The 121,896-nt window shown below is 26.9% G+C and overlaps 15 protein-coding genes and 1 long non-coding RNA gene across 25 annotated transcripts; 8 read left to right on the top strand and 8 right to left on the bottom strand.

Moving 5' to 3' along the window:
* The first annotated feature begins 1,638 nt into the window (after positions 1-1,638).
* On the top strand, positions 1,639-3,698 carry LOC118070788 (rRNA N6-adenosine-methyltransferase METTL5-like). Of its 2 annotated transcripts, XM_035089602.1 has the most exons (5): positions 1,639-1,797; positions 1,912-2,027; positions 2,130-2,277; positions 2,443-2,793; positions 3,355-3,698. In XM_035089602.1, exons 1-5 carry the CDS (start codon positions 1,761-1,763, stop codon positions 3,648-3,650), a joined length of 948 nt encoding a protein of 315 aa, XP_034945493.1. In that variant the 5' UTR covers positions 1,639-1,760; the 3' UTR covers positions 3,651-3,698. The 2 variants fall into 2 exon arrangements, with proteins under 2 accessions (XP_034945493.1, XP_034945492.1); XM_035089601.1 differs by lacking the exons at positions 1,639-1,797; positions 1,912-2,027 and having other exon boundaries at positions 2,191-2,334; positions 2,449-2,793.
* Positions 3,456-5,915, bottom strand: Aldh7A1 (aldehyde dehydrogenase 7 family member A1). The gene is made up of 6 exons (XM_035089598.1): positions 5,636-5,915; positions 5,074-5,478; positions 4,684-4,999; positions 4,359-4,597; positions 4,022-4,282; positions 3,456-3,926 (listed from the first exon to the last, which is right to left on the bottom strand). Exons 1-6 carry the CDS (start codon positions 5,753-5,755, stop codon positions 3,714-3,716), a joined length of 1,554 nt encoding a protein of 517 aa, XP_034945489.1. The 5' UTR covers positions 5,756-5,915; the 3' UTR covers positions 3,456-3,713.
* Positions 5,916-6,284: 369 nt separating this feature from the next.
* Positions 6,285-10,847, bottom strand: ebo (ellipsoid body open). 2 transcript variants are annotated; one of them, XM_035089597.1, is made up of 11 exons: positions 10,551-10,847; positions 10,130-10,333; positions 9,845-10,036; positions 9,610-9,769; positions 9,407-9,445; positions 9,192-9,343; positions 8,904-9,067; positions 7,234-8,820; positions 6,713-6,991; positions 6,460-6,625; positions 6,285-6,374 (listed from the first exon to the last, which is right to left on the bottom strand). In XM_035089597.1, exons 1-11 carry the CDS (start codon positions 10,569-10,571, stop codon positions 6,297-6,299), a joined length of 3,042 nt encoding a protein of 1,013 aa, XP_034945488.1. In that variant the 5' UTR covers positions 10,572-10,847; the 3' UTR covers positions 6,285-6,296. The 2 variants fall into 2 exon arrangements, with proteins under 2 accessions (XP_034945488.1, XP_034945487.1); XM_035089596.1 differs by having other exon boundaries at positions 9,192-9,445; positions 10,551-10,846.
* Positions 10,848-10,922: 75 nt separating this feature from the next.
* On the top strand, positions 10,923-12,303 carry Prosbeta7 (proteasome subunit beta type-4). The gene is made up of 5 exons (XM_035089600.1): positions 10,923-11,109; positions 11,306-11,512; positions 11,597-11,743; positions 11,827-12,025; positions 12,096-12,303. The coding sequence occupies exons 1-5, from the start codon at positions 10,985-10,987 to the stop codon at positions 12,204-12,206; spliced, it is 789 nt and encodes a 262-aa protein (XP_034945491.1). The 5' UTR covers positions 10,923-10,984; the 3' UTR covers positions 12,207-12,303.
* A 7-nt stretch (positions 12,304-12,310) lies between these two features.
* On the bottom strand, positions 12,311-13,979 carry LOC118070786 (methionine aminopeptidase 1D, mitochondrial). The gene is made up of 6 exons (XM_035089599.1): positions 13,726-13,979; positions 13,314-13,529; positions 13,026-13,217; positions 12,780-12,930; positions 12,609-12,719; positions 12,311-12,540 (listed from the first exon to the last, which is right to left on the bottom strand). The coding sequence occupies exons 1-6, from the start codon at positions 13,816-13,818 to the stop codon at positions 12,347-12,349; spliced, it is 957 nt and encodes a 318-aa protein (XP_034945490.1). The 5' UTR covers positions 13,819-13,979; the 3' UTR covers positions 12,311-12,346.
* A 3,847-nt stretch (positions 13,980-17,826) lies between these two features.
* LOC118070748 (uncharacterized) lies at positions 17,827-18,444 on the top strand. The gene is made up of 3 exons (XM_035089533.1): positions 17,827-17,911; positions 17,989-18,060; positions 18,136-18,444. Exons 1-3 carry the CDS (start codon positions 17,903-17,905, stop codon positions 18,442-18,444), a joined length of 390 nt encoding a protein of 129 aa, XP_034945424.1. The 5' UTR covers positions 17,827-17,902.
* A 4,355-nt stretch (positions 18,445-22,799) lies between these two features.
* On the bottom strand, positions 22,800-26,757 carry LOC118070709 (uncharacterized). 3 transcript variants are annotated; one of them, XM_035089483.1, is made up of 4 exons: positions 26,571-26,757; positions 26,276-26,463; positions 26,070-26,197; positions 22,800-25,874 (listed from the first exon to the last, which is right to left on the bottom strand). In XM_035089483.1, exons 2-4 carry the CDS (start codon positions 26,280-26,282, stop codon positions 23,277-23,279), a joined length of 2,733 nt encoding a protein of 910 aa, XP_034945374.1. In that variant the 5' UTR covers positions 26,283-26,463; positions 26,571-26,757; the 3' UTR covers positions 22,800-23,276. The 3 variants fall into 3 exon arrangements, with proteins under 3 accessions (XP_034945374.1, XP_034945373.1, XP_034945375.1); XM_035089482.1 differs by having other exon boundaries at positions 26,276-26,757; XM_035089484.1 differs by having other exon boundaries at positions 26,070-26,181; positions 26,276-26,756.
* Positions 26,573-29,611, top strand: LOC118070711 (RNA polymerase II subunit 5-mediating protein homolog). Of its 2 annotated transcripts, none has more exons than XM_035089487.1 (5): positions 26,573-26,975; positions 27,115-27,296; positions 27,386-27,880; positions 27,953-28,171; positions 28,266-29,611. In XM_035089487.1, the coding sequence occupies exons 1-5, from the start codon at positions 26,822-26,824 to the stop codon at positions 28,467-28,469; spliced, it is 1,254 nt and encodes a 417-aa protein (XP_034945378.1). In that variant the 5' UTR covers positions 26,573-26,821; the 3' UTR covers positions 28,470-29,611. The 2 variants fall into 2 exon arrangements, with proteins under 2 accessions (XP_034945378.1, XP_034945379.1); XM_035089488.1 differs by having other exon boundaries at positions 26,574-26,975; positions 27,953-28,181; positions 28,266-29,609.
* Positions 29,612-38,106: 8,495 nt separating this feature from the next.
* On the bottom strand, positions 38,107-40,888 carry fwe (Calcium channel fwe). Of its 2 annotated transcripts, XM_035089489.1 has the most exons (6): positions 40,628-40,888; positions 40,397-40,517; positions 40,077-40,284; positions 39,867-39,974; positions 39,316-39,475; positions 38,573-38,705 (listed from the first exon to the last, which is right to left on the bottom strand). In XM_035089489.1, exons 1-5 carry the CDS (start codon positions 40,628-40,630, stop codon positions 39,349-39,351), a joined length of 567 nt encoding a protein of 188 aa, XP_034945380.1. In that variant the 5' UTR covers positions 40,631-40,888; the 3' UTR covers positions 38,573-38,705; positions 39,316-39,348. The 2 variants fall into 2 exon arrangements, with proteins under 2 accessions (XP_034945381.1, XP_034945380.1); XM_035089490.1 differs by lacking the exon at positions 39,316-39,475 and having other exon boundaries at positions 38,107-38,705.
* Positions 40,889-41,482: 594 nt separating this feature from the next.
* On the top strand, positions 41,483-44,695 carry Stam (signal transducing adaptor molecule). Its single transcript, XM_035089485.1, has 10 exons — positions 41,483-41,661; positions 41,735-41,895; positions 42,066-42,308; positions 42,375-42,435; positions 42,514-42,720; positions 42,795-42,914; positions 42,981-43,169; positions 43,278-43,492; positions 43,570-43,982; positions 44,089-44,695. Exons 1-10 carry the CDS (start codon positions 41,619-41,621, stop codon positions 44,213-44,215), a joined length of 1,779 nt encoding a protein of 592 aa, XP_034945376.1. The 5' UTR covers positions 41,483-41,618; the 3' UTR covers positions 44,216-44,695.
* Positions 44,696-49,196: 4,501 nt separating this feature from the next.
* Positions 49,197-57,816, top strand: LOC118070726 (uncharacterized). Its single transcript, XM_035089507.1, has 8 exons — positions 49,197-49,500; positions 53,889-55,441; positions 55,665-56,206; positions 56,297-56,412; positions 56,498-56,635; positions 56,738-56,939; positions 57,288-57,512; positions 57,628-57,816. Exons 1-8 carry the CDS (start codon positions 49,375-49,377, stop codon positions 57,714-57,716), a joined length of 2,991 nt encoding a protein of 996 aa, XP_034945398.1. The 5' UTR covers positions 49,197-49,374; the 3' UTR covers positions 57,717-57,816.
* Positions 57,355-58,799, bottom strand: LOC118070727 (uncharacterized). The gene is made up of 3 exons (XR_004690801.1): positions 58,707-58,799; positions 57,599-57,717; positions 57,355-57,490 (listed from the first exon to the last, which is right to left on the bottom strand). It is a non-coding gene; the product is annotated as an uncharacterized lncRNA (long non-coding RNA).
* A 180-nt stretch (positions 58,800-58,979) lies between these two features.
* LOC118070714 (synaptic vesicle membrane protein VAT-1 homolog-like) lies at positions 58,980-64,677 on the top strand. The gene is made up of 7 exons (XM_035089492.1): positions 58,980-59,835; positions 61,119-61,248; positions 61,316-61,531; positions 62,565-62,713; positions 62,933-63,092; positions 63,226-63,655; positions 64,158-64,677. Exons 1-7 carry the CDS (start codon positions 59,528-59,530, stop codon positions 64,181-64,183), a joined length of 1,419 nt encoding a protein of 472 aa, XP_034945383.1. The 5' UTR covers positions 58,980-59,527; the 3' UTR covers positions 64,184-64,677.
* A 2,570-nt stretch (positions 64,678-67,247) lies between these two features.
* puml (pummelig) lies at positions 67,248-71,768 on the bottom strand. 3 transcript variants are annotated; one of them, XM_035089495.1, is made up of 7 exons: positions 71,371-71,768; positions 70,466-70,542; positions 69,573-69,779; positions 69,104-69,433; positions 68,920-69,037; positions 67,824-68,010; positions 67,248-67,745 (listed from the first exon to the last, which is right to left on the bottom strand). In XM_035089495.1, the coding sequence occupies exons 2-7, from the start codon at positions 70,497-70,499 to the stop codon at positions 67,476-67,478; spliced, it is 1,146 nt and encodes a 381-aa protein (XP_034945386.1). In that variant the 5' UTR covers positions 70,500-70,542; positions 71,371-71,768; the 3' UTR covers positions 67,248-67,475. The 3 variants fall into 3 exon arrangements, with proteins under 3 accessions (XP_034945386.1, XP_034945384.1, XP_034945385.1); XM_035089493.1 differs by lacking the exon at positions 71,371-71,768 and adding an exon at positions 71,053-71,350; XM_035089494.1 differs by lacking the exon at positions 71,371-71,768 and adding an exon at positions 71,173-71,350.
* Positions 71,769-72,893: 1,125 nt separating this feature from the next.
* On the top strand, positions 72,894-74,348 carry Cbp20 (cap binding protein 20). The gene is made up of 3 exons (XM_035089506.1): positions 72,894-73,161; positions 73,648-73,968; positions 74,065-74,348. The coding sequence occupies exons 1-3, from the start codon at positions 73,096-73,098 to the stop codon at positions 74,164-74,166; spliced, it is 489 nt and encodes a 162-aa protein (XP_034945397.1). The 5' UTR covers positions 72,894-73,095; the 3' UTR covers positions 74,167-74,348.
* Positions 74,349-77,661: 3,313 nt separating this feature from the next.
* On the bottom strand, positions 77,662-91,020 carry LOC118070728 (zinc finger protein 13-like). 2 transcript variants are annotated; one of them, XR_004690802.1, is made up of 7 exons: positions 90,791-91,020; positions 87,467-87,778; positions 86,869-87,090; positions 85,532-85,770; positions 81,415-81,565; positions 80,187-80,336; positions 78,460-78,591 (listed from the first exon to the last, which is right to left on the bottom strand). XR_004690802.1 is itself a non-coding variant. In XM_035089508.1 (6 exons), exons 1-6 carry the CDS (start codon positions 90,795-90,797, stop codon positions 78,299-78,301), a joined length of 1,224 nt encoding a protein of 407 aa, XP_034945399.1. In that variant the 5' UTR covers positions 90,798-91,020; the 3' UTR covers positions 77,662-78,298. The 2 variants fall into 2 exon arrangements, 1 of the variants encoding a protein (XP_034945399.1); XM_035089508.1 differs by lacking the exon at positions 80,187-80,336 and having other exon boundaries at positions 77,662-78,591.
* Between the last annotated feature and the right edge of the window lie 30,876 nt (positions 91,021-121,896).

The following is a 121,896-nucleotide window of genomic DNA, read 5'->3' as shown; positions in this document are numbered from 1 at the left end:
AAATCGGGCTGATCGGTGCATTTGAACCAAAATGGGAATGATTTAAATAATTCATTGTTTATAAAAATAATGAAAAAATTAATAAAAAAAAAAAATTTTTCTCTAAAAATGAAATTTAATATCTCATTTTTCGAAATAAATCGCCAAAAAGTAATATTTCTAACATTAAGTATTTTTTATTAATTCTCTTAGACGCGACTGAAGCTTTTGTCAATAGTGAAGCTTCAGTCGCGAATAACTTTTTATCTATCATAGATATGAAAAAAAGTGTTCAGTACTTTTTTTATTAAAATTAAATTCTGAACAACTTTTATTCAAAACATTTTTTCATATCTATCATAGAAATCGAGAAATTCGCGAGGGGGGGCGGTTTTTCGCGATTTACTCCTATGCGTGCCAAACAATTTTAACCTACACCATTGTGTTTCTCGCGAAATTTCCGATCCAGTCATCTATAAATCATTAATTTGGCCGCAGCAAACCAAAATTATCCCATTTCCCTCATTTGACTGGACTACAAGCTTTAGTTGGCATTAGGTTTTTGCTATAGTATGGTCGACACTGTGTTGCACTGTGTCGACTTTTTTTTCTAAATGGAAAACACTCACAGTTTTTCACTTCTACATATAGTCGAACTGGACAAAGAGGTATGTACTATGGAACTCAGACGTAACCCTGACTGCCCCACCACTAGCGCATGCGCATAAGCACTCAATGTATTACTACGCGCGCGGTAACATTTAATTTAATTGATAAAAAATTGTATGCTTCAGTTTATAACGAGAATGCCGAGTGTGAGAGCATTTATTAATCAACAAATAACGTAAAATTACTTATCAAAACGTTAATAAGAGTACTGCTACCTCAGCAATAATTTATTATTGCATTATTATTACTGATGTTTATAAAGAAATTAATATAAGTCAATTTATTGAATATTTTTATGAAATAATTTTAAAATATAAATAAAGATTGTTGAATGTGTTTCTCCAGCAGGTCTTGGAATTTAAAAAACTAAAAATAAATCGGAATAATTTTTTACTATTTCACTACATAAAATGAAGATGTTCATGCTTTATACTGTTTTATTTCAACAACAAAGTTACTGCATAATTACGAATTTTTGGTTGATGAAACATTGATAAATTCCATGATGATGTAAATATAAGTGATTTTGTAGCATAGATGTAGAGATAAATGTTAATTGCTCTTTTGAGTAATATAACTTATTATCGAATATTTAGTTATCACTGTTATTAATTTTATTTTGATTTATTAGTGCAATAAAATTTATTTATATATTGTAAATAAGTTAATATTATATTTATAGATTATTCAACTTTTATTTTGGATAACAATCAGTGGTGTGTAGTGATAATAATTTATTTAAAACCTATTTTACCTCATACGTAAACTAAATTAATATCAAAGTATTGAAAATAATTAATTTATGATAAAATGAGATAATTTAATTAAATTATAAATAACAATAGTAAATAATCAATGATACTTACATGTTTTTAAAAATATTCCAATAATAAACACAAAATAAAGCACTATTTTCTTGACAGTGTAGTTTGACTGCCGGCAACATGCGATGCGACCAATACATACAAACTGCGCATGTGCGTGGAGAAGCATAGTGGGGGCACTCGCGGTTACGTCTGAGTTCCATAGTACTTCTTTGTCCAGTTCGACTATAGACATATTTTCACTATTGAAAACCGTTGTGGCACTCTCATAATTTTGACTGTACGTATATGTATTTAATGGCTTTTTCCCAATCAAATTTAAGAGGTAATTTAATTTAATAAAATTTGTACAATAAAAAATCATTACACTTATATATAAATTATAAAACTACTGATACAAATATCAGAATGACAAGTATTTAAAGTGTTTTTTTTATAGAACTTCAAAACAGAAAAATACTGGAAGAGTTACAGCTAAAAAAGCAGATGCTTTTAAAACAAGGTGTTTCTCCAACCCTTGGAACGACGTTAAGTAATTCTTCAACCTCTAATTTGGTAAGCAATCATTTTAAAGTATGTTGAATTGTTACTTTGTTTTCAAATAGAGCATTTATCTAATTTTTCTTTAAATACGTATATATTTATGTATGTTTTTAGTCACCCACATTAACAAGTGATGGTATGGCAATGAATGCATCTCAAAGAGCAGCACTTCATAATGCACATGCTGCTTCATTTGGTTATTTTGTGACACAAGACTCTTCTTTTGGAAATTTAATTCTTCCTGTTTTACCTAGGTTTGAAAATAAATAAACATTAAATTAATAAAATAAGTTTGAATTGCTTCTTCAAGATAATTAAGGTAGGTTATGAAGACTGATTGGTATATTTTCGGAAATTTTTTCTTTTTCAAATATCAGATATGTAAAAATAGATTAATTTCAATTTCATTCATTTTCATTTTATTTATTTGTAGAAATAATGGCTGGAATAAGGATGAAAAAATTAGAATATGTATTACAACAATTAGACACATTTCAAAAACCTAAAATATTATTGGAACAATATTCAACAAGTGCTCATATTGGTGCACATATTCTTTATACTGCCCAGACACAATTTAATGATATAACAAATAGAACTGTCGCTGATTTGGGTGCAGGATGTGGTGTTTTATCACTAGGTGCGGCAATGATGAATGCTGATTACGTTGTTGGATTTGAAATTGATCCGGATGCTCTAAATATACTATCTGCGAATTGTCATAATATTGGATTATCAGTAGAAGCTATTTTATGTGATGTTTCTCAATATTTACCAGGTTAGATGAACTAATTTATATTCTTTTTAATATTAAAAAATCATAAAATTACTGTCAATATTAATTGACGACATGAAAACTAAAAATTAATGACGGTGAATTTTTATTATTATTTAAATCATTTTAAAAAGCATGTTTTACAAAATTTCCTATTAAAAATAAACTATAAATAAAAGTAACTCTACCACTCAATAAAAAACAATAAAATATTTTGTGATTTTATTATATTAACTATTTTTAGAATAATTTCATTTATAAAGAAAAATTTCATGAATAAAAACATAATTTAAATAATGCGGAATTCATATAAAGTTGATTTACACTTGATCTGTGAATGAAATCACTGTTGATATTTGCAAATATTCAAATACAATAATAAAACATTTATCAAATAAATTTAAATATTTCAATGATCAATTTAGAATCATATTTTTCAAACTTTTCAGTTTTTATATTAATTTTGATTTAATTTCAATTTTTACTAACAATATTTGTATATAGTTTACTCATGGAGAATACATAATATTGCTAATATTTTTAATAATAAATACCAAATTTTAGGAAAATTCATAAAAGCCTTTGATACTGTAATTATGAATCCTCCGTTTGGTACAAAACACAACGCTGGAATCGATATGAAATTTCTTGAAATTGCAACAAAGTTAGCCAATCGAGCTGTTTATTCGTTACATAAAACTTCTACAAGAGAGCATGTTATAAAAAAAGGATATCAACTCAAAACAGAACCAACAGTCATTGCTGAGTTGAAGTATGATATTCCACGAGCGTATAAATTTCATAAAAAAAATTCAATTGATGTTGAAGTCGACTTTATAAGGTTCTCAATAAATTTATGAGAAAATTATAAAAATAATTTTTATATTAAACTGTTTTACTCAAAAAAATATATATTCATAAATTCATTGAAATTTGATTCCTTGTGACAGAGGAAGTTCTTTACCGTAGTTGATTGTGATAGTAGAACGACGCATATATGATTTCCATGCATCACTTCCACTTTCACGGCCACCTCCTGTTGCCTTTTCACCTCCAAATGCTCCTCCAATTTCTGCTCCACTTGTTCCAATGTTAACATTAACTATTCCACAATCAGAACCATGGGGGCCAATCCACTAGAAAAATAATTACATTTAGCAAAATGGAAATTTAATTGTAATGTACGTGTTAGAACCTCGCAGCAATACTTTCAACTTAAATTAAAATTTACCTGGAATATATCAAATAGATTATTTGTAAATAATGAACTGCTCAAACCATATTTAACATTGTTATTCAATAAAATAGCATGTTTAATCGAATCTGTTTCCAAAATATATACAATCGGAGCAAAAGTTTCCATTTGTACAACTTCAGCATCTATAGATAATCCAGAGATAATTGTCGGTTCAACATAAAATCCCGGGCGTTCAATTTTTTTTCCGCCAAATTCAATTACTCCACCACTTGCCACAGCATTTTTTATAGTTTTCTAAATTAGAAAGGAAATATTTTAATATTTTTTTTTAGCATCTAAAATTAAAAATTATTTATTATTTTTAATTTACTTCATAATTATCAACTGCTTGTTGATTGTGTAGAGGTCCGTATAATGTATTTTCATCCAATGGATCTCCGATTCTTTCTAAAATATTTTTAAATGCTGTTTTAAGTTTATTTAAAAATTCATTTTTTATTTTCGAATATAATATTAATCTCCTTGTAGAAGTACATCTTTGCCCTGCTGTTCCTATACATGAAAAAACAGCTGCTCTAATAGCCATATCTAAATCAGCATCATTTGTAACTGAGAAAAATTAAAAAATTATTTAATAAATTGCAATAATATCAATATTATGTTTCTGAACAAATTTTTAATTATTCTAAACTAACCAATCAGAGCATTATTACCACCAAGTTCTAATATACATTTTCCAAAACGTTCTTGAACTTTTATAGCTATCTCTTTACCAACTTTTGTACTTCCCGTAAAAGATATTAATGGTAAACGTTTATCTGTCACTAAAGCATCTCCAATGTCACTTCCACCAGTTACCAAACTCGCAATTGCTCCAGGAATTTCATGACGTCGTAAAACATTAGCTATAATCTTAGTTGTAGCAATAGACACTAATGGCGTGGTAGGTGAACCTTTCCATACCATAGCATCCCCACATATCATTGCAATTGCACTGTTCCATCCAAAAACCTATTTAAATTGTTTTAAAAAAAATAAACATTCTTAATGTATAAATATATAAAATTATATTAATTGATGCTTACAGCTAAAGGAAAATTAAATGCTGATATTATTCCAATAACACCAATAGGATTCCATTTTTCAAGAAGAGTATGGTCTTTTCTTTCAGATGGAAAAATACTTCCGGGTAGTGTTCTTGATAACCCAACTGCATAATCACAAATGTCAATATACTCTTGGACTTCGCCAATACCCTCAGCTAATATTTTTCCTGTTTCTAAAGATACTAATTGTCCTAAAGCTTTTCGATTTAGTCTTAGTTCATTGCCTATTTGACGAACTATTTCACCTCTTGCAGGTATAGGCATTGATGCCCAATCCGGCCATGCTTTATATGCTTCAGTAATTGTATTACAAGTTTGTTCAAGTGTTGTTTCATATACTTTTGCAATTAGATTCCCATTTGCTGGAGAAACAGACTCTATTATCTGTGCAACATTCATATTAATGATAATAATAAATAGCACTAAATTTTATATATAATGCTTTGTCATTTTTTACTTTTTAAATGAATTATATCAATTCTTTATTAAGGCAGATTTTATAATTGAAAAATAATATACTGTTTTATTAGTTTTTCTTTACCTTTCCTGAACTGCTCCATTTGCCATCGAATCCACCATCATTCTCAGCTGTAAGGCCTAGTTGCTTGAGAAAACTATATTTTGTATCACTCACAAGCATTCGCGTTATTAATCTAGACATTTCGATTTTATAATAAAAATTAAACAACTGTAGAAATATATTACTTTAAAGTCTATATGAACAACACACTGAGTTATTTGTATGAAAATTTGCTTGATTTACACATTATCAAGTTATCAGAGAAACGATTATCTTCAACTCAGTAATGGGGTTGAGCTAATCAAACGTCTCATAAATAATTTGTACTTAATGTTATCAATTTTTAGTGATATCTTATATGCATAACACACGACAAAAATAAGATATTAAATTTTTTCAATAAAATTACAATCATCAAAATGTAATTAATACAATTAAAAATTTCAATATTATACAAAATACAATTAGGTTTTATATTTTTCAATTAATATTAAATTTCATCGATAGTCTCAGTATTTGTGTTGTTATTTTTTTAAAAAAGCAATATTGAAAAAATATCTGGCAGTATTGTTGTACGTTTTGATTCAAGTACAAATTAACAATTTGTTTGTTTTAAATTAGAAAAATAATTTAAAAAATGATGAAATTTACTTTTTTTGGCTAGTTTTTATCTTTTCTATAGTTACAATAGACGACACATTTCATAACAACGTAGATCAGATACAAATCGAAGTACAGATTGTGTTAAAGTAGGTTGATCCTGAAAAATAAATTTTTATTAATTTTAGTACTTTAAAATCATAAAAAAATATTATATAAATTAACAGTTAAAAATAAATATTTACGATTGATTTGTCGAAATTAGCAAGTAATGTTGCTCGTTGTGTATCATCTAAGCCATCACAACTTACTAAAAATGTCATGAGAAAGCTACTGAAAAACCACGAAATATTTACAGATGCAAGACTGTGAATTGCAATAGCGATTTCGTCGGCCAACAAATTGTGCGATCTAAGAAAAAATATTAATACTTATTGAAATAATAATAAAATATTCGAGTTCAAATTGTAAATAACGAAATAAAAATATCAAATTTACCTTCGAATTAATACAGAAAAAAGAGCCATTAAAAATCTTTCCAATAAATGATCTTTGAAAATTTGTTTTTGATACAATCTCCAGCGCGAATTTAATTGTTCTAAACTCTGAAGACTTTGTCGGAAAATATTGACATCTGGTTGCAAAAGTGCTTCACCAAAAATTTCTAAAATAGCAATTAGTTCTTCTTTGTGCTCAACTGGTTCATCATTTTCTGGGTTTACAAATGTTCTAATTACTGATGCATTATAAAAGTATTGCCATCGATGTAATAAAATACTATAAAATGAAAAAATAAATTATTAATATTATTGATATTTATTAATTGATTAGTAAACATATGATATATAAAATGGATCTTGATTTTATTATTGTTATGGTGATTTTTAAAAAAAAATATTAACAGAAAATTTTTATATTAATCATAAAATAGTATGTTAATGATTATTAAATTGTATAACAAGTATCAAACAACATTAGATAAATTAAAAAATAAATTTGTCATTTACATGTATACATACCTATGAAATAATCGAAGAAAAACCAGAGTTGTATCAGGTTGAGAGTTAAGATCATTACACAAAATTGGCCAAACTTGATGTAAACATAAATTTGTAATAGAAGGTACGAATACCTTAAAGGCATTGCTAGGTGCAGAGATAATGAGGATTAATATCTCCAATAGTTGATCTAAAGCGGATCCTATTGTAATATTTTCAGTTGTATAAATATGTAACATTGCTTGAACCGTAATTTGTGTGAACTCTGGGCCTAATTGATGTTGAAGAACCAAGAACAATGCATGTAGAAAACTCATAATATGTTCGGCAGTATGTTGTGAATGAATTAATTGAGGAAGTAATTCGAGAATTTGATGAATTGTAGGTTCCAAACATTGATGAAGTAATTTTTTAATAGTTGTCGAAGATGAACAACAATCTTCTAGTAATTGTTTCAAAGATGAAATGGCAGTTGTAACATTTGTTCCTATTGGGATAGATTGGTCAGGCTGTTTGAGTGGCTCTGAAAGTGTTGAAATAAACGTCATCATAAGTCGTTGTCGGACATCAATGTCACCCATGGGAAAAATAATTCCATTTGTGCATGCTCTTCGTAATACTTTGATCGTATCTACTTTCAAATTCGGACAATAGCTCATAGAAAGTAAATTATTGAATATCTCATGATTCCATAAATTTGGTTTTAAGATGGCAGTAACACTTTGAAATAAATGTGCTGCTGAATGAAGTAAATTAGAAGGTGGAAAATAACATGTTTGAAAATTAAATGCCCATAAACATGTTTTTATACATTTTTGACACAAGTTTTCTTTTTTTTTATCAGGCTTTTTTACAATCCAGTGGCACCAAGCTTGAAGAGAGGCTAAAAACTGCGAATGGACTTCAGTTAAATCAATCAAAATAATATCTGGTTGAAGTGCTGCTTGATATAATCGATTTTCTTGAGAAAAAATACATGCATCTAATGTTTGAATCACCAACTCTTCTGCTAAGTTATCATTAATATCTTCTTTATCATTGAGAAATAGTGAGCAAAGCCGTGCTATTGCCTGTGTTATTGATGCAAGGTCTCGTAAATGGAAATGTATATTTGTAGTTTCATGTTCATTTAATATAATTACTTTTCCACTCGTTAATGCTGTTCCTAATTCACCGTAAATTGCTAAACTTTCACACCAAGATTGATATAAAAGCGTAAGAATAGGTATAGGTATAATATCAGATATTTTTGCTAAACATTCAATGTTACATCGCAAAAAATGTTGCCATTCTGTTTCTTCATTGTCGTCAATTATTTTTGTGTCTAAATCTTTCAAGATTCGTGAATTTGATTTAAAACTTATTTTTTGTAAAATTCTTTCGGCTAAAGCTAAAGCTACTGTTGAATATTTTGATTGAGTACTTTCAAATAAAGTATTCCATATTTCTAGACAACGCAAATAACCATTGATTCCAGAGCTTCGATGAAACGTATGATGATATAAAATTTCTAAAAAATTGTTTACAGAAAATTTCGAACATGATTCAATGCGTTTCAAATGATTTGTTACTAAAAGTTGTAAAAATTCTGTTGTTTTTTCAATGTAACTGTAAATTATACAAAATTTATTCATGATAAAGATGAGTGATAATAATGAAAAATTAATAATAATATTTAATTATCTATTTACCTTTCATTAATTGTTTCCAAACGATCAATAACTTGAAAAAGGCCCATAGCGTTATTGAATATTTGTAAAAGCAATGCATCTGTTACATTCAAAGAACATGGTCTATATAACAATTCATTAATTGTAGTCATAGCTTGTACAACTATTTCAACTTGTTTATTATTCTGTGAAAGAAAAAAATTATCAATAGTCCTCATGCCTCAAACACTGTTATTGAAATTATAATTTCAAATTGGAAAATTTTGAAACACATATTTATTAATTTAGTAAATACATAAAAATACTTACTATTGATTCATGATATTTAGCACAAGAGAATATGGCATTGAGAAGATTAGCAGAGATATAATCAGTAGAAACAATCCAACTAAATAAATGTGCTAAAACTTCTAACGTTACTATACATACTTCATGACTTCCGATGTCTAAACCTTCTACATCTAAAATTGCACGAATAGGTAAATTTTGTTCACTAGTAGGTGAGGGTGGTGGTGTGATTGTACCTGACCGATTTTGAACTTTTATTGCTTCGCAAAGGAGTACTATAAAAAACAAATTTTGAGAATTTATTAATACAATTTTCAAATTATAAATAAAATGTGCTTTTATATATCAAAAAAATGTATTATTCAAATAAATTATATATATATATATATATATATATATATATACTTGAAATAAAAAATAATACAATAAAAAGAATCACCTGTCAACGTTTCAAGAGTTATAGACATCTGAGAATTCAATAGTCTTAATAATTCAGTTTTCCTTTGAATAGATAAATCTTCCCGAGGAGTTGCAAGCTCTTCCGATGCTGTTCTTAAATAAACCAAACCTAAAAGTCGTGATTGTTTGTGTCCTAATAACTAAATCATTTTATTGTAATTAATATAATTATATTTCTTCAGCATAATATTAACGGTTATTATTTAAATTCAAACCTGTAAGATATTTGAAAAAAAATCTGGATAAAAATGAGGCCAGTCGTGTTTTGCTATATCAACTACTAATTTAACAACTTTATTTCTAACAAAAGGTGCTACACCATGCTCCATAGAAAGAGTATATAAAGTAGATCTAATTAATGCTCTGTCCTCCCATGGTAAAATTGCCCATCTTTTTTTAATTGTTGTCTATAATAATATAATAAAAATGAATAATAAGTGTTAATTAATTGAAATTATTCGTAATATTTAAGGTAAGATACAAATTAGAACTCAAATTACCTCAAGAGTAGAAAGAGCAAACATACTGACATAGTAATTATTGGTCGAAGAGAGAAAATGTAAACAGGGTCTCCAAGCATTTATTTGTGCTGAAAATTCGTGTAAACTTTGTTCGATTATTCGAATTCGTTCATTTGTTGCTCCTGGGGAAAAAAACTCCGTCATTAAATGTTCCAATCTTTGTAAAGCAGCCACATCATCATCCTAAAAGTTAATTGACCATAAATTACTTTTTGTGATAAATAGAATGAAATATTTTACATATTAAAAATACAATGTATAATTTAACTCAAAGTATATACAATTTATTATAAAAAATAATATTAAAAAAAATTTACATAGTTTAAATATTAAAGTAAATAATTATGTATAATGATAAAAATTATTTTTTAGAGCAAAAAAAACATGGAAAATACTTTACCATTTTTGTTAGTGATAACATGTAATGAAATAATAAGATATTAAAAATCACATAAGTAAATGCAACAAATTAAAATACTGTTTAGTCGTACTGAGAAAATAGTGCTTTAAAAATTTTCATCATATACATATTCGGAACTTTTTACTACACATAGAGTCCCTTAAGATAGAGTATGGCAAGATAGAGTCCGGCAAGACTAAAGTCCCTTAAGTTCTTATGGGACTTTAGGCAAGGCTCAAGCATATGGCGTCATCTTGCCAGATTCTATCTTAAGGGACTCCGGTAATTCCCTATAATATATAGTTAGATTAGTTTTTGATTTTATAACAGAGGTCACTAGAATAAACAGTTTTAACAAAACATACTATTGAGCGTATTATTTGGAACTTTTCCTATATGTATATATGAACTCAAATCTTTGAAAGATTAATAACATGGCGGTATCTTGGACTACATCTAATTTTTCACCTCAACCTTTTTGGCAAAATGGTCCAGCTCCAGGATTATTACAAGATTTTTCTAGCAAATTTCTCAATTTTGATACAATTACTCGATCACAGTACGTATAGTTTTATTATCCAATAAAACATAGAATATTTGCATTAGTGCATGTCATCATTCAAGTAGTATTATTATTTTTGCTTAGAAATTTTTAATTAATTTTATATAGTTTTATTTATTCACAATATTATTAAATTCTAGTATTTTAATAAGTATTTGTAATTCTTCAAAAATGAAATATCATTCTTTGACAGGTCTCCAGTAACAACAGGAACATCAGTTGTTGGAGTACAGTTTAAGGATGGTGTAATGGTTGCTGCGGATGTTTTAGCATCTTATGGTTCTCTTGCTCGATACCGAAATGTCGAACGTGTTATAAAAGTTAATGATAACATCGTCTTAGGATCTGGTGGTGATTATGCGGATTATCAATACATTCGCATGATTATTGAACACAAAATGTAAATACTTTTTGCACCTTTCTCTAAATTCTGTAATATTATCCTGTCTTCATCAATACACTAATAATGATTTTTTAAAATTAGTCTTGAAGAACATTGTTTAGATGATGATTTTACTCTCAAACCAAAATCTCTTCACTGCTGGTTAACTCGTGTTTTATATAATCAGAGGTCGAAATTTGATCCTTTGTGGAATAATTTTCTTATTGCTGGATTAGAAGATGGAAAGCCGTAAATAATTTTTTTCAATTTTATATTAATATTATTATCGATATTGTAAAAATTAAATTACTTATTTACTTTTCGTAAATTAGATTTTTAGGAACTGTTGACAAACTTGGTACAGCATATGTTGATCCAGTGATTGCAACTGGATATGGTGCTTATATGGCAACACCTTTACTTCGAAAAGCCTGGGAAAATAATAAAGAAATGACAGAAGAACAAGCGGCCGAATTAATTCATAAATGTATGGAAGTTCTCTTTATGAGAGATGCTCGTTCTTTTCCAAGGGTAAATTTAAATTTTTTTGTCATATTTTCACTAATTATATCAACATGTTACATCAAACAATTTATTCCAGTATCAATTGGGAGTAATTACTAAGGAAAAAGGTGTAGAAATACGTGGACCATTTGACAATAAAGGTCACTGGGAAGTTGCTAAATTGGAGAAAGCAGTGGAGTATCTATAAATAAAAATATACTCAATATGTAATTTCATCTATTCAAATAATTACTCTACTTACATAACCATCAGTGTAATAAATATTGCTATTCTTTAATAAAGAATGCGTTTGTTCTTATAAATATGTAAAAAAAAAGAAAAAAACATTTATGATACTGTAAGTACTTCACAACCGTGATTTGTTATAAGAATAGTATGTTCCATTTGTACAGTTCTTGAATTATCAAATGTAACAACGGTCCAACCGTCATTAAGAAGAACAACTTGAGTATCGCCTTCACTTAAAGCGGGCTCTATTGTAAATGTCATTCCAGGCTGCATTTCTCCAGAGTAGTCATTTGCTAGATAATTGAATATATTACAATTTTTCTAAAATTAAATTATAATTGAATTGCATTTTTTTTAATACCAAAATGTAAAATATCCGGAGGACCATGGAAATAAGATCCAATTCCATGACCTGCAAGTACAGGAATTACTGAAAATTGATCTTGATAGGAAGTTTCTTCGATAATATTCCCTACAACAGAAGGATTATTTGTAATGAAAACTCTAAAATAAGTAAATATAAATTAATTACCAATACTACTGAATTTTTCATTTGGCTTGCAAATTTTTATGGCAGCATTGAGACACTTTTCTACAGTCTTTATAAGTTTATTAGCATTTTCATCAGTTTCTACTACTACAAACATTTCAGAACAATCACCATGATATCCATCAAGATATACCTATTAAAAAAAGTATTTGTAAAATATAAAATTATAATTCAAAAGAAAAATTGAAAACTTTCAACAATTAACTAAATTTTAGATAAATTTTTTACTGTAACATCAACATTGAGAATATCTCCTTTTTTGAGGGGACGATTATCAGGAATACCGTGACAAGCGACATTATTTATGCTTGTACAAATTGATTTGGGAAATCCTTTATAATTAAAAGGACTTGGATATGCTCCATTATTTATAATCATATTATGAACTTGTTCATCTATTTGATCTGTTGTAATTCCAGGCTATCAAGTTTAAATTTACAATAAAAATATAAAATAGAAAATTTCTTCCACTTTATAAATTGATTATTCAATTACTCAAAATTATTTTGATATTACCTTAATTAATAATTTAACTTGATTTAAAACATGTTTAGCTAGTTTACAACTTTTTTTCATTTTTTCAATCTGATGATCATTTTTAATTTCTATTTTTTCAATTATTTCTAGAGGTATAGATGTCTTATAGTACGATGGTTTTGGAATATAATCAGGAACTTGTCTCATTTTTGATACTTGCCATGGTTTAATAATTTCGTATCCCAACGATGATGACTGATAATAAAAATAAAATGGCATTATTTAAAATAAACATTCACTGTCAAATACAGTACCAGACGTAAATGCTGTGTGATTTTCTATAAGAGGGTATAGAGAAATGTTATGAATATAACCTTCAAAAAATTAAAAAAGCATTTATGTCCGGTACTGTACACATTGTTTAATTAAAAAAATCGATTATTTTTATTACTGAATCATGTCGTTTTATTTCTTTATAAAGAAAGTTGAAAATAAATATTTGTTGTTTTTTCAATTGTTTTAATACATGTTGAACAACAAGCATATTCACTAAAAAAATAAACAAATGGTTTTTCTGCTATTGGCACACTCGCGAAAATTTGCTATACGTAATTTTAAATATTTTAATTATTAAATTAAAAACAGATTACTGTGGTTTATCATCAGTATTCTTCATAGCTATGTACAAAAAATATCTATTCTTACAAATAAAAAAAAAGTCTGAATGTCATTACGATTAATATTTATCGACGTATGGTATAACAAAAGCAAATAATTTTAAAGGTAAGGTATTGTGTATGATATCCAAAATTAAGTTTACCAAAATTGATTAAATTATTAATGAAAATCGTGTAAAAAAATTAAAATATTGTAAAATAAGACCAAATAACAACTTCGGAAAATTAATAAATAAAGAAAAATGTTAATTAAAGATTGACAGCAATTAATTAGAAAGGAAGAATCCGTGCGGTCAACTCAAGTCTCAGTCAAAAACTGGAGATAAACAAACTCTCCCCTCGTAGCTATAAACAATCTCATCGTCAAGCAATCGTCAACAACTTATAAAACTATCGTTAGTCTAATAGTCATTAGATGGCGACATACAAATATTGTACAATATGTTAATTGTCGAAAGCATGAAGAATATAATATTATATTCTCCATGTACACTGACAGAAATTTTTTCCGGTGGCGAATTATAGAATTTACTTGTCCCCAGTATAAAAGTGATAGGTAAAAAAGTTTCGGAAGGCAGGTAAAGAAAGTACCTGGAATCAGTAAAACTTCGTTTTAAAATGAATAAAAAAAATACTGAGTCTAAATACAGAATATACCACTCCTGAGTAGACTACAAGCGGTTGAAGAAGTAATAAGTATACAAGTTTTATGAAAATAAAGTACTTGTATTTAAGTAGTCTTTCTACTTGGAATCAGTATAATGTGAGCCAATGTATTTTGTTTATCTCAAGTAGGTAGATAATAAAAGAAGATTACAAAGTTTACTTCAGTTGATAATATAGTTTTCTTACACTGAGGATCTTCCTTACTTACCACAAGTGTATTTTATACGGAGATCCCGTATAAAGCGTACTTATGCTAAGTATAATACTGTTTTACACTTCAAAAACCATGTTCTCACATTATGAATCCTTTTTTATTAATAAGAAAATACTTGTTACTTGATTCAAGTATATCAATTCTTCACTGCAAGTATATTATATACTTAAATTAAGTATACGAAGTACTCATGCTAAAATTTTTTTCTTATTAAATTTAAAAATTTCAAAATATAAATAATAGAAAATATAAATAATAGAAAATTATAAATATAAATAATAGAAATTATTTATAAAAATATAAATATAAATAATAGAAAATTATAATTACCTCTATGAATTTTTTATTGTTCAATTAATAATTTATCTATCATCATCAAAGATATGATATTAGATAGTTTATAGCTAAGGGCTAAGTTAGACAATGAATTTTTTACAGGCAAAAGTCTAACTGCAGCAACTCATTGTCCTAAAATGTACAACAACAATTGTACTAATTATCGTAGGATAACGATTCTTTTTGTGGATTTATTACTAGACTTTTAATAAATAAATTATTATTATTAAAGATAATAGACCGAATAATCTATTGCTGAGTGTTGAGTTAGAAAATAAACTCCTTACAGTAAAAGAGTCTAACTGCAGCAGCTCGAGATATTGAAATATGCAACAATATTTGTTGCACTTATGAAAAAATTATGATTATCTCTATGAATTAATGATTATACAATCAATCATTTATTTATCATCATCAAAGGTATTATATCGAATAATTTATTTCTGAGCGCTAAGTTGGAAAATAAACACTCTACAGGCATAGTCTAACTGGAGCAACTTGGAGTTTTTAAAAGCACAACACCAATTTGTTGTTATTATCATTCAATTATGATTCTTTCTCTAAATTAATCAATGAACATTAAATAATTTTATTATGATTATTAAAGATTTAACATTAAGCCATTTATAGCTGAACGCTGGATTGAAAGATAAACTCCTAAAGCTCCTAACAAGTCTTACTGCAGCAGCTTGAGGTATTGAAATGTACCACAATAATCGTTCCAATCATTGTAAAATTTCGATTCATTTTTAGAATTAATTAATAGACATGCAATTAATTATTAATTATTATTAAAGATTCTATAATCAATAATTTATCTCTGAGCGCTATATTACGAGTTAGACTTTTAACAGGCCCAGTGTAAGTGTAGCAGCTCCACGTATTTAAAAGTACAACAGTAATTGTTGTAATTATTATAAGATTACTTTTCATCTATTTATTAATTACTGAATATTTAATCATTAAATTACTTCATCAGTAATGGTCACTAATTAAAATTGACCAATACCAATGGGTATAACAGTAACTTTTTTATTATTAATATGATTATTTATATTTTGAAATTTTTAAATTTAATAAGAAAAAAATTTTAGCATGAGTACTTCGTATACTTAATTTAAGTATATAATATACTTGCAGTAAAGAATTGATATACTTGATTCAAGTAACAAGTATTTTCTTATTAATAAAAAAGAATTCATAATATGAGAAAATGGTTTCTGAAGTGTAAAACAGCATTATACTCAGCATAAGTACACTTTATACGGGATCTCCGTATAAAATACACTTGTGGAAAGTAAGGAAGATCCTCAGTGTAAGAAAACTATATTATCAACTGAAGTAAACTTTGTAATCTTCTTTTATTATCTACCTACTTGAGATAAACAAAATATTTACAAAAATGCAGTAATCGCTATTTTTGGTATAAATTAATATTATATTAGGATTGAGTGATGGAAAATTTGAAATCAAGTTAATGTTATTATGATTGTGCAGTACACTTTAAACTTCATTTTGATATAAAATGTACTTGCATCAAAAAATAATTATACTCAAATTGAGTATATTTTGTGTTTGCCGCTAGTATACTTTCTAGCTATCACATTTTTTCTGTCAGTGTAATCAAAGAATACAGACCCATAGAAGCCCAGGGCAATAGGATTTAATGTCGCAGTAGAACGCTCAGTACTAACTGCGACCACAGATGTCGCAGCAGTCCAAATGAGTAGGCTGGAGATGGAGTGGCCAGCAGTCGTTGACCAAACGTCAATCGAACCAGTATTGAGTCAGTATGTAGATGAATGTTTGAATTTTTAGGTGATTTAGATAGCAGTAAACAATGATAACATGGATGAAAAAATTCATTAAAGAAACAACTAGGTAAACCAATAATCAGAGCCAGGTTATATTTCCGAAATTCTCGACTATTTCCAATTAGGATATCGCATTTTAAATAATGCAAATTTCGAATAAATGACAATGGAACATGATTTTTTCATCTTTTATAAATGAGAATTTTTTTAATTATCAACATTGAAGAATAAAAAATGGCAAAATTATGAATATCAGTCTGATGTAGAATTCTGTATAATTAAAATATCGAAAAGTCGGAAATCAAGCTCGCAGGCAATTATGAGAGCGTCCATTTTAGGGGAAAAAGTGCTTAAAACATAACTTTTCCATCTTTCAAAATTAATTACTTTGTCAATTATTAAGATTAAGGAATCAAAATTAGCAGAATTATACAAAATAGTCTAATGTATAATTCTGTATAATTAAAATAATGAAAAGCCGCGAATCAAGCTCGCGGCATTAATTATAATCGCAGCATAAAGGACATAAAAAACAATATTTTTTGCAAGAGGACAATAAATTTTAGTGATCTCCAGGTAATAATGTTATATATTCATAATCGGTAATAAAACATCTAAGAGTAGTGCCATAACATAAATTTCACACTATTCGATATACCACCTAACCTTACTTACTAGATTGTATACATTTTTCTTGTAGACGAAGTCTAATTAACAAAATATTATCAACTCCTGGTAGAGTTTTAAGAGTGAGACTTTTTTCTAAATTCTTATAATTTTTTATGAATAAGCGGGGAGCCTATTCTTTTTATTATCCATCTCAAAAAGTTGAGAAGTCACGAGTACAGTGGTCTATCTTGTGGTAGAGACTATACTACAGGTAGTTTAGTAACTTTAGGTTAATCGGTCATTTCAATAAAAATGGAACCTGTAAGCAGAACATTCACTATTTATCGTTGAAACAAACTAAAAATAAGATTTATTAATTTTGAAATTTTCTTTTCAAGATGGAAATTGAATACTACCGTTTTGAATGGAAGGTCGGTACAGCACCTATGGATAATGAGGAGAACGTGATGGTAACTTTTTTTTCGAATATTTTTTTAATAAAAATTTTTAGGACAATATTAATATCACTAATTTATTCATGTTAGATCGATGATGCTTATAATATCCACTGCATAAAGAAGCATCCATTTTACGTCACAATTGAATTGCCCCGTACACTTATAGGACCTCGACTTATAATCTTCAGTTTGATCAATTCTTTATTACATAGTCAACTCATTGAACGCTGTGAAAAGCATACTAAATCTGATCGATTAACAAAATTATGTCATAAAGCACTCCCATTAGTCATACATGAAGATCTTTCTTCGGATTACCCTTATAGGTATGCCGAGAATGGGAGTGTTGCAATCATACTGCCACCGCAACAGCAAGTACATGGAATTCCTCTCTAATTCCGTTTTAACGGAAATTAGAGCTCAAATAGCTAGAATATTAAGTGAACGACGAGAAATGGCGAATTTCCCGCGATTACAGTCTATTCAAATTGATTTTAGAGATGGCGTACTGGCTGAAAAAATAGTAAAAAACATCTTAAAGGATTTACAAGAATCGGTTGACACCAGAAATGTAGGAACTATGTCAGCTATCAATCAATTCCGTCCGATTTTCGTAAACGTGCATCGGCAGAATTTTTATTGGAACGTCTAATTCTTCATTTAATACGCATACCATGAGACTAAATGGTTTTCGAGTACATTTTGATTAACACTTGATGGCAACAGGAATTCCATGTACTTGCTGTTGCGGTGGCAGTATGATTGCAACACTCCCATTCTCGGCATACCTATAAGGGTAATCCGAAGAAAGATCTTCATGTATGACTAATGGGAGTGCTTTATGACATAATTTTGTTAATCGATCAGATTTAGTATGCTTTTCACAGCGTTCAATGAGTTGACTATGTAATAAGGAATTGATCAAACTGATGATTATAAGTCGAGGTCCTATAAGTGTACGGGGCAATTCAATTGTGACGTAAAATGGATGCTTCTTTATGCAGTGGATATTATAAGCATCATCGATCTAACATGAATAAATTAGTGATATTAATATTGTCCTAAAATTTTTTATTAAAAAAATATTCGAAAAAAAAGTTACCATCACGTTCTCCTCATTATCCATAGGTGCTGTACCGACCTTCCATTCAAAACGGTAGTATTCAATTTCCATCTTGAGAAGAAAATTTCAAAATTAATAAATCTTATTTTTAGTTTGTTTCAACGATAAATAGTGAATGTTCTGCTTACAGGTTCCATTTTTATTGAAATGACCGATTAACCTAAAGTTACTAAACTACCTGTAGTATAGTCTCTACCACAAGATAGACCACTGTACTCGTGACTTCTCAACTTTTTGAGATGGATAATAAAAAGAATAGGCTCCCCGCTTATTCATAAAAAATTATAAGAATTTAGAAAAAAGTCTCACTCTTAAAACTCTACCAGGAGTTGATAATATTTTGTTAATTAGACTTCGTCTACAAGAAAAATGTATACAATCTAGTAAGTAAGGTTAGGTGGTATATCGAATAGTGTGAAATTTATGTTATGGCACTACTCTTAGATGTTTTATTACCGATTATGAATATATAACATTATTACCTGGAGATCACTAAAATTTATTGTCCTCTTGCAAAAAATATTGTTTTTTATGTCCTTTATGCTGCGATTATAATTAATGCCGCGAGCTTGATTCGCGGCTTTTCATTATTTTAATTATACAGAATTATACATTAGACTATTTTGTATAATTCTGCTAATTTTGATTCCTTAATCTTAATAATTGACAAAGTAATTAATTTTGAAAGATGGAAAAGTTATGTTTTAAGCACTTTTTCCCCTAAAATGGACGCTCTCATAATTGCCTGCGAGCTTGATTTCCGACTTTTCGATATTTTAATTATACAGAATTCTACATCAGACTGATATTCATAATTTTGCCATTTTTTATTCTTCAATGTTGATAATTAAAAAAATTCTCATTTATAAAAGATGAAAAAATCATGTTCCATTGTCATTTATTCGAAATTTGCATTATTTAAAATGCGATATCCTAATTGGAAATAGTCGAGAATTTCGGAAATATAACCTGGCTCTGATTATTGGTTTACCTAGTTGTTTCTTTAATGAATTTTTTCATCCATGTTATCATTGTTTACTGCTATCTAAATCACCTAAAAATTCAAACATTCATCTACATACTGACTCAATACTGGTTCGATTGACGTTTGGTCAACGACTGCTGGCCACTCCATCTCCAGCCTACTCATTTGGACTGCTGCGACATCTGTGGTCGCAGTTAGTACTGAGCGTTCTACTGCGACATTAAATCCTATTGCCCTGGGCTTCTATGGGTCTGTATTCTTTGGTGTAATGGTCGAAAGTAAAACTTTTGTATGATGCTGAAGGATATCCTACATTTGCCGTGTAATTGGCATGAATTTATTGAAAGCATCAACATCTTATGAGTATATAATTATTGATTTTTATTTAATTAGTAAATAATTATTTATAATGATAATAAATATTCCAAATTTGCTTATTTTTCTCATAACATAAATAAACAATACCGGACATAGATGCTATTTAATTTTTTAACGGTTATACAGGCGATTTCCCTATACCGTCCTATAGAAAATCATACAGAATTTATGTCCGGTACTGTATGTACAAAGAATACTGTCTTACCTAGAAGCCCAGAAGTTGCTTTTTCGTGCCGCCAGAAATTTTTAGTTGGTACACTGACTACAAGATGTCTGTAGTGTACAATTAGTTACTTTGTTACATTTTGACAATTAAATTTGTACATCTTCGTTCCAAAGAAAACTAGTTTTGTCTACTTTGGAATAACTTTACGTGATTTTGAAAATTTTCAAAAGATTCTCCCATTTCAATCCTCATTTAAAAGAATTCAGGTACATTATTACCCTAAATTTCGGCCTTTATTTTATCTTAGATTTCATTGCACTCTTCAAGGTTGGCAAGGCAATTATAATTGTCAAAGGCTAAGGTTTGACCACCGAGGCTGAAAAATATAATAAAGATAAAGTTAGTCATTTCCAGAAAAGTGCTTGGTTACTCTAAACCGTTGATTTCAAATATTATATCTAAAATTCGAAAAATCGGAAATTTAATCTAAGTTGAAAATAATTATTATTATTATTATGAAAAATTTTTTTTTTTAAATGATCACACATTGGTGCGTTGGTAATGTTTAACATACGCACTTTTCTACTCATGCTAAAAAATAGAAACATAAAAAAATCTAATTTTTATCTCCGTCGTTTGGCTGGTGGAGGCAAGCAATCCTCCCAATTCTCGTTGAATTTACGTTTACTTAAGTAATTAAACATAAATTCAGATGTTACTGGCGCGTTAATGCTATTAAAAATACATTGAGCAGTCTCAAACGAATTTGGCAAATCTTTATCCGTTCTTTCGCGCATAAATACCTAACGACCGTTCTTAAAACTACATTCAATTATTTTATTATTGAGCTTCTCTATTTCGTTAGTAACCGGAATGAAACCATATGGTTTGCTCAAACCCCCAACATATAAATGACCAATTTTTCTAGATAAAATACCCATACCTGATTCGACGACTATTTTCAACTTAAAATCCACTGAATTCAACGATAGCGGCTTCCACTTCAAGACGGTTCATGCTGGTCCAGGGATGTAAGGCTCTTTCGAAGGCCGGAAGATCAGGTCGTCTGGTTCATGAACCAATTGTTTCATTAATTTTTCACTTAACAAACTGTTCACTTGTGTAATATCCCAAAATTGCTTCTGACGAATAGAAAAGGGTTCTCGATCTCGTCGTATTCGGCCTTCCTTTAATGCTCTAATTCGGCCTCCCATCACTTTTTTTTTGGTTATAGCATATCGCTCAACAAAAAATGAGTCTGTCGATACATCTTTACTATCACACATGATAATGTCAAAAACTAAGTACCTAGGATATTTAGTACCGTGTACTTCATCAATAACCATTTCTCCATCTAATAAAGCATCTTTCAGAGTTCTTGAAATATCTTCACAGCGTGGAAAAGCCAATCCGGATACCTCAAATATACTGTTATTTCTATTAATAGAAAATACTTCATTGTTTGTTTGAATAAACATCATATATCTAGTACCATCAGCTTTCCATGATACTTTGTATGGTCTGATTTTAAATTGAAATATCAGTGCTCTGCAGTGGTCTGGGTGCGACCCAAAAGGTCCACACGACCAACATCCCAGTGGAAAAAATAAAAAAACAATTTGAATAGAACCCGTTTCCATTTTTTATAACAAATGGAATTGTTATAAACGAAATAAGTCTGTTTTTATTCATTTGATATGGTTAGTTACTTTATTTCAGTAAAAGAAAAAATTGTGCGTTAGAAGAATTCGAATGTACCTCATAGATCCTTTTTTTCATTATTTACAACGAATTTCATTGTTATACACGAAAAAAGTATGTTTTCATTTATGTCATACGGTTGGTAACATTTCTTTAGTAAACGAAAAAATTATGCGTTAAAAGTACTCTTATATATCGAAAGGGTCCCTATTTTTATTGTTTATAACAATTTAAAACTTATTATTTAAATATTACTATGATCAATAATCACTTGTTAGTAATAATGTTCAATTGTTTGAACACAATTCCATATTATTGACAATTATTATGAACTATTATAGCGTCTTTAATGCTGTTTTCTCAATCCTGACACGAGTTTAAAATTCTTTCATCCCGGGAAAAACTATCAGATCTGCTTAGATCTAATTTGATCAAATCAGATCTACTTATATCTTGACAAATCTGTTATTTTAAGTGTATTGACATGATTATGCATGATGGGGAACAATCATATTTTATCAGACCCGGTCTTGTTATGTGGTTCAATGCAATTTGATCTGATCGAATTGGGGCAGAACCTGCCAGATCTGACGACATTGTCTTGACCGCAATTTCATGTCTATTAAGATATAACCAGATCTAATAGAACATGCTATCAAATTTATTTAGACCTGACTTTTATCAATTTGACATAATTTCAGCTGGTCAGATCTTACTATTCATGAAATTCATTTTAATCAGACCTGGTTCATGTAAATTTACTACAGTCTGATATGGTCAGATCTAGCCACATCTGACCAGATCTGCTTAGATGTGTGTTCGAATTTGAAAAACAGGAACTTTAATCACTTTAAACATGTTACATACATATATTTTTACGTTACTTTATTCAATACATGAGGACATTTACAAATAAAATTATCCACTTGGATCATGTGACTTATATTAATAATATTTCTTACATTTATTAATTTATAATCATCAGTCTCTACAATAGGGAGTATGAAATGTAATTTTGTCATAGATTCTTGATGAATTAATAGCCGGTGTTGTTGAATAGAAAACTTTTTAAAAATGAAGTACAATTCATTATCAATTTCTAAAAAGTATCTAATTACACCATACATTTCTTCGTATTCATATGTACTCAACTTAATTGTGTAACTATTTGTTTTAATTTGTTTGTAAATTTCTGTTGTATAAATGTGTCTATCAATTTCCATCCGGGAGTATATATTTATATTTATTAAATTTAGATGATTTAAATTCAAAATTTGTAGCTCAAGATCATTCATTCGAATATTACATGTCTTTATCTTATTCATAAGTCTATACTTGTTTTTTTTATGTATATTTCCAGCTGATACGTTCAGATCATTATGTATTTTATTTTTTAGAGCATGTATACCTTGAGCTAATTTCAAATTTTTCATCAGCTCTTCACCAAGATGTTTCGAACCGTGGAGACTTTTCGCGATGATTCCATTATAATTTTCAAACGGAAATGCAGATGATGACCATAATGGTCCCCAACGTCGAACACATAATACAAGGTGTGTTAATTGATGAAGATTATATGAATATTCATGATTACCATACAACTCACCAACATCTCTGACAAATAATCGTAAAAGAATCTCAGTACTATTTAAGTCATTCATGTGTATGGGTTTCTGAAGTAAATTATATATAGACACGATTAAAAGAAACCAATGTTGTAGATACTTGTTAGGTAAGAAACCAAGAAGTGCTGGAGCTGAATAGTATAGGAGCCAATTGAAAAATTCCGATGCTTTAAAACATTTAAAATCTGACAATTTTCGAGGCATCCTATTGAAGAAGTATGGTGGATGAATATTCAAAATAAATGAGTCTATATTATCGAGATGTTTTTTAATATTCCAATCACCTGTTTTATTTATCCAAATGTTAATAAATTGCTTCACAACACCCAAAAGCACTGAGTGCATGAATTCTGGGATCACACAGGTTCCCAAATCAATAAATGGTAAATTAGAAATGACAGTTGATCCTTTTACACCCTTAATATGTATTTTTCCTTCAGTAAAAGCTTTATTACCTTGCTCAATCATTCGTTCAGATGTTCTTAAACAACTTGTTTTCTCTTTAAATAAAAAAACTCTTCTTTTTTTTTTATCCTTGGGACCTTTACATTGTTGAGTCTTAATTTGGCAAATGTTGCAGCCAAATTTTCCATTGAAATAAGAAATATTCTGAATTGCTGCTCGAGCTGGAGCATCAGCTATGAACAATGGTGCTACAATCATTGAAGTAAAGGTCTCATTTGTTGTTTTATCAGTCCATTGAATACCCTTCTCGAAACTCTTAATAATTTTATCACAAACGGGCTTTAAGAAAGTATTCATTAATGGTTTTCTTTGAGTATCATACCACAAACCGACTATAATTATAAATGACTCTCTAAGATATTCAGGTAATTCCGCTATGGTGAACATAAGAGGCCAACAGTGAGTTGTAGCACTTTTCACTAAAGATAAGCCATCTGTATTGAGAATCAACGTCAAATCATATTGGTTACGATCTTTCCTAGAATTAACTCTGATGTATTCGGAACCATCAGTAATATCTGAGATTAATTCACTATGATGAGGTAAAACTTGCAATTTACTGGCCAAGTTTCTATGTTCAAACAGAAATTTTATCTGGTCGATAATATCCAGTTCGTAAAAATATGATGTGCCCTCTGTGCTTTTGCATGACGTACATATTCTCAAAACACTATTTTCTTCAGTATAAAACGCACATTTTTTACAATACAAATGTTTGATAATTTTAACAGGTGGAGATATTTTACGAACATAATCGAATAATGTAAATATAGTTTTTGGCATTTTGTTAGGCTTAGGAAGCACTTTTTGAAGTATATTCAAATTTTCTTGTAAAGCAATTTTAGTTAATTTTCGATTTAAATATGACTTTAGAACTATATGAACACTTTCCATCACTGTTACCTCTGCATTTAAGTATAATTTGGTAGCATCGTTATTTTTTGTGTGATTATCAGCAATGTTATTGTTATCATTAACATTGCTATCATCATGTCTATTATGATTATTACTATTGTTGCCACTAAAAGTATCATTGCTATTGGTATTAATATTTTCATCATTATCTTCGATGATGTCTTCCCAATCATTCTCATCATTATCTTCAATGATCTCTTCACAATCATTCTCACTACTATCATCGATGATCTCTCCACAATCTTTTACACCCCTAAATTCTCTTATTTTTTTTCTGTTTTCTTCATAAATAGGTTTATATTCATCAGACGAAGACAATCTTGAAGTAAGGTTTTCATCATTGGGACTATAATTGTTATCTAAACTTTTGTCATCATGTTGTCGATTTATATTAAACTCAATATCGGTATGATTACTCCTAATCTTTACTCGTTTCTTTGCCCAACGTTGTAATGTTTTCAAAGGAACCTACAAAAAGTTACATGACGTGAATGTATTTGATAGTGAGAGTCATAGATATTAATGGAAAAAATTATTGATGCAAGGCGAAAAATTTTTTTTAATACTTTTAAATATTTTTGACACTTCAGAACTAACAGTAAGTCATGAGAAATGAAATAAAGTGTACGATTGAATTAAAAAAATGACAGTCAACTTATTTACCAGTATGCTTGAATTTTCTTTCCAAAGTTTATATTTTTTCTTTTCTGGAGATTCTGTTGATTCATCGAAATCAGGATTATTCCTTTTATCGAACGACATATTTCTTTGTGGACTGTAAAAAATAAATTCTAAAAATAAATTCATTCATTTGATGATTAATTTGTTAAAATTTGAATAATTTAAAAGTTTGAGATAAATTTACTTACCTATCATGAAATATTGAATATAATATATTTTTTATTTAAACGATTAGTGTTGTTGAGATGTAATATATTTTTATAATACTGGCTTACGATAGGAGCACGTGATTATCGACATTTGGCGTCATGGCCGTTACATAAAAGCAGAACATTCAAAAACGGAACAGGCACAATCGTTGAAACAAGTGGAATAACTGGAACAAGCGGAACGAAATAAAATGGAATTGGAAACTCAATGCGAAATTCAATGATAATAATGCTGCTGTAAATTCATATTGATTGATTTTAATTAATAATTTACATAATTCAATCGTTCATCTCGTGTTGAATTCTAAATTACATTTCATTTTATTTCGCTTGTTCCGGTTATTCTACTCGTTTCAACTATTCCGCCTATTCCTACTGTTCCGCATTTATGTAACGGCCATGATATCACTTGTTGATTATCACGTACTCTCGTCGGAAGCCGGCAATTTTTGTGACGCATTTTTATGAGTTTATTAGAATAATATATTATTGCATTGTTTATTATTTAAAAAAATAAAGAACAAAATGTATCTTGTGCAATTTGATAAGAAAAATTTATATCATATTTGTGATGACAATTCTATTATTAAAACAGAAGAAGCTTATTTAGAAGAAGGTGACAAAGTTCAATTTATTTTTAAAAATAAAGTGCATAATGGAATTATATTGAAAAAATCAGGTAATTAAATTACGTATGATAATTATTTATTGTCAGTCATAATGTAATATTCAATATTTTTAATATTTCGATAGATAAAGTAAAAATTGCATGTCCATGAGAATTTTTACGATTTTATTCATTTTTTCATCTTTCGTAGATGACAGAAATTCTCTGATATCTGAGAAGAAAAAGTTAGAACAAGCCTCTTCGAAGAAAACAAATATTGATTTGAATAAATCTAGTTCTTTAGGTAAACGAAAACGTATAGCAGCAAAAAAATGGTCTCCTAGAATAACCCCAAAAAAAGAAAAAACAACAAAAAATGATGTTCAGAAAAAAGTAAGTGATCTAATATTGTATAAAAATCGAATATGATACAATTGATGTCTTCTAATTCGTACTATATAAATTGATTGATTTTATTACAGCAGAAGAAAATTTTAAAAACAAAAGAAAACATTTCGTCCTCAGAAAGTAGTGAACCGAATGAACCATGTACATCGAAAGTACAAGATATTTCAAAATTGAAGAAAAGAAATGTACCAAAAATGAATATCGGAGAAGCTAGGGATGATTATTCTATTGATACAGCAAAAAATGTGGAGCAAAATCGAAATAAATTAGCACCTGGAGATGAACAACATTTTGATGACATGCAGGATAATTCGCGGTATTGTATACAGGATGATGGTGAAGATGGTATACAAGAAAATTATCAAGATGTGATTGAGGAAAATAATCAAGATGCTATACAAAATAATGGTAATGATAACGACCAGGAAGAAGAGGTACATATAAATCAAGAAAATATTATGCGTAATGCCAATATTAATAGAGAAGAAAGAGAGCTAGATGATGATGACAATATCGATTATTCAGTACCAGGTAGTCAGTTAATCGGTAGAGTTCATCGTAATGAGCAGGTATGTGGGATTTCTATTATTAACAAATAAATTATCATACAATTGTTTGAATATAAATACAAATATTTGCAGATGATTGAATTACGAGAAAACATATATTGTCGAAAAATAATACTGGACAGTGCTATAGGAGGGTCACGAAAAGCATCTCACATTGCAAGACGCTTGATTGAAGGTGTATTCAAGCCACATGCTTTGTCCAAGTGCACTTTTACTGGCCAATCAGTTCGCTCACAAGGCCGAGAACGTTTACAACAAACCACATATTGTCTCGATGGAACAGCTAAAAAGGTTATCATTGGTAATGAATACGTCAATTGCATTTTCTATGACTTATAATCTTACATTTCCAGTATTATATAATATATTTTTGACTATTTTTCAGAATATTCAAAAGAAAAAGCGACTGAGCTGGGGCTTGAAGTTCAAAGTGATAATTACATCGGAAAAGCAATGTCACAACGATTGGGAGAGATTAAGAGGGAATACCAATGTGCAAGAAGTACATTCCATAACAACTAATACTCACAGAAAACGTGATTTTGGAAAAATTATTTCAATTTTTTATTCATTTGCATGCTTTAAATGATTTTCATTATCAAAGTTTAGTTTTTTAGAGCTCGATGCTCATTGATATTTTTATGTCATGATTTAATTTAGAAATATTTTGGTAACTTGTCTACTTCTATGGATATAGACTGATTATTTGTGTAGTTACATTATTATTCCGGTATTGTTAATTTGTAATACGTCCAATAAGAAGTCATAATTTAAATGATTTTCATTATCAAAGTTTAGTTTTTTAGAGCTCGATGCTCATTGATATTTTTATGTCATGATTTAATTTAGAAATATTTTGGTAACTTGTCTACTTCTATGGATATAGACTGATTATTTGTGTAGTTACATTATTATTCCGGTATTGTTAATTTGTAATACGTCCAATAAGAAGTCATAATTTAAATGATTTTCATTATCAAAGTTTAGTTTTTTAGAGTTCGATGCTCATTGATATTTTTATGTCATGATTTAATTTAGAAATATTTTGGTAACTTGTCTACTTCTATGGATATAGACTGATTATTTGTGTAGTTACATTATTATTCCAGTATTGTTAATTTGTAATACGTCCAATAAGAAGTCATAATTTAAATGATTTTCATTATCAAAGTTTAGTTTTTTAGAGTTCGATGCTCATTGATATTTTTATGTCATGATTTAATTTAGAAATATTTTGGTAACTTGTCTACTTCTATGGATATAGACTGATTATTTGTGTCGTTACATTATTATTCCGGTATTGTTAATTTGTAATACGTCCAATAAGAAGTCATAATTTAAATGATTTTCATTATCAAAGTTTAGTTTTTTAGAGTTCGATGCTCATTGATATTTTTATGTCATGATTTAATTTAGAAATATTTTGGTAACTTGTCTACTTCTATGGATATAGACTGATTATTTGTGTAGTTACATTATTATTCCAGTATTGTTAATTTGTAATACGTCCAATAAGAAGTCATAATTTAAATGATTTTCATTATCAAAGTTTAGTTTTTTAGAGTTCGATGCTCATTGATATTTTTATGTCATGATTTAATTTAGAAATATTTTGGTAACTTGTCTACTTCTATGGATATAGACTGATTATTTGTGTCGTTACATTATTATTCCGGTATTGTTAATTTGTAATACGTCCAATAAGAAGTCATAATTTAAATGATTTTCATTATCAAAGTTTAGTTTTTTAGAGTTCGATGCTCATTGATATTTTATGTCATGATTTAATTTAGAAATATTTTGGTAACTTGTCTACTTCTATGGATATAGACTGATTATTTGTGTAGTTACATTATTATTCCAGTATTGTTAATTTGTAATACGTCAAATAAGACGTCATAATTATTAGAATAGTACAAATGATAGTCAAAGTTTAATGTATTCATAGATATTTAAAAAGAGGATATTTATAACCTTATAATCGAAATATATATTTATCTTCAATAAAGTTGTAATAAAGATTGATGGTTCATGTGAATAAAAGGAGTTTCACCTCAATATGTATATATATGTATCCCTATATTTTTCCTTCTCACCATGTATTTCCATGTTGACTTATATACAAACACGTATTATTGTGTCAAATCAGATCAAATATTATTGAATATGTTCATATATAGAAAGATCTGGTTATAGCTACTAGCGTTTGTATCTGCATAGGTAATATTATGTGTGGTTATATATAGACAGATCGGATGAATAATATAACATTAGGACTTATCTGGCCATATCTTATTAAATCTCGTCAGATATAGACAAAATCGAGATCTGGCTAGATCTGATCAGAGCTAAAAAAAATAAGTGAATTATGTCTGACCAGATCTTTTCAGATCTGAATGTTTTTCCCGGGATTGCTGATATTGTTTTTTAAATTTTTTTTTTTCGATGAAATATTGTCATCATATATCCATACAAGTATTCCAATCATTTAATATTCATATTTCTGCAATGATCTTGAAATTTTGTCTAAAAAATGGTATAATTTATAAATTGCAAAATTCAGGTAATTTCCTTTTTTTCCAGTTTTTTGATTCTGCCAAAAAAATGGCTCTACCGATTTTCCTGAAAACTTTTTCAGTTCTAAGTTACGTAATTACGCGTCGAATGCAAGTGGTCCCACATCGATATCATTTTTTGTTCTCGAGATAATCGAGGCGAAAAATAATTCCGAACGTACGTACGCACATACGTACATACACACACAGACGTCCACTGGAAAACGGTCGTATTGGATTCGCGGGACCTTAAAACGTGGAGATATGTCAAAATTAGCGATTCGCAAAATCGGACCCATTACTATAACTTCCCACTGGGAAGTTAATAATGTTATTGAGGCCCATATCCTGCTTAAAGAATCCTATTGGGAGAAAAGAGTTCAATAGGAAAATTGCATCGGAAGTTTCCTATTGAATCCTATTGAACGTTTTTGTTTTTCCTATAGAAATCGCTTGAATCCTATTGAGTTGTCCTATTGAAATACGCTGAATCCTATTCAGATGTTCCATTGCGGTACGGTGAATCCTGGGAATATTGTTGTCTCAGAATTTCCTATAAAATTAAGGGGAAACCTATTCGACGTTTCAATAGGATCTTATTACCACAAAAAAAATTCTTTTAAACTAAAGGAAATTTTAATTCGTACTAGAGGTTCTTTTATTTACACGAATTTGTTGTTTAAATATACACTTGAAATGAAATTTATTAGAAACTTTGTCCGAAAAAATCCTGTTAAACATGAATTAAGTTCGCTTCCTTGCAAGTATTTCTAAGCAGAAATAAAATAATTGTCATTTGTAAAGATATAACATTTAAAATGCAACTTAGAAATTATATTTTTATCCCAATGTCATAAGATAGGATTTTATTTTATTTAAAAGAAAAACATTAGATAAATTCCTGTAAGAAATCAATGAATTCTTATCGGTAAACAATTTCTTCAGCATATCAACTATTTTTATAAGAAACAATCAAACCGTTTGTCACAAGATTATATGAGAATTTATCAGTTAATGACGCCGTTTGATTCTCCATCTGATTCTATACGATTGTATTAGAATAAATGTAATCAGATGGAATAAGAACTTATTAGTAAATAATTTTTATTAACATGTCAACTTTTTTTATAAAAAACTATAGGACCATTACTTACAAGGTCCTGCTTCAACCAGTGAAATCACGAACCTACAAAATTTAAAATTTTCCTATTGACACAACTGAATAGGATTATAATGATTCAAAAAAAAAGTTAGCGATTTTATAGAAAATAAAGAGTTTCTACAAGAAATGAAAGTAGAGATTTGAATAAGAAATTGATCGATTCAATAAGATAATCTGACTTAAAACATTCATCTTTATTTCTAAACGCCGCAAAAGAATTTAGCATTATTTAATAGGTTGAACTCTTCCAACAACCAATAGTAAATACCTACTGAAAATCAAAATCCTAATAGAGAATATCGTGATGAGAAAATATTTTCTAAGTCACATTTTTATGCTTGATGAATTCATAAACGTTCTTATGAGAAACGGTTCTATAGTTTTTTATCAAAAAGTTGATATGTTAATTAAAATTATTCATCAATAAGTTCTCATTCCACATTCAAATATCCTAATAGCAGAATCCAAGCTCCTTCTCATCAGGGACAGAGCGAGGTTTCTTTGTGAAACTTCACTGGCTAAAATACTCTCCAACAATTCTCTCCTTATTCATAAATCTGTTGTCAATCATTTCAACTTCAACAACAAAAGAAAAAATCGTTCCTTGAAAAACAGAAGACTTATCAATCATAGCATCTCTGACGTTATGAAAGTATATAAAAAAATAGATTTTCGCGACAATTTTGTTCCTTTTATGTTTGGCTACGATGCTACAGTCACTACGATCCCAGCTAATATCTTTTGAGGCAAAATACTGCTCAATTCTTCTGACTCCAACTCGAAGTTTGATTCAACTATGTCTAAGTATGACGCCTCTTTCATATTTGCCGATGGCAGTAAGAGTACCCACTCCCCCACGACCGGCTTTGCATGCTTGTGTCCAAAACTCAATATCTCTCTTTCCTCTTACCTGGACCACATCGCCTCTATATTCACTGCTGAATGTGCCGCTCTCAATGAAGCCTTTAATATTGTCTTGGACTACCCCCTCTCTAATTTCCTTGTTTTCACTGACTCTCTCAGTGTCCTCCAATCATTAAATTCTCCTTCACTAAATTCTAAGTGTAATCATTATATTCTTGAAATTAAAAATAAATATCACAACATTTCTACCAGAGGTTCCAACTCGGTGCAGTTCTTCTGGATCCCATCTCATGTGGGTATCCGGGGGTAACGAGGAGGTGGATGCCCTGGCCAAACTTGCTTCCAATAACAATTCCCCTTCCCACAAACTCATCCCGTTCTCTGATTTTTCCCAAACATTCATGAGGGAGTCTATTGTTCATACCAACAACTCAATTATCCAAGTTGGCCTCAACAAAGGTACTTACTAGTTCCAATATTACTACAGTGAACTACGCAAACCCTGGTTCACAAACAAAACCCTAAAACAACCTCTTATTGTCACTATGAATCGTAGTAGAGCTAATCACTACCACCTTCGTGAATCTCTGGCTCTAGTTGGGTTCACTAGCCTCCCCTCCTGTAAATGTGGCGAGGAGAGAGAATCATTGAATCACGTGCTCTGGCAGTGTGGGCTCTATGATACCCACAGAATTGCTCTAACACGTTCACTCTCGAAGGTCAAGATCTTCCCTCCCTATTCGGTTGAATCTTTAATATCTGAGCCCAACATCAGAGCTTGTCACTTGATGTTTCTCTTCCTTCAGGCATGTAATATTTCAATATAAGTTCGACTCTTGTTATAATCTATTCTTTTTTATTTATAAATCTAAACATCGAACAGTTTCATCATCTAATAAATTTTTATAAAATTTTGTGAGTAATGGTCCCATAGTTTCTTATAGAAATAGTTGGTATATTGACAAAATTATTTATCAATAAGTCCTTATTCAATCTGATAACATCTTTTCTTCTGTAATCGTATACAATCGGACGGAGAATCAAACGGCGTCACTTATTCATCAATTCTCATAGGATCTTATTTAAAATGGTCCAATAGTTTCTTATAAATTAATTCAAAAAATTAAAAATATCATTTACTCATTGCTTTTCATAAAGTCTAATAGTATTCGTTCTTGCAAAATTCTATTGCACTGGATAGAAGGAAAAGTTATCACTTTTACAAATTGATGCGTATTGCATCTTGTAATATCTATCTGATACATTCTTATGAAACTTATTCAGAAATAAACAAATATTATTTACCGATAATTTCTTATCAATTCACTCTTATCAATTCTGATCAATTCTTATCAAATAGTTATAAGTTATAAGACCATTTTTTGTCTTCCAATAGACCCGAAACAATCTTATTCACTCTTATAAATTGTTTGTGTATTAGAATTTGTCGGAAATTTTGTCAGTTTGTTTTACAAAGGTAGTAACCCACACATTGATCCCCCAGTTAATTCTCATAAGATTCGAAAATGGAATTAAAGATTACATTATCCCATGTATTCTTATAAAAACTTGTACACCGCTTCCTCTTCATTCTGGTAAAACTAAATCGTAAAATTGGAATATATCATTTTCCTATTTGTTCTTATAGTGTCTCATACAATGCTTCTTAATGATTCTCATTGAAATGGACGATAAATTAATAGTATACTGTGTAACTAGGGCGGTAACTAGCCGATTGCCCATGATGGCAGGGTTTGACGTTAACTGTCATCATGGGCAATCAGCTAGTTACCGTCCTAGTGACACATTCTACTTTTCATTACGAGTGCGGCAGGGGGTTCGTTTGGGGGGTTTTAAAGAAGTAGTCGGGGGGAAGAAAACGGGGGGTTTGGGGGACAGAGCCTCCCGCAAAGAAAAAAAAAATCATTCAAATCTTTTTATTTTTACTTTTCAATTTATTCACTCATTCTTCGTGAATTAATGTTTATAATAAAGTTGGTACACTTTGGAAGAAGTGAATGTATAATTTGACCATCATCTAATTTAATCTTAACTCCACTCGACTAAATTCTTCAACGATTCTCAGAAAAATGATATTTAAGGGCAAATGGTTTGTTAGAAAATTTAATAACGCGCGCTCCAAGATCAGTGGTAAGGGAAAATGTTTATAATCGTCTATGAACAATATGGACGAAAGAAAATCATTTAAATAATCTTAAAGTATCGTAACGATTGTTTGGCTCTTTATTTATACGCATCTAGCTTAGAAAATATTCTTGCTTACTTGAAAACTACTAGACAGATGTTGAATACGTGACATATCATAAAAAAAAAATAGAAGGATTGATTTAGACAAAATAATCCTTAAAGTTTACTTTTATTTTAAGTATTCGTGCGTTATTCTTAAGTCTTCGTGCGGTTATTTCCTAAAATCCGGGGTTTTATTGCTCCCAGGCCTACAATGGACAATCGGAGAGTTGGCGCCCGGAGATGCGTGCGGTATAGTAGTAGTTATCCTGCATGAGTGATGAAAAAAATATTATTTTCCTATTCGTTCTCATTAGGACATATAGAATTCAAATAGTTTCAAATTTTTGTACCTTCTGTAAGTTCTGGTTCGTTCTTATGATCTCATCAAAAACAGCCCCCTCCTTCTGGGCTGTACAAAAATGTGCGCCAAACATAAATAACGACAATGATGAAATTACAAAAAGTCCTAAAATCATTAAACGCCAATTATTTAAATCTACAAATCAACAATATTTAAAATGAATTATTTTCTTCGGTTTTTTTTTTTTTTTGAAAAAAAATTTAGTACGTTTAATGGCACAATAAGCATAACAACCAAAAACTTGGCGTGACTGTTATTTATTAATTGGCTTAAATATTTTCAATATTTTCACAATTTCATGCTTTTATAAAATCTTAACAGTCACGCCAAGTCACTTATACAGGGTATTTGGCGACGCTAGCGTTGTTTAAGAATTATAATTGTAACTCTTTCTGCTAAACTCTGGCTCGTACCCATATGATAAATAGTCTTAAGTTATCTCATCATAATTCTGTAATTATATTACTATTAGAGTCTAAAACTATCTTAACTGGTAGGGAATAATCCCCTTTTGCTTTAACAGAGTAGAGAGGAGAAATAAAGACAAGGTTATTGTAATTGTGGACACAATTATTCCGCGTTTTACCACCCTTTAGGTCAGTAAGGTTTGCATGCATTACAAGATCTTAAGAGAGTATCGAGAGACTATCATTCGGAAGCTGAGTGGAATATCTCTAATAAAGGATCCAAAACATCATCCTCACGTCGTTGACGGGTCCAACTATATTTGGACATTTGTTTGATAAATTCGATATACCTTCAAATTGCATTCCATTGCTTATTCTGCGTCGTATTTCAAATATAATCAACGTCTCCTTTAAGCAACCTCGAAAGGTAAATGAAGACGAGCATACGCATACATAGTTCAGCACTAACAAGCAACTGGGTAACAAATAGTTTTACCGGGAAAGAATAATTTGACATTCCGAGTACCCTGTAAAAATTTATTCGACATCTTAGAAAAGAGTAATTGGACATTCAAGGTCAAAACAACCCAAAAATTTATTATTTTATCTCTTATTCTGGCGCAGTCCTCGACAGATTTCGCCAGAATATCTCAATGTATCGATTAACGATTCATTCTAAAAAACTACTCATTATACATAATTAAAATTAAGTTTATTTATGTAATTATGTATAGAATAATATGATGTATCAATCAAAATTGTTTAAAGTAATTCCGAAAATTTTATTGTTTATAATTCTAAAATTCATTACAAATATGTATATAGTGAATACATATACATATATTTGTATTTTATAATATAACATTTATTGACATTTTTAATCTACAATATTTATTGCATATAATGATCATTTTTTTATTATAAATCTATTTATGGATAGTTTCCAATGAAAATTTAACGTTCATAAAATGTTCTCTTTAAATACATTTTTTTTTCAAAGACAAGAAAACCAAATATTAATTAACATGCTACTCACATTCTGAACATACACACGATCAATGAATAAAAGTAAGTATGTCGCGTGCTACTCAAATTATATTTGTACATATCAATTATTTTTTTCAACTACCATGAAATCAAAGGTATACGTTAAATTAACATTATTTTCTTAAGATATATATTTATTTAGGTATAATTTTTTTCAATATATTTTTGTAATTTCACGTAAACAATACATAGCTAGAAGAAATTAGAAGAACATAAATGTTGATTTGAAGTAAAGAAATTTTTGTTACGATGGTGTAAAAAGGAACTAATATAACAATGATAAAATAAAATTTGTATACAAACAAAATAATTCACTAAAAAATTCTCATGATAAATTTAGTAAACATTCGTTTAAGGAATATTTAATTATATTTACAATTTAAAAAATTCTAAATATTTGCATAAGGCATATTTTTTTCGTAAAGAAATATCCAAGAATAATTTCTCTTTATATAATCAACAATTAAATAATAATGAAAATGAGGCCTTCATATAATTATTCAAATTTCTATTAGCATAGTTGACAAGTGTTCAGATTTGTAAATTTTCGTATATGTAAACGCAACTTGATGATTTTATAATAAATTTACTATATTCTTCAATATATCATTCGATATGTTCATTAGTTAATCGTTTCAACATTACAGATAAGTTTTCATTTATTTCGTACTAAATTTTTTTTTCTATTCTAATTCAACATTAAGTTGTCTTTTATAAGTAATCATCATATATTATACTATGTTCTTTAAATTATATCAAAAATTATGAAATAAATACGTCATAAATATTGAGCTCAGTTAAATAAAAATTACAAAGTAAACCGAGAACAAAACAGATTCTGTTTAATTGAATTTTTCAAACTAACTTAATATAAACACGTATTCTGAAAGATAATAATACAGGAGTTGATAAAAGAAGTCATTTCTTCACTGTTATTATCTGCTTTCGATTTTATTTCTTAACAATAAAGAATATTTGAAATAAATTTTTAATCAATTAAGATAAATTCGTTATAAAATATGTGATTTCTGAAATGTAAAGAGTATGAACCTCAGTTTGAAATACGTCATAAGTAAAAGAAAGATAGCTGAGCTCCATTCAGTATTGAATTAGAGAAAAACAATCGTTAAATAGTATTTCCATCAGTATGGAAGATATAATAATTAACAATAGTAAAACAATTACAAATTTAAAAACTATTATACAATAAGTATGATTTCTCAGAATAATCTAAAATTAATATTTGTAAAAAGATAAAATTTTTCAAAATTTTTCAATGTTGGCATAAATTTTACCGGAAGATTTTACTAACGTAATTGGAATTTCAATTGATTACTTTTATTTTAAAAAGTATTTTGAATGTAAAAAATATTTACGAGTGAATAAACGTAAAGAAGATTTATGTTGTTAAATAAATATTAAGGTTAAAAATCTCTTATTCTTTAATAAATGCAAATAAATTATTGTTTTTTTTTTTTTTTTTGGATAAATATTGTAAATAAAAATTTAATTAATTTCCGCTCACTGTAAATATTTTGAATATTCGTATATGTAACTAACTAACTTGCATTAACAACAAATTGCTTAAAATTTTTTTATATGTGAAATTACAGACCAATCATTCATTTAATTCATATAAATTAGGACCAAATTTTTAAGCAGTAACTTATAACAATTATCAAAAATTTAAATTTTTCTAGTTTTAATGGAATACTTGGGAGGCAGTTTTTTGCTTTTAAAAAAAATTTTGTTGTATCTACGACTAATTGAAAGTATTCAATGTATAGATAAATTCAACAAATCTTCTTAATACTAATATTATTTAAAATCTAATACGAAATGTCAGCTTAATCTTCCTTTTTACATAATATTTTCATTAATTTTATTATATTGATTGAATACGAGTTAAATAGTATACGACTAGAGAAATAACGTAAATTTTCATTATAATAATTCTTTGCTGACATTCAAATTATCAAAGTTTTTTTCATTATAAAATAAAAATAAAAATTGAATTAAATTAATTAATGTTATTTGAAATAATCTAAAGCGTCAAACATTACTATCTGGTTTTGAAGAAAATCCTATAGGCTGAACATTTTCAACTAAACTTGCTTTCATATTAGATGGAGGGTTTTGAGAACTCGATGCTGCCGATCTCATTTCTTCCAACGGAGCCCTAAAATGTTAACGTAACAATTTAAAAATATATTTATCTTTATAAACAGGGAATTTGTAATAGATATTTGAGTATATAAAGGAAATGTATATCTAAGAAACCGTACAAAGGATAAGTATTTATTGTTTATTAAAAAATATCTTTCAATTAAGGCCAAGTGTGTTTGTTAAGCTAAAAATTTTTCTCAAATATTTTGATATTTAATCAGCTAAATAAAAGTTTTTCAATAAAAATAAATGGTACATATTTATCCTTTTTTATAAAGATCGAATTTAGAAAAAGATTAAATCTCAGAAGTTAAGCTACTAAGAAGTAAGAAGTTATAAAAATCAATATCATAAGATAAAATAAAATAGAGTGAATATAATATACAACAAAAAAGTTCAAGATGAATTGGAAATGATTAGTTTTAAAATTAAATTAGTAAAATTGTAATTGAAAATTATAAAAAGAAATTGGTTCATAATCAACTGTTATAATTATCAAGCTATATTATTTTAATAAGAGAAAACACCAATTTAATAAATAAAAATAAAACAAGAGAAAGCAAAGCAAATATTATAACGTGCATAAATTAATTTTCTAACGGTATTAATAGGTTTATGATTGCCTTTGTAATAAAATGACAGTTTTTAACAGTAGTTTATGTTGGTCGCCACACATCTGGATCTTCCATTAAAGTAGTATGATGATCTGTTGGTGGTGCGGTTGCTTGAGGAGAAGTCATACCATTTGGTGAAGCCAGTCCTGTAGGGTCTGGTCTTGACCCTCTATCATTTTTGTTAGTTATTAATTATTTATTTATTAATATACTACATAAATCATTAATTTTAAAATAGACATTTAGAAATTGAAAACTATATGCATTTTTGAATATAATTGTCTCCAAGTCATTAATAACGTATTAATGAACGTATATAATAATTTTTTTCTTATCATATGATCACAACATAAATCACTTAAATCCGTTTTTTAAATGTAGTCTAATGTAAGCCAAGATTTCATTGGTTAAATTTTGTAAAAGAGTTTAAATAATTTAACATACATTAAAAAAATCTCGCATACACATATTTATTAGTAGGAAGCATATTTCAATATAAATATATATTAATCATGAAAACAAGATGGCAATTTAATTAAAAATTATTTTTTTGTACTTACTTTCTTCCAACGGACATTAATCCATAAATTATTCCTGTTGCAAATATTAATCCACTTCCAAGTATACTACTTAATGATGGACAAAAAAATACCGGCGGCAAAGCAATTCTGTAGAAAAATAATTTTTTTTTTTACATTTATTATTGATTATTTTATTTAAGACTTATTTTTACTTTCTGATAAATGTTTGTGAAAAAATATATTACTTACAGACAATATCCAGCAGCACGATTCCAATGAGGTCTTCGTTCAACCCAATCACTTAGATTTTGTACAAAATCAATAAACATACAGCAACACGGTGCTTCAACGGTCACAACTAAAAATCCTGCGACCATTTGCCACATTCCACTAATAAAACACATAACTGAGCCTACAATTACACCAACACACATCCATGCTCCTAAAAATATTGCAACTGAAAACAAAGGAGAAACGTTATTAGAAATCACAAGTTATTTAAGATATCATATTATGCGTTTAATAAAATTTCTTTTTAACAATTTAAAGTTAACTTCTATCAAACTTACTGAGACTCCCAATTGTGCCTAAGCCCCGACCTGCATATTTCATCCACCAAGGAACGTCATCCTTGGACACGGGATCTTGTCCAGGTCTCTCCATAATCGAAGCTATTTTTTCACCAAAAGACTAAAAAACGATAAATCGATATCTTTAATTTTCATCTAAAATTATGAATATGTCAGTAATTGATTGAAACAATTGAATATAATGTACCAATATTTTATTACAAAACTTACCATTTTTGAGATCTATAGGGATGTAAAAACTCTTTTTTAGAGTAGATTGTGGAACACGTTTGAAGTTTGTTTTTATTTAATACTTACTGGTTTTATAGTAATAATTTATAATTAAAGATGAAATTTTATTAAATAAGGCATGTAAAACTAAAGCGTCACTCCCCGTTATTCTATAAGATACAAGAAAATTGATACAAAATCAAAAATAAAGATATGACATGTCAAAACGCATGCGTGATAGACTGTAGTAGACATATTGGGGTTGTGTTCACTCGTCAAGTTACACACATATGCGCACAATCATGTCAATGCAAACAGTCGTGTGATATGCGCTATATGATGGCGCACATTAGAGTCCCTTAATATAGAGTCTGGCAAGATAAAGTCCGGCAGGACTAAAGTCCCTCAAGTTCTTAGGGGTATTTAGGCAGGACTTGAGCAATATGGCGTCGTCTTGCCAGACTCTTTCTCAAGGGACTCTAGTGTACATTTTTGTTTTTATATTGAATATGATTTTGTCTCCTCAACCATTTTGAAAAAAAGAGTAATAAACACAGCCTAAAGCTCTTTCGTAATTTTAAAATGTAAAATATTAAAATTTTGAAATGTACAAACTTTTATGAGGTTTCAAAAATTTTTATAATATATAAATTTGTTTCAAATATGTTTTCTCAATTAAAATTAATTAACATAAATTTAATGAACTGATAAACAAATTTTTTAAAAATTTAATTTATTTATGATTGAAATTATGTGTACATATTTTTTGTTCCAAGTTGTCATTAAAAAAAATTAATTTCAAATTTCGACACCAAAATTAGTTATATAACTAATCTCTAGATGTCACTTTTTCAGCTCTCTTTGTAAACGAAAGTTAAAAATGGAGGACTATTAGTTGATTAGAATGCTATTTGTCATTCTATTTACGTGTTCTTTGATATATGTCAGATGAATTTGTTAATATAATTTCAGTTTCGATAAATTTAACAAAATGGGATTATTTTCAATGTCGTCTCCTTTTGACACTGACGTTGGTAAGTATTCTTAAACTATAACAACTTTTATCATTTTCATTAAATAAATATTTTTTTACTTGGTAATTAATAGAGAAAGCTACAAGTGAAAAAAATACTTCCGAAGATTGGGCTTTAATATTGGAAATTTGTGATGCTGTTGGAAATTCTCCGCAAAAAGCTAAAGAATGCTTAAAGGCAATAGTAAAAAGATTAAACGCCCAAGATCCTCACATTGTAATACAAGCAATAACAGTAAGTAACTCATGAATCATCATGAAATATTGACCCATGGTTAATTATTAATGATGAAATCAATTAATTAATTTCATGTAAAATCGTTTTTCCATTTCTTATCGTTAGTTTGTATATTTTATAAATGTTTGATAGTAGAATTTTTAATTTTGAAACCATTTTTATTTTAGCTTTTAGATGCATGTTCGAGTAACTGTGGTAAAAATTTCCATTTGGAAATTGCATCAAGAGAATTTGAAGGCGAATTAAAAAAACTGCTGACTCGTAATCAACAGAAAATTGTTGATAAAACGAAAAGTTTATTGAAAAAATGGGCTGAAGAGGATTTTAAAAATGATCCGCAATTACATCTTATTCCAAGTTTATATAATAAATTAAAAAGTGAAGGTTATGACTTTTCACATCTTTCTGAGGTAATTAAATGAAAATTATTTTCCATTAAGTTGAATGAGAAATTTTTCTACTATGTTCCTTTGTAGCCTAAACATTCTTGTGGAACATCTTTATCCACTTCCAAGGAAGAACAAGATCTTGCTAAAGGTAATTAAATTTAAATCATAAGTATAAGTATGTTAATAATCAGTACAATAATAAAAAATTTTTTATAATTTTCTATAGCAATTGAATTGTCATTGAAAGAAAATAAACAACACTCGTCTAGTTCTACTCATGGCTCTCCAGCTTCTGTAAAAATGACGAGTTTATATCCTAATATGAGCACCTCGTTATCAAACTCAAGTACTTCTGAACGTCGGAAAGTTCGTGCTTTGTATGACTTTGAAGCAGCAGAGGATAATGAATTAAGCTTTACTGCAGGAGATATTAGTAAGTGAATCAGATAATTTTATATTACAATCAAAACTCATTATTCAAGCTATTAGTAAAAAATATTATTTCAGTTCGTATTTTGGATGACTCTGATGCTAATTGGTGGAAAGGTGCAAAAGGTAAAATAGAAGGACTCTTTCCAGCTAATTTTGTTACAGCAGATTTATCGGCAGAACCTGATCATATAACCAGTAAGTTCATATATTTTTAGTTTGTCAATTTTATTTTTATTTCATTAATATATAAACTTTATTTAGAATTAGAACAAGGTACAAAAAAAGCTGTGCAATTTGCAGAAGAGGTAGACGTAAAGATGTTGAAAAAAGAGCCTGAAGTTATTGAGGTTGAAATTGAAGAATCTAAAATCGATAGGCTCTTACATCTTCTTCATGAAGCAGACCCTCAAAGTGAAATAAATGATTCACCAGAGATGCTTGATCTAGAAGGTAGAATGTTTCTTAAAGATAGTTCAATAAAAAAAAGAATGAAGCGTGTTTTTTTTTTTTTATAATTATAAATATTTATTACAGTTTGTATTTTTGTTTTGTTTTTAGAACAAGTGACAGCTATGGGCCCACTTATTGATACAGCTCTAGAAAAAGTTGACCGACGTCATGCACAACTGACTCAGTTAAGCTCTGATTTAGTAGATGCACTTAATCTTTACCATACATTAATGCGTGAACCAGTTACAACCACGTATAACTCATTACCAAAAATGCAATCGAATATGAATATGTATCCACCATATGTTAATCATGTGCCTCACGTAAGAGAACAGTAAAAAAATTTTTTTTTTTTTCTACTTTTTTTAAGCAATAATATAATTTTATGGATCTTTTTTAGATGTTCAACGGAATGGTAACTCACCCAAATTATAATCAAGTAACTGGTCCACCACCGGGAGCCTTTCAATCAACGGTAACAGGATTGCCAACTAATGAATATATAAATGCTCATAACATCTCAGGAATGGCAATATCACAGCAATATCACATGCCATCTGGTTCTCATCAACCACCACCTGGAACTCAACCTATAGGACAACCTACAGGTCCAAATTCTGTTATTCATTCTCAAGTTCCTCCTCTGCATATGGGAGTTTCAAGATCCTTGCAATCACAGGGATCAACATTACCTCATCATCAAACATTACCAACTTCTCAAACAACTTCTGGCCATCAAGGGCAACCACATACTGCTGGTGCTACTCAAGTGCAGGCTGTAGAACAACCAGTTTTACCTTATCATACTCAGGGGTAAAGAGATTATATTTTTACATTAATTACGTAAACAGATAAAATTTAACAATAGTTTTGACTTTTATCTTATTAATTTACTATTCAATTTTTTTCTCTTATTTAGATTTTCATCACAAGGGATGCAAATACCACCCCAATATGTAACACCTACTATTCAAGGATCTGTAGGACCAATTCCTGTGACTCAGCCTACTCAATATACTCCACTGAGTGGTCAACGTATGATGTGAAATGAATATCAAATAAGATTATTTAATCTGAACTTGAATAATTTGAGTCAAATATTCATGAAGAAGATATTAATAAAATATAATGATAAAAAAATTCTTCTGAGAACCAATAAGTGGTAAAGAATAGAATTTGAGATCGGTGAAATTATAATTTCACTAAAGACCTATGGGAATACTGAAAAATATTTGAAAATTGAACTTGATTGGAATAGAAATTCACTGTTGAGAAGTGTATATGTTGGTGAAAAATAAAATCGAAAAATTTAACGTTAGGAATGAAAAAGCTAAAAATGGAAGGTTTAATTTTAGATTGTTCAAGACAACACTCTCTTCAGATAAATTAATTATCTTCATTATTTAATTTTATTATAATAAAGTACTTTATTATATCAGATTCGATATTTTATTTTTCTCAATATGTATCGTTATTTATATCATTAAAATTGTAATTTATAGCAAAAAATATTTTAAATTAGATGAGTTTTTCGAAACTGACTTATCAAGTGAAATAATATTTTTCCTTATATTCCTAATCGATAAGTTAAAAATTATAAATTGTAACTAATTTATGTAATTACATAAATTTTTATGAGATTATCTTAAAAGATTGATTAATTATTTAAATTAGATTATTGTTTTTATTCATTAAGATGATTAATAAAATATACTTTAATTTACTTGTATCTAAACATGAAAATGTTTATCAAAACTTTTTTGATTTAAAATATAGTTCAAAAAAACATAATCACAATTTAACAAAAAATTTTCGATTTACAGATACTTACTATTAACTTTATTTATTAATGTTTGTCCCATTCATTTATATTATTACTTAATTGAGTTTACTAATCTTAATTATCTTTACAATTAGATGATATTAGAAAATAAGCTGGAAGTAAAGATCATCTTTTATACTTTCATATTTGAGATAAAGATGGAAATAGGATATAGAAGACTTGTAATACAACTTGAGTCTTTGAAATTTAACTGTTTATTAACCGCAAATCATAATATCCTATACGAGTTGGTGACTAGTAAAGATATGTAGGTATTTATTTTATTATCAACTATGTGAAGGAAAGTAGCCATGGAAAGGCCAATTTTTGAGAGAGCCATTTCAATATTTTAAAATATACATAATTTGATAAATATATACTTTCAAATATATAACTAATAGTTATTTTGAATTAATGGACTATCTACAATTACAAATCTTCATGTCATCTATTCAAGAATTTGATAGAAATTAGAGACTTTAAGAATTTAATTCTCACGTGAACACTTTCTTTTACTTGTTTCATCAGATGTAGTGGAGCATCCAGAAATAAATCTAATGACTATTCTTGAATAAAAAATAACTTTAGTCTTCAAATCTTTCAGTTTAATTAATTAACTTAAATGTTAAATATATCTTTTAATTTATTTTCAAAGTGAAAGTGATAAAAATATAATAATAATAATAATAATAATAATAATAATAATAATAATAATAATAATTTTAGTGTACTTTACTAAAAAATTATTATTTTATATTATATTAATAATTTACAAATGATGAATTTTTAATAATTGTTTTCGTTTTTATTATTTCTCGGGTTATTTTGTAATTTGAAAGTGTACTGTTTAAACTCAGTGGTTGGTTAATATATTTGCAAAGCTTCTACGATGTTGTCACTATATTCGTTTATTGTCATCCGTATTCACATATAATAGACATAAACGTTTCTCTGATTGCTTTGCAACATTCATATAATGCTTACCCGCAAATTACACTTAAAATTATGCCTTGCTACATTTAATTTTTTACAGACAAATAAAAGAGAAAGAAAAGAAAAGTAGTGGTAATAATAATAGATCTCATGACATCAGTATCAATGGTATCAAAAATTATACATATTTTATCATTTGTTTCTTTTTAAATAAAAAATAACTGGTATAGGGAGAAAAGTAGCCCATTTTTACTTTGAAATTTATAATTCAGATAAGAATTTACTGTAAAAAATCATAGTCATTTGAAAGAGATATTTTACCGACTAGAAGTTTTTAGGTCTAATGAATTCTCTGCAAGTAGGTAGGTTTCAACATCTTTTTTCTCACACTAACTTTGAAATTTTCATTTCAGTGTTGTATCTAGTTTTTATTGAATATCATACATTCAAATACTTGAATGTTAACTTGAATTCTTTATTGATTACACTGATTAACTTTTATTATTCAGACTTATTTAAATGAAATAAAACCATTAAGAATATTGAAATTATATATTTAAGAAATGTCATAAATTTCTTAAAGCAAAATAATTAAGTTGATATGTAAAGCACAGGATAAATTTTTGGGATTTTCACAAGTTTAAAAAGTTGGAAATTTTAAAAAAAAATAAAATTATTACAAGTATTATGACATAATTCAATTATTTTATTCTAATATACATATATTGAATTTTTTTATTTTTTTTTTATAAAAAATAAAAATTAATTGTTTAAATGATAATAAAGTTTTTTTTTTTTTTAATGACTCAGTTATTTTTAAATATACTTTAAATTACTTCGTGTGAATGTTATAATAGAATGGATCTCCTATTTGCACTTTATTATAATACATACCCGTTCTCTTTAATTTTTTCACATGATCTGTCAACTGCTACGAAGTGAATTGTTTCAGTTCACTTTTTATATTTATCAATTAGATTTACATTGGCGATAAAAATGTTTTGTTTTTCTTTCAAATAAATATTCGAATATCAATGTTTTTTTTAATTAAATTTTATTCTATGAGATCGTAAATGGAAGAATGGAAGAATCATGACGGAACAGAAAAAAAAATTTTACCATCTTATAAGGTAATTTACAAATTTATGCCTATCAATGCAATTTTACTATTCACTTTGGTGATTTAAAAAAATATCAATATACTTTTTACCAATGTAGTTTTCCAACTAAATACAAGTAAATGTCTTCTTTCATTTATAAGCGGTTCTTAAGGTGAAGAGAAATTAAAGAAATTAATTATTCAAATTCCATATTACCTTACAACACATATAATTGTGTTGATGCAATATTGCATTAAAATGTACTCCAATATTTTCACATCAAAAAAATTAATTTTACGATTATTTTTATATTTTTCAGTGCACAGTTCATATTTATTAACAATTTATTCCTTCATTAATTAACATTGTCTTATATAATCTTTAAATAATAAGTCTTTCTTTAAAAGTGTTTTACATATTGTTTTATCTATGCCTTAGCAAGTAATACGTTAAGGCACTGTTATTAAAATACTTTGCACGCAATACGCATTCATTCATTCATTCATTCATTCATTCATTCATTTGAAAAAGATGAAAAAAATTTTAAATGCAAAAAACGTATATTCAGAATTGAATAAAATTTACATGAAACTTAAAAAAGTATCATTTGTCATGAAGCTTCATTTATTTGTAAGTGTTTCAATGTTTTAACTGTGGTGAGAAAAAAAATCATCTTTCAAATTATAAAAGATAGTACAAGATTATTGAAAATTAATGATTAACTAAAATTTTATTCAAATAAATAAAAAGTTTTTACGATACATAATCGAAAGTATTTGATTATATTGGATTCTTTCATGAGGAAGAACGATTCATCCACGATCGGAGATTTTACGATCAGAAGAAAGGTGAAAGGATGTCCGGCTGCATTCCTTCCTAGGATGTTTCATTTGAAATACGTGAAAAAGAAAGTTTTTCATGTATATACATATATATATAGGTCGTTTTCTTACGAGATTAATCGAAAGGAGGTCATTAAACAATGTAAAAGGTCACAGTACATCTAAAAAATTCATTGATGAGCAGTTGGTTAATTATACCCCAAATTTCTATTTATATTAAAAATGTTCTAAATAAAAAATTGATGATGAGTCACTATAAAACTTCAAATCTTTCATTTGAATTTTTATTTATTTTTAAAAATGTCTTTAAGTACAAGCAATAAAAAATACTCTAAAGAGATCAGAATACGAAAATGCAGTCATTTAAAAAGATTTAATTAATACTAAATTTCTTTCTTATGGGTTTTAAACTTGATTGTAACACATATTATAAATATAAATTGGTATTAATTTGTTTTTCTTTTCCTCTGTCATATTTGCATATTTTTTTTCTACGAAAAATTAATATTATTCTCATACATATCAATTATATTCATATTTTATAGTCTTAATTATATTTTTAAGAAATAATCAATTTTTAGTAAAAGAATCATCATAGCGTTATAATTTAAAATATAAGAATATATGATAAGAGTGTAAAAAGAATTATGAGTTTGCTCCAATACAATAACTGATGTAATTTTAAAATAGATAGTTTTATCAATAAAATGAAAAGCTTATGGTACAAGTTAAAATTGATCAGTGAGTATTAAATTTTAAATTATGATTGAAGAATACTTTTTAATTTTTCAACTCAATTATTATATATTCCTTTTTAATGATAGTTGCCAATTATTAACAATACTTTAATTAATTAAGATAAATGTACGTATATGATAACTCGTAAAAGCAATATCTATTGAAAAAAGAATGGTATAACGACTGATTAAATCTTTACATTTACGTAAAAAATAGAAGCAACAATAACAACAATAACAACAATACCAAATTTAGAGTAATTACCTTATTTGAATTTTTTCCACAATTCAATCAATTATGTTGGTGTATTAATTGTGGATAAACATTACATGAGTTATATACCATAAAAGTGTCTTCAGACGAAAAGATGTGTAATTGATACTTTTAAAAAAGTTCCTCCTGATTATATAAAAATGTAATGGAAAAAAGTGATGAGAATAAGTAAGAGTTCACTATACATTCACCAATCTCCCACCTATGACTACATTCATTTACTTCTCTTCTCCTGTAATATCTTGGTGGTGTAAAACTCAGTTAAACTCTCGTGTCTTCTCCAATCTCTTGCAGTAAGAACCTTGCGTTTGAACTTACGTGTTTTTCACTTGTGAAAAGGATAATATATTTTCACTTGTACTGCAATTTTGTGATTAAATCATTCTCTTTGTTTGACATTAAAAAGTGAAAAATTTTATTATCTCATTATTTATAATTTTAAATATCTTTATGTATTATATCTTTTACTTGAAGTATTTTAAAATATAATCAAAATAATGAATATCAAATTAAAGTGTTTTCTGTGGAATATTTTTATTTTTACTCTTTCTTATCATTTTATTGGAACTGATGCTGTTCCTGCTAATCTGCCAACTAGAGAACAACAAACGGCTTCACAACCGGTAAATAATAATTTCCATTTCTAAGCTTTCTATAAGTCAAATTAAAGTGTTTTTCACGTTAAAAAATTCGAGTTACTTAATAAATGATTTTGAAACATTATACTCTGCAGTTTTTCAATAATTTTTTCAAAAAAATATTATTAGATAATGAAGTAAAGAATAAAACAAAATTATTTTACTGTTCAGAGCTAATTTGGAAAATTTTTCAATATTAACCTTGTTAAGTCGTAAGAAAAAATTCACGTAAAAAAAGTATCTTTCATTGTCAAATGCATAAAATGAAAAAAATTATCTGACTGCGGAGAACTTTTTATTCAGAACATGATTGATTGAAAAAAAATTTTGAAAAATATATATTTTTTTCATGTTATTGATTTGGTAAATTCATACTATCGCGGTCCCCTCGTTTTTTGGCTCTAGAAAATCGAAAAATCAACATTTGGTTTTAAGATTATTTTTATTATTTCTAAATTTAATTAGGTTTTGATATATTATTCTTAGAGGTGCCTACTCTTTTATCTTTTTGAGTTAAGTTGTCACTATTATAAGTTTGAATGCAAAAAATGATTTATCGTCCAAATGGGTTTTTTTACTAATTGATGTCTTTTGTATCATATCACATAAAACGAATATCTCTTTAGATGCATGCACTGCGGTAAGAGTAATTATGAAGATATTAAATTATTTTTCACTTTCATACACAACCGTTTCATTATTATGTGAGAAAAGACTGCTAATCATTGACGATTGATACTACTCATTTCTATCCCGTTAATTCCCATTCTTATTCTAACACTCGTGCACGTAGCTAAAAAGAACTATAGGAAAAGCGTGGGACAACTTTTATTCTTATTTAGATATTATTACTTGCTGGGAATTTTTAATTACTTTTCCTGTTTCATATTTACTTCCTGTTTAAGTTTGTTTGCAAATTAAACTTTAATCATTTTTTTGACTTATACATATAATAATGTAATTTGAGTGATAAGCATATTTTCATATCAACCTTAACTTTTGTATCAACAGCATCAGAAGATCCGTTTTGCCTCACTAAGTTACCAAAAATTGAAAAAGCAGTCTTGCCCTGTATTCCTCTATAAATTATTTATTTAACAAAATTTTTAGATAGTAAAATTAGTTTATTTTAAAAAATATTAAAAAAATGAGGGGAAAGAAAATAGAATGAATTATAAAAATATTAAGTATGATTGTAAGTGTAGTACAATGCATACGATTCAAATTAGGATTGCATAGCATCAACAATGCAACTGTGCTCTTGATACTTTCATTTGGCTACCTAGGGAAAAAACAATCAGCCCTATATACGTTTTGAGATGTTTTTCAATTTACTTAGAATATTAATGCATATTTACTCACCAGCAGCATACTTTTTAAATTAATTCCATTCATTAGAACAGAATATGATTGATAAAGTAAATTAAATAACTATGATTTACAAATAAGATCAATACTAAGTATATTACATTTCTAATAGCAATTTAAATTTAATTTTTTATAAAAAATATGTATAGTTGTATGAAATTTATTTCACTACAGTTTAAGAATATTAATATTTCTCATATCAACAGATTTCAGAAATATCTAAAACAAGAATAAATTTAAAAGGAAAATATTTGAAAACTTTGATTTTCAAAAAAATTGTCAATACTTTGTATAATTAGAAAATATATGAATTATATTAAGAAATATAGTCGCGCGAAAATTTTTTTTTGTATTCTCCTTTTCAATCTCATTGTTTTCTTCAGAAACTTGGAGATATAATACTTATTGAAAACCATCAAATCCATTTTAGAATTACCGCCACTCGAAAACATTTTATACGTTGTATTTCTCTTTTTAATAGTAATATTTCCTATACAAAAAGTTAAAAGCAATCTTACCTGCTTAATAGTTCTAAATTTTGATTCAAATAGATCCTTTTCCATTAGACTTTTTTTGACAGTCAAAGTTCCTATTGAAATGTTTTAGTTTCCCATTGAAATTCCGAAAAGCTTTATAAGAATTAACTTTTTTTAAGAGTAATGTTTGAGGCAAGTGATCAAAGCCTTCAATTTTCAGATTGAACATAATTCATCAAATGAGTTATAAAACAATAAATATTCAACAAAAATTCTAAAAAAAAGCCTGAAAAAATACTTTTTTCAATCGATATACCCTACAAGTAAAAAATATACATTCTAGATGAACTGAAATAAATCGGGAGAATCAGTCTATATAAGATCATGTGGTATACATATGGTCATCCCTTTCACTTACAAAAAGTAAAAAAGACTAGTATAGCAAGATTTTCAAGAAAAGTGATTTACTTCCAGATTTACATCTTATATTGCAATATCATTTATCAACATCGATTTAAACATCAATATTTATTCAGACCTTTAATTACAGACTTATGAAATGTTTTTTTTATATTTCTAAGCAAAAGCATACCTCATACACACTTTTTTGAATATTATATTCATCTTATTTCAATTATTTATAGTAAAAACTCATAAATAATTATAATATTTTACAAATTGTAAATAATCTCTCACGTAATTGATAAATTATTATATAAGATTAGGAAGCGCAAATATTCAATTTTATTTATTTGAAATTAGTTCAACTTATAGGTCAGTGAATGGTCGAGTCAAGTTATGTGTATGTATTTCTACCGAAGCTTCTTTAGTGAATTTCAACGCAAGAAAATATGATTTGATTACATATAAAAGTGTACTTTATTTATTTCATTTTAAAAGTAGATTATTTAATTGAGCAACGTTTATTAAATATTCTAATTGATAGACAAGAGTAATAAACTAATATGTTACAACTATTTATTGCTCTAATGACTTTATTATTCTAATTATTTTTTCATCATCATTTTTCTCTGTTAAAAATGAATAGATAGGTAATAAAAACAACATTGCGTTTTATCAAAGTTATTATTTTTTATTATATTCATGACAGATAAAAAGACAAAAAACGCAGATCATTTTGATGCTCGTGTGAATCCATGAACTCTCAGTATTGTTTTTTATACACTAGCAGAAGACACTCGAGAAACGCGTTTCACTGAGTGTTTATGATGGTAGCTAAAGAAACTTTCTAAACAACTTATTTCTTGTTGATAGAATTTTTACAATGCAAATAATCTGACTTGTATATTTATCTAGTTTGTTCAACGAGTATTCATCGATAATCGTTAGCAAAACGTCTTAAATAAAAATTTTGACTATTTCAAGATTTCTAATATGTTTTACTAATTATTTTGAATTATCATTATTATAGTAGTATACATTTTATTAAAAAATTTAAAACCTTTTTATTGCAAATAATAAATATTATTTCAATAATATAAGCATTAAAAGGTGTTACTGTTCATTTATAGGAATATTTGTCACAATTTATGGTATTGTTAATAATTTTTATGAAATCTTTGAAAAAAATTTGTTGAATAAAGTAATTGAAGTTTAGTACTAACTTATCATATATGTCTCGTGTGAGAAAATTGTTCATTAAAGATACATTATATGATTAATTTAAAATAATTGAATTATTAACGTGGATATTTTTTCATTAATTCAAGTAATTGATTGATTTTATCACATCTTATTTATCATAAGATAATTTAAATTGATACAATTTTTTTCAGATTTGATTATTTAAATCCATAAATTTGATATTAGTACTTTCAAAAGAGCTTCACTTTATAAAGTTTTATAATTTTCACAAAATTACAAGTAAAACATTATATGTAATCAATCAATGACATGAATCAAGTATATTATCAATAAGAACATTAATATTACATAATAAAACTTGATTAAAAATTTTCAACAGTTATTGAAACAATCCATGATACGGAATGAATTTTTAAAACATATAAATTGCAGTGTACATAAATACTTTATAAATTAATTAAAAACGACCAATCAAATAACAATAACTTGAGAAATTTATTTTCTTTTATTTCACTAAACAATTTATTATCATTACAAAAAACTTTATTTGGAAGCAAAATTTTTTTAAACTAACTAACTGTTTTTAGATTAATGCATTTTTTAGAGTTGGAAGAGTGAAAGTTCACTATTTCATTTGGCAATATTGTTTTATGGATTGAGTCAGTTAAATAGTAGAAGATTTCTAAAGCAATTATTAATTTTTTCAGCTTTATAATTTAAATAAAAATTAGATGTAGATTATAGTCCAAAGTCGTCAGATAAAAATTTTTTCTTTTTCATTATTCACAAATTTAATTTTAATCAAAATAAAAGGTAATCTATTAAAATTACTTTCTTAAAAATTAAGTCACATTCTAAGACAAGACTTTTTTGAAATCGAAATATTCATTAAAAAATTATAAAATATTTTATTTTTCTTTCTAGTTGCATTTTAACCCAGATTCTCGACCTCAATTGTCATCAGTACAACAACAACAAATTTTTAATGACATCCAACAACATCAACAGCAGTTAAACTTTGTTAGTTCAGATCCCAAATCAATAACATTTTCAGATCAATTCCAAATTGCTTCAAAATCTGATCCTCTAACAACTACGTTCCCATCATTAGCTAAATATCGTGTTGATCGATCTAAACCAACGCTACAACATGATCAAAATAGTCATCAATTCTTCCAAACAGCTCAAACACAATATCAAATACCTAATCGATATAATTTTGCATCTCCAGCAATAAATTCTTTCAATTCATTTCCAAACAATTTACCACTCGTTGGTTTTCAAAATCCTCAAGAGGAATTAAATTATCAAACATACTTGGAAAAACAACATGAACTTGAATTATTACGGAAACAAAGAGAACAGTTGATCTTAGAGCAGCAAGAACTAAAAAAGCAACAAGAATTACTAAGACTGCAACAATTTAGAGCAACATCAACTACTCCCAGACCAACGACAGTCTCGACTACAACTACTACAAAGACTTCAACTTCAGCTTCGGTCCTCGTACCATCGCCATCTTCACGTAAAATTACTCCAGCTGAGTCGGAAATATTTTTGAAAGCTATTGCAACTCACCAAAAAAAATTTACGACCTCTTCTTCAACATCTACATCAACACCCACAACTACAAGTACTACAAACCAACGAATCACTAAGGAATCAGCACAAGAAAAATTTCAATCAATACCTAAAGATATTTTAGCACTGATTCAGCAACAACATCCTCATCTCTTAAAGAACAACAAATCTGATCAACAAATAAAGATTATTTATCAAACAGAAAAACCAACTTCACATTCTACAAGTTCTAAAGCCAGAAGTCTAGAAAATGATTTATTATTAAAGCAACTTAAACTTGCACTTCTTGACAGTAGTAAAAATGAAAATAAAAAAAATGTGACAACGCGAGATTTAGTTTTACCGAATGGAAGAAAATTACAAGTTATTCAAGCTAACAACGGTTTATCATCTATTATTCCTAATGAAGGATCTAGTCAATTTCAAACTGTAACTCAAGCTTTGGATGCTTATTCCAACATATCAACAACTACAACGAAACCTGTTAAAGAAATTATTGAGGAATTAACTAAAGGCATAGTACCTCCTGGTGCAGATTTTGAAGTTCTTAGGCAAAAAGATGGAAAGATAGAAAAAGTAGCTCATCCTTCAATTCAAAACCAATCTGAAAAAAAAATAACCTTTGTTGTGCTTGAAGAACAATTAGATGGTACTTTTAAAGTACAGGATATTAAAGGAAATGTTGAGAAAGAGATTGGTACGGATATTGATTCAATAGTAAATAAAATTAAGAAGGGAGAACTAAAGTTACCTCCAAGCTCAAAAAATATTGATAAAAAATCAATCACTGCTGAAAATAAATATGTCGATGATACACCAACTACTTATCGTCCATCATCCACTGAATCATCAAGTACTAAATTATCTGGATTTTCAGATATTCCCAAACACCAGTCGTAAGTAAACATTTTTTCTATTGTTTGTTATTTTTTATTACTTAAAAAACAAATACTTAAAAAATCAAAAGAAGAAAATCGTTTATTGTTTATTTTAAGAAAATTTGAACAAGTAATCAAGTATAAGAAAACTAAGTAAATCCTTTTCACTTTTTATTTTAGTATTTCAAAGAAATTTGATTATTTTATTAAATAATAACCAAAATAATTGAATTGTTTTTAGTGAAACAGTGAATGCACTTACAACTCAAACTACTCCGTTACCGAATTCTGTGTTATCAACTGATAATTATATAACATCAGCATCATCTGCATCAACATCTATTACAAATATTTTAAACTCTATTCCCAATCATAGTTCAACTAGCGCTAGTTCTCCAGCATCAAACTTTAAATTTGAATCATCATCGATTCAACCACGAAGCCATTTCATACCAACATTGGCTCCAACTTTTGAAACCATTTCGACAACTATTCCACCACTTTTTAGTACGACTCTCGAGCCACATACTTCATCTCTTATTCAGTATAAATCAAATTCAGCAATAACCACCAATTTAATAACTCCGAGTTCTCCATCCACTACAGTTAGAGCAATAAATAACGTAGCTTCAGAAAATTTAATTTTCAATGATGTATCAGGAAGAAATTCATTTAGTAATTTGAATAAAGAATCAATTGCTAATTTTTTCAAAAAAGAAAGTCTCTTTGCTATGGCTAAATACCTTCGACAATCTGGATTGGATAGTGTACTGAATGAAACAGGTAAATTTATTGTTGGATATTTATGTCGAACAATATGGAAATTCAAAATTGTATTTAATTAACGTAATAAACGTTAAAATTACTTTTTAGGTCCATATACTATTTTTGTTCCAACTGACAAAGCTTTCAAAGCACTTTTAATTCAATTAGGAGGTCCTGAAAAAGCTGAACAAAAATTTAGAGAAAATCCTCGTCTTCTAAGTGGGGTATATATTTAATAGTTCATTAGTCATAATAGTAGATGTTTGTATTTAACATATTTGTTAGTAAAATTAATTTTTTTTTTTTCAGCTTCTACTTCATCATGTCATACCAGGTGCATTTAAAGTAGATTCGTTACAAGAAGAAATGACTGGAGTAAGTTTAGCAGGAACTCAGTTACGAGTGAATCTGTATAATATGCATGATCATGAATGGAATGATATCCAAGTAAGAATAAAATCTTTAAAGCAAACAGCTTTCAAGTAATAAATTATTTATATAAGTAATGTATTTGATCTCATAAATAATATATATTTTAAAATATAACAGATCACTACAATAAACGGAGCGAGAATTGTTCCCAATAAAAAGGATATTATTATCCCTCAAGGTATTGCACATGCAGTCGACCGAGTTATGTTTCCACTCCCAGTAGGAGATTTGATGCAGACACTTGCTGCAGATCGAGAACAAAGATTTGGAATTTTTATAAAAATGCTTCAATTTTCTGGGTTAGATGAAACTCTCATTGGTAAGAAAATTATATAAACAATGGTCTTTGATATATTCACAAATAATTATCGCTGAAAAAATTATAAAATGAATTTAAAGGATGATTAATTACAAATGTACTAGTAGTTTTTATTTCAATTAAAGCAAATCTCAAAAATTCGTCGTTTTTTTTAAATTATAAAATTTATACAATATGAATAGCTTTAAATTAGTGATCTTTAGGAAAAGTTTGAAATTTAATTTGACTTATGCTAACTCTCCGATTTCATGCTCCAGATAATTGTTTATTTTTATTATATTGAAATTGATTTTTTACAATACTTGTTTTAATTTATTTTAAGTTATTAAAATTTTTATTTTTTAACAGGAACAAAAACGTATACAGTATTTGCACCAACTGATGCAGCATTTACGGCTTTTGAAGTTCAGAATGGGCGACCAGTATGGATAGAAGCTGATGGTCAAGAAGTAGCCAAAACAATTGTAGCGAGGCACATAATGCCTACTACTTTATTTTCAGCTGGAATGAGGTATTACCATCAAAAGGATACACTTCAACCGCATTTTACTCTTCGGATCCAAAAAAATGGAGGTAAATTCAATTTTTTGAAGACTCTTTTTTATTTTTAAAAATTAATCAATATTAATTTATCAAATTGTTTTAATATTATAATTTACCTTTTAATCTCATTATTTATACATCATAGGCCGAATCCGAGTAAACGAAGGACAAATTGTGACACCCAATATTCCAGCGACAAATGGAGTATTACATGCAATTGATACCATACTTTAATCTGTAAAAATAAATTAGTAATTATAATTGTTGAAAGAACAAATATCATGTAAGGACAAAAATAGAATACATTATTGAAGATAATGAACAGTATGCTGTAAAATAGATACATTAAAAGTTAATTATTTATATACATTTAATAATTCAGTATGTACTCTTGAAGCTCAATTTTTTTTAGAGCTTGATGATTACAACTTTTCATCCTGTTTTGTTAAAATTTTAATAAACAAATTATAAATATATATATATATATATATATATATATATATTTTCAATATTCATTGATGTTCTTTACGCTTTTACTTTGTGAATATAACATTTTATAGTTATATTTATGTATCGTTAATAAAAACTTTTAAATATATTCTTTTTACAGAAAAATAAGCAAAATGCCATAAAAATAACGCAAGCCAGTTATAATAGCATTTATATGAACCATGTGAACATTTTGTAAATTGATGAAAAAAATTTTTTACATATAAAGAGCAAAAAATTAATAAAATGTACATTCATTTTTTCCCATGATGTAAAAAAAATTTTATTTGAATAATAAATTTTTCTTAAAATAAGTACAATTAAAAATCAAGTGTACTGCTAGTACACTTTAATAAAACTTTAATCGGTTTACTATTTAGATGAATTAAGTGACTCAAAATTAAGTTATGAATGAATGTTAATTTCTTTTCAAAAGATTTAAGCATTCGGCTTAATTAAAATCTATTGTTTTCATAATAATAATTAAACAAATCACAATAGTTGACATAACTCAAGTTTCCTTGAACATATAATAATCCTATTAAAATAAATATTTTTAAAACTATACTTGGTAATTTTACTTTCACCCTACAATGCAAGGGTATGTCATCACAAAGAAAGTGTCTCTCTGGTACTATACATTCAATATGTTAATGTATTCAGTATGTTATCATTATTTTATTAAAATGATTAAATATTGTATAAATCTAAAAAATATATTTTTTACTTGCTCACCAGATATGGCATTAAAAAGCCTTTAAACCAAAGCTCAATTACATCTGTTAAATTGAAGATTTAAGTGTTATACGTTTAGCATGTGTGTTTTATACACACATACATATGTATAATATAAATGGTGTGAAATTGTGAGACGGGAGACTTGGCGTAGTCCAAAAATAGCCGAAGGACATCGGAAGCGGAAAGCCACTCCTCATCGAATAAATGATAGAAGGGGAAAATGGTTGCTAAGCAACCGGCAACACTGCACGTTGCGATGCGTAAGTTGAGCCGGGGGTGTCGGTAGGTGAATTTGGTAGAAGGGAGAATATGAACGGACGAACAGTAACGCTATAAAATAAAATACTATTGAGCAAAGCGAACTTGAGTCAATAAGCATTAGTGTCTTTCAAAGGCATTGAGAATTTTTCAGAACATCATGGTCAAACGTGATTTTTGATTAAGTGCAGTGTTATTATATGTGAATTAGTATTGTAATTCGTAACCGGCTTTTTTAAACAGTTTTTCGCCGTTCCCATTTATACAACAAGTTTTTGATCTCTAAGAAGTTTTCGAGACTTTGATTTTATTTCATATAATTCATCTAATCGTTTAGTATTTTTGCATTATACAAATTAAGAAATACACCATCTAACGGGTACAAAAAAAAAATTCAATCGGCATCAACGATTAAGAAATCAAAACAATTTAGAGCAAAAAAAAAAAGAAATAATATCGAACTTGTAGTGTTTTGTAGAGAAAGGAATTTCATTTTAAATAGGTAACAATTAAAAACATTTGGTAAAATAATTTAATAATTACTTAAACACCAAATAAAAATGGCTGAAGAAAAAAATGAAACTAGCCCATCGGCAGAAAGTGAAAAAAAAATTAACGAGCCCACTACTCCAACGAAAAACGAACAAAATGATGTCGAGGATAATAAAAATGAAGAGGAGAAAAAGAATGGAGAAAATGATGATTCAGAGAAAGCCAATGAAAATAATGATGAAAAACAAATAGCTGAACCAAAAGATATGCGTGCCATTGTCTTAAATGGTTTTGGTGGTCTCAAAAGTATCAAAGTTTTGAAAAAACCAGAACCTAATGTTGCCGATGATGAAGTTCTGATTAAAGTCAAAGCATGGTAAGTATAAAAGTTGTAGCATTCTTTATAACTTTAATAGATTTATATTATCATTCATTAATAATTAATACAATTAATAGAAATTAATGCAAATCAAGAAATATTATCAGTAAATTAAAGTATATTCTGTATATATAACTTTGCCAAAGATTCGCTTAGCGTGGCTTGATTTTTCAAGTAAGCGTGTAACTTCATTTTCTTGAAAATCAATAATATCGAGTGAATTCATGGTCATGTATTCACCATATTATAGTTGCTATTAAAATGGAAATTATTGTGTAGAAAATGTGTGAAATATAGGCATGAGAAAGAAAATGAATAAACATATTAAACTAAATTTTATTGATTTATAGCTTCATAAATATTCATCGAATAAATTATTTTTCAATATAATCTAATAAATATTTTCATACTCATAAAAATTATTATTATTATTTACATGAATTTATTTACGAGTTATTTGATGATTTAGTAAAAATCAATTAATCATTATTGCAATGATAATCATTAATTTATAAATAATAATAATATAAAATTTTTATTTTATTTTTTGCATTTAATATAACGTAAAAATAACTTTTTTCGAATGATTATATTGATTTTTTATAATAAGCAATGTACTTTTTAAACATAAGGTAGGCGAAAATAATATCGCGTATCTATATCACATCAAATTTTATTAATTTTAAAAATGAAAAATTTAATTTTTAAATTCTATGATAAATAAAAGACAAATTTTTATATTATGAAAGTTATTGAAGTATATTTGCAAAAGTAAGTTAGTAAAAAAGACTATCTTTCGCATGGGCGTTTTCACCTTCACCCTCTTCATTTATGATATTGCCGGTAAATTATTCAATGCTACTTTTCCCTATCTGTTATTGACTATCAATGTTGTCATAAGTTTCTGAATAATATAGACAATTTAAATGACATTTTTAAGTAAATTATTTAATAATTTTTCATTTTCAATTAATCAGATATTAAATTTAATAACGTTTTTTAAGTAGTTTTTATAAAAAAATCTATAAATTATAATTAATGGCCTTTACCTTAGCAAAAAAGGTTTTTTTCTACTCTTCTTTTATCTGCTTTAAACTCATTCTCACCAGTCATAGAATCATCCCCAAGTTAGATTGAATGACACGGATGTTCAATATGTGAATGTGTATATTTGTGACTCATAAACATCAAATCACTCTTGTAAAGCTGTGATTAACACTTCTCATTTATTAATTGTTTTTTTTTTCTAATAAATAAGATATTCATTTAATCTGTTACAGTGGCTTAAGTTTCCAAGATTTAATGGTAAGACGAGGTGCTATCGATTCACCACCAAAGCCTCCATTTATCATGGGTTCAGAGTGTGCTGGTGAAATTGATGCTGTCGGCGAAAATGTGAAAGATTTCAACGTAAGTCACTAAAATTGATGTTATTCAAAAGATTACTATTTCAGATTACATACTTATTTTATAACAGGTGGGTGATCGAGTGGTGGCATTGCCAGATCATAAAGCTTGGGCGGAGTCAGTCGCAGTATCAACAAATGCTGTTTATAAAATACCAGATAATATGAGTTTTACTGATGCTGCAGCACTCACTATGAATTATACAATTGCTTATATTCTTCTATTTGACTTGGCTTGTATTACTCCTGGAAAAAGTTTACTTCTTCATAGTGCTGGAGGTGGAGTGGTCAGTATTCTATTTTTTTTTTCATTCATATATGTATGAGCAACAAATAACTCTTTTTCAAAAGAAGAAAAAAATTTTTATAAAGAGTATACATAGTTTAAAGAAAATAAAAGTATTCGATGAATATAATTATTAAATAAGGTATACTTTATTCGTCTAGATTAAATTATAAAATGGTCTTGATATTGAAACAATGTGACTTGATAATTTATGATATAGTCAAGTTTCTCGAAAACAAAGTTGATTGGAATTAAAATCTGTTAGAAAAAATAGTAAGTTCATGTTTAAAATCAAAGACTTTCAAGATTAATTACTTATGATGACATTGAATTTTATTATACCGTGCATATAAATAAAAGGTACTTTAATAGTTTTTCATAAAAATTTTTCAATTAGAATAGTCAAAATATTTTTAAAAATTTATATTTTTAACAGAATTATATACAACATGTGATATATAATGAAAACTGCTAAAGAATTTTATCGTATAACTGTACATTTTTCATGAAAACACTTTAGAGAAGCCATACGAAGTAGATGTACAAAAATAGAAAACTTTGTTAATCGCAAAAAGCGTATATACCAATATACCAATTCTACATATTATTGAAAAAAATCAAATTTACATTTAAACGCTAGTCTTTCGATAAAATCTTAACAAAAAGAATAAACTACAATTTATTCGTACATTTTATTTTCTCTCATTTCATTTATTATTTTTATATTTAAATAATTATTGACACTCATAAACTTTATAGCATCTGATAAAGATTGTAAACACTTTTAATGACATCATATTTCTACTAAAATACATTCATGATAAGTTGCATAAATCAATTTTTATGGATACTTATGGATTAAATATACGCAGATGAATTACAATTTAATATCGAAAAAATATCCAGTACTTGAGTATTTTATAATTTCAACAGATCAGATCATTGACTTGATAACGTTTCTTCGATTAGTATATTTTATACTAATATTTATTTCTTTTTTTGTAATCCTTTGTGGAAATATATTTGCTTTATAGGGGCAAGCAATCATTCAATTGGCAAAAACTGTCAAAGATGTCACTATTTTTGGAGTTTGTGGAAAATCGAAAATTGAAGAACTAAAATCTCAAAATAATATTGATTACCTATTAGAACGTGGTACAGACTATTCCAGTGAAATTCGAAAGTATGTATTTTTTGATATAGTTAAAAAATAAAAATAAAGAAAAACAATCGTTATTGTTAAAAACAAATTGAAATACATCTGTAGATGAAAAAAATTTTTTTACGAATTTTGATGGAATCAACGATATATGTTTTTTTTTTTACAATTTGATACCACTTAAATTATTTTAAAACGTAATCAATAATAGATTATTATTAATAATTCTTCTTTGTACTCTAGAATTTCACCGGAAGGTGTAGATATTGTATTGGACTGTCTATACGGTGAGGAATGCAACAAAGGTTATTCTTTATTAAAACCCATGGGTAAATACATATTATATGGATCAAGCAATTTGGTAACTGGAGAAACAAAAAGCTTTTTTTCTGTTGCACGATCAGTAAGTTTTAGAAATTTTACATTGAGAAAAAAATATATAAGCTTTTCGAAAGATGGTTTTAAAAATATTCATTAATTGTAAATCTAGTTTATATCTTAAATATTTATTTTTTTATAACAAAATTCTATTTTAGTGGTGGCAAGTTGACAAAATTTCACCTATTAAGTTATTCGATGAAAACAAAACTATTTCGGGTTTCAATCTTCGTCATTTAATGTACCAACAAGGAGGCTACAATTTTGTAAGAAAAACTGTAGAACAAGTATTTAATCTTTGGAATGATGGTCTTATTAAACCAAAAATTGATTCAACCTGGGCTTTAGAAGATATTCCTGAAGCAATGCAAAAAATGCATGATCGTAAAAATATTGGTAAAATTGTTCTCGATCCCAGCTTGGTACCTAAACCTAAACCAGTTACACCAGCAAAAAATAGAGTAAAAGATAAGAAAGCTACAAGTCAAGATGAAAAAAAAAGTACTAACATTGTTGAATCTGAAGAGAATGAGACCAAGAAAGATCCAGAATTAACTAATGGAACATCTGAAGATAAATCGGATAATGGTAATGTATAAGAAAATTAATGTTATTATTTTTTTTTTTTTTTCATTTTGAACAAATATAATTTTCATCTTGGAAGTATAGTTATTTCAAAAGTGTCTGTTCATGAATTTATTGTTAGTTTCACGGCTTTTCACAGTTTAATACTTGATCATTTTAATTTCGTTCGTGACTATTTTACAAAACTCATGCTTTATCTACTCTAAACATTACCAGATATTGATACACAAAATTTATACGTCCTAAAATATATAATAATAAAGAGTTGAGGAATGTAAGTGGATTTATTTCGGTTTAAAGAAATTCACAATCAGCTACATTGTTGGTTGTCTCTAAAATAATAAGATAAAATAATATTTAAATGATACTAAATCTAAAAATATCTTCATAATAAACTTTATTAATATAATGTATTGAGTCAAGTATTATAGCTGCTGTGAAACATTTTATAAACAATGAACACTTATATGTTCAATTTATTTAATAATTATAAATTATTTTTCAGATTCTAAAGAAAAAGAATCGAGTTAAATTTTGACATATATCGAACAAGAATACTTGATTGAAATTATCAATTTAAGAGATCATGAAAAAAATTACAAATCTATAAGCTAATTACGTTATAGTTTACATGTAAGGGCATTTTAAAAACACGTTTAGCAACACAATTAAATCATTTTTGGAGATCAGTTTTTATAGCATATTGTAATTTTTATATATTATTATTGAAATGAATATTCTTATATCGTTTAATGATGTACTAAATTTATTTTTTAAGATATAAAACGAACAATGAACCTACAATAGTTTTATAAAAAATATGCTCAATTTTTATTTCAAAATTTTTTCTATCAATTTACCATATACCTATTAACAAAATATTAAGACTTCAAGTTTACAAAACACTTTATTCAGAGATCAATGATTATTTTTAATATATTGCAGCTTTTGAAAAAAAAATATATTTAATGATATAACACTTACAAAGTAAAAATTTTCAATCATAAAATATCAGAACAAATAATTTTAATAACATGACTGCTTAATTTCCAAATCTAATATATGTTGAAGACAAATAGACTAAGTAAAATTACGAAATATATTTTCGTCTTGTCATGCATAAATATTTCAAAATATATCATTTAATATTCAATCAAAATTGTCTTTGTGCAAAAATTACACTAAATTTATTTCATGAACTCTGTATAATTTAAATTGAAAAGTTAAATGTTTATTTTTTAATTTAATAAAATTCAGAAAAAAGCAGTCTAGTAGTATTTTTAACAGCAATTATATCGCTGTTAATAATTATTATCATGGAGTATTCAATCATGTGAAATAATAATATAAGTTATAACTGAAAAATTTATAAATTACTTGTCTTCAATATTACAAGAATGATGTCACTCGTATTTTGGGATTAAATTAATAATAAATAAATAAAATGCTAATACTGCTTGTAATGAGTGATATACAAAATGAATGTGAAAATTGAAGTACAACAATTACATAATTATCTCAATTTAAAAAATTTGATAACTCAATTTTAATAAGCCTCGAATTTCAAAGATTTGATCATTGATAAAGCATATTATATCAACTTAAATATGAAATTAATCAATTTATTCATTATAAAAGAAATTTAATTCAAAAAATTTACGACTATTTTTTTAAGAATAAAAAAAATGTTAGTTTCATTATTGGTACGAGGCTAAAATAGAAAATGGCTTAATAGTCGGTATTTTTGGAATTCATAAAATTTTTGAGACAAAATACAGTCAAGTTCACATAAGTTGTAAGAGCACTTTTAGAAATATTTTTATTTATCAACATTCAAGTATGATATCATTCAATTAGGCCATTTTTATTCATTACTTTAACGAGACATCATATTTAAAAGTATTGAAAACATATGTTTACTTTATAAAAAAATTATTTAATAAATAAAAATTTATCAACAAGGATACTAATTTACTTATAATATTAATTACTGAAATGGAGAATATAAACTAAAAAACTGAATATTCATTTAAAATTTTAGAGTTGATATAATAGTGCTATATTTTATAAACTTTCATACATACACTACTGAATCAAAAATAAACTCTAATTGATAACTCAACAAGACTCATTACAGATAAAAAATTATGCATTTCTATCGCTGATTACAAAGTAAATTTAAGTGAATAAATTTATGTTCTTACAATATTAAAAATTTTTAAATATCCGGATTTTTAAACATTATAATTACAATAAGAATTAATGTACATTTTATGTAAAGCTTTAAATGTCTTATAAAAAATACTCTATTGTATTATTATATCCATATAATATTCATAAATATTTGTGGCAATGGTTTCCGCTTAACATTCAGCAAATATCTAAAGTATACATAAATAGATAAGTTATTATAGGTTGAAATAAAATTTATTTCTTTTCGAATAAACAATTAATTTTTCAATAATTTACATTTTATACTTTTATATAATTGATTAAAAAATTATAATCTATTGTGAAATCATTGTAGGATGAGTAAATATCATTAATTTTATTTTAAATAAATTTATTTTGCTTTTTTACAATTACTAATAAAATTAATACAATTACTTTTAATCAATGTTTTTGAAATTCTCAATGAATTGTTTAACTTATCGATATACTGTAACAATCGTAGACTTGTCAAAAAAACTATGCGTAAATGTTGTGCTGTTTAAAATATGCATCAAAATAAAATTACTGGCTCGATGTTACTGGAAAATTTAGTATTGCGACTCTTGTATCAAAAGTGAAAAAAAATATAAAATTGAATTGAAATTTCAAATAATTTTATTTTTATTTAAACAGGATAATCTATGTATTTTGAATTCTCATTTATACAAATTATAATTCACTTTGTACATTATAAAAAATCAACAGTTTTAATTGATCAAGATGAGAGTGCTCTTGGAATCGATATTTTTTACAAATATTTGTATGGCCGTTAACGATTTCTTGTATTAATATCACACCTTTGTTGAACTGATTAATTGGTAATACTGTTTACTGAATTATTTTTGTGTATTAAAAATGGTGAAATTTCTATTAAATAAGATCTAAATAAGGGTTACATTCCGGAAAAATTATATAAGTACTATCACCTCGAGTCTTGTATAACATTGCATTTTCAGCTTATTTTGTAAGACTGACTATGTTTGCTATATTAAAAATTTCTTTAAAAAAAAATAATCTTTTTTCATTTCCGATTTAGAGATAAATAGAAAATTCTCAACAATATGAGTCATTTCATCTTAATTACTCTGTCTTGTGGTTATTTTTGAGTTGAAACTTTTAACGTAATTCATTATTGATTAAAAATAATTATATTTTTCAATACTAAAAACTTTTCACGGATTTCAGTAAATATTGTTCAAATTAATAGATTGAAAAGTATTATTTGTAAATTATAAAAATATTAGACAGTGAAATTGATGAGCAATAATAATTGAAGACAATTAGGTAAAAAGTTGTTTAATATGGAATTACAGTTTTTAAAAATAATCAAAAACATAAATTTTACAAAATTTTTTTTTTCCAATAACATTATAAAATAAGTTATACAAGTATAAACAGTTCTATATAATATCAATTGCATTGATGTTTAAAATAAATTTAAGTAGTTTTATTATAAATTGTATTTTATTAGTAGGACTTAATGACAATATTAAGTTTTTAAATTTTCACTAATAAAAAAATTGACAGAAAGGTGATTTTTATCACCGAAATATTTATAATTCATAAGTTTTTCGCAAAATAATTTGTGCTAAGTAAATAAAAATCATTTTGGTTAAAGCAAAGAAGATTTTGGACTATTAGACACTGTCTTTGGTTGTTTTTCTTCATCGTCTTCGTCATTTTGATCTTCATTGTTTTTAGATTCACTTAAGTCGATTGGTAATGTAGAAAAATTCACTTGTGGAAGTATTTTATTTGACGGTTTAACATAAGCTGAAGTTAATATTGGGATATTATCGCTTAAAGCACAAGCATCAAGTACATGTTTGTTAAAAATTTCACTTTTATCTGCATACACGTGGTGACCGGCACCACTTATTATCTGGATAATAAAATTAAATCAATTAAGAATTGTTTGACTATAAATATTAAAATTAAAATTTATGACAGTTTTACTAACATGTATATTGACGTAGGAATTTACTCGTTTTTGTTTAATCATTTCTCCCGAAGAGTTATCAACCCATGATCTACTTCCATATATTAGAGTGATAGGAATTTCTTCATTCATTTCATCTATTCGATTGATCATTGGATATTTTGCCCAGCCAAATCCTTGCATCATAGCATGAAATGCGCTCTCACCACTGTTAAAAAAATTCCAATTTCTTTTATATGAATAACTAAAACATTTTATGCTTTTATTTGAAATTATTTAAACTGAAAACTTATAATTCAACAAATATTATTTAATTGATTTTTGATTTATTACAAAAAAAAAAAATTACATAATTAACTCAACTTTACATTTATAAACAAATGTAAAAAGATTAGAAGATGGATAGTTAAAATGGAAAGATAGGCCAAAAATAACAAACGTTTAAATATACATATATGTATATTATAAATTAGAAACCATTTTTTGTCTGTTTTTCAATTATGTCTGAAAGCAATAAAATTTTACTTTAATTCTCTACCCATCCACTGATCTAATTATTTTCGAATATATTTTTTGTTAGATTAGATAAATATTCTACATTCTAAAATACGTATGTTAAATGATAATAAATGTGACGCAATACCAAAATATGATTTGAAATGCACTGTAAATTTTTTTCGATTGGTGATGAAGAAAAGCAATGGCTTAATATTTGTTTTTGGATCAGCCGATAATATATTTTCCCTGCAATATAATATTTTGTAAACATAATTGCTTAAACTTTTAATTATAATGACTATAAACAAATTCTCGTAATAACTATAATACGAACTTATAAGATTTGTTATAAAAATTATTGTTGTCAAAACCAATAATTTTCCATCATTAGAGTTAATTCAAAACAATTACTAATGAAAAGTTCATAAAACTAGGAAATAATAAATCAGAAATTTATCGAGCTCATTATTTTCTTCCTGAAAACTGTAACAAATTGAAATTTAATTTTCTTTATGCTTAAATTGTTGAAATATGAAGTGACTTATATGGATGAATATGTTGTAAAATAAAATTAAATAAAGAAAGGCTATTGAACCAAAAATTTTATACAGAAACTTACGATGGCGTTTGAGAGTTACATTGATGAAGATATTGGAAAATGATATTAGCATCGTCCTTCATGACAGGTACAAATTTTTTAACAATGTCAGGTCGTGTTGTTTCAATCAACCATTGACCTAAAATAATACTATTTCATTTAACTACTGAAAAAAAAAAATGTAATATTGTAGTTAAATATTTACCAAAAGGACCAGCAAATCTCACAGCCCAAAGTGGATTTAACGGTTGAACCATAAAACCAATAACTTTAACCCATAAAGGTATATTATACTTCATATGTACATCAGAAGGTTTTTCAGGAAATCCCCAAGGATCAGCAAGAATAAGATGTTTCACTCTATTAGGATGTTCAATTGCATATGATGCTGCTAAAAAACCTCCCATAGAATGACCTAATAATACAAATTTGTCTAATTGCATTTCTCTTCTCCATTCTTCAACTGAACGAACCAGTTGGGATTCAGCTTCGCGTGCATCATTACTAAATGTTGGTCTACTGCTTCTACCAAATCCTAAAAGTTAATTAATTCACTTAATAAACAATGGAACTAATTTTAATAGAAAATAATCAAACAACATGGATAGATTTGTTTCAAATTCTTTGTTAGACAACGATTTACGATATTTTTAATATATTTACATTTTTTATACCTAAAAGATCCATTGCATAAACTGGTCGTTCTTGTGATAAACTATCAAGATTAAGACACCATAATGCTACTCCAGCACCTAATCCGTGAAGAAGTACAATAGGTGTTTTAGATGAATCTTCGTTCAATGAAATCGTCCATAATTTGTCTGCCGTACCAACACATGGTCCAATGTCAACATACCATCCACGATACGCATTTTTCAAATCTAAAAAAAAATTATTTCAGAAATACATGCATAATTAATTATAAACTATTACAGTAAGTAATGACACGTCTAGTTAAATTTATATATATACAAAATCTTTTTTTTTTTTAATCAATCTCAATTATATTTACAAAGATCTGTAAAGAATATTACATATCAAATGGATTTGTAATTTTCGAACACTTGAAATTTTGAATCAGTAATTATTATATAATTTGTTATTTTAACTTTCTTATTACATGTATGTACTTTAGTATTAAGTTCTTTTGTTATCTCTTAAGTATTGGGTAAAAATTTTTCTTTATGTTTTACTGATTATAACTTACAGTAGCATCACATAAATAAGTAAAAAATAGGTGAACTCAATTCGTAATGATAAATATTCTAACAATAGATGAGTCATTGAACATTACATAGTAATATTTAATTAGTGACTTTTTAATTGATTTACTTTTAGTTTAGAAAGTAAATATTATCACAACAGATAATAATATCATAAAAAGTTTTTTTCATCAATATTAATCAAGATTTTAATATAGTAGTTTTGGTTGTTTAATGGTAATTTACGTAAATGATTGTTCATTGATTGAAACATATTTTTTGCGAAATATATACAACATGTAAAGATATATAATTTATTTAATCATTTGTTTTTATACAATTACATATAATTATACAAAACTTACATGAAAGAATTTTTTTTTCTGCTGCTCGTAACATCGTTGCTGATGATCCTGACCAGCTAAACCAATTCCACAGCCAACTGCAATTTTTATTAAAAATTATCAAAAATCGACTACTCTACTACCAAATGTATTATGGCTATAAACTTTTTCATAAACGTGAAAAAATAATGATTTGATATTATAAATAATTATAGTTTCGAAAACAATCATCAAGAGTCTCTTATATATTTCTATTGATTGATAAGGGTTATATAATTATAAAATACCAAAACAATATTCATACGAAATTAACTATTTCAATATTACCTACATTTATAAATAAAGAAAGTTTTTTTTTATCAACAAAAATTTAATGAAAATTTATCACTCAACTTGTATCATGATAAGAATAAAATAAAGGATAATAGTAAAGAAATCTCACTAGATTTATTACTGCAAGTTATAATGCTTAGTAGTTGTGTGAAATTCTATTAATAGAAACAAAGTACATTTTTATGAGTTTTTTAAAGCAAAAAAAAAGAGATATATAACTGCCGTAAAGTATTACTTCATATTGAGTAATATATAAGAAATGTCTTGAATGTTACCTTCGAGGATTTACTTCTGCTATTTCATCATTAGCCATTGATTTCAACTGTTTACAATACGTGTTAACTGTGTAATAATAAATTGTATGTTTCAATAAATAGAATAATTTTACATATTACCCACGAAATTTTGTTTGTGAATAACAAACTAATTTATCATCAAAACACGTGAACAAATATGTGCTATTATTTTACAGTTAATGCGTAATACTACTTATGATTGACACTAAGAGTCCAGCGTGCGCGAATTAAAAATAATCAAAGAGGGAGAATCAGCTGATTATCGTAAATATTACTGAACATCATGGCTACACTCACATGGACTGCAAAATAGTATATACGGTTATGACGTCAGAATTGAAGTAGTTGCAACTACTATGGTATGTTAGTGGAGATAATAAACTAGAAATTTTCACAGTTTTTTTGTATAGATAATTTAATATATTCGATATCAGTATGATAGTGTGTATGTGAGACAATAAAAAGACTTGTCAAACGGTATCAGCAATACCCTTTCTTTCATTGATTCATCCAAATATGTCGAGAATAATAATATGTATACATGAACCTCCAAAAAACATGAAGAACGTCTAATAAAAATTTTTCGTTTTAACAGTTTAATTGGCAAAATGACAAATGTTTAATCGTTATTTTTTTTTTTATATCAAGAAATACGGTAGTGTCTCGTGCGCCAGCATAAATCGCTGCCATCTTGCCCTTACTATACGATGAGGCACTACCGTGTCATTATATAAGTTACAAGATGATTTTTGCAGGTTATTCTATTCAGAATAAAAATATTTTTCTTATTATAACATAAACATAGGCTGAAATTAAAAATTTGCACGGAAATCAATTGTTGGCTGTCGATTAAGCATACTATAAAGTATGATCATTGCTTCATTCATAATATACGAAATTGAAAAAATTTCGTTGTGAAGAAATTGAGCAACATGAAAGTTTATTCATGGAGTAATCATCCGTTTTTTTTATCAATTTGGTAATCAGAGTTTTTGATTGCTATGAAGTACCCTTACTAACGGATTATAAAGTTGGTAACAAGTTAATCTTGCTTGAGCGCGAATATACAAATAATTAAAGTATTTTCTTAACAGATTAATTTTTTTAAATATTCCTTTTCAGTTGATATGCAAAAAAAATCATGGAATCTCATCAAAAACAGCCCCCTCCTTTTGGTCTGTACGATAATGTGCGCCAAGCATAAATAACGCCAATGATGAAATTACAAAAAATCCTAAAATCATAAAACGCCAATCATTTAAATCTAAGAATCAACAATATTTAAAATAAATTATTTTTTTCGGTTTTTTTTTTTTTAAAAAAATTTGGTACGTTTAATGACACAATAAACATAACAACCGAAAACTTGGCGTGACTGTTAAGATTTTATAGAGGCATGACTTTTTGAAAATATTCAAAAGATTTAAGCCAATTAATAAATAAGAGTCACGCCAAATTTTATGATTTTAGAATTTTTTGTAATTTCATTATTGTCGTTATTTATGCTTGGCGCACATTATTGTACAGCCCAGAAGGAGAGGGCTGTTTTTGATGAGATATTTCATGAGAAATGTTATAAAGCGAATGTGTGTGTATGTGAAATATCCTTGCATGGGTGCATATGGTATTTCTTTGATTGCGATGTTAAACTAGTTATTAAAATATTCAAAACTATATTTAATATATATTTAATATATATATATATATATATTGAATGTTTAACAATTATCATGAATTGTAGTAATAATAATAATTATAACTCTAATTTGTACATATTGATAAATTCAGATTAAGGAATGAGGTAATGGACTAATATATTATGAGTGCGCATGCGTGAATATGGATTCTCTTGTTTTTTTTTTAATTGAAGTGTACACTAGTGTGTAAATGCTTATTTTGTTGTGTATACTTCTAAAATACGGTGAATACTGGCTCTTCTTCGATTGATAATTATATTTAAAACATTTTACTAGTAAATTTATTTGTTTAAATTTATTAAAACCATTTAAGTATTTATAAATTATGATGAATTCATCTGGTGTTACACCATCAGTTGAATTAAGCTCTTACCGTGATCAACATTTTAAGGTAAAGAAATCAGCAATCATTTAATTATACAGTATTATTATTATTATTAAATTCATAAATGAATTTGTGACATTATATAAAAATAGTTTAATTGATTTTATTATATACAATTTAAAATTACTTTTTGGACTTTCCGGCATTTATTAGACATTGTAAACTGTGTTTAACCTCACTTTTCAATTATTGTATTGGCACTATTCCATTCACTATTATATTTACAATCCAAATTATTTAATGAAATATTAAATTATACGAATTTTTTTAGAACTACTATTCAACAATGAAATGTGATGTTTTAAATTATTTCTTTGTAAATAGTCTGAATCAATTTTAGTTTAATTTTTGATTTGCATCATATATTTGGAATGAATTATAGACATCGTTTTTACTCAAACATTCGTAGATAAATCACTTTACACCAAAAATAAAATTCATAAACATTTAAAAAAAAAGTAAATAATACAATAATATTAAAATTATTTTCAGGGTTCCAGAGCCGAACAAGACCGATTATTAAGAGTTTCTACAACTTTGTATGTTGGAAATTTATCATTTTACACAACTGAAGAACAAATATACGAACTATTCTCAAGATGTGGTGATATAAAGCGAATTGTGATGGGTTTAGATAAATACAAAAAAACTCCATGTGGATTTTGTTTTGTCGAATATTATCAACGTGCAGATGCTGAAAATTGTATGAGATACATAAATGGTACAAGATTAGATGATAGAATTATTAGAACAGACTGGGATGCCGGATTTGTTGAAGGTAGACAATATGGACGTGGTAAAACTGGCGGTCAGGTAACTTTATATCTATTAAATTTACATTAAAATGTACTATTATTAAATATTTATGGCTTTTAAGTAGTGTATTAACTTGAAAATGGAATATTTTAGGTAAGAGATGAATACAGATCTGACTTTGATAGTGGAAGAGGTGGATACGGAAAAATCATTCAACAAAAAGTGACAATAGGTGATGGAGGGTTTGATCGATAATGATTTTTATAATTAATATATAAAGTTAATCAGTACATTTGAAGAAATTCTATATTTAAGAAACAAATTTTTGTGATTTTTATGAATCATAATTTATAACTCATTATCATTAATGATGTCATTTAATTCAATAAGTTTGTAAATATTTCCATTATTTTAATAACTAAAAAAAAATTATTAACTACTGCCTCTTATAAGAAATAAATATAAATTTATCATATGAAAATAAGAAAATGTTTGTGAATAATCATTTAATTTAAGTAGTTTAAATGATTCAATTCCCTAAATATATTCATTTTTATAATTTATATTTTTCTTAATCAATTAAATTTCTTTCTTTTTTTTTCTTTAAACAGCAAAATATGAAATCACAAAATTTGCTTAATATGATTGAATAAATTGTTGTTCAAATAAACCGTGCATGCTATTTATATATTTTTTTTGTCGAATATCCCGTGAAAAATGATATTTCAACTCAAATTTAAAAGAACTTTTAATCAGAAAATTATCTATTAGTAATGCAAAAAAAAAATATACATTTTAGATTTTCAAAAATATGATAATTTTTATAAATATTTAAAAATTTCTATTTATTCATCGAAGAATAATTACTTGACCAACAAATTGACTGATATTTAATGTTTTTTACTATTGCAGAATAGGTTAATGAAAAACAAACTACTATCATAATCTGTTAAGTAAATTAATGATAAATTAATGAAATTCAAAACGATATTTTATCGTTTTTATGTGTCATATTCTCGATACACTTTATTTTTCTGCTATAATCTACATTTCTATCATATTAAGATATGATGACACGCGCACGATTCTCACTACAAACACAAACTTGTAATCAGTATCAGTCTCAACTCAATTCAAATATACTTTTTTAAACATATTTCTTAATTATTTGAGAATAGAGATTAATTATTTAAGTTTGATAAATAATTTATTGAATATGTATGTACAAAGTATTTTATATCAGATCAATAATAATATGATTCTGAAAAAATTTTTTTTATATTTACCAAAAATTAAATAACAAATATTTAAGACTGTTTAAAAGATTATCTGATTATTTAATTTATCGTAGATGTTTCATATAGAATAAAATCGAAAATAATTATATAAAAGTAGAGTTCCTGTGAAAAAAAAATCGAAAGAAGACACGCAACCCTGTTGAAATTTATTTTTCTTTCTTTTCCCTCTCATTTTCTCAGAGAGTAAACATCCCCTCACGAAGTTATTATCAGATCAGCTAATCTAGAGTCGTGCATCGTCTAAAAACAAACAGAACTTGCGTTATTTCAAAGCCGTTGATTCGTAATCAGCGGTCATCGCTTAGCTCCATATTCATCTATGGCTTTACTCTTTTTTTTTTCACATTCATTTTTCTTTGGTCTATTATACAGTATATTTATCGTCATGTTGACATTTGTTTGTCATTCACGTTGGCACGGCTACATTACATACAAAGATATTTGATTGATATCATAAGAAAATTTTTATTATATGTTTATATCACAGTAATGATTTTTATTTTTTTTTTGTGACGAGAAAGTATTTGAAAAAGTATCATTATTTAAGGAATTCATATTTGATTACAATAGTTACTTAAGATCATTTCTAAGTGATTGCGATATCATGATACTATTGTATTTAGTGCTGTTAATAATAATAAGAATAGTACATAAATTTTTAAATCCAAATTTATAGTTGAGTACGTAATATACACTTATTAAATTGAAAAAAATTTAATAATCAATCGAGTGATCAAGAACATTAGGAGATGAGGATTTTAATAATAAATTATATTCATATAAAAAACGGTTTATTGATTCAATATTATTTAATTAATTATAAACATATTTTTGGTTCCACAAAATAACAAAATATTTACATTTTTTTATTTAATTTTTCAATTATTTTATTCGCTTAAAATTTTCATAAATTCCAAATGATTTCTTTATATTTAATTTATATTACTTTTATTAATTACAATTCAACTTAATTTATGTATTAAAAACAATACAATGTACGGAATTTGTAATGTTTTGAGTACATTAAGACATTTATCAGAAGTTCAAGCTGATTTAATTAATAGAAACAGTCGTTTAAATGATTTTGAGTTTTTGGTATGAAATCAATATCGTCATCCAATTACTCGACAAATATCATACACACAATAACGGCTGGTTTATACGGCTATCTAGTAACTTCAGTTTTGATTTATAATTAAAGGTAAAGTGGAGGAAGGCTAGAAAAGGTAATAATGATACCTACTTATAGTATAATATTCTTATGAAGAAAAAATAAATTTATAAATAGTAACATTCTAGTGGATAATGAAAATTATTTAGAGACTGCCGTATTGCCGCTTTTATATATAAATGATCTTTGGTCCTCTAGCCGCTATGAAGCCCTTTAACTTGATATTTCAAATCAAATCAAGCGTGAGGTGAAAATGGTGATGGTTTATTACATCTTAACATATATATAAACATTTTTCTGTGAATTTTGACATTAAAAAATTATATCCATCTATTATTCAATATTAATCCTACAAGAATTAACCAATCCACTATTTGGAACCGCTAAAAACTTTTCAAAGAGATAAATTAAGAAATTTTGTTTCTTTTATTCCATCAACATGGACGGCTTTGGTTTTGGCGGACTACAGAATATACAATAATATAACGTAGGTTTTATAAATAATTCTTTTAATATGGTAATACGGTAAGTTATATTTAATTATTATAAATAACTAATTATTGTTAATTATTATACTATAAATTCGTGGTTGAATTATCATCAGACTATGATATTACAGTATAAAAAAAATCTATTAATAATATACATATTTTTTAACAAAAAATATTAGCAAGGTGGTTTAATAAATTAATTTTCAAAGTAAAAAAACTTTATACTTATGATGTCCTTCTTGTCAACATAATTAATATTAAAGTTATGTATTTAATTAGTTAAAAATTATAAATTTACTGACTTGCGATTATTTTCGTCTCTTTTTAGTATTCAATTGAAAACTATTATAAAATAAGATATCTTTAATTTTATCAATGTGAATATTATTTAGAAAAATTTTTTTTTCTCATCAATAAATATATACATATTATTATAATTTACATGAAAGTTTTTAGGAACCTACGTTATATTTTCGACTTATTCAGCAATATTCTGAATGCAATCTTCTTTTAAAAGCATAAAGATTATAATTTATATACTAAATAAACATGTTAATTGCATATAATGACCACTCGTCAAAGGCACTTTTTAATATTTCAATAATTTGGTTCAATATCAATATTGTAATTACCTAAGATACTTTGTAAAAAAATTGGTATTTCATTATATTTAGCAATATCAATGCTAATAAAATATACCAATCCTTACACTATTTAAAGTAAATTTTTGTTGAAATTTTTTACTTTATTTAGATAATGATAATAACATCATCTATTGTGGTTAAAATTATTAATTTTATTATTTTAATATCATCATCTTTTGTGATATATTTTTTGATAATCAGCTTTTAGTAGTTATAGATATCACAAAGCAACAGTCTAAATATTTTTTATCGACAAACAATTTGAACAATGGCAGTCAAATTGTTATTAATTTTCTTGTATCGACTTAAAAATATCGTTGTTTGTTTAATTTTCACATGAGGCATTTCTTTTTTTAGAAATTATTTATGCCGATATTTTTTTCTACGACAATTGTTTCATACTGTTATTATCTTTTATTGTTCAACTATGTATTTTATTAATTTATATACTTTTAATACTATTTTTAATAGCGTTATTAAAATTAATAACAAAATGACTTTTTTTCTCATAAAAATTCATATTTATAATTTGTTTTGTTGTTGTGTGGGTTCTATATCTTTCATTCATTGAATTATCTTCTCAAGTTACGTTAATTTATTTCTGTCAATATTTTAGAACAGAGTAATTTCAAAAATTTATCTTAATCAACTGATTGATACAGCATTGATGTATTGATGTGTTATATTTTATTTATGAGTTTGTATTGAAAGGTTTCGGTAATAAAATTTCTTGGTCCAGCCGATAGTTTGTTTAATAATTTTTTCTCAATATATTTTTCTACCTCAGCTGCTATCTTGAGCAGATATCATGAGATAATTTGAAGTTGGAACGTGAATTGGTGGTGATTGTGAATGGCATGGAGAACTGAGTGCTTGAATTGAACGATAATCTAAAGCAGGTGCAGATGGATGCTGTCCTTCTCGATGTCGTCTTAAATCGACTTTTCTTTGAAATGCTTTATCACAAAGTCCGCATTGAAAGGGTTTGTAACCTGTATGCTTTCTCATATGTGTTATTAAATTGCTACTTTGTGAGAAAGCTTTTCCACATACGACACATTTATGTGGCTTCTCTCCTGTAACAAATTGAAAAATAAAAATTAATAAAGTATGTGTATATATCTTGTTATGTAGGTGACGTTAAAACATGTATTTCTCAGAAAACATCATTTTTATCAACTCAAATAATCGACCAAAGTCAGTGAATTATTTTACGAAGAAATGCACTGTCATGACACAGTAATATCATATACAGATCCAAGGCTAGATGTTAACAGCTGTATACACCAATAAGTTCTGAGTTTTGCATTGTTTATGTCCAACGATAATAAGAGATAATGATAATAGTAATAAAAGAAGACAAAAATGATAATATTCCTTTTTCATGTCATGCAGGCCAATGCAGAAATTTATTTTCTTATCGTCAAACAAGTGGTGGATAGATGGTGAATAAAATTTCTGGTATTATTCTGGCATAATATATCATTAATTAAGACATGCCTTGATATGTAACATTGAATTAGTGATGGAAAATTATTCATAAGTGAATCTGTTAGTGTATCATTTATACTTAATTCATGTAACTTTTTTTCAATTAAGCAAGAAGCTCCTAAAATATTTCATTTCATAATTATTAGCAATACTAATTTAATTTAATTGATAAATTATAAAAATATTACTAATATTTTTAATTAAATAAGTAAATAAACAGTAAATGATTTACAAGTAATGTGATTCTCATCATTGATAGAAAAAATTACCAATAATTACACTAAAAAATCGATTAAAAAATTAATTTAATCCTAGGCAATAATATTAATTTAATCATATTTACAAGATTTGATGAGCTTGCTTTGATAAATGTACATAGTCTGATTCATCAAAAGTATTATCACGTTATTTAGTAGGTATTTTATATATACATATATTAAATTATCGAATAATAATAGAACTGGAAAATTAATGAAGCTGTTTTTATCGTTTTCGAATAAATTTGATGCTTATCTGTTAGAATACTGTAATAATGAAGCAAAGTAGAATAATAACAACTGATCATAAAATGAATAGAAAATTTTTATTAAAAGGGATTTACGTCATGCCTATTGATTTTGATTAAATATAATTATTTGTAATATCGATCCACGTGTACATCGCGTTTGTTCAATACAGACTTGAGAGTACAATAGTTAAAAGTTCAAAAAACTTTACGTTGAACACTTGTTAGTGTTTATTCGTGAACCTTCATTGAAAGAACGTGTATCAATCGGTATTTGATACACTATAATAAAGTTATCGTTATGTTTTGTAAAATATTTAATAGAATATTACGACTTAAAATTAAAAATAATTTGTGTAAATAATTGTAATTGTTGTAATACAGAGAACAGTTTAGGAGAAAAAGAAACGATTGCTGACAGATGTATATAGTTAAAAAGCCTACAATAGAAAAATAATAAAACAATTTACTTTTAAAACTTAGAAGAGATGGATTTTTATTTTTTGAAAGAAAAAATTTTAGAAATTCACAATAAGAATTATTCATTTATATATCATCGTAAATGTACCATAAAAATCAAAGTTTTATACTTGATTATAAACAAAGTGAAGAAGTTTCATTTTTATGATATTTTTACTCTTACTCAAGTTTAATAAAGTTTTGAAAGCAAAATACCTTGACTAAAGATCTCACTGTAATATGGTTGGCTGTATCATCGTGTAAATGCAATATAGTTTGCGGAAAAGGTATAAGTCTATCGTTTGGGTTGGGCACATAGTAGGAGATGATCGCGAGGAGAGGTGAAGAAAGAAGGATCTGTAAGTACTGTAAAGCATCGATTTTGATTGGTATATAATTAAAAGAAATAGCTTATATAAAAAGTATAAGTAAGTATGAATGTAAACAATTATTCTAATTGAAAAGAAAAATATTTAAAACATATAGATACGATGACATGTAATCTATCATACACCCTACTAATATTTGTGAAAACACATTATTTATATTATTCATATTTTATCGAGACGTCGCAACTTTTATTTCAAGTTACTCGATAACTTTAAACGTATATGTAAAAAAACAAGTGTATACGATATAGGTTTTTTATCACGTGGTTTTAAGCAATATTAATATGTATTTGTACATATTTATAAATTTGTACAAATGATTCAAAAGTGATTTACACATAATAGACGGACAAGGAATTTCATTCAATAACAATCAAAATCAAAGAATGTACAAGTGTTTCAATAGAAAAAATGTTAAGATTTGTCAATCTTTTAACACATTTTTATTCATGAGATTAAAGGAACTAGATTGTGTACGATAATGTGTTTAAGCAAAACTGGTATGGAATAAACTGTGAAAGATATGAATGTTGTTAGTAAATTTTTGGCAACTGAAACCAATAAAAAACGCAAGTATCTCATTTTATCGATTCAGTCTAATTAAAGATTTAAAAAAACTTTTAATGATATTTTATAGAGATTATATATAAAAATATTTTTATTATTATATTTGAAATGAATTGATAGAATATCATCTGTACTATGATAAGAAACGAAACACTAAAATGACTAGGGGGAAGATACGATGGGAATAGCTAATTTACCGGGCGTTAAGTGTGTTTCCTGTCCCGCAACTGATCGACACGTGCCCACAGTTACTGAGTCGGTTAGGGTGCATGTTCCAAGCTAATTAACAGAATAATTTCAAACCAAATAATCTTGATAATGATGAAATACATTTCAATAATCTTATGTCTGTTCTATTAATATCGTTTTGCCTATAAATAAAATTTAAATAAACATGACTGAATCTTTAAAGTTATTAACCGCTAGTCCTTGGATATTAATGAAGAATATTAAGTGTAAATTAGAGTAAATGTTAAAGTGTTACTTACCAGTGTGAATATACGTATGCTTCTTCATATCAGACTTTTGATGGAATCTTTTACCGCAGTATTGACAAGGGTAAGGTCGGGTATCTGAGTGAATGAGAAGATGCGTGCTTAATGTACTAGATCTCTTAAACGCTTTACCACATTGTTTGCACTGTAACAAAAAAAAACAACCAATTTATTTGAAAAAATTCGAACTTTTTATTTGAAAATGAATATTTTTTATATATTTATAAAAACTAACAAATATTTGACACGGTTTAAATATGTATAATATATTACTTTAAAGTGTGCATTTAATTTAAAAGACATATATATATTTTTATTAGTTACAAAAATAATTAAAAGTAAAGTGAATAAATTTTGATGTACATGTATACATATATGCATTTTAGTTTCATAAATTCATAACGATTAGTAAGGAACAACCATAATTTACAAAATATCTTTTCTCAGGAGTATTGTTAAGTAAATAATTCATTGTAAACATTGAAATGGATAAATATTATTATAATTATTATTTAATTTATTTTTATAAACCTTTATATATTTTTGTTTAAACAGAAAGGTAGTGGAAAGCCTTTGATGTTAATGAGAGTGACAAATTGCCATTATTCATTTTTATATTCCAAGAAAACTTTTCATATTGTTATTAATTTTTATCTTTTTTATTAATGTATTATTTCCTGCAGAAAAGCTATTAGATGATAATTCAATCAAATGAAACAAGATTTATTATAAAAAATTGAATCATTTTCTTAACCTACTTGTTAAATTATTATAGTGTTTTATAACTACTGTGATATCTATAATTGTTTAGATACAAATTATCTTTATAGAAACTTGTTTGCTAATTGCACGATTGAGACTTTAAAGACTTTTTACAGATAAGAATACTAATTAGAATACGTATATTAACTTTTAAAACTCTTAGTTTGAAAATTGATTTAAGAAAAGTTTGTAAATAAAAAAAATTCCATGAATATTAGTTAGTAAAATCCAAAAAAATAGTAATATATAAATACGGTGATTATTTAAACAGTATATTAATGACATAAATTGGTAAATAATTAAAAAAAAACATAATTAGATAAATATATTTTAGAATATTTGTTTAATGAAAATTGATGAATGGCCTAAATTCTAGTGAGTTCTAAGATAGTAATTGTCACGCAAAGGCGATAAATGAGCATCAAATCAATTCTGAAGCGATGAACCATGTTGCGATTTGTGGTAGTTTAGTTGAATAGCTGACAATTGACGTGGCGTGTCACCCTGCAGCATTTCAGACAATCACAAAGCTTTGATAACCGCGATTGTGTAATAGAGATAAGCGGCAAGATAATGACAGTAAGTTAGTGCTTCTATCCTAGTATTGAAAAATATAGTATGAGAAACATCCCTTTAACTCCGTGACTGATAATTTTTACACATGTACATGTATGTCTATGAGTATGTATACAGAGTGGCCTATGAGAAAGTATAAAAATGAAAATCATCTTTTTTTATGTATAAATAAATACCATTTATGGAATATGACATGGGGAAAAAGTATTTTTTCCGTCATGTTGAATGATTTTTACTAAAATTAAATCATTATAGATGATCTAATTATTTAAAAATACATTTTTCCTCATACAAATCAATAACTGGTCGTTGATTAATGGTAATTTTCCCTGATTTAATTAAAGATAGCATTAAATCTGATTTATAAATATTAAAAAGAAAAAAAAAAAACGGATAAAGAGATAGAAAATATTATAAACAATACGAGAACCATGTAATGTAGAAATAATGTTTAAAAGTTTTTAAAAAAATTATAACTTTCAATAATAATGTAATAATAAATGTAAAATAAAAATTATTTTTTACATGATGCATTTATATTATTCAAACATAAATTTACTTGTGATAAAATTATTTTAAGAAAGAACTTCTAAGAGCTGAAATATTCATATTTTATTTCATATGAGTAATGTCATGATTTATTTAGAATTTTTTCATTATATTGACGTAAAAATAATAACATAAATAATTTGGTAAAAATATCATTTTTTATGATAAAAAAAAATGCATAATATTTTACCTCTTAGTAACTTTGAACGTGTTACTTTTATGATACAGTCACAACTTATAATTACTTATGAAAAATGAACATCTTATTAAAAAAGTATATTCGAATTAGAGTCATATTGCATGTGCGATAAATTATAAGGTAGTATTTGTCGTTTGTATTAACGAGTATTCACTGTAAATGATATATATTATAGTGAATTTTAAAAAAATCATAAGAATGGAAAGAAGAAACTTAGACAAGTTGTTGGACTTGAATTTACACTTGTGTTTGCAAAGTTTTCTTTATTTTTCTTGGTCGTTTATTATTTCAAAGGCGCCAGTGGACTCCTGAGAACAATATACCAGAAGAATAGTCATTTTCTGAACTTCCTTAGATGTCTAGACATTTTATCAAGTACATCAACTTACTCATTTGAATGCAAGTCCTTCAATCTCTACTTTTAAATGATAATAATTATTTATATAACAATAGATATTGATTTTTTCATGATTTATCATTTTTTAAATGGCACCGTCATTTTAATCAGACATAGTCTTGACACGTTGAAGTAAAAAAACCCAAAACCTTTTTGTTTAACTGTTAAACTGTTTACTTTTTCATGTAAAACTAATTAATTTGTAATTTTAATATCTTTTTCAGCATAAAGTACTATAAATATATAGTGAATTATGTAATATTCTATTCGCTTATGCTTATTCTGAAGCATGTTAGAGATAAATGATCTAGTTGATACGTCAACAAAGAGTTACTGCAATTACTTGATTGGTTGTTAAAGAAAGCCATGTCGTGGCTTTTTGTACGTGTGTTATCGATCCTTGTAATATTGTCCATACACATCACTACGACAGTACTTGTACGAATGATAGTTGAACCGTTTCTACTAGTTTTTTTTCTAATAACTTTTAGATGTACTAATATGTCTATATTATTTATTTATATTCAAATATTTTAATTGATGAAAAATAAATGAATTTTTTAACAATGTATTTAATTGTAATTATAACATATTTTATCAAAAAATCTATACGACAGGTTTATTGAATTTCAATTAATTGAGTTTATGCTACTATTTCATTGGACATCCGTGTGTTGGAACATTGATAATATAGTAGAGCGGTTTAGTTCATAATACATTAAACATTCTAAGGTTATAATTTGACTGACTTCAATGTACAAAGTGTCTCGGGAAATGATGAGGGTAAGAGAAAAAAATCGTCGCGATAACATGTCCATCGTGGTTATTGGATCGATTAAAAAGGTGTAGTGTGGAAAAAGCGTTGATAAAATCTTGATTTCTTTTCACTTTAATTTTTTACATTCATATTATGAAATATTTTCTCATTAATGGATTGGCTCAATTTTTGTTATTATATTAATTTATTTGCTATCGTATCTCTTTCTATTTTAAAAAATTTTTTACTGATACATTTCTTAATGATTTTCCATTAAAAGTATCCAGAAAGTAATAAGTATGAAATTTAGAAAATTTAGGAAAAAAATTGAAGCAGAATTTATGACCGCTTGTACATTCTTTGACAATTTAAAACTACTTTCAGATTTCCAGATTCGATAAATTCTTCGGTATTACCTTTCTACGAAATATACTGAAACCAAATATACTCAAATAATTATATAGTACCACCAGGCTTATCCTCAATCTTAAAAATCCCCAATGGTGTCAACTCACGTATATTTTAAGTATTACTAAATAAATACTTTTTAACGCTGCTATCTTAAATATTACATAGTAAGAAATAAATTTATGTAGAATACAAATGTAATCAATTGTAATTAAACACCGAAATAACTGTTTGAGTGAAACTTGTCAATTTTTGTGTCTTATAATAATATATCCGTTATAGTCTATTGAGTATCGCAATGAGACTCAGCAACGAAAAGAGTTAATGCTTAAAAAATCACTCATGAAAATTTGTTTTGATAGTGTAAGTGTTTTGTTAAAGATAGAAAAAAAAGACTCTTTTTACAGATAAAATCAATTTTAGTGGCGTGAGAAAATAATATTATTTTGCAGTGTGCACTAACCTGAAATGTTCGCTCGTTAGATGATGGAGGTGTGAGGGGTGAATGGTGAATCTGCCGTGTTATTATTGGTGTGGTAGTTAACGGTGAATTCTGAGTAGTAGTTTCCCTCGCTTCACGTTCACATACTGAACCTGGTGACCATATCTCGCACTTGCGATTAATACTTGACGATACATCATTTGGTTTTGTGCTAAGATTTAATGGTACTTCATCTTCTGAAAAACGCGCAGCACCTTCAACTTTAAAGAAAAAAATACTCTTTTTATTTATGCATCGGCAAATATTTTCCTACTGTATTGATTAATTTATACTATGCTGATATTCGAATACTGAAAGAGATACATGAAAAATATATTGAGAGCGAGTTCTATGTTGCGTGACAAAAGAAAATACACTTTTCATAACATCTATTAAAACAACTGTTCTTTTTCAAGTAATGTATCTAGATTCTTAATTAACGTAATAAAAATATATTACCAGTTTCTAAGCTGACAATATCATACAAAACCTTAATGATTTGATTGATAAGTAATTTAAAATTAAATATTGAACTGAGTGAGCTACATTATTGCAAGACAGTTGGCCACGCATTTTCTCTCATATTATTGCTTCCAGCTATTACGCAAATACTCTACATGACATCATTGTTATCCTTTCTATCTTGAGACAAACACTATTACTCATATATCAACCTTCAATTGTACCAAGTGTGTGACAATAATTTTAAGTAGTTTAAGATACAAATGACTGAATAAAAAAATATACACACACAACACGATATTTTGTAAATGGCATTTGTATTTTTTTTAGTGAATGAACTCTCTTTTGGTTTAATTCAAATTTCTTTAACAAAGTCTGTAGTAGAAGCGATATGAACTCCCAATTGGTAGGTATTTACTTGAAACGATAATTCAGAGGAAAATAATAGTCTTAGAGAAATGTCATTGTGATTATTAAAGTATATATATATATATAAATGGTATGAAATACAAATACTAAGTAACGCAAGCAAATGATAAGAGCATATAACGGGCCACCGACATACGCGGCGGTGTCTTCCCACTTTGCAACCGGTTTTTCTTCATTTTTTTCACCCGATCATGCTTCATGTCTCGTGCCCTCTAAAGTGACAATTACCGCCAATTTCTGGCCTACTTCTGATCGTAAGTAATACGGATAAATGTGTTACTTCCAAAAAAAAAGCATTATTTTTTTAAAATTACACGCACACTTGAGTTTGAATATAAATCAGTAATTTGGAACTTGTTAAAAAATAAATACTAAGTGCCAATGGTTTACTACTAATTTTAATTGAGCTGTAAATGGTAGAAACATACCAACGAATGGAGATCGATCGGGTGTGCATCTGATGGGTGAGGTTGCTTTGGCTGGACTAGCTGGTTCGTGATGAATTGGCGTGCATTCAGTTGTGGATGTCGTCGACTGCGAAGGAATTCGTGGCGGTAAAAGAGAATGAGGCAGCAAAAGGCCCACCGCATGATGAGCCCACCAGGTTGTGCCGTATCCACCATACATCAAACCACAACACATGTCTGTAACTGTATTATAAGATATTGAGTATAACTTTTCTTCTGAGACAAAAAAATATTATTTTAATGCCTCTCAGCTCAGTCTATATTTTATCAATTCAATATTGCTGTTTATCTTATTTGACTCATTTCTTTTTACATGTCATTTTAGAAATTTTTTCTTCTAATTAAAATCAATTAATCAAATTTTCAGTCATTGCTTAAATGACTTTGGATTACGAGAAATTGGAATAATTAAATTCACAACCATGTACTCATGTTCCACTTGAAATCTCATAATTGTGTCTTTTTTTTGACAATGAAAGAAGTCAACTATTTCTCTATGATTGAATGGCATATTCTAATTTAGCAGTGCAAGTTTATTAAAATGATAAAAAATTATTACGATTTCTTGATGTAGCTTCTGGAGTGTGTGTTTGTTTCTGAAGTTTTAAATCAGAATTATAGTTGGATACAAAGGTGAAGGCCCCGAATCGTTGGTCAGGTGCAAGCTGACCAGCCGTCGGTGGATTTTGGATTCCGTTGCAGGAGCTATTACTACCACCGGTGAGACCACCTGGACTCCAGGGTGAAGTTGGCAAAATACTCGGACTACTTGGCGGCGAGAGGGTAGCAGGAGGTGATAGTGAACTTGCAGGAACTCCTATGCTACTGTAATGTAATTCTGGTTTGCCTAACCATGTTCTCGGTACCGTTTCTGTAATTAAAAAACATCTTTCTTTATATAATGAATATTAAAATTAAATTATTACAATTTTACATCAATTATTTTTGCAGAATTATTTATTAAGATAAAGTTTATTACTGAAAGTGTTTGAAACTTTAATTGCTCCAATTTATGGGCAGTATTTAAATGAGTATCAATAAAATTTAAATCAAGTACCTGTTAAATTGAGGGAGAGTTAGAATATATTTTTATCTTTTACATTGTAGTTTTATTAATTAAACAAGACTTTTTCTATTTATATTATTCTTTTATTACAAAAATATTTAAATAAAATATTATCATTATTTCTAATAAAGGATTATTAAAAAATTATTATTGGTGTCTTATAAGAGATAAATTTTATTGCTTAAAACGACTTCTTTAAAAATTAAATATTAATTTTAAGATTTATTACTCATCATCTATATTAAATAGAAATTATTTAAAATCAATTGTAAGCTTGCTAAACATTGAAATTATTGATTTGGCATATGTATAAAATATTATATTATTGTTTACCCCTTTTTTTCAACTTGACAATTTGTTTTTGAACAACATTTGCAAGTATCGACTGAATGTATCATTTTTATTCAATTTATAATATATACTTGAATATTTGTTTGTCGCAGTTGTCGTAAAACATAAATGATTATAGTTTCAATGATAGCATGTAAATCTAAATTATAGAGAAGTGTTATAGACTCTACAATGTACAGTCTGTTGAAATATTAGTTTCATCTTTGAAGGGCTGTTGGACTTAGTATGCGTGTAGAGAATAAATATATATATTCAACCTCAAGTCCCAAGTCATGTTAGCAGGATATTCATTGTTGTTTTGTATCTTATTATGTCTTTATCGTAAGACAGAATGATTTGATAAATATCAAAATTCAATTATAACAAACCATTTGTGATTTAATTCAAACTATTAATTATAATAAAACTAACGATGGCAGATAAGAATAATAACTATTTTAATAAGAATAACATTTTATTTTTATAATATCAATTATTTAAATATACGAAAAGAAATGTTGATGTTCATCAAGCAAATAATGTGGTAATATAATATTTAATAAGTTCATTTTATCAAGTCATTTGTTTTGAAAATTAAAAAAGTAATTTTCAATATTTTTATTAATAATGCTTGGAATATGTAAAGAAAGTTTTCTCAATTATTTAATGCGTCTAAATATCTTTAACTATAACTTTAATTGTAATTATAATTGAAATTAAACGTAGCAGTATATTTATGGATAATTAATTTAGCAACATTTCAAGTTAATTACAAAAAAGATGGTTTTTTGGAGCATATAATTTTATACTGACAATTGAATAAAATATTGACTCTATTTCAATTTATATTGAGATCATTCTATATGTTTTATTAATTCTTAATCATTTTTATCATGCAATTTTTACATACATACATACATACTAGAGAAATTACATTAATTATAATAAATAAATTTCATCTTGTGTTATTGCAACTGGTGAATCATGATAAATAATAGATTCTTTTCTACTTTATGCAAAAAAATATGTTTATTCCTATTATATTTATAATTAAATACAAGCTATAATTAGAAATAAGCTATTTACATAAACATAGATGAAATTTTTTTTTTTCTTCAAGTTTTTATTTGCAAAAAGTAGAATGGAAAAATAGCCACTGCTATTGGTTTAAAAGAATTCATTTTGGAGGTAAATATATATTTTAAATTCAAAATATTTCTAAATCAACGATATATTTTAGTCGATACTGAAAAACAAAAAAAGTAATGTGTTAAAAAAATTTTAGAGTTAATAACCAGAATGACATAAAAAATGAATATAACGATAGTAAATTCAATAAAATTCATCCATATTAAATTAATATAAATTCCTAATTTTATAGTCAATTTTTTATCATAGTTTCAACTTTGTTCAGATTAATCTATTATTGCTTCAACCGTCATTCATTATTTACGTCTCGCGACTATTTTTTCAGATGTTATTTGTCGAAAACATTTGACGAATTTGTGGGTCAATGTTCGATTTGATAGTAAATTACCAATACACTTTAAAAGGTAGTGTGTATTATGAATGAAAACATTAGATATGTAAAGTTTCACAAACTTATCTAATTATCTAATTTGAATAGTAACATTGATCTATATTCAGAATGTAAAGAAATAAGGAAAAAAATAGACAAATAAAAAGCACACGTCTGGCGATATCGAGTATATTTTAATTCTTTCAAGCAACGGATCATAAGTTGAATATAATTTTATATTTATCTTTTAGTAAAGTTAATTTTTCAGAAGCCCTCCATCGACATTCAAACTTCACTAAGTCATTATAAATCAGATGATAGCAAATAAAAAAATCGTGACATTACTGAGTCCTTGGTTTGAATCATTTATGTGAACAAGTGTCCACATATTATTCAATCTTTTTTTTTTATTCTCTAGCGTGTACTTCAAATTTTACAGAGTTTTTTTCTCTGTATTGTCATGATATAAAATTCTTCATTAATAGTCAAATCATAGAGTTAATTTTATTATTATTATTATTATTTTGTAAAATTTAAAATGTTTTTATACAGTTTTAAATTCATAGATATCATTAAAAATATTATTAATTGAATATTATTTTTCGTGAAGAATAGTATTCGGTCGTATTAAAATATTTAATCTTCTTTCAGACACTTCCCCCAAATGATACTTCATTCACTCTGATTAAAAATAATAAATGATTGATTTGATATTGAGAAATGAAAAAAATTATTAACTTTGTTTGAAAAATTTAATTTAAATCATTAACTTTTTGGTGAAAGAGAAAAAATTAGTGATATATTTGTGCATTTTAATTAATACTTATTTTTAATAAGTTGAGTAGTTACGGCCGAATTTAGCCAGACAGACACATAATTCAGTTATTAACTTTAATATAGAAATAAGTAATAAATACAAATCTAAATTGATCTGTATATAAGATTTAAAAAAAGTTACAGATACTTACCACACATTTTGTCGTTATTTTTCTCTCTTAGCAACTCAAAGGAACTTGACCGTCTTATTCGACACTCATTGAACTGTCGTTTAACAATTGTTGTAGTAGTAATATCAATTTGTCTGTTATAACACTTCACTTTTGAATAAATTACTTTTCATGCAGATAAATAAATTTTACAACACTTGATTTGATGAAAAATTATTTAATATTATTTATCAAGATATTAACATTATATAAAAAATCATTTTACACACTCTTAATTAGATTATAAAAAATAACAGTTAAAAAAAAATATAAAGTAGAATTTTTTATTAAAATTTGTATTAAAATAATGACGAATTATAGTATCTCCTTCTATGACTGAATAAAAAATAATCAACAACTAGATGATTAAGCAATGAATCGATAACCCTTTTGAAGAATTATTCGGTAAAATATAAACTTTTATAGTGTGTTTGATTATTAAATGAAAAATATAAGAAGACGAAGTGTCCCGAGGTATAGCAGGACCTTGACTGACCCTAGTATCTCAAAGTCCTCGTGGCTGGCTTACCTGACCAGGTTCCTCATCCCTCAATAAAGCTCACCTGTGCTGGTGTAAACGCGCGCGCAGCTACTTCATAGCCCCGCCTCTTCTACGGATGTGCGATCATCACCATAATAGTGGGGGAAGTCTTTCAAAGAACTGGAAGAACATCAATAGACTCTTTTGTCAAGTTTTTCTGATATAAAGCATAATTCATTAAAGCACGGCAACAAATCGAATATTTTCTGTTTCACCATCACTTATATTCAGTCAGTCCTTCGTCAAGTTTTACACAAAAACGTGAAACAATTTCTTCTTTCTTACATTTTATTTGCTTTCAAGGTCATACGTAAGATTAAAAAAAATTCATTTTAATCTTTCAGATATTTATGGTCAAATGAATCAATGGCATTCGAGCCAAAGACAATCACTGATAATGGATCGATAATGTTTAGTAGTAATTTATTAGTTTTGAAAAAAAAAAGAAAAAAACCACTCGAAAGATGATTTTTAGACAACAGATGCTACATTTATTGAAAGTCCGGATAATGTAAAAAAAATTATTCACCTATTAAAAATCATTAATTTGATTTTTTTCTGAAGCATTTATTAAACAATTAACTTCAATAGAATGTCCCTTCATTTCATTGACTCAAGTTAGTGTAGATATATTGCATATTGAATGAAAGTATCTAATTGGACAGTGAACATCAAAAAAAAAACATACATGGCTATTTGTCATAAATTGAATTAAATGTGGGCGTCACAACTGAATGAAATAGAACGCAGGCGCAACTGATGACTGGTGATTCGCCAGGTTCACAATTGGATCCCACCTTTTACTAACATTCTATTCAACTCTAGGCTATTCTAGACCTCTTAAGTTATTCTGCGATTCAAGATTGCAAACGGATTCGCTAAGTGAAACGATCAAGTTTCTATAGAGCGCGTGCTTATTTCTCCCTCTTGTAGTTATCTCTTCTGCCGCATGAACTGGCCTTGAAATATAACCAATCGTGGAAAAGTTAAGAATTCAAAGGTAGTTGCGAATAACCGACTATACTGACCGATATTATCGCATCAACTAGTAAAGGGAAATTAGAGCACCAAGTAATTTTCCAAACGACTTCATATAGTCCTTCGTAAATATATTTCGATTATATCTTTGTAAGACAAACTATTGCTTTAGTGATAACTGTTTACTTATATGGATTATCTTAGATAATATTTTTTAATGTAATACGCTATAGAATTCACGACTTTATTCAAATAATTACAAGATAATTGTTCAATTAATCACCGCAGATACGGAGAGAAAAGTTTTTTGCTATCAACCAAGATTCGAGTATAGTTGACAGCGCAGGGTGAAGGTAAAAATTACTATACACATTGTTAAAATCACTAAACTGCATAGTTATTTTTACTTCAATTTTATCCTAAAAATTACTACGCAGTTTAGTAATTTTAACAATGTGCACAGTAATTTTTACCTTCACCCTGCGCTGTCACCAAATTACCATAAAATTTCGGGTAATTTTTACTGTACATTTCTCTACGTGTATTTTGTACTAAAAAAAAATAATAACTAAATTTACAAATATTTACATGACTTATTCGATTATATTGATTTATCTGATTATTTTTGAGCGTATTTCTTAAGTCTAAATTTTTTTTTATATGTTAAATAAAAATTTGATTTTTGGGGTTTCGAACCTGTGATTGTTAGAAACACACGCAGCCTCAAACAAATGCCTTAACTCATTTATATACTCCGATTATAAATTTTTTGAAAAATATATATCTATTTGTACATACACTTTTGTATCATAGTTGGTATGTATGAACCTAAAAAATAGAAATCACAGTAATTATAAAATTTAGAGCATAATTTAATTATTGTATAATAATTTTACTTGTATATGTTTATTTATCATTAAATTAACAAGTATTAATAAATTTCAATAAAGTTACACGTCAAAAAATTAATAATCGATATCGTAAATAAATTTTTCAAGTGTTTCTTAACTTAAGTTGAGTTAAGTTTAGTTATTAATTTATTATATAATAATTATTACAATAAATTAATGAATTATTTAAAGTGTTTTATTTTGTTTTTGCATTACACTTTACCTTTTTCTTCTCTCCGAGTCTCATCAACTAGGATTTGGTAATTATAACGAAATCATGTTTTGACTGAAAGTTCATCTATATTTACAAAATATTTTATTTTATTGTGTGAAATGACATAATTATAAAGGTAGTTAGTAGCATCTTTTTTTAAGAAATAACTGGCACCTTTTAACTAAGTTGGTAGACTTACGTATGTATCGGCCGTTTTTCTGAAGATTTATTCCTATAAATCAATTTCTTAATTCGGTGTCTGTATGTGTGTGTACGTTTGTGAATGGTTTTTGGTTTTAAAGAAATAAATAAATAATTTTAAATATAAGAGTATTTTTTTTTTTTTTTAAATAACGTACAGTTTGATTTTTCTCAACAGAAATAATAAATATTTTATGATCTAAAAACTAGTTATTAACAATTCTTTGGATATAACTTCTCTCTGGACTAATTATCATGTAAATAAAGCATAAACCGGCTAATGAAATAATTAAAACCTGCAGCAAGCATACTAATGAGTAATAAGTTTTGTTCTCGTATGGCTTACCACTTGTTAAAACAATGACAATACTGCGCTAGTTTCTTTATTCATTACACCAATGACATATTTGATCGTTGCATAATTGAGTCTTGTCACTTACGAATAATTTACTTCAAACCATAATAAATTATTATTAGATTTGTTTTTGAAAAAAGGAATGATATTCTCAGAAGACCATTTATCTTTATAGACAATAAACTGTCTGCGATAGACAGGAGTTGAAATTCGAGCTTAATAATTTGTAATATATATATATATATATATAGGTATATTGAGAAACATATTCTAACAATTTTTATTTTTAATTTTCACTCTCAAAAGTTTTCGACTTTAATCATTTGAATTTCGACTATTTTAAACGTATATGGAACCAATACTCTTTGAAGAATAATTTGTCGAATTATTTTAAAAATAACTAAATGTCATATTTTTATTAGAACACTTGAACAATCAGAATGAATGATATCATAAAAAATATTCTTGTAAAATCTAAATTCAATACATTTAGATTGTAGATGATTATTTAATGAAAAATTAATGAATATCAATCTAAGAGTATTTATACTTAACTCAGTACATTGACATTACATTAGAAATAACAACTTGATAATATAAAATAATAATACTCGCACTCTTATTGACATAAGAAGCACTTTTTCGTCTAATAATGTATAATAAACGAACTGTATGTTAACTGAATCTAAAGGGTCGAATGAAACACCTTCATGTGTATGTAAACTTTGTTGACGATATCTTGATAATAATTCAACCGATTTAAATAGTTTACTAAGCACGCAATCATTTTGTCTCATACTTCAACACTGTTTATTTGATGATCTATCGTAAAAGTAGTATAATATGTAAATACAAATGATAATGAATCAGTAGTGTTAATTATTATATAAAATATTTATGCTTTATTACAGAAAACTGTTATCGAAGTTTAGCCAAAGTTAGTAAAAAATTTAACCCAATATTGAGATATCCCATATTTCAATCCTTCACTCCTTTTTAATTAGAAATATGCATTGTCATGATTCAGAAGAATAATAATAAACATAATTATCCATTTTATTTCACTAGATACTCTTTCAGAGTTTGAAGTCGTTTAAAAAACTCACTAAACAGTGAGAATCGCTTAAAAACAGTTTATACTCATTCATTCATTTTTAGAGAGCATATCAACGAATTATTTTCTATCCCAGAATTATGCTCACAATCCACGGACCACTAGTCCAAAATGCTATCCACTTGACAACTTGCCAGCTAAAATATATTTTTTTTATTAATTGATGAACTTCCTACATGAAAAGTCAGTATTGTTATTGGAACTATGGATCGTGATTTTTCTTTCAGTTTGTTTTTAGAAAGTACTCTCTAAAACTATTAAACCGAAAATAATGAAATACACTGCAAAATCAGTGAATGTAATACAACTGATTTAATCAGTGATTCAAAAGCATTTTACTTTCTGTTTGTAAAAAATTCAAGTTTATTTAACACTATTTTATCCATTTAATATCAAAATATGACATAAAATTCAACTGATGAACAATAGATTTTAATTAATGTTACGTATTAATTTTGAAAAATAATAATGTTATTGATTCAGGTGAAGAATTAGTTTATTAAAGTGGATATATATTATTATACTCTAGATGATGCAGAGTAAGTAATGTAACCAAAAATTTTTTTGAGTTTATGATTGTTTAATAAAACTTTTATCTTCTTCTCATAAAACAAGTGTTTTCATCAGTTTTTAACCTATTTATATTTGATAAATACGTAAAAAATTGGAAAAAAGGTTTATCTAAAAAATTAATGCTGTTACACTGTAAATCTCAGTTTTCCAAAATGCATTATTTCAATGCGGATAAGTGTGTTAAATATGACGTCACCCATTTCATTAACATTGTAGTCACTTTTAACGCATTTCTAAGTGTGTAAAAATTTTGGAAAACTGGGATTTACAGTGTAATTATGTCTTATTCAATGAGCATCGTTTATAATGAATATATATATGTATATATATATATATATAGATATATTTAAAAAATGATAGCATTCATAACGAGTCACATACACAGAAAAACCAATTAAAATTATTGCAAGTTGTCATTACATTGTCAATATAAATTTCTCATAAGGGAATATAATTCATTAAATGATTATCATCTTAATTAAATAATGTAATCTGAAAGATAATAAATAAAAGTAATATAACTGTCTCTTAATGTAATACTCTGAATATTTCACTGTTTAGTGCAGTGGTTTCTAAATTACCATTGAATCAAGATAAGTGATTTATATATCATACTGGTAATTCAATTAGTTGGATACTTGGATTTTTGAGTATACTGAGGGTACTTTTTTAGATTCAATCAGTGCATTTTAAGGGAATCAGTAGCCTGAAATTGGCACTGGAAATCAATTAACAGTCACTGAAATAACACCGAATTTAAGAGAGTAAGTATTTTCTTAAAATTCTTTATGAACTAAAAGTATTAAAATTATTATCTATATTATAAAGTAAATTAAGAATCTGTTATTGAATTGCAAATAATGTAATGATGTTAACTATAAACATTCATGATCTAAAATGGAACTAAATGTGGATCAATTGCTTTAGTTTTTGAGTGCTAAAAACATTGAGGACAAGGAACACAGTGAGTGTAGTGATATTGACTGTTTCAGTGAATTTTACTACAGTATCAAAAACTAGATTTGCACTATTTTAGTTTTCACGATTTCAATAAGGGTTTTGTCTCGAGTCAGAACGGCGAGAACGACTAGAATAAGAAATAGTAGAAAACTTATTAGACAAAGAATAAATGTATAAAATGATACTTCACAGATGTGAACATCTTTTTTGTAACAATATTTCCTTTTATTGATCATTGTGATTAAATGAAATAATACTCTTTATATGTCTTTTTAACTCAAGGATTTTGAATTCAGCATCCTATGGCATATACCACATGTGTTTTAAGTGAATTGTATGCATAGGAAACGGCTTTATTCAACCGTTTATCTTATCCAACTGTTACGACTTTGAAAAAAATACTTAACAACTACTTCCACGTCATTTTCGTCATCCAAATGTATATTTGTGAAGAAGTGAAACACAGGAAATCAAAGATTCTTTAATAAAGTAAAAAACTTTAATGATAAAAGAGCTTCCATATGTTATAAAATTTTTAATGATCACCAATGAAAACAGAATATCAAACATGATGTATTTATTTAAACAGTCAATTGTGAATGAAAAAACATGATTGCGTGCAATACGTTCAGTAGGTCGAGGTTTTTGATTTAAATTTTCAAAATTTCTCACTTCCTTTGGGTATGAATTATTTAACATGAACCCATTGACTCATTTTTTTCTTTTTTTTTCTCTCTGTAAAAGCATGTTTTTTATGAATAAAGCATTGTAAGAAGATTACTTGAAGCGTAAATATACAAGCTTTCCGCAAAACTTGTCTTTTTTAAATAACATACACTACGTTCGAACTGATCTGTTATAATATAATTTTTTTTCTTCAATAACTTTCACAACATTCTCACGGATGCTGTGAAATTTTGAGGATGGTTCTCGGTTCTACTTATATCATATTCACTTAATATTTTGTGGCATTCATTCCTGTCAGACCACGTTTTTGTGGTATAATTATTTTATTGAAGAAAAACAGTTTTAGTTGGTACATGCACGTTTTAAAATGTGGTTTTGTTGAAATTTCCGTTTTACTTTCTCCCTAGTGGTGATCCGGCTCTATACAATGTTATTGTGATAACAATTTTACAACAAAAGTTGGATTTTTCTGTTTTTGGGGGCTAAGAAAAAGAGGGTGAGAATAATTTCAAAGTCATTTTAGTTTCCTTTTATGATATTTAGTATTATCAATAAAAGTCTAAAAGTTGGTAAGACAAAATCCCAAATAACACAAATTTTTTACCTAATTTAATAGATGTGAAGAAGATGTGTTGTAATTTAAATTATTTCTGTAGGATTATCGATACATTTTTATCAAGTTTTCATTTACTTTATATACGAAGCTGAAATAATTGATTGACTTTACGTCTTCTTACTCAACATTTTCTCCTTTAAAAGTGAATTAGTAAATATAAACTTTTTTGTAGTCATTTTTCGAGAGTATAAATGGGCTTTATTTTCAGAAATATAGAAATTCATTTTGCCTATTTAGTAGCTTTTTTGAATGACTAAATAAAGAAAAAATACAATACGGTATTATTATAACTATTTCTATTATTAATAAAAACATAAGTATGATAAACGTAAATACATCAAATTGGATAACTTTTGTTGATTTTTAAAACATATAAAAATTTATATCTTCAACATTGTTGAAAGTTATAATGAATTATTTGAAAATATCGAATTAGAATATTTTTAAAATTCAAAGTAAACTAAAGCAAACTTTGATTGCTGTCTCGTTTCTATTAACTTGACAGTTTTAGGAAGAATTATACAGAAAAAAGATCGTATTTAGATAAATTTGGTCGTATTTAGGTAATTGAAAAGTCACTTGTAAGGCTTCTAGTGATCATCAATCGATAATCAACAAAATTCATTACGATTTTTATTAATATATGTGTTTGCATCTGTCCGGAACCAGGACGAAAATTACATGGACCAACGGTGCACCGAATTGGACAGAACTTTCACTGTTGGAAAGTAGAAGACGAAGAAGAAAAACTGGAGTATTAATGCTCCTGCTATGACATCGAAAAGAGGAAGCAAATATGTACAAAAATGGTATCCGTTAAATCGAGTGAATCTTACATGAAACAGCAACTATATATGTTACACATAATTAAAAGAAATCATGTATTTTATTTAATTACAACAAAACTCAAAACTAAAAAGTAAACCTTACATTGAACAATGTTGTATCTACCTCGTTTTTTTTCATTATATTTTTGATCATTTAATTTATTATGTAAATTACATGAAAATATCAATTATTTTATTCGGTTTTTACTGCGATTGATTTAAAAATTGACTCTAAAAAATAAAAAATATTAAAAACTATTGTGAAAAAAAAAACATGTTGATTGACAGTTAATAAAGATACTATTATTTTGAATAGTTATCTTACACATTAATTAAACAAACAATTAAATTTAACGAAAAAAAATCAATTTATTTCATGATTTTGGTCAAATTAACAGAATTTAATGACTGCATTTTTAGCTTAAAGTTTTATGTCATATCTAGGTCAAAAAATTAGAACACATTTTCATCACAAATTTTTCAGATTGAAATGAAAAAAACTAAATTCTCATTATTTCAATTAAATACATTTATTAGTGAAAATAAGAAAAATTAATTAATTAATATTAATTTGAGCCACATATTTGACAAATTAATCAATAATTGATTATTTTTGTCATGAATAAAATTTTGTTCAATTTATTAAATATACCTTGAATTAAAATATAAAAAGTAAGAAACTTTAATTTAGTATTTATCGTGTTATTATGATTTGTATTGAATACATTTATAAGTAGAGACATATATATATATATATATATATATTTTTTTTAAGAAATACATTGAATATTTTTTTCATATTGAAACATGTTGTATTGAACTCATAAACTGTTATTTAAAAAGTAATTAATAAGTAAACAAGGTTATAAATACATAAGTAACTATTCAATTAATAAATAGTCTTTTTACTTAACTTGAGTGTGCATTTTATGACTTTCAAAATAAATGAGTAGCATGTGAAGATGTATCTGCGTCTACAGACATCAATATTATAGCAAAAAATTGAGTAAATTACTGACAACAGTTGTTTCATTAATCGGTTAATAGAAACATAGTGATAATAATTTAAAAAAAAATTTATTCTGAAAAGTAATTTCTACAGTAGCATGAAATTGAACATTGCTGAATTTACCTTTTGCTATTATCTAAGTCAGATGAGTTTATAGCAAGTGAAGATTAATATTAAATTTCACTCCGGCATCTTTAGCGTCAGGGGTTTGGTAACCAGATGGGATCAATGAAGAATCAAATGTGCGTTGAATCATAGCTCTGATCAATTTTTATAAACTTAGATTTTTTTTAATGCTTATATTATAATCTAAAAATTATTAAATGTTATAATTAACAAATATTAATCTGAATCACAATTTGCATCAATTTTATTATAAATGAATATAATGTAATAATAATGTATACGGTCACTACTAACTTTAAATAACGGTCGTAATTCCATTTTACGATAATAATTATAAAACTGCGTACAAGTAAAAGTCGATCTTTATGTTTTTGAGTTAACTTGAGGTATTTTTATTCAATGGCGATTGTACATGCAGTATGAAATGTTATACGACCACCAAGTATTTAAGATATATTTTTACTTCACGCTTTTACTAAAAAAAATTACGATGCCAGTATAAGCAAAGAATTTACCGGAACGTGCTTGCTGACGCTCCCCCTTTCACCTTTACCGCCATTTACCTGCTGCCTCACCACTAAGTTCGTTATCATTGGCGTAAGCTTTAATTCAAAATGAATTCATTTTCAATAAACATATTGCAATTGAAAATTAATTTTTTCCCCTAATTATAACAATAAATGAAAAATCAACCTTAAAAATATTTTTTATTTATTTGTTATTTTAAAAATATCTATTTCGATAAATTTTTCCACTTTAACGGTAAAATTTAAGAGATAATTTTTATATGATTTACACTAATCGGAAAGCGAATTTTTTTTTAGCACAATAGTTATTTAAAAGTATTTCAAATAAAGATAAATAATTGTAAATTAGACGATATGTAGTTGAGTGTTTATGGGGTTGTAATAGTTTTTTTAGAATAAATATCGATGAAAAAGGAAAAAGTATGAAGTACGCCTATGGTAGTGCGAAGCACAGCACGAGATAGTTAGGGCACGCGCCGGCACGCGCCATGCTCTCACGAAGAGACAAGCGCGTGCCTCTTGCTCCTCCCTTCTCCACACGCGATTCCTCCTTTTCTTTCATCTCTGCTATACTATTGCATCTTAATGTAGTGATTTGGTACCTTCTTTCTGATTTTTTACGCCACTCATGATTAATCAGACATGATACATTCATTATGTATTGCTATATTGTCGCAATATTATTTTATAATTTATTCCATTTATTCAATACATAATGACATTTATTACAAGCCTAAATTACATATCTCATTTTGTCTCATTTTTTATTATTAAATTAAATAGTATTTGATTTAATAAATAACTAACAATTAAATTGACTCTGCATGTCAACATTTATATTGTGATTGTTATGTGTAATATAACACATGTGATAATATATCGTGGCATTAAGAATTTTAACGTACATGGTTGTTTTTACATTGTTATTGATACTTTCATTTAATAATTATAAAAAGTCTTAAAAAGATTCAAATTCAACTGTTGAGTTTGAATGACTAATTATGAGAGCAATTTAACATTAGACTGTTTCAAAAATCAATATAATCTTTGACTTTTTCGGAGTAGCAACGGAATAGTTTAAAGTTTTATTGGAAATTAAAAAATCTTCTTGTCTCTCTTGCACCAATGGAGACTCTGAAATATTCAAAGTAAATTAAACAAAGATTGCCTATACTTACATTGTCAATGTTTCATAAAATCAATTGAAAATTATTTCGATATAATGGTAAAAAAATAAGAAATAATTTGCTTAATAGGAAGAGAATGAAATCTACAGACAAAATAAATAAAACTCAATATATCCGAAAAATGAGTGTAAGTATATATGTATATGTATACAGTAACGATGTAAACCACCTGGTTGAGTAAGGTAAAACACATGGGCTATACGTTTAGTTGATGGTTGTCTATCCCCTGCAGAGTGATTAAATGAAGCACCACGATTCGTGAAGGAACCCAAGCATAAAACCATCTATTTTTTTACTCGGCTCGAATTTCAAACCTTACTAAAAATTCATGCTGAACTTTTAATATTAATTTTTTTTACACCAATCATCATTTACTCGATATAAAGTAAAATAAAAGTATTAACAATTCAAAATAATGAATAAAATAAATAAAATAATGCGGTAAAAATAAGTTATATTAAACATAAAGTCTCATTATAAATGAGATATTTTATTTGGATCGAAAATCCAACAGTAATATGAACATGATGTATTTAATAAAAAAATGACAGAATATTCGGGCCACACGATGTAACACGTGCGCTGAATAATAAATAAGGGCCGAGAGCTCAAGTAAAAGAGAGACTAAAAGGACACTAATGAAAGTAGTCTGTACATCCACCAGCTAACGGGGGTACGCTGGCAATTAGTGTCGCTCTTATGGTTTTCGTTTTTTGCCACATGTTTACTAACCAGTTTGGCACGAGTACTTTAAGAGAATCAGCACATAATTTTATGATACTTATATACTGATCGGATAATATTTTTTGCACTGCTTCTTTTCGCATCAACGCTTAGGTAGCCAAAATTTTCATCAGGTCATATTCATCATATTAAACCGATAACCATGCAAATCTTCTTCAAATACCACAACAGACATATTTAATTAATAATAAATCTACGAGGGTCCATTTCATCTCATCATAAATTATTACTTTTCTTTTTCTCTCGTGAAAATGATTATGCCAACTGATAAGCGACCGGTTCCAATGGATTTCTCTTTTATGATAACCGAATTCCCGACAGTTGCTTTAGTCATTTAAAAGCTGTTTTATCATTTAATAATTGTCCATTTTTATTCATTGCTTTGTCATTTATTTAACAATTATTCCGTATTCTCATTGCATCATTTATTCTTATATATTTATTCCTAATTAAAACGATGTTTTTATTCGTTCTGCCTTTTTAGAAATTTTATGAAATATTGTTAATGTAAAAAATATCTCCCATAAATCGAAGCCAGTTCCGTAAATTTACTATTTCATTTCGTTCCTTTTAAAAATTAATGGAATTAGTTATCTGATTAAAAGTTGATTATTCAAAAGTATTGAGAAAAAAATGAATCCGGCACGCGAAAGGCACACGCCAATGCACTTTAACTTTATCCTTCTACCACACTTTTATAACATTAATATGCCCTTATTCTCACGCATGAGGAACTTTTACAGCCATATAATTTTTCTTACTCCTCATGGCTTGCAACGTCATGAACAATGGTTTAATGTACCTTAACTCAACGCCATATTTTTTTGTGTATGTCAGACGATGTAGCGCGTGATGGGCTTGCCGAGCGGTGTCATCTGGCAAGCACAGAAGAGAAGGTACACGGGTGCACATTTTGCTTTTTCTCCTTTCAGTATAAGTTCTTGACTGTAACGGTCAAAATTTCTGGTCCTTGCCTTCGTTCACTGTTTTATTATCACTACCATAATGAATGGGGGAATAGATGAATACCTAGATACTGTGTAAAATCACAAATATTTTACATTAATACTCTGATTCATTCTCTTTTAAGCAAATTAATTTTTAATTCAGTTACATCAAGTTACGAACATGACTGAAAATAATTATGTAAAATAATTGTTTGTAACAATGGAGAGGTTTTTTTACAAAGTTCTGTAAAAAATAATTGATAATATATTTTTATTTCCTCTACATTTAGAAACAAATAGAAGGTATTGTGTGTAAGATTTATTTAATTTAAATTTTAAGTACTTAAATAATTAATGTTGGTAATCATGTAATAAAATATTTCAATAATAAATCGAAGCTTTTCTATTATTAATTAATAATAGATTCCTCGATAGATTTCAATCATGTAGATTTCTTTATTGTGTTATAGTTGTTTAGTAGTTTAAGTCTAATTTAAAGGAAGTATTTTCTCAAGATGCCAGTATATTTTGTGAGCTGTTTACTAATTGGTCCCAAAAAAAATGTTTGGGACCATATCCAGATATATTTGATTTCTCTGCTATACTGAAAGTGAAGTTTGAAAAAAAAACTGTCCAACTCCATATGGCGTTAGATTTAAGCACTACAGGAAATAACACCGAATCGGTACTAAATATCACGTTTAAGAATTTATTTTTTGATGTAACAGTATGGTGAAAACGTTATTAGATCATTGTAAATTATTATTAAAATTGTTTAATGACATAATAATGAATAAAAATAAAATTTTAGATTAAATTCAAATTGTTAATGACAGCTACAGTACACTGAATAAAATAATTTACAATTCTAGATTCAAAGATCATTCTTTCTGTTGTGTATGGTAGGAGTTTATTGGGAAAATTTGTGTTACTTCCACAACAATCCGTACAAACAAGTGTCGAAGGAAAAACGCTTTGTTTGATTGACGAATTTTCAATCTAATCCAATATGAGAGCGTAATTTTTACAACATGTTTAGGATGTTTGTTCTTTGTGGCTCTAAAAAAGTTCTACTCGGTCTAGTATAAACACCATTTTTTAATAGAAAAAGTAAAAACAAAATTTGTAAATTAAGTCGATTGTAAATACAAAATCAATCGTTAAAAATATAGAGGTAAAATTTATTTTCATTTTTTAGCATGTCAGCTGTTTTCGACGCCTCAAGCTTTATAAAATTTTTATTGGATCATTCAACTCCGCTATTTAGTATTTTAAAAACCATAAATTTTCAGTTTTTGTAGTTAATGATGTTGATATTTTAAGAGAATGCAAAAAAGGATAATTGAAAAGCAAAATATTTATTACTTATTTACTTATTTATGCTATTGAATGAATCAGTAATAAACTAATTATTTTATTGAATTAATGGAATAAATCTGAAATAGGGAAAGAAGCAGAAACCGGAAAATTGGTAACATTACTTATCGAAGCAAGATGTTTTTAAACTTATAAAAAACTAGATACATTCAAAATTTCTTATGGCAACTAATAAAATGAATTACAGGAGATTGAAGAAGATTTAGGAGAGCGTCATACGGTGATGCGGTAAATGAAGGCTCTGAAGCGGGCCACCTGAGACTACGACCCTCGTTAAACTTTACGACCTTATTCAAAGTGGTGGTCCAATTTTATGATCGATCGATAATTGAGTAGTCTCAATTATTGATCACCTACCGACCACATGCCGTTTGATCTTTACATTCTAACTTTATATCTTCAAAGTTCTCAATTTAATCATATCTTTCTAAAATTATATTTATAGAAATCACTGTCCAAATTTTCACTATTTAGTTAAATAATATTTTTATTTTATTGAGATTTAATATTTATGAGGAATAATAATAGATTACGCTGCGACTTTCAATTTTATAAGATGGATTAAATGAGTGTATATTTTGTAGAGAAGATGCTTTTCACAGTTACTTATAAAAATTATCTATGAGTACTACGTATTCTTCACATGTTTTGTCGATCGAAAAACTTTCGATAATAAATATATAAGAATTTACAAATGGGCAAAAATTGTTTACTTATCGAGTAGACTGTAAAGTGTTTTTGAAAGGTGCTGAAGACAACTATGTAAAATTTCATTACATCGTTACATTTTGCTCTATCTTTTAGATTTCATCGGTGAATTAATTGATATTGATATTGATATATTCAAATTTATCGTCGATTTAACTTGTCAGTTAAATAAAAAGTATTACATACCCACAAAATACAATTGGTAACGTTAAAGTTTAATTATTAATTATTTTCACCTATTATAAAGTTATATACTGAATACAGAGTGTAAATTGGCAGTAACGAGATTGCAAGATGTTAATTATTAATCGTCAAACATGACTTGATGAACATACATGTGCAGCTGCTCGTTATCCAGGCATCCATTTTGTAATTGCGAACCTTGTACTTGTACATTAAAAAAACATTGGCTCGGGAACAACAAAAAGTCATCTTACGATGAGTAAAAAACAAATTTAATTCCTGTTTTTAGCTTTGATGTTACATTTGAATGAAACGCGCTATGAAAAAAACTGTGAAGTGTGAATTTAATTTTATTATAATGAATTTTAGGAAAACTTTGTGACAGTTGGGTGAGATTTAGGTCTACCCAAATTAAAGTAGTATTCATGTATTTTAAACCACTTGGCATAGATCATGTCTCTTTTAAATTGAAAAGTTTTCAGTTGAACCATAATTAAATGAATAATATCGATATTTGTTCTCGAAGAATGTAAGATGAAAAAAAATTCATGAATTTGTTTATGCTGAATTGTATACAATTGAAAATAACCAAAGTACGTTACATTGACAGAGTTAAGTTTATCCTACAATCAAGATATCTGTCAAAGTAGAAGATCAAATTTGACTCTTCTGCAGGGTAAATTCCACTCTATCTGTGTAATACACTTTTTGGAATAAGTAAAAATATCTGATATGCAGAATAAATTATACAAGTTGGGGTAAAAATTATTCACGAAATAATTTAAAGTTAATTACATTTGGTTTTTTTTTAAGTAATTATTTATTTTACTGTAAAAATATATTAAATATTAATCAGATAGATGTTTACATGTAGAAGCTAACATACTTCACATATGTTGATGATTATCAGTCAGTCAACAGCCGATAAAATATATAGTGAGTTAGATTGTTAAGTATCCAAAGGTCTAATAATTTTGAAAACAAATAACAAAAAATATTTCTACAAAAGTAATAGTAAAGAAGCTTTATATATATATATATATAATTACAATCCTGATAATGTTTATTGACGTGAAAGTTATCTCATAGTTGTCATTTTTGAGAATCATTTCAGAATATTAATTGGTAAATTAATGAATCATTAGGTTTATACATACTCAAAAATTTCTCTTTAATTTTTTATTATAAGTGTCAGAATAATGAGATGCAAATGCATGCAGATTATTTCAATTAAAGTTGAGACCTTAATCTTCCAATCGCTTCCTGCTTGCGCTGGGCCCACATCTCAACGTAATCCCATTTTTAATTTTAAATTAATTTCAAGCATAGTATGGCATTGCTGAAGGAAATATTGGGTTACCAAAAAATATGTGTGTTGGTAAAATTATATCATTAAATCTTTTGAAATTACTGATAATTGTATAATAATGATTTTGTGATTTTATTAGATGATAATGTTTTATTAATATTATTTAAAAATTTTATTTTTAACTTTCCTTGATTAAAAAACAATTATTCCAAGTGCTTCTATGGACATCAAAATAAAGTATAATTAATCAAAACGTTGTTGTAATATGTAATTTGAATAAAATTTTTATTTCAAAATCAAAATGGTTAAACGTTATTTTAGTTGACACTTGAAGTGAGTGATACATCTCTAATGTCATGACCTTTATTGCTACTATGTATGATTCTCACTCACGCGATTTCCCAACTTATATTGTATACTTGACTCACGTATAAATCCGTGACTGTATATAGCGATATACAGATATATATCACAATGTTTACGTTTATAATGTAGTCGTGGATGTATTTGTAGCAGCTGCTGATGTAAAGTAAAATTCAGCGGCTGTTGCTGCCTATATACGACAGATTCTTGGCAAAAGTTACTGCCATTCAAGCCTTATTCAGTAACAACAATTATACTCACACTTAAATATAAATACGTTTGTTGTAATCTTTTACCAATTCTCGACCCATCTGCACATTTTTTCTCTCTCTTTTTTTTGTCTTTTATATCGTTACCGTCATTTTATCTTACTTTCGACTTTCTTCAGATAACAAATAAAGATTGCTGGGATATAGAAGGAAAAGTGTCATTTATTCAAAGATATATTTGTCTCAAGGCAACTGCTTTTAATCATTAGAATTGAATTTGTCCCAATTAATACAAGTATATTAAACTAATTTTTCAAAATGTATCTACGTTATCATGATTATTATTAATCATTTATTTGATATATAAATATAATTATAAATTTAAATATAGAGGTTTAATTATTGTACTTTTGAATAATTATACCCAAGTGAATATTTTTATGACTTTTAGACATACTTTATAGGACGTTGGAGAATTTTTAGTACGAATTATGATAAACTAAATGAAAAAATGATTATTTTCTTTACACTTTTTAAAATAGTGTCGCATGTCACTAAAAATTGATGGAATTATAATTTTGGTAAAAATCGGCAATACTTGGTTGACGTAACATTGGTAGTATTTTCTACTTCTAAAATATTTGAAAAAAATTTCTAAATAAGATTTATATTTACATCATAAAGTGTATACTATTTACTTAATAATAATTATAGTTAATATGAGGGGGATAAATTTTCAAATTTTGATAAAAATATTAAAATGATCACAGAAATGGTTTATTTTTATGATTTCATAAAAAGAGATAATAATAAATGTCATTAGAGTAACAACATACATTAAAAAATTTACATGAAGTGGTACAAAAAACTGTAGAAATTATCTTATGTATGTAAAAGTGTGTAACAACCGACTGATAAGTTTCTACAATTTATTTAGTACTTGAATAAACTTCAATTCAAAGATGCATGTCCTTAGCTCCTGTGTATGTGAATGCGGATAAGAAGTTCAAGAACTCAATCACATTCTGTGGAAATGCCCTCCTTTTGAAGTACAACGGAGAAACCTCAAGAGCCAACTTGCGAGTCTCCAGAACTACCTGCTCTATTATGTCACCGCAATATTAAAAGATTGTAATATCCATGGATATCGTATGCACGTATTCCAAACTACTCTTTTAAAAAAAGAGTATTTATATGCAAATGTATTTGTAATTTCTTTTTTATAAAACAGTTTGTAAAATAATTTTATATCAATATTTATTTAAGTTTTTTTAAATATTTAATAGTCAATGAACAAATGAGTATTCATTAATCTTGTTATTTTTTCTTATTTTTAGTAAAGCACGCTTCCTGATACTTATCGCACATTATTTCTTCTCGATGATCACTTTCGGAGTTATTCTACTTCATTATCTCAGTTTGAATTTTTCTCGCATAAGTATGAGATTTTTGAGTTTAAAGATAAAGTTATCTATTCCATTTTTATAATGTTTTCATTATCGAAAGGACTGTTACAAGATATATTCAAGTACTTAGCAATGATGTAATGATGAGCCCTTCTGTTCACCTGCTGCACAGGTGCCCTTCATTTCTCATGAGTAGAAGCACGTGACTAGCTACGTAAAAAACCGGTCACAATAATGGTATGTTGAATCTGTAAGTTCAACGGCAACGGCTTTAGTTAATTTTTCATTCTGTTATAATGAATTGTTTTTAGAAATAGTAATCATTTTAAAAATTTGAAAATCACTATTGAATTTGATCGTTATTTTTTTTATAAATCAAAAACAAAGTGATTTAAGTAGTCAAAATTTTTTAGTCATTTGAAATACAATTCACTAAGGAATACAGTAAAATTTACTGAGCGCGTGCATAGGATCCTGCATTACTGGACTGTCCCAGTAAAATTTACTGGGCCGCTCAGTAAAATGTGAAAAAAAAGTTGTCAGTGTAGCTATCTCTTTCTCTTTATTTTCTGTATTAAATATTCACTATATTTTGAAAAAGTTTTCTTTATTATAATTTCTGATTAATTATATGAAATATTTCCAAAAATAGCTTTTGTTAAACATTGGATTAAATTGATACATAAATTAAACTCAAACCTTTTTGTATTGTATCAAAATAAGTAGTGAATTTTCTCCGCTTCTGAAAAAAATAATCAACATAAGAAGAACCGGTATTCTGTTCTTATGTGCGTATAATACTTGTTCATTATCTGTTGTCTGATAATGTAAAATCATTGATGTAATCAATGTATTTGATTTTGGTTTAACCTTTCTTTTCTTTTTTATCATCTCGACTTTCTAGAAAAAGTTCTCTCGTTCTGTCTTTGGTTGTTCAATTTTAATGTCATCTGATACAATAATCGCATCAGCAAGCACTCTTTACCTTATGTGATTGCTACTCGATTCATTTAGTCGCGATTTTTGTTCTTCTTAAACTCGAATCTTAAAGAAATGCCGGTTTAGTTTAAAGACTCCGATCTTGGAATTTATGCCCAAAAGTAATTACTCCAAGTTTTCTTCAATGTATCTGATTCTAATGGATGGTTTTTTTTTCTTTTTTTTTAATCCATAATGTGTTTGGTTGACTGAACATTTTTGTTTTTCATTTGATCCTTAGATGATTGATTTGAAAATTTAACTCCAACTCGTTAGGGGTGTGAACACGGATATTGTTTTCTTCATCCTTACAAATACGTAAAAGGGTTGGTCCCTTTGATGCATTGACTTTACTTCCGTTCATTCATTCTTTTTTGTAATTATATACTATCAGCTTTCTTGAGAGAGTTAAATTTACATTGTTATTTGCATTGACTATCGTGTACTTTTTTGGCTTCATTTTTTCCGATTGAGAGGATTTGTAATGAATGGAACAGTTTAATCTACTTAGGTAGAGATTACGAATATTTATATTATTGATTGTCTAATGAAAAACGATTGCTTTTTAAATAATGAATTAGTTTTTAACTGTAAATTGCCGTAGTAGGAAACAATTAAGTAAGTATGTAAAGAAAGTTTAAATATTTTCAATTTGTTTCATTGATGAGATAAACTCTTCTATCTAATAAAAAAATTTTAAAAAGTGAAAAATCTTATTTTAATAATTATATAAAAATATGTGAAAAATGTGAAAAAAAGAGTCTGAAAATGCATCAACAACTTCCTTAAATCTTCTAATCCTTATTAAAAATGTAATAAATTAAAAAGATGATAAAAGATAATAAATAAAGTACACATTTATTTCTCGATAAATATTATTATATTAACCAAAATAAATAATTAATTGAAAAAGTTATAGAAAATTACCAAGAATTTGAGTGGTAGAAGAATAAAAATATGGTGAATGATGATGGAGACTTCATTTATCTTATCATGCCAATTGCCTACAAAAACATAAAGGTATTGTACCGTTTGTACATACACCCAGTTAGTAATGATAATTGTATAATTAGTTTGTATATAATTATCTTAAATGTGCTACTCGAGCTAGCTTACAACGTATAATATTCAAAAAAGCAAGGAAAAGTAAGGAATACAAATGTATAGTTATGGACATAAAAAAATCATTTACAAGATGCATACACCTGCATGTACATACACGTGACTCGTGATTAAGTTGATTATGCATTGAACTTTATAAATATGATTTCTCACCAGTACATAGCTACTGATCGATAAAATTGACCCTCTAATTCATGGTATAAGTATCAAGTATCAGATATTTTATCAAAATAAAAGTATTTGAATACTTATTTCTTATTTCAAGTATTCTGATTCGTTAAACTTTTGATTGATTTCTCTTTTTTCTTTTATTCAACATCTTTAAAACGTTTTATCGACCATGGATATATGAGGTGAAGTACGCATCGTCAGGTGCGTCTTTGATCTGAAACCGTGATGCCCCAGTTCTTGTTTTATACAGAATTTAAATGCAAAGTAATATTTACTTATAACGCAAACTCCTTTTATGGTAGTGCTGTGAAAATTATTCATTCATTTTGTAGATTTAATAAATGTACTTTCTATATGGAGGTTTTTTACCGAACAAAGTCACATTGATTACAAAAAATTATGTTTCATTTAATGCAAACGTAATGTCATTGAAAACAAATGATTGCAAACTAAAATTTTGATCGTAATTTTGTTAATGAAAATGTTTGAATGAAGATCAATGAATAGTCCTTCATAGAAGAGTAATATGTCTAAGTAATTATTATTTATATTTTTTAAGTCATTTAATTATTTATTCATTCTATAATTTATATTATGCAGCATTATATACAAATATACTCCATATTGTATTTTGTTTTAAATGTACATTTAAGTATAATTTTAGTAAAATTATTTTCAATTCCTCAGAGCTATACGCGAACAATATTTTCAAACTAATTGACAGTTCAGTACTTATTGAAGATATACTATTACAAGTAAAAAATGATGGTAATTAAAGTTATTATTGGTTGAGATTAATTAATACGAGTCCACCTTTCTTTCACACTCACTCACACAATATTTCTGAAGCTTTCTCCTATGGATACACAACTTTATACCATCAAATTTTATTAAATTAACTTAAACTTTCAACAATAATTATTTTACTTTTGTAGAGATTTAATTTTTGAAATCTAATCTTAAAGGGTAAAACCTTATGAAACAGTAAAAAAAAGTGGCTAAACGGCATTATTTTATTATTCATAATTATTTAAAAAATTTCATTTTCAGTTTGAAATGTGTATACTTAATTAATTTTATTTTTCAAAATTATCCATATAGTATACTATATCGATTATAAATAAGAATAAATTAACATTTTATTACCTCTTAACAGATCACAACATCTATGTATATTCTCATGACATTAGAACACGTGCACAAATATTTACTAAAAAAGAGGCAACACCTTTTACATACTAACGTGTACAACCATTCTCTGCAGTTTTTAACTACCTGCGATAAATATAAACTAAGAGTTAACTATGTCTGAGGCAAAGAACTTTTTCAATTCTAAGACACTTGTCCTTTTATGCTTAAAGATGTAAAAATATTGTCGATCGGATGATTATTCATTTATGTGGATTTATTATTTTTTCCCCAAATACAAAAGAAATCAAATAAAAAGTTAAAAATACTAAATAGATACATAAAATTCCGCTAAATAACAACAATTAAAAATGCAAAAGAATAGAAAATAATTGTGTGTACAGAAGATACCAATACCTGAGACTAAACGTGTGCAACCTGAATAAGTAAAATTACAGCATCAATTAATACAAATATTAATAGCCTTTATTAATTCTCAGTAAATTGTAAATAAATAAATAGTTTTATTGACATTAAGCAGAAAATTACTAATATATAAGATATTTAGTGTTTATTTAAAACAAGAAGTCTAAAAATTTAAGTACCTTAAGGTACTTTACTCAAAAATTTTAAATGCCCTGGTAAGTAATGGTAAAATTATGTAACTTTGTTGTTTTTTTGAACAACTAAATAATATAACATTGATAATTTTGTCAACCGTTGTTGGAGGATTCTTATAATTTCTTAAATATCACCTGTCTGGGAAAAATCAAAAAGAAGACTAATAACTATTTATTCATTAAATAACATAAAAATGTTTAACTTTTGAAAATTTATAATGTATAATATTAATAGTTTATTAAATAATTTTATTTACTATAATATTATCAATAACCCGTGTATAGTACATAAATAATGTTTTTATGATAGAAAAGTGTTTAGTAAAAATGAAATTTTACCCTTATTATCCACACATTCTTTCATAAACTTTTTCTAATCTCAATCATCTTTCTCATCCATAGTCAAAGGTAAGGGCTAAAAAAAATATAAGACCAAACACCAACCGGTTTAATTACATGCAAGCTTTTGCAGGTGTAGCAGAGTTCGTTGTTGAATGTTCAGAAAAGCCGGAAGAAAGGGAGAATATAGTAGAGGAAGGAATATTCGTTCAATGGTGTGTGCAAAGTAATGAGTTAACGATTCTTTATGAGACATTTGTGATTAAAAATAAGAAACACTACGGCAGTTGTTTTGCTGTCATTGTCAACCCGCATACCACGATTCTGAAAAAAACTTGAGAATCCATACTGTTAGCATTCTTCCTGTGAGAACTCATTTTAACGATATTTTCTTATAAATATATTTCTATTGTGAGAAATAAATGAATAATGATCGAATTATTATGTATAATAATTAGTGAAGCAGTTATTGTAGAGTACACAAAAGATGATCATTTTATTTATAAATTGGTATTTAATAACTAAGTAACATAAGTAACTCTGCCAATTTTATTATTCTTATTATTTCAATTGTTATTGAAAACAATAATAAAAAATAAATATATCTAATTTTGAAAAATTCATCTATAAGATCAACTAAATGATGAAAAATCCACATATTTAGTGTTTTTCCCACGAAAATAAATTTTACCGCTTTTTATATATCAATACAACAAACCTCAATTTGTATACATTTCTATCAATTGTATTTTCATGTATACTCAGAAAAGTATTTCATTGTTATTTTCACAAAAAAAAAAAAAAATTAAAAAGTTCTGCTTAATTATCTATTTATTAAAAGTAGTTAATAAATACAGAAGAAAATCAAATCTGTCAATTATTGAAATTTAGTATGTTTCACAAAAGGAAAATATTCTAATCGATCAGGTTATTTGTAAAAAGGGAATTTTTTTTGAAAATGTACTAAAAATTTGAATAAATTTTAAAATATAACAAACGACCTTTTGTTGGCATCTAAAAGAAGGTCTAGTTCAAGTGTTTTGTCAGCTTTCTACTGATTAATTCAAAGTATTGATGCTATTTGAATACTTTTACCTGTCTGTAAAATTTGAATTTCCATATTTCTGAAGTTGAGATAAGTTCAAACTATATTATATTATTATTATTAGTATGTTAGACTATTTAGTCTTTCAAAAAAAAAAATTATTCCTCTCATATTATGAATCGGCTATTGTGCAACAAATCTACAGGTCCTATTTAACTTAAATGAATTTTGAATAATCTATTATCCAACGTGAGTCAATTGAAAATATGTAAAAGAACGATCCTTGAAAATTACACTTATGTCATAATAATTTTATTATGACGGTCATTTTTCGATTACAGAATGTGTTAACATTGTTGTCGATACAATGAGCTTTGTGTATCTGAATAAATGTAAAAATAAAATATATGGGAAATAAAATATGAAAATTTTACAAAAGAATTTTGGCGGAAATAATTTTTAATTTTATTGAAGGTGAAACTTGTGAACAGAGTTATGAAAATTATTGTATGAAAACGTAAGACATCAATACTTTTTTGAAGTGTAACAATATTCATGATACATATAAAAAAAATTAAAGAATAAGTGAATTATTATTAATGAATTAATGAAAATTACATATTATTATTATTACTATTATTGATTGATTGATGATTGATCTTTTTGAAGTTTATAAAAAATTATTTCATTTTCAAACACGGAGAAAAATGGAGGAGTACTTTTTACTCTTCAGAGAGAGAGAGAAAGAGAGAGAGAGAGAGAGAGAGAGGGAAATTTTTTTTGTATTTTGTACGTCAATTTTAGCAATATTTACTACTTGACAAGTAAATATTATTCAACAGATTAGTAAACATTACTCTCAAGTTATATCAAATCATTTTTAGTATTTTTTACTTTGAATTTGGTAGATTTCACTTCCTCATATGCTTTTTAAAAAAAAAACCGTTGAACATTAACCGAATTTGTTCATTAGGTTGTTTTTAGTGACGACAGATATCAGTATGAATTTATGACCACATGGCATAATGTGATTTTTTGTTTATAAAAAGAATAGCTTTATTTGTATTAAATATCTTAAAACAAATGCATCGAAGATCGAAACATGATACGTATAATTTTTTGAGACAATGAATGCCAAGTTAGTTTACGTATTTGGCATAAATGTAGCTTTTGATTAACAAAAAAAAAACTTCAAAAAGTTCATTTGTTGATGAACTACGATCAACTGTATCAAAAACAGTGGTACTTTTGACATAAACAATTAAATATCTCGAGAACCATTAGTCGTTAAGAGGTGAGACTGGTCTCATTGGTTTTTTAGTGAAAATCTCAAAAAATTATACGCATCACATTTCAATCTTTGAACGGACTTTGAAATTAAGCTGTTTTTTGAAGCACTTTTACTAACTAGAAGTGATTCTGAGACTATTGATGATTCCTTTTCTTTCGTCAAATATTCAACTGGTAAAATGTATTTTACTAGTAAAATTTTAGTGAAAAATTTCTGTCATAATTTTAATGTACATATAATGAAAGTTTTTTACATGTACAATTGTATAGTAGTTTTACTAAACATTCGTAAATAAATTTCATGTATGCACATTGAAATTTACTCAACATCTATTGAAAATTACATGATGTAAGAGACAAACGTTTTAGATTAAAAGTAACCCTGATATTTATATATTAAAAATAAAATGAAAATATAATTCGATTGTTTTAAAGATTTGTTTATTGTTGACATATTACTACAGAGTGAACATTAAAAGTTTGTGAAAATTCTGTGAAAGATCCATATTATAGTAAAGATGGTTTTGGGGAAGATTTGAACTTACGATTGCCAATTTATGTGCATCTGAATCCGGTGTCTTAATCCACTCGGCTATCGACTTATTAAGATAAAAATTTTATATTATAATAATTTAAATTTTTTTGCAGGAAATGTTCTGGTGATAAAAAGAATTCATTTTTGAGATTCATAAAATACAATTACATTTATTGTTGTGTTAGTTGTTAAAATATAAATATTTTATTTTTACTCAGGATTGTGTAGAGATATCAACGACAAATTTTTAAGGTTATCAACTCACGAGCATCAAGCGTGTTTTAATGTGTACATTGAAAAATACTCAGCACATGTATTGTAATTTACAGTCAGTATAGATGAATTTTCAATTTTATAAGTGGATTTCAATAAAAATTATAAAAACTCAGATAAAATATCAAATTTTACTTTACATTAATGAATACTTATAAAAAAGGTAGAATTATCCTACAGATTTTCATGAAATAAAAAGTCATTAACAGTAATTAGAAAATTTCATGTGCAGTTGAAAGTTAAAATTTTTTAATTTTCAATTTACTTTTTACATCGTGTACTTCTTGAGTCAAGTAGATCTTGGTAATGATGACTTTTACTTGTTGATGGAGTAATTTTTACTTCACTGCCTGGTCGCCTAGCTTTCTTATTGTTATATATACATAAAAATTTTTGTATTCAATTGTTTTGGAGAGCCGAGCGGTCTTAAGCGTCGGTTTAGTAGTTGCGTGCATGTTAAGCGGTCATAGGTTCGAATCTCTTCAATAGTAGAATATTCTTTATTTTGGTTGAAATTCAGCGTTTCCCGTAATCTGTACCCTGCATACACGAAAAATTGATGTTTAACATCAAAATCTAATCTAATGAATCTAAAATTTAATGAAAATAATTTCTCAATTATTCAAATTATTTATATTAATTATTTTTCAGCCATTATTGTTTTTCCTGTCTACCCATTGGTAGACCCGCTAAACCCTATACATTTATTTATGGAGTTAATCCTATTATATATATATATATATATATATATATATTTTATAATTAAATTATTAATTTGAAGTTGGTCTGTAAGTAAAATTAATTAAAATTTGGAGTAGATGCTACCACGCTAGAAGTAGAATTTACTCTACATTTTTCTCCGTGAAGAGATAAAAAAAGTTAGCTAATGTCATAGATTATTTTTTTTCATTTACTTGAAAAATATTTTTCATTTCAGCTCATAAATTATTTAGGATAAATATCTTACTGATGCTTGATTTGATTTTAAAGTAATCTTATGTGTCATAATAAAAAATTAGGTTTTGCTGACAGACAATACGTTAAACACCTTTCGACAAGAGGGTCAGCCCTTTTATAGTGCAAAAAATGCTTTCGTATTGTAAGAGTATTGACAAAGAAAATTTATTCAGGTCATCGAACTACTTTCGAAGTTTTGACAAGAGTAATTGAGTGATTTAAAATATGATTGTTTCTATGTCAAATCTAGATTGAAAAAATAAAAAAAATTTTAAACAAAAATCATTTAACTGAGTTATGGTTCTAGTTATGATTAATTGCAACTTTAGAATACTCTTGATTTAATTGACTGAACATAATTGCCTATGCATAAAAAGTATTTGTAAATTTTCACTGAACTGTGTTTTACCGTATTGCAATATACATGTTTAAGACTTTAGAAGCCATTAAAACAAATTTAATTTAAAAAACGAAAAAAAAAATATTTTATTACACTCATTAAATAAATCATTTTATCCCGCATACGTTATATCTTAGTACACCTTCTATTGAATGTTACCAATACCTGTTTTATAATAAGGTCTTTTTTGTGAATACTTTATATTTGCATCTAAATTACTAATCAGTTAAAATAAAATAATTATTAAGTAATAATTTTTTAAAGTTTCGTCTGTATAATATGAATGTGGGTTCAGTAACCTTTTTTCTGAATGTTTTCTAAAAGAAGCAGTCGAAACCACAAGTTTCTACTGACAGGTGTTTGAACCCAATATAATGTATTGTGTTAAAATAATTGACATTTGTACATTGTAGCAGCTCGATTTGAAAAATTTGATTGGGTAGAGTATAGACTTGCTTCAACCACTTCCTCAATATTATTTATAAAACAGAAAATATTCAGGAAGAAACGAAGTAAAACCTACTAATCTGTAGCACGAGCTGTTCAACCAGACGTATCCGAAGTCTCGGGTTAGATGAGTAGAGTGGAATAAAGCAATACAATATAAGTAGGAACACGAGTCTCATGCTCGAAGACTTCAACATCTGTTGCTATTAAGACTACTATGCTGGCCGGCTTTGGCGGGGACACCATATGCTATCGTTAGACTTTTGGATGAGACATGTTCAGGATTTCAAATACATGCATATAATGTCGGATTTAAAACAGTTGAATTTATCTATTGTATAAGTGTGTGTGTATATGTTAAGTTTATGTTTTTAGGCAGAAAGAATAGAGATAAATGGCTTATGGAATTATTTTTTTTTTGATAATTGTATACAATATATTGTTTGATATCGGCATCATTCATATCATGCATGTTCATTTAATAAAATATAATTATAATAATTTCATCCAATTAGTTATTGATATTATTTTGATGTTTTCTAAAATAATTTGTATACACGAGTTGGAACGATTAAAAATTGATCTAAAGATGGAGAAAAGCTCACTGAGCATTTGAAAGAATTTGACAAAATAATATTGTATCACGCTTTAGTTTTATTTTTAAATTAACAAAAATATATTTATGTTTTTGTCTCGTTTTGTCAGCTACAACCTATGCACGTATGTAACATCAAAGTGTTGTATAGCTAAAATACCTTATTGTTCGTACATATGGATGACTCGGAAATGGAAATTACAAATGAAAGGGTGAAAAGATATTTTGTAAGGGAATCGTCAGGTTTACCTGGCCACGTGGCGACGCGTGCTGTGCCACGAGACTATAGGGTCTCTTATGTGTTTGGCCGATGACCCTTCTGTCATTTAATACTCATATATTATTGTTTTCAAAGTATGCTTGTAATATTTAAATCTAACTATTATCACTATTTGTTACATATTAGATTTGTAATCAATGGTGAGACTAGAAGTAAATAAATAAATACAAGTATAATTCACTATAAATCAAAGTGTATTAAAATAAAGACATATAAACGTGTTTAAAATTGTTTAAACTTGAATTTATCCTTTCAATTATGAATAGATAGATGATGTAGATGATCAATTCGTTTCTGTTTTGTGGCAAAATGTCGTAGATTAATATTACTTTCAGTCTTTTTTAGTACAACATTAGATATATTTCTTATCCGTTCTATTTTTAGATTTTTTACAACAATTGATGTGTAGCATAATAATCCTTGACTTATAAAGTTACAGCTTGATTCATTTGTTTTCCATTAATAATCCAGTCATATATTTAATTGTTATTTGCTTTATTATACAGTTAGTAATTGAAGAAAAAATATTCAGTTAATTATAACAGACAAGAAATGGAATAAATGGTAAAAGTTACATATATAACATATAATAAATAGAAAAATATTTATTTTGATAAAAAAATTTCCAACACTGAAATCTACAAAGGTTTCAGTATTCCTTTAGGCTTTAGTTTGAAAGAACAGAAAAAAGCAATATCTATGATAAAAACAAGTAAACGATAGTGTAACAAAAGATGCTGGATACAAATTCCAGTCACGTGCATACGAAAATCACATTTTTTTCACATGGTTTAACTACTCACTACAGTATTTTGTAAAGAGATTACACTCCTTGTTACAATATATTCTGGAAATTAATCTCTTGATGGTTGAAATGAAACGTAGTGACCATAGGAGTGGTTAAATTTTTTGACGAAAAACTTACGTCTATTTGCTTCAGAAAAATGCAAATACAAAGGAATAACTTTCAAGTAATATTATATTAGAAAAATTTATTTATCAATAATAACTATAGCTGTGATTCTAATTCTGTCCCTGAATATTTCGTGACCTATTTCATCATGAGACTATCTTATTTCATAGCATTTGCTGTGTTTCAAGCATATTAAATAATGATAATAGGTAATGACTAATTGCTGATTAATTGTTCTCTAAAACGAATCAGTGAAAATCACTGCGAAATAGTGTATATAAATTAATTTCCAGTTATAAAACTATCACTGTTTGAATTAGTGCTATTATTGTCACTATAAATATCAAATTCACACGGCAAATCTCGCTTGTCAAACACATATAGTTTTTACACATCTAAGTATTTTAAAAATGACTACAATATTAATCCAATGGATGACATCATTTGTAACACACTTAGAGGTGTAAAAACAAGACGTGTTTGACAAGCGAGATTTGCAGTGCGTTGATTCATTTAAAAAGAGTGTCTTTGCTATCTAAAAAAAAAGTCTGAGCACACTTTGTCTGTGCCAACACGACGAACTTCCCATTAGTAATTGTTTATAACAAATTTAAATAGTTATAAACAATGCGTAATTGTTAAGAGTCATATTTCGTCAGAAATAATATTATTTTATTGAAAGCATCCAAATCGGTGTGATATACGCATCAGTTAATCAATAAATACAATTTTTAATTGTTTATAAAAAATTTGGATTGTTACAAAGAATATGTAATTAGTGAAAGTCATATTTGGTTGTGAACAATAATGTCACTGCAAATCCAAGTTGTGGACACTTTTAACGCGCTAAGTTCTCTTTAATGTAAAATGCCGTAAACAAACTATAGATCTTTCACACGCTATGAAACGTGTAAAAAGTGTCTACAAATCATCCATAGTTTGTTAATGGGCGTTTTACATTGAACACACTTTACGCGTGTTATTTTAACACGTTTGTAAATTCCTGAGATTTGCAGTGGTCTACTCAATATTGACTTCATTATCGAATAAAATTGTTATTTTTTCGCTTAAAAGTATTTTAAAAAGTTAATTTTTTTATTTATTTATTATTCCTTTTTTTGGTATAAAAAAAACACCTCTACCGAATTTGTTTAAATTTCACTCAGATCTTCTTTATAATAATATCTTTTGAATAAATTTTGGTTAAAGTCGATATTTTAATCCGTTCTTGAGATATCGAAAACGAAAAAAATGCTGAGGTCCGCAAATATCATGAAACGTGGAGATATGATGATGATTCAAATTTCACCAATCGACCCCATTTCAATAACTTCCTAATCGGAAGTTAATCAATAGAAGGAATATTAAAAAATATGTATATGATGATGAAAAAATTGTATTATTATGAAATAATATTAATGAATCAGTATATCTAGTATTTCGTACATTAATAGTTATTAAAGAGGCTCCTTTTCTCGCATAAAAATGTGTTTAGTTATAATTTTTTACTATTTCGTTTTTAGAGGGTACATCTGGTACTTTTTCTCTTTAAATGTGAAACACTGACTATTCACTATTTCTCTGTGGTTTTCACTGTTTCATTTTTAGAGAGTAACATTCTAGGACATATACGTACTACTATTGTATAAGAAATGTGCAAAATTTGAATACATCAGAGTTTTATAATTAGATATACTTTTACTGATAGCGTTAGTAGTGGAATAGTTGGATTTATAGTTAAGTATCGAAATGTCATTCAAAATATATTTGTTGATGATATTTTTTTAAGAAAAATAAATCTAATGGTAGAAATGAGTGTGCTTAATTCTTTAAATTAATATTGTTATTGAGGATTAATCAGTTAACAAATATTAATATTGATTTTGATATAAAGAATTATTGAATGTATTGATGTAACTTGATATTTGGTTTTGAAAAAGTTTA

The sequence above is a fragment of the Chelonus insularis genome, unplaced genomic scaffold (genome assembly GCF_013357705.1).
Source record: "Chelonus insularis isolate UGA/USDA-ARS -01 unplaced genomic scaffold, ASM1335770v1 contig_67_pilon, whole genome shotgun sequence".
In the NCBI taxonomy this organism is placed as follows: domain Eukaryota; kingdom Metazoa; phylum Arthropoda; class Insecta; order Hymenoptera; family Braconidae; genus Chelonus; species Chelonus insularis.
Note: the sequence above shows the minus strand (reverse complement) of the source record. Positions and strands in the feature narration are given on the sequence as shown.

Excerpts from the sequence above, each read along its gene's own strand:
- LOC118070788 (XM_035089602.1), top strand. The coding sequence starts at position 1,761 with ATGTATTTAATGGCTTTTTCCCAATCAAATTTAAGAG. Across the intron at positions 2,028-2,129 it reads ATTCTTCAACCTCTAATTTG|TCACCCACATTAACAAGTGA; the intron begins GTAAGCAATCAT and ends GTATGTTTTTAG. Across the intron at positions 2,794-3,354 it reads TGTTTCTCAATATTTACCAG|GAAAATTCATAAAAGCCTTT; the intron begins GTTAGATGAACT and ends ACCAAATTTTAG.
- Aldh7A1 (XM_035089598.1), bottom strand. The coding sequence starts at position 5,755 with ATGTCTAGATTAATAACGCGAATGCTTGTGAGTGATACAAAATATAGT. Across the intron at positions 5,000-5,073 it reads CATTTAATTTTCCTTTAGCT|GTTTTTGGATGGAACAGTGC; the intron begins GTAAGCATCAAT and ends CAATTTAAATAG. Across the intron at positions 4,283-4,358 it reads AAGCAGTTGATAATTATGAA|AAAACTATAAAAAATGCTGT; the intron begins GTAAATTAAAAA and ends TTTCTAATTTAG.
- ebo (XM_035089596.1), bottom strand. The coding sequence starts at position 10,571 with ATGTTATCACTAACAAAAATG. Across the intron at positions 10,334-10,550 it reads TGTTATCACTAACAAAAATG|GATGATGATGTGGCTGCTTT; the intron begins GTAAAGTATTTT and ends ATTAACTTTTAG. Across the intron at positions 6,375-6,459 it reads CTAATTTCGACAAATCAATC|GATCAACCTACTTTAACACA; the intron begins GTAAATATTTAT and ends TTTATTTTTCAG.
- Prosbeta7 (XM_035089600.1), top strand. The coding sequence starts at position 10,985 with ATGGCGGTATCTTGGACTACATCTAATTTTTCACCTCAACCTTTTTGG. Across the intron at positions 11,513-11,596 it reads ATGATTATTGAACACAAAAT|TCTTGAAGAACATTGTTTAG; the intron begins GTAAATACTTTT and ends TTTTAAAATTAG. Across the intron at positions 11,744-11,826 it reads GGATTAGAAGATGGAAAGCC|ATTTTTAGGAACTGTTGACA; the intron begins GTAAATAATTTT and ends TTCGTAAATTAG.
- LOC118070786 (XM_035089599.1), bottom strand. The coding sequence starts at position 13,818 with ATGCTTGTTGTTCAACATGTATTAAAACAATTGAAAAAACAACAAATA. Across the intron at positions 12,931-13,025 it reads TTCTCAATGTTGATGTTACA|GTATATCTTGATGGATATCA; the intron begins GTAAAAAATTTA and ends TTTTTTTAATAG. Across the intron at positions 12,720-12,779 it reads TGAAAAATTCAGTAGTATTG|GGAATATTATCGAAGAAACT; the intron begins GTAATTAATTTA and ends CTTCTGTTGTAG.
- LOC118070748 (XM_035089533.1), top strand. Across the intron at positions 18,061-18,135 it reads ATAATGAGGAGAACGTGATG|ATCGATGATGCTTATAATAT; the intron begins GTAACTTTTTTT and ends TATTCATGTTAG.
- LOC118070709 (XM_035089482.1), bottom strand. Across the intron at positions 25,875-26,069 it reads AAGAAAATTCAAGCATACTG|GTTCCTTTGAAAACATTACA; the intron begins GTAAATAAGTTG and ends AACTTTTTGTAG.
- LOC118070711 (XM_035089487.1), top strand. The coding sequence starts at position 26,822 with ATGTATCTTGTGCAATTTGATAAGAAAAATTTATATCATATTTGTGAT. Across the intron at positions 27,881-27,952 it reads GAGTTCATCGTAATGAGCAG|ATGATTGAATTACGAGAAAA; the intron begins GTATGTGGGATT and ends AAATATTTGCAG. Across the intron at positions 28,172-28,265 it reads TCGATGGAACAGCTAAAAAG|AATATTCAAAAGAAAAAGCG; the intron begins GTTATCATTGGT and ends ACTATTTTTCAG.
- fwe (XM_035089490.1), bottom strand. Across the intron at positions 40,285-40,396 it reads AGGCACAATTGGGAGTCTCA|TTGCAATATTTTTAGGAGCA; the intron begins GTAAGTTTGATA and ends CTTTGTTTTCAG. Across the intron at positions 39,975-40,076 it reads CGTGCTGCTGGATATTGTCT|AATTGCTTTGCCGCCGGTAT; the intron begins GTAAGTAATATA and ends ATTTTTCTACAG.
- Stam (XM_035089485.1), top strand. The coding sequence starts at position 41,619 with ATGGGATTATTTTCAATGTCGTCTCCTTTTGACACTGACGTTG. Across the intron at positions 41,896-42,065 it reads TTGTAATACAAGCAATAACA|CTTTTAGATGCATGTTCGAG; the intron begins GTAAGTAACTCA and ends TTTTTATTTTAG. Across the intron at positions 42,721-42,794 it reads CTTTACTGCAGGAGATATTA|TTCGTATTTTGGATGACTCT; the intron begins GTAAGTGAATCA and ends ATATTATTTCAG.
- LOC118070726 (XM_035089507.1), top strand. The coding sequence starts at position 49,375 with ATGAATATCAAATTAAAGTGTTTTCTGTGGAATATTTTTATTTTTACT. Across the intron at positions 56,207-56,296 it reads TAGTGTACTGAATGAAACAG|GTCCATATACTATTTTTGTT; the intron begins GTAAATTTATTG and ends ATTACTTTTTAG. Across the intron at positions 56,940-57,287 it reads GTTAGATGAAACTCTCATTG|GAACAAAAACGTATACAGTA; the intron begins GTAAGAAAATTA and ends ATTTTTTAACAG.
- LOC118070714 (XM_035089492.1), top strand. The coding sequence starts at position 59,528 with ATGGCTGAAGAAAAAAATGAAACTAGCCCATCGGCAGAAAGTGAAAAA. Across the intron at positions 61,532-62,564 it reads ATAGTGCTGGAGGTGGAGTG|GGGCAAGCAATCATTCAATT; the intron begins GTCAGTATTCTA and ends TTTGCTTTATAG. Across the intron at positions 62,714-62,932 it reads TATTCCAGTGAAATTCGAAA|AATTTCACCGGAAGGTGTAG; the intron begins GTATGTATTTTT and ends TTTGTACTCTAG.
- puml (XM_035089493.1), bottom strand. The coding sequence starts at position 71,090 with ATGGCTAATGATGAAATAGCAGAAGTAAATCCTCGAAG. Across the intron at positions 68,011-68,919 it reads TGTAACTCTCAAACGCCATC|TGGTGAGAGCGCATTTCATG; the intron begins GTAAGTTTCTGT and ends TTTTTTTAACAG. Across the intron at positions 67,746-67,823 it reads ATTCCTACGTCAATATACAT|ATAATAAGTGGTGCCGGTCA; the intron begins GTTAGTAAAACT and ends TTTATTATCCAG.
- Cbp20 (XM_035089506.1), top strand. The coding sequence starts at position 73,096 with ATGATGAATTCATCTGGTGTTACACCATCAGTTGAATTAAGCTCTTAC. Across the intron at positions 73,162-73,647 it reads ACCGTGATCAACATTTTAAG|GGTTCCAGAGCCGAACAAGA; the intron begins GTAAAGAAATCA and ends AATTATTTTCAG. Across the intron at positions 73,969-74,064 it reads GTGGTAAAACTGGCGGTCAG|GTAAGAGATGAATACAGATC; the intron begins GTAACTTTATAT and ends GGAATATTTTAG.
- LOC118070728 (XM_035089508.1), bottom strand. Across the intron at positions 87,091-87,466 it reads AGAAGCTACATCAAGAAATC|TTACAGACATGTGTTGTGGT; the intron begins GTAATAATTTTT and ends CTTATAATACAG. Across the intron at positions 78,592-81,414 it reads GCATACGTATATTCACACTG|GAGAGAAGCCACATAAATGT; the intron begins GTAAGTAACACT and ends AATTTGTTACAG.